The following is a 126,096-nucleotide window of genomic DNA, read 5'->3' as shown; positions in this document are numbered from 1 at the left end:
GAACAGCAGAGTTGAACCTTCTCTGTCTCTCTTGTGCTACTTAAAGCCTGTGGCATACAGCCGAACGCACATCCTTGCAAAGTGTACTGCTTTTTTACAGGTTTTTACACATACGCATTGTGACAAATTGCAAAACCTCTCCGGGCCTAGAGGTCAGGTTTTCTTCAACGCGGTAAAACGAATTACTGCAAAAAAGCTTTTTTTTTATTGGTAGCGACAGTCAAACAGCATTTTATGACATCACACGTGACACAAGCCTGATCTTTCTTATGAAAACATACGTAATGGTCATAATAAGATGCTTGCCTAAATGAACTATCAGGCCGTTTTCTGCGGGCAAACTAAACTTGCTTGACATATTACTTTAAAACAATACGCAATAAGCAATGCAATATCATTTTCGAAAGCTGCAGCCCATGCTGATGAAAGCAAACATAGAGACAAATTTTGGGGCTTATGAGTCACTCAGTTATAATGGCTGCTGTTCATTAGTTAAGTATGCACTGCCTTCCTTAAGTTTTTACGTCACAGATGAAGAATGACTGGTAGAAAGGAAAAGGCAAAGATGTTTGTATCTCCGAGTGACTAAAGGGTAATAAAAATATTGTGTAGACTCAACAAACAAAATAATAATGCAACAGTTTGCATCAATATCCAACTTTTTTTAAATACTGATTTAATCAAAGACACTGGTTGCAAATACAATTTTTCATTTTATACCTCATTTTTCTAAGTTCTCAATAACAATTAAATGCAAACGCTGTTTCTGCATTTCTCATCTCCAATGAGATGCATTTTGAGTAAAACAGCATCCATTTCTTTGAGACCTGCTCTATCCTTCCTCTTAAAACCACTAACATCACTAAAACCCTTGCCAAAGTGCCAAACACGCTGTTCTCATCTTGATAAAAATCCATAAATGAACACTGTATTTCTACAGTACATTAACTCTCATGATCCGATACCATGCAAAGCATGATGGGAAATGGAGATCCTCAGAAATGTTATTCTTTGATTCAACAAGCATCAGTCATATAACCTCAACTGTAATAGATTAAGTTAAATGATTGAACATGAATACGTTTATTTCACGCTTTTCAAAAACCTTGTTCACGTATGTTAAATGGTTTGGAAGTCTTGAAATACGGAACTCAATGGGTGTTGAAAAATGAAGTTATCTAGCCTATTACTTTGAGTTGATGCAATTTAAATATCGTCGTAAACACAGATTTTAGGTTAAAATTACACACAAGATTAAGCCGAAGTAATGATCAACATGTTTAAGTGAGCACAAATCATTCAAATAGAGTTTTACACTTAAAAGTTGTACCAGTAATTTATATTTTTGACTTGCACCAATGCATTAAATTAAGTTGTGTCAACAGATGCCATGAATTCTTTTTTAGAGTGCCGGCCTTTGGCGCCAACCTTAAATCCTCCATACATTCCAGATGTTGCTGGCCAAGTTCATAATACATCCGTGGGGAAAGAGCATGCACATACAAAGGTTCCAGACGAAACAGCAGTATTTATGTCACCATATGTTTCAGAATTTCAGCAAATGATACATGCTGGCTGTTATCTCGTCTAAACAAGTTCCAGATCAGCAAATGAGATGCAAACAGCACAGGTCCAAACAATAGCTTTCACATTTTGTTTTGTTAAATTCCTCATTCAGATCACTGGGGTTGGATAAAGCTAAGGGTTGGTAATGGGATAGTTGCTGGGTTACGCCCCATAAAGAGTAAGCCATGACCTTTTTGCCAATGGACAGTACCCTTGAGCAAAGCACTTAACCTTGCTTGCTCCAGAGGACTAAACCCCATTATAAATGTTGTGGATCTTGCTTTGAATTTATAGATATTTTGAATTTTTATTAGTGGCCAATTTTCATTGTGAGTCCCCCTTGTGTAGGGTAAATTGCACCCCTCTGTGGCCCCTAAATAAGGACTTATAAAAACATTTCATTATAAAATGCTTATTTTTCTGATGTTTGAAAACACAGGATTTATGATCAATTCTAAATGAAAACATGCTATAAATCTGTGACCCATACTTCCCCCCGGTACCATCTTATGGAGCCCCCAGTTTGTGAATCACTGTGTTAAATTACTATGGTGAATACAGTACAGCTTTATGAAATACAGTACACAATACCCATAATTCAAGGCTTATTAGGCCTAAAACATTTAGCCGTTATAAGGGTTTGTCACCCAAATATGTGTTGGCTTTTAATATGTAAAATACTTGTGCTATTGGAGACTGAGTGACATGCACATTTCTCATAAATTCATTACAACCCCACTTGAGCATTTCTCCATTTAACTAAAATATTATATTTAAGATTACATACTTTTTTAAATCCCTATCTCGTTCCTCCAGAATAAAGCGAATGCTCTATTGTATGTTCAGATCCACTGTAGCTTTCGGCACGATAACCCATAAAAGTTATGAAATGTTTCACGTTTTTGATTGATGTTGTCTCATAGCATTCTAGTAGCGAAGTTTAAGAAAAGGTTAGGTAAGTCTATACAAAAGAGAACAATATTGTTTTATGAAGCCATAGAAAGTTTGCTGCTTTGGGATCCCGGAGAGCATAAACTTGAACAGGAAGAAGAAAATGAGTGCATGAACCTGGCTTGAAAACCCAAACCCACAATACATCACATTTCCTCTTGGGTGTTGTACGTTCACCATGATCTTAGATCTCAGAAGTTATTACAGTTTGTTCTTAGAGCTCCATAGGCCTGACTCTTACTTTAACTCTCACTTTTAAGTTTTACTGTGACTTTAATTCTTCTTACACAAACTATTTGTCCTACAGTGAACACCAAAAATCACACGTTAATTCACTTATAACCCAAAATATTTAGCCCATTATATGAAGACAATAACTGTAAGTTACATTCATGTCAATCAGTAACATCTCTGTACACCTCAACAATATTGAATAAAAAAAAATGAATCGATAACAGGTGCATTAAACTCTCACGCACAATAAGCTACCACATTATAAGAAATAATGTAGCCTTTTAAAATGTACTAAATTGTTCAACATTATGATGTCATTGGCATTAGTTAACAGTGTCATATCAGCATCACTTGCCATGACTCACATGGGAACACGTCCTTTATTAAATGAAGCAATGGTCTTAAAATGCATTTTCATATGTAGCTCATTTATTTTCATGAGATGAGATAGTATCCAGGATATAAGCATCCCAACCCCCACCACCACAAACCCAGCATACAGCTGATGTTAAAGCCAAACATGCATATTACTCACATCATCTCGTGGTTTCGGTCCTTTTAGTATGTATTGTTTTTGTAGGCATTGTTTTTTAAAACATCACGTGGCCATTAGAATGAATCGGGACCCAGCAAACGTGCATATGCTTTCTGGTTTTCCTGTTGTATAGTAACCGACTTATAACGTTTCAGCAACGTTTTCTGTAAGAGCAGATAGAAAGTAGTGTTTTTGCGGGGTAATGTAACGTGATAATGTAGTTATACAGAAGCTATTTTAGCATTATATATACTAAATTAACGTTCCGAACCAAGCTGTCATTGGCACTTTGCCCCTAAATATTTCTCAAGCTAGTTTACACAAAATCTATTTGCGACTACTAGAATAAGACGTGTACTTTTTCGCCATGCAATGTTTACATACATAGTGCGATGTTGCATTGAAACCAAGGCTCGTTTAAAACTTACCTGTCTCCAGAACGAAACAACAATACATTATCCACATTATAAAACTAATATATGCATGTTTACAATAATATTATTGTATAATTTGATATTTAATAGCGGCGCGCACCTGTGACTGCCAACATCCCGTTGCATAGCAACTCACCTACAGCGGTGCGCGGTCATATACATCTAGCGTTATTCCAAACATCCTCGATGTCCCGGTCGCTTTCGTGGTCAAATCCAGAGGTAGATCCATGTCAATGGCCCTCAGCACATCTGAACGTGAACTGAAGACCAAACAAGTGCCGGTGCGTGTCTGTGCGAAGTTGCTCAGTTTCCGTCTCTGCGAAGAACCGGCAGACGCGACAGAAATTAAACGTTTCTTATCGGCCCGAATAATGGGCTGTGAAGAGAAATGAGGTGAGGGGGCGGGAGGAGAGACCCCCGTGACAAACTGATTCAAATGCACAGAGGATAATGCGGAGATGAGTGAAGGGGGATGGGAGGGAGAGGATTAAGTGAAAAAAGGGGACTCGGATGCCCACTGCGTTGGATGCGCATTCGCACTCTTTCAGCTGTTAACGGACAATGCACGAACAGCTTGTGTTCTCTATTACAAGAGACCGATTGCATTCTAAGTCCTTACATTTTAGACCTTTAGGTGAGGAAGTTTGTGAACTTGCTGTCAATTTCTGCATGACTCGGTCACAGTTTTATAATCATCAACGAGACCTGGACCAACAAGAAATGGACAGAGGTTCTGAAATGGGGGGGGGGGTACTGTAGGGGTACCTGAGAGAAACTGACATTTAGGAATAATGAAAATCAATCAATTATGATAATAGTATTTTATATGAAATTAGGACTACACAAAGATGCATTAAGCAATTTGAAACGCATTTCGATTTATTAGAGTTATTTATTCCCTTAGAGATAGGGTGAGAAGCTCGGTCACCCGGGAGGAGCTCGGAGTAGAGCCGCTGCTCCTCCACATCGAGAGGGGTCAGCTGAGGTGGCTTGGGCATCTGTTACGGATGCCTACTGGACGCCTTCCCCGGAAGGTGCTCTGGGCCCGTCCGACCGGGAGGAGACCCCGGGGAAGACCTAGGACACGCTGGTGGGACTATGTCTCCCGGCTGGCCTGGGAACGCCTCGGTGTCCCCCCGGAAGAGCTGGAGGAAGTGTCTAGGGTGAGGGATGTCTGGGCATCTCTGCTTAGACTGCTGCCCCCGCGACCCGGCCCCGGATAAGCGGTAGAAAATGAATGAATGAAAAGAGTTATTTATTGAGACCCGGTTGTTGTCTGGTCAAGGGGTACTTGGCTTGAAAAAAATCCTAAAAAGGGGTACTTGAGCCAAATAAGTTTGAGAACCACTGTGTTACAAAGTACTGTTTATATCAACCGTTGTGGTAGTTTAATTTCAAAGAGCTGAAATGCTGAAAACAGATTAACTTGGTGTCAGTTGCTCATTTTATTACCTTCACTCATACTAGTGTAGGAATGTGGTCAACTGGTTATGAACAACAATGTCATACTGTATGTGCATAATGTCAACGGTCTTGTGGCACCCTATACTTTAACAACAAAGCAACAGAAAATAGGCGAGTATGACAGGGTATCAGAGAGCAGTCTTTATGGATGAATTGAAAGGTTTTAACTTTTCAGATGATGGATGAGAGGATGGCAGAGCACAGCTCATGGGAAATGCACACACATGGACTTTGTTTTATTACATTTATTAAATGTTCTAGTCCTTGTGGACCTCCTTTCCATCATAATCTGCAGTGCATACTTCGGTATTTTTAAAAGTATATATCATTTTATATAGTATAAAACAGTTAGTTGTGATCCTCTTGTGATGTAATTCAGCAAGCAGCGTTCTATCGTGTCATATAATGACAAAGGGACATTTAACTGTTTATTTCGCACAGCTTTCAGCGACAAACAAGTCTTAGCATCAAACTGGTACTATAGTGGAGAACTCTCATATAATAGTATTAAATATCAGGATTACAGCTAAAAAAACATCATAAACAACTCTAATTATGGACAGTTAACCAGACAGAGATTCGATTAAACCAGGACTAGACTGTAGTTAAAGACATTTACAAAAAAATTACATTATATATAGGCCTTAACATTATAACATGATAACTTAAGAACACACGCTGTGTTTTTACTACCATATTAGTGATTTACTAACAAAAATAAAGCATTATTAATACATTTTCTCAAAAAAGCTACACGAAGACAAAGCACAAACTAAAAATTACATATCATCGGCAAAGAAACCATAGTGGACAAATACTGAATTTGTTAAATCTGTACTGGAGTTTTGTTTTGTAAGATATTAATTTCCCAATTTGGCAAAACTAAATAAGACTTTAAACTAAGGTACAAAACAACAAGCCTTCTAATTCTACCAGAAAGACTCGGGAGGCAAAATGTTGAGTATTGAACATTTAATAAACAGAATATATGGTTATAATAAATATGGATATTGAGTTTTTTTGGAGTAGGCCCTGTCCGTGGCTCGCATCCAGAGGGCCAATAAGTCCTCCACTTCCCGCCTTGAGATGAATTGGGGCGTAGCCAACCCCCTGGGGTTGTATGGACAGGGACCTCCTGGTGGAAGTGGGGAGGATGGGGGGGAATCACTGTTGCTTCGACTACGGACGTAGAAAGGGGTGAGTTGCGATCTTTTATGTTCTATGTTGGTAGGTGATTGGTTAGGTGTTGATTGGTAGTGGATGATGCGAGATTGAGTCTTCCCGGGCAGAACTTGCGCTGAAGCTATATTTCTTTTGCTCCTCGTTGTTGCCATTTTTCTCCGCCCAGACGGATAGCTCTGTTTTAAACCAATGGTCATTTGTAAAGACGCATATAAGCACATCATGCGCATGTCATTACTGCCGCCCACAGCATGATATCCGAGTATTTAACAGTAATTAAATAAATTAATCATTGAAAAGGAAATTTCCAAACGATTCCTCTAAAGTTGAATCAGCAAAAAAAATCTTGTTTACAGTGTTTTTGATTCAATTCTCAAGGTGGCCCCCTGTGGTGCAGGGGCCCTACGCAACCTGCGTATTCTGCATACAGAAAGGAACGGCTTTGATTTGTTTGTATTTTGAGACAATATAATTGCACTGGTATATGTATTCTATGATATATCAACTGCAAGCTGTTTTAGTTTAAACTCCTTTAACAGATATTTAAGTCTAGGACTAGCTTTAAACCAGTAAAACCAACCAAGATGTGCTATAAAACGCCTTTGTGATGATAAGGACATTTGTCTACAATTCATTAGATGTCTGATTTCTCAGACATACTAAATGGAAATTATCACATCCACCTGTATATTGTTAGTTTTTGTCATTACACAGCTATAACACTAATGAGGATGAAGGCCATCTGGCAGACGGCCAGAGCATCCCGTATCTCTTGAGTCGCGTTGTCAGATCATGCGTAAACACAGGCCCTGTTGTTCCACAGCATACCAACATAAGTTTATTGTAAAGACGCCACAATGTCTGCAGCAGAACTGTTGACCAGCCAGTTTTATTGCCCTCAGGAGATAGCCGATCTCCGCGACCTAGCAACCGCGACCTTGCTTTACGCAGCCTAGAGCCACACCTCACAGGCCCCGGAAAGGACTACTGAACGCCGCGGAACATTTGAACCCCCGATACACACACATACGAAGCAGAACAAAGCAAGTATCTTCTTTTACAATCAAACTGCATTTAAAGGTCGTCTAATTGCTCCCTTTTGGGGATAATTTAAACTATTTGAGGTCTCTTGTAAAGAACGGAGTGAAACGTTGTTACTCTCTCTTTTTCTCTCTTTCCTTTTAGTATTCTTGATTATTTAGTTTGGTACCTTATTTGTTTCGTTTTACTATACATATATGTCTATGCATATTTACTCTGTGTGAAATCGTAGTGTTATACCCTCTAGTTGTGTATTAAAATCCCCAAAAGTACATTGGAATTGAATCTGTTATTTGCACCACATACTCGAAGTCAATGAAAATAAGATCTTAACGTTACCTAAGCTTTATTATATTACTATTACAGTAATATAAACTGTACGAACCGAGGAAGTATTAATTTGTCCTGATCAGAAAATTAAGGCTACTTAGACGTTCGTAAAGCAGTAATCCCTTATTGAGAATTGAGTGGGAAGTCTATAACTATAGTTTGCAGGACAAACGAAGTAGTCAGATAACTTAAAGCAATTCTATAGAGGTTACTTGTACTTAATAAAAAAAAATTCTTATCGGGAAAATTAAGATTTGTTATGAACGACAAGCAAATTATATTCATAAATCCATCATGAATATTCAATTCATTTGAGTTGATCTTTCCCCAAGACTCATTGTCGCTACACAGCACAGTAAATAGACCTCCAATACAAGTTTGACAGCAACTGGCAACATATCAAGCCATGCTGGGAAGAGCTACAAAATACAGTACAGATATTAAAAGGATGTCAAATTCAAGTGATTTATGAGAACTACATTTTACAATGTTTGCCACTGAGATCTTGAGACGTTTATTGGGGCACATAGACTGTTTCAGTTAACTTGGATAATAATTGCATCCAAATGAAAGAGAAAAAGCAATTTCCTCATTCTGTCTATTGTGTCACCCCTCTGAATAATCTCAGTCTATTCAACCTCATTTTCACGGTGAAATTGTCTCAACTCACCCTTGACTTGGCCTTCTTGCAAACGTTGTCTTTATGTCCCAATTCAAATCAGGCATTTTGATTTTATCATGATAATGCAACCTGGAAATACATATCAATTTAAAACTCTACAATTAAAAACATTAAATATTTGTTCGTGCATGTTCAGTTTAATTAATATTATACAACAGTCCTTTCTGGTTCGCAAAATCTGATTTGTTATACAATTATACATGCGTGGTGCACTCACATGTAACTTTATTTAATTATTATACAATAGATCATAATTTAACTTCCAAGAATTTGCATTTTCAGGTTTTAACTAAAGATTTAACACACATTTATAAAATATTACCCAGATTAACAAACTATTTATAATAAACACTGCAATATTTCATGAAAAAGTAGGCATTGTCATTTTTTAATTCACTGGGACATTAAAGCAACATCTGCACTGTTGTATAGTTGGCTTATTAGTCTCTCTCTTTTCATTCAAACACAAGTCCTGTCTTATTATTTCTCGATAATAACTTTACTGAAGCTGCACAGCGCAAATTTAAAAGGCTTGACAGTTTGGAATTAGATACGGAAGTTTGTTTAATCGGGCAGAAGAAAGTTGTTCCCCAATCTGAGGATTTTAAAGACACCCCGATGTTGTTTCTGATATTGCATTAATATCTTCTGTTATGAAATGTTTTATTTGCTAATATTACTATTGCTTACACATGTCGATTATGCAAAAAAACTTTATTTATTTAGTTTTTATGTTCTTTATTGTTTTGCTGCTTTAGATTTTTGTTATTTTAATTTGTTTATTCTTATTTATCATTGTTTTTCCTATGACTTTCTACCCTGTTTTTACACAACCGTGCTTTTTTGTGGATATAGTCACTAAAAGATGTTGTGAGTATATTCATGATATACCATGGCCTCACATGCCAAACTTTATTCTATGATTATAAAAATAATCAGTTATAAAAAGAACAAAAAAGAAATAAATTCTGTCCTCCAATTAAGGATTGATCATGAGTTTCCTAAAACATTTATTTTGTTTAAAATCACACGTGTGCGTCTATTCACAGATCTCGTTTACACATTTTGTAGCGAACCTGAATGGTACTGCAACAGCAGCAGCATGTGTAAAATGAGATAGGCCCTCACTTCTCTGACAGATGTCACGCCCTCAGTTCTCAGTTTATGTCTCGGTTTAGATGGATTGTCAATGAAAGACAATATTAAGCCAAGAGTGAGTACACACATATGGTGAATGTCATTTCTCCAGTCACAGCAATACAGCCGCAACACGCGTCTATGGAGAGGCCACATGGCAAATGTCAGAGTGTTAAATGACAGTTTAAAGTTTTCCTCCAGGCTGCTGTGTCCTGGGGGACACGTGTCAGAAAGATTATATCATAAAAGTGCAATGTGGCAAGTAGGGATGAAAATATGTTGCCTTGGACAGTGAAGAAACACTCTGAAATAGAGAACAAATGCAGCTATTTATTATTTTGTTTTTACTCTATTTTTGTTCTGGTGGTGAAAAACTGTGACCCTCCATCCCAGCTTCAAAGTGATGCACCCTGAGTCACGTATTTTTATTGCTATTATGAAGTAATTTTCTCTAAATATGCAGATGTCTTCGTCCAATGTTCTGTCCTGTGATGATAACCTTACTGATATATGGTAACCATAGAAACCATTTGTCTATCCAGAGTTGTCTGCACATGAGTCACGTGCAGTTACACGGTTCAAGCACCAAAGCACATCTAAGCTGCCTTGGCTACCACTTTCAAGAAACCTTGCCTGTTTTCTATTACATCTATCTGACTGCAGTAACCATAGCAACAATTTGACAATCCAGGTGGTCTGGTCACTGGTTATTTTATGGCCACGGGCACTTCAGAGCCAAAAACACACACTGATCTTCTTATACAGGTGCCTGAAATACTGAACATGACATCTTATGACAACACAGGGACCAAAGCAAACATCCATTACATACAGTGGAGGACTCGCTCAGATGAAACATCACAAAGAAACAAGAATGAACCTTCAGACACATTTCTGCAGAGAGCAAAGGTTGCAAATAATATGTAAAATGCGGAATCATCCTAAACTTGTATGTTTATTTTCAAAACGTTCAAACCATTTAGACAGTTTTCCTTAATCCATTTCGTAATAAGAAAATAAATCCTTACATTGTTCACAGCGTTTTCTGTCAATAAATCATGATCAGTGGGCAAACTTGAGTGCAGTGGTCTTATTTTTTCTTAATCTCAAAATCTTAAGGTTTAGGTTTAATGCAGTGTTTATCGTTTTGAAATGACAATTCGTTCATCACTTTTAACTTACATCTACATATTTTAGGGTTCCTGTAAATAAATTCTGATGGATTTATAAATGAGATATTTGTCAACATATTGTCTTGGTGTTAAAGTGTAATTTTTGCAGTTTTTCTTTCTCTTTTTGTTACTTTCTCTCTGTTGTGCATGTTAGTTAGTGAGCACCTGGTCTTAATGAGATTTCGAAAAATCCTCTGACTTGATTTTTTTTCTAATTTATATTCCAGACGCCCTTGAATTAAACCTCTGTACAATACGACCCATTCTAGCACCTTCAAACGTGTGGTCTTGGACGGATTTGTCAGTGTTGTATCCCTAGAATCTTGTTACACGTCAATATACTGGCAACCTTGCCTCATATTGATGTGGTCAATCTTTGTTGTGGACTGTAAGACAGCACAAACGTTTGAGTGCATGTGAACAGCATATAAAAGAAGAAATGATGCCTCTGTAACTCCTCACAGTCCCGGCCTGTCTCACACCTCCATGCACTGAGGTTAATGATGTCAGCTGACGGTACTGACGTGGATTTGTCAGAGAAACACTGGTAAGCCTCTCTCTGCGGGTTTTAATGACAGATTAAAGTAGCTCTTATGTTTCAAATGTCGTTTTGAAAGGTTATGATATATATTTACATGTTAAAAAGGGTGCTGTTAATGGGGTTGCTGGAAAAAAATATAGATGATTCGGATATACTGTTTACACCTGCACATATTATTAAATAAAAGAATAGTTCTGCATCTAAAATGCACATTGTTGAATTCATATACAATGCAAACCCTCCGGGAATGTTTTTAACAGAAATATGAACAAGCCGATGAGTTGAATCGGGTGTTGTAAATAAAACATTCAGCGAGGGGGCACGAGGGGGCAGGGGGTGGCGTTAAGAGTTAAAAATGGTAGTTCATTTAAAACTTCTATCGTCATTTACTCATACTCGTGTTATTTCAAACCGGTCTTTCTTTTGCAGAAAATGATAGAAATATTTTGAACAATGTTCAACGTTGACTTTCATTGACTTCTATTGTATGAACACAAAATATATTTTAAGTTTCACAAAAATAATAATATAATAAAGCACTTGCCGAACATCTACTATCAAGGAAAGTTAGTTAAAAAAATCAGAATAGACGGATCCTTAAAATAATGAATGTGTAATATAATGGACAGAGGGTCTGCATTATGTGATCTGCATTTATAATTGCGACGTTGCACAGGCATGAGCTCACTACATGCCACTCTGACCTACATTCATCCGTCCTGATATTCAGGTCATGTGCTGTGACACTACACGGCTTGTATTGTGTATGACGAGTGATGAAATTCACTCACATATGCCGTGCACACACCAGTTGCTCTGATAAAGGGACGGCGGACATCATATTATCAGGAATGAAGTGCACATCCGAGATGAAGATTTTATATTTCCTGCAATGCCATTCACCATTCCACATAAATTATTTTCCTATGTTGAAAAAAAGTGAATGTCATGACTGGTGATTTGTTTTTCATTTTCATTGTTTCATTTCACAGGGAAGATGCATTATCAATGAAAAATGGCAAAATGAAAAATGAATAACTGAATAGTTTGTGAACTAATTGGTTTTGATTGATGTTTTACATTTTATTATTATATTCACATTATTCAATTTGTCAGGAATTAAACTCCAAAGAGAAATCAAATTAATGACAACAGAATGAAGGATTGCTTTAACTATGGAAAGCTTGTTGTGGTGGGTGGGCGACAGTGCCGGCTGGTCTATGTCACAACCATACCTCGTACTGCACCTGGAACGCCTGCTGCATCTTTAATGTAGGAGAGATGCAATTCTGGATTTTAAGCAGTGATTAGACACACTAACTATGAAACTATAAATAACAATATACAACAACCAAAATATTGTGTGTATACAATGACTGTGGTTGCAGAATTTTTGCATGTTCCTTTGTGGTTGCTAGGGTGTTTTGGGTGGTTGCTAGGGCATATTATAAGGTGTTATGAATACTTTACTTCCGCTTGTTTTACAACCCATATCAAAAACAGAAAAGGGTAAAGGTGTGTCCCAAATTATATACTATACACTATGTACTCTACCAGTGCAGACATTTCATAAGGGTAGCATTGTCTTAAAAGGAACACTGAATGGCTTTTTAATAACAGGAAGTATAGGTCGTTTCCCAGGCGAGGAAAATTTTTGTGTAAAATATGTTGTATTTATAAATTTATTATTTCTTATATAGTATTTACTTAATGGCTTATAATGCAATATTTTCAATGGTACAAATGTGTAGATACATTTTAAGTGTCTTAAAATCCCTCCGGTGAACTCATTTCTTCCTCCACGAATTCCAGCCCAGCATAACCGTAAAACAAACCTCCGTCACTAATTCCAAACCGTCACATCCTTTAAATTGGCGCTGTGCTGCATTAGTAAAGTTATTAGTGAGAAATAACTGCTGGACTTTCCATTTAGATTTTTCTGTGAATACACTACTACGCTACTATTATTTATACTATACAATGGTGAAGAACAGCGCATAATGCTGGCCGACCAATGAGATTGGCGCTTTTGTTCACCTACATGGAGCAAGTGGTAAAACACGACGTGGTGGTGCTCAAGCACAAAAGGTCTTGCTGAGCACACATTGACGAAGAGTAAGCAAGATTAATTATTTTTCTATGTGACAAGCGCGAGAAGCATAAAGTTGCGCGGTCCCACCTTGTGTACCGGGGTTCAAAGCGCAATCTTTGTCAGGGAGTGAATTTGCAACATTATCTGTTCACAATTGACTTGATTGGTGAAATGCAGAGGACACATTTTAAGTAGGGGTTTGCCATATTGACAAATACATCACTCTCACTAATAAACAGTTACACTTCTGTAGTTTATGTACAAACAGAGCAAGTATTTACATCACTATAATTGAAAAATGTTAAATATTTTATTTATAAAAAGAAACGCAATACAGAGAAACAGCGAGACTGGCCAAATACACAAGGCTTCAGAAAACAAACGTACCTCTTCGGTCTGCATGATTGACTCATGGCAGAATGACAATCATGCTCCATTTATTCAAATGCAATTGCTTTAGATGTTTATGGTCCTCCACAGCTAGACACTCCAAACAGAGTCTCTCTCTTTCAGACACAGATGTGCGCGCACACACATGCGTCCTTTTTTTTCCGGGAAATGGGAATTCTGCTCCAGAAATTAGAGCACGGAGAAAAGAGGGATTTGCGAGAGAGAGAGAATGTGGCGGGCAGAGCAAATGCTTTGATCTGCTGTAGCTGGAAAAGGCGTCTGAATCACCACGGGTTAAAAATATTCACACTGATGCTTTCAGGCTCACTCTCCATTCAATCTGGGAATGCTGATTAGCAATGCAAATAGCGATAACGGTATTTATTTCAGTGCCACACCAACAGTCTCTCATCCCAACCCCCAAATTTCTCCTTTAAGTAATGAAGTAAAGTCTAAGGACCCAGTCTGATGTTTGTATGGGTGGACCAGCATTATAAATCTTCAACATTTTACAGCGGTTCTTTAAATTAGAAATGTCCTGCATGGAGCCTATTTCATTTATTACATCGTGTTAAACGTGCTACAATGTTTTGTGCAAGATTAAAGAGTACAAGTAATCCATTCAGTAGCTTTGTCTGTAACTATTTTAGGTTTTAAAGGTTATTTTAGATTCAGTTTTGCCGCACCACCCAGTTCCTCGAAAACAAAATGCCATTTTTTCATGAGCAAACTTGATAACTCATTCCTTAAAAACTAAAGGGTCTATGATACGATCGTCATCGTGTTAACACAGTGACTGTACAGAGGAGCGGATGGTGAAGTGTCACATGATCTGACGTTTTGAAGACTGTGAGTTTAAAAGAGAACATTACAGAGCAGCTACTGTAGGATCATTTGCCTTGGGTTCCTTAAACTGGGGGAGTTGGGAATAGCCAGAAGTTAAGTTCATATTTCATGATATGATTAATTATTTATTCATAACTTTCATATGTGCATGTAAATACTTGTGTATTCATTTTGAAATAAACCATTTAGGTGTGGTGGTGATTTGAGCTTTTTACATTTTGATATGCTTTAGTGCTAGTCTAAGAATGCAAAGCAATCACGCTAATCATGTACGTTTGTTTCAAAAACTTTGTTACTATATATATATATATATTGTATGTACAAGACTATACATCAACCCTGTAAGTAAGCAGAAGTGATTGTGAACCATTTTCACTTGTTTTGGTGCAAAAAAAGCGACAACAGGTACACTGGAGAGACAACAACGAGGGTGGTCTGGGGAGGACCGTTCTCAGAGGGTCTTACAGACCTCCACGTGCTATGAAGTATCGGGATGAAATCCTCAACTCTATTGTCAGATCTCATGCTGGTACAGTGCCCTCCTGGTGCATAATACCCGACCTTATCCGGCCAGAGTCTCTAGGCTGTTTCTGGATGATGAAGGCATTGATGACATTGACTGGCCCCTCACGTTCCCCAGACCTAAATCCAGTTGAGAACCTCTGGGATCTCACGTATCTAAAGCCATTAAGTAGCACCATAGACTGCCCAGGAGCTCACTGATGCTCTGATCCAGGTCTGAGAGGAGATTCCATCTCATCAGGAGTACACCCAGACATTGCGGGGAGTTCACACGGGCACGTAGGGCCATGCACATTACTGACTAACATTATGAGTGAAGTTGGATTAGCAAATATTTAAATTTTTACAGTGATTTTACAAAAAAATGACAAATGAGGAACGAAGTGTCCATGAATGATGTTCTCATCCTCCGTAACATTCACAGCTTAAAAGCTTAACGTTATCTTGTCACACTATGTACATTACAATATTGATTCTTATTACCAATGCAGGTGGTATTATTACCAATTATTACCAATACAGGTTTCACATTTTACATTTTTTATAATTTTCTATAACTTAATACAAAATGAATACTGTAGTTAGCAATAGTTTTTTTCTTAACGCGGTCCGGTCAACCACATCTCTCACAACCTTTAAAAAACGACTTGAAACCCATCTCTTCTGTGAATACCTGACAGACAAAAGAACAAATATAAAAGAACCCTCTCTTTCTCTCGACAGGTAGTGGTCTAGCTTTTGTTGAAACTAGTAACTTAGTATTAGCACCTATCGTACTATTGCTCTTGTATGACATATCGCTTATTGCTCCCCAAACTCTTTGTAAGTCGCTTTTGGATAAAAGCGTCTGCTAAATGACTAAATGTAAATGTAGATGTGTCAACTAAAATGAACTAACAATGGGGAATATAGTTTTGTGTGCAGTACACATCTGACGGTTTTGGGTGGTCTCTTGTGTCCCTGGGGATTCAGTGATGAAGAATGAGCTGATGCCCCAATAAACTGTCCTGACAATGTTAACCTTGTAATGCTTTTTATTGTTCTACCTGGATGTGATAAAAAGGTCAGTTATACCGTGTAATATAATATAATCTCATACATTAGGCTATAATGTAATATATCATCTACAAAATAGACTTCATGCTGGTTTAATGAAAACATGTCACTTTAAAACACTGGCTCCTGTGAAAACTTCTGACTCCTACTGCCCTGACACAAACAATGTTTGATAAGCACACGTTGGTTTGTTTGTTTCAGTGAAAGATTATGAATTATTTAGCATACTGTGTTTTTTTCAGGGGGACTTATGGGGGAGGAGGTGTTGACAAGGCAGTCTATTAAACAGAGAAAGCATCAGTCACTGTGACCATGAGATAAGCTCTGCCATACTCGGCTGTGTTATTAAAGATTATAAAAGATTATGTTGGATGTAACACACCAATCAGACACAATATTATTGTACATATTGTGTCGGGTACAATAGTGCATTGGAAAAGTTGATCATCTAACTCTGAGGTCTCCTAACAGATCCACTCAAAACAGTTGAAAAAATCATCGATAAAAAAAGCTCTTTGTCATTGATATGTCTTGAGATACTATAAGACGTCTATAAGATACTTCTGTCATTGGTCAGACAAAAGGGGTTCGCTGCTTGAACAATTACCCCTGAAAGCAGCTGCAAGGAAACACATGAATATATATCAGCCTCATTAGTCCTGTCAGGACGATCTCCATTGGGAAGACGGAAGTCCCTCTCACCCTTTCGTGGGCTTATGACACCCGTGAGCCCCTGGAACTGGGAACGATACTACCTTGAGGGATCCAGATATCAGGATTCTAGAAACAAATCACATTGAGCACATATTCAAAAGGTCTGGTGCTTAAACTGCACATGTACCACAGAAAAAGGCATCTGTAAAGTGATCAGTCACATTTTAGAGGCAGATTTTAAGAGATGTATAACTCTGTAGGAATTGACCAGTGTAAAGAACTAAATAACACAGATTAAACATGCACGCCCTTCCTCGTGGACCAGTGTATTCAATCGAATCTGATTTCACTAGATGAATAATCCTTTCACAGATTTGTGTGCAAAGAATATGAGAGTCAGGAAATTTAAGTCGCTTTTATAAAAATGCCTCTGGGGTGCCTCTTCAGAAAATGACACATTTTCCTAGTCTTAAAGGTGCTGTGCGTAATATTTGGGAGGATCTATTGACAGAAATGCAATATAATATACATAAAAAGGTGTATAAAAACCTTACATAATGAAGCGTTTTCATGATGTTTTTAAAATGAGCTATTTGTATACACCGCGGGTCCCCTTTCATGGTTCGCCATGTTGTTTCTACAGTAGCCCTGAAGGGACAAACTGCTCTACAGAGCTCCTTTGGCAAAGAAGCGAAACCGTTTCAACATCTTTGTTCTGTGTCAGCCACCGTAGCGTTTCAAAAGGGAGGGATGGAGTGAGCTGTTGGTTGCAATTCTCAACCTCACCGCTATGCTAAATAAACCACCGGGAGACTGCTAACATTACTTACTATTTTCTAGAATAATTTAACTTGTTATATAAACACCATGTGCTGTGTTTTACCTTTTTGTGTTTTTCTTATTTCCCCCTTGAACAACGCACATTGTGAAAAGCGCTATATAAATAAAATTGAATTTAATAGATGGCGCTAACATCTCGTTCCTTTAAGACTTGCTTGTGAAACCGGTGATTTGAATTTCAATTGCATCTTGCTTGAAGGGTTTATTCTGTGTTTATTTTCTTTTGACATTCAGAGAAAAGCTGAAAACGTTCCTGAGTTCAGACATGTTTAAACTGAATGAACTGGCTTCATGAGCTGTCATCTGTAAATCTGAATGGAGAAGATGTGTCTCGTGTTTTAGATTGCATGGCTAAACAATGTCTCTGATACTTTTCCTTAACAAAAAGTGAATCTTTATTTGGAAAAAATTCACTCAGCCTATTATGTAATCTCTTGTTAACCATAACATAGTCATTTATCAACTGAATATGTTGAATGAAGAAATGTAGAGCCTGTTGGAGTATGTACACAGCTTGTTTAACAGACTCTACAAGCATGATTGAATGCGTTCTCAATGGCCATTTGATATACAGTTCTGGTTTGAGTATGGCTCCCTCATCTGGTCACAAGGCAATACAAGGTTGTGTTTGTGAAGAATAAGTTGATGCATTGGCTATCTTGACCTAAGAACAATACTTCTGCATCATTTACTCATCTTTATTCATGATAATTTCCGCATTTACTTATTTTTAAAATCAAGATGTAATTGTTAAATTGAGCTAAAATGACATCAAGTAACACTGACATGGATTAATACTTGCTGAAAATGAATATTCCTCTTTGTTAGTTATGCATTTAGCGATGACCTTTGTGGACAAATTCGATCCATATACAATTTTTAAGAAATGTCACAACCCCCTGTACATTTTAACCACTGCAAAGCTTTAACTGCCTTCATATAGCCTGAGATATATAAACAAATTTTGTAAGAAACTTAACTATTTCATCACAAATTAATACTCTGATCATGTTGTAATGTAGGCTCACACTTTCGTTTATGTGTATGTATGATCTGCATTACGTTGGATTTATTGATATTAATACTGTGCGTTCCCAGTTCTTTCCCTGAAGAAAAGATAAAGTACTTTTTTCAACCACTTAACATTGTTGAATCAAAGTCCAACATCTTTGCCTTCCCAGTGCTCAAAATGTTGGGGTGTTTCAACCCATCGTTGGGTCAACAGGGGGCGAACCCATACAACCCGGCATGGGTTAATTTAAAACCCAAGGATTAGGTTGGTCCATTTCTGACCCAATGGGTTCAAAATTATTATCAGGGGCCATCCTGAAATCTTGAAAAAACACAGTGAAACTGAAGAGCTGAGACAGGCTTTTAACTGCTGTCCTTTAAATAAAAATAAAGCTGACCCACTCACAACATTGAACGAGACTAACCCTGCTTTTAAACAGAAAACTAAATGTACTCTGTAACAACTATTTTACGCTTTACATCTAGTCTTGTCATTTAAAATATGAATCTTACCTTTATCTCATCCTGTTCCATCCAGGCTCCAGTGACTTTTGTTGCATGCCAGTTTTCTCTGGGTTCTCCGTTATCCAGCATCCGTATTCGCCTCTCTTCCCAAGTGGATTATATTTCTCCCCTAGTGGGTTTCTTCTCTGCACAGAGCAGGTCCATCTCACCAGTCATGCTGTTGTCCCCCAAAGAAAGGTGACAGCCCGCAGCCCCGTCACTTCTCCCCCCTCCTAGTGCTTGAGCCTGTTGCCCCAGTCCAGAACTGTTCTGTGCTATTTGCTTTGCCCTGTCTGTTTATTAAATACATCTTGTGCCTGCATCTGGATCTTGTCTCGTTTGTGACAACCCCACCTTTTTTGTTTGTGTGTTTTGGGCATCTAAGATATCACCAACCAACTATCTCAGTGTTATCTTAGAGTTTTCTTTACTTGTCATGGTAGCATTTGGCTCGCTTAATGTGGTCATGAAGACAGAAGGAACTTAACAAAACGTTGCAAAAGTAGAGACTTGACAATATAGACAGTATAGTGTCACGATCGTGGTAGGGGAAGAACCCAAGCGCAGGCAGCAATACGGGGTAACAAAACAAACACCCACGTCGGGGTAACAAAACAAGAAACGGGGACACATTAACCAAAAAAGAAACACTGACAAACTAAACAAGAACTTTAACTTCAAAAGAAGTCTAAACAAACTATAGTTAACTGCATAGGATTTCAGGACTATGTACAACTCAGAGGCAGGATACAAGTACAAGCAAGGAAACATGTACAACGAACGAGCACAAGACAATAGACAAGAGGGCATCATATAGGGAGACTAACAAAGGAGCTAACAATTGCCAGGTGTGGGTAAAGACACAAGTGGAAAGCAATACTAGGAACGAGAGGGGCGGGGCCAAATGACGAGACTGGAGAGAACGCATATTATGTCCTGATTGACAATAATATGTTTCTCTCCACATAAAACACGTGGGTCTGTCATGATTCTGCCCCAGAACAGAAAATCAAGACAAGAGAAGGCAGAATCATGACAGTATAGCATGTATTTCTGTTATAATACTTTAAAATGTTACGCATTGTGAAAAGCTCTGTAAATTTTTTACAAGGAAAGTGTCCATGATGCTTTAGATTCTTGTTTAATTTAGTACCAGTACTTCCCCTCGGCCGTCCCAGTCCCACGCTGACAGTTATATTTCTGTTTCTTACTATCTTCCTTGTATTCCTGACAAATTGAAGTAACTTTTTTGAAAATTGACAGTGTTGTATCTGTATTGTATAAATACAATACAGTTAAATACAGTTAAATAAATTATGTGCACAAACAAAATGCTTGAAATATTATTGACACCATCATTACAAAAATATGAATAAGTGATAGTATAACAATGTTTTCATTAACTATTATTAACTGCACTTGTATTGCATAATAAAATAATGCAATGTAATGTCATGTGATTCTCTAAATAAACTATTGGTAAATAATAAGGACTAAACAAAACAGAAAAGAGAGATTGCTGTGACAGTACGATTTGTTACAATCGGTAAGGTTTTTTTCGCAAGCGCCTGCTAACCACGTAGTTCTATGCTATGCTGGTTGATACGCAAGCTAACTAAAACAGTAAGAACTACATTTTTTGATTTCACTACCTATAGCCTCATCGACATACTAGCATAGCAAGCACTTAATGTAAAAGAAGTTAATGCTAATTTTAGCAAAGTTCAAGTGAAACTAATCGAAACGTAATTTTGTAAGAATTGCACTCAGGCGCTGAAAGAGCACCCAGATAGATGTTCTTCTAGCCAATAGGATCACTCGGGGTCCCAAAAGGGGGCAAATGATGCTTCCTTTTCAGTCACGAGACGTCCGTTTTATTATAATAATATAGCTATGCTTTAATTTGGTTCTACTTCAAATTGATTAAGCAGATTAACAGCAAAAGAGATTTCAGACAAGGAAGAGATCAAATATATTCTTTTAAAAAATTTATGTAATTTATCTAACAAAATGTCTTTATGGTTTACATAAAACAGACCGACAAGGAAACAGCTAGAAAAGCAAAAGCACGACAGAATGCAGGTGTGTCAAGAGGATTTTCAGAGGATGCAGCAGTCTCCACCACCTGAATTACTGACGTTCACTCTATTGAGCTCTCTCTGCAGATTGGCAGTCTCCTGCTGGAATCTTTCCTGAAGCACACGCTCCTGTTCCTAAAATATAACATGCAAAACACAATGAAAGACACAATTTTAAAACCTTATAAAAACACCTCTGACCATTTATAGTGACACCCTAAAAACATATACGGTATGACAAGGTTTTTTCGCTCATTTGTAGTTTTTTGTTCTATTTATTGTCATACGTTTTTTATAATACCCCTCAGGTCTTCTGAAATCATGTATTTAGTAAGGTTTATCGAAAGCTGAGGTGTTCCCCGGTCTAACTAAATGACTAAGGGCCGGTTTCCCGAACAAGGATTAGTTTAAACCAGGACTAGACCATAGTTAAATTAGGATATTTAAGTTATGTTTAAAAACATACTTTACAAAAACCATCACTGGTGAGCATCTTGAGACAAGACAATCGCACTGATATATTTTAAGATATGCCAGTGTAAATCATTTTCGTTAAAAACACAGCTAACATTTCAGTTAGTTAAGCCCTGTCCGGGAAACTGCCCCTATATGTCTACATCTCATGGCCTTGGCCGCTTTTATCTCGAGTTTCTGCAATGTCCCCCTTAATCTTTCTCACCACAGTTCAAGAACAACCAGTATTGTGTCATTTCTGGGTTGTTTTCAATATGCATTTTATATCTTATCACACTAAAGACAGGAATTTGCACCTGCACTATACAATACACACAAGTTTAATTTATCGCATGCAGCCAAGGACGCTAGGTTGCTCATTATTACGCTAAAACATGAGCTCATTTTTAATAAAGCCAATGATAAATCATGTATAATCGGAAAACCCAGGAGGGGTGTCCAGATAAGGGGCACATGATATATTTGTTTTTGAGAGGCGTAAAAGCACCTGACCACTCTATTTGAATTGAAGTATTATGTTCATACAGGAGGCCTGAGGCATTAACGTTATTAGAGGATTTCTCATTATATGTCTTGTTCTGTTGAAATCCAGTTTCCCTAGTTTCATATTCAACAGACCAGATCTCCATTGTCTGAGAATCATATGTGTGCTTAATAAGGGATTAATGATAGGCTAACCACAAGTAAAAACGTATTCGACCGCTGGAAATCTATCGGTGGAAAGCCACGTCAAGTCAAAGATAACAGGAACATGTCGGATTGGTTTAAGAGAAGCCCCCCCTTTAGGAAAGTCGCTGGAAAACACTGTAACTTTAGGTGCTTTGGGAAGATCTCACTTTGTTTGGCTTGTACAAATAAAGTTAACTCTTTGACACCTCGTCTTTCCTTGTCTGAGCAATTGTTTAAAGATGCAAGATCAACTTTCCACAACACCAGCTTGTTTTTTTACATTTTCCTTTTTGTGATGATAGCACGCTTCTCCCGATTATGAAGTTGTAACGATTAACTGTTTAAAGGGATGGTTCAGAAATTCACCCTGATGTTGTCATGTCAAACCTGAACGACTTTCTTTTGCAGAACACAAAAGAAGATGCTTTGAAGAACGATGGTAACCGAACAACACTGGTCCCCATTGACCTCTATTGTGTGAACACACAATTCAGACATTCCTGAAAATATCTTCTTATGTACATGTTTTGAACGGTAAGAGCGTTAACAAATGATGACAGATACATTTGAATTCACTATTTTTATTTTCAAGTGAACTATCCCTTTTACAGTGCGTGGCATTATGTGATGTGTTGATTTAAATGAGCTCCCATTCAACTCTATTACAAAGCTAGGAAGAGCCAGGATATCATTTAACTATTTGTGTACACGTAGGATGGCATTAGGATGAGTAAATGATGAGGTCATTTTCATCTTTGGGTGAAATGGATCCTCCAGTCAAATGTCTAGACCCTTTACTAACGGAGTCGTCTTACCTGAAGTCTAGCCTCCATCATTCGTTGATTTTCTTGTGCTATTCTCTCCTGTTCTCTCCTCCTCGTCTCCTCCAGCTGTCTCATATTCTCATCGTGGGCTCTTTGCTGCTCTTTAAGCGCCTGCTGTTGTCTCCGTCTCTGTGCCACTCGCTCTCTTTCCTGCTGCTCTAAAATTAATCTTCTTTGTCTTTCGGCTGTAGAGACAGAAAGACGTTTTACTAGATAAGCAGACGCCAGCTCTCTCTGGTTCACCCTAAAATCACATTCACAAATATTAATAAACTATCGTTCGGGAACAGGAATAGGCCCTTCGCAAACTGATGTATTACTGAAATAGCCAGATAGTGTGAATAGGGGTATGCAAATCAACATGACAAATCTGTTTATAATGATTCTTATGCCATACTTAAAATAAAAACATACAAAAAATCTATATCTATATGCATGAGAAGACTCGGATCATTGTCACTTTTTTTTGCATGCCTGCCTAAAACTCAAAAGTTGGAGTTATACCTTCTATCTGACGTAGTGCTTCAGTGAGATTTTGATCTGTTCCAAGGATCAGTCTTCCGGTCTCTTCCTTCTCACTCAAATAGTTACTCAACACCTCTTCTCTCTGCGGAAAAATATTCACATTTGTCAAATGATCACACTGACACAAAGCAACATTGTGTGTTATTTGCCCAAACTGCATGAGAAGAAATCAGGTTGTCGTCTAACTCGAGAAGCTTTGACACAATTTGAACACTAGACCACTTTGAAAATGTAAACACTGTTCCAGAATAGGGTGACCACCACCCACTAAACCAAACGTGGACACCACTGAAAGGTAGCATAAAACTGGGAAATAATAATGGAATTAAATGTTTTTATACATCATTTTTTCTACCTTTTAGATCGTAAATATAATTGGCTTTTTAGTCCGTTCCTACAACATAATTAAGGGAGGTTATATAAAATAAACCAATTTTAATGGCCATTTCAATTAAGGGTAACTGTCTCTTTAAATTTTAAAGAGTCATCATGTTGTAAACTTTGAAGATCTTCTCAAATAGAGAAAAATAAAACAATAAAACAAACAATCAAATAATTTATTGTTGAGTAAGGCATTTAATTTGTTGCAAATAACCACAACCTATAGGCTAAACACAGTTTCAAAGCCACACAGTTTAGGATGTTTATTGAGTTTTATCTGGCAGGTTGACATGAGAGGATCGCCTTTGAGGTGTGAGGAAATGAAAGGAAGCATTTTTGGTTTCATTTGATTATTTTCTTATTATTTTAATTTAAAATCTTACCTCGTTTAAGTCTTTACAAATATTCATTTGATTCTGTTCGTTTTTCTTGTTTGTGTAGTGTTAAAAACTGAAACAGGAAGTTCTTCTGGATCACCGTTGGACCAGCTTTGTTCACATCTTTTTTCAAAGTGGTCTATACAGCCTATAGCATAAAGCATAACGCCTGCATGCTCGTGTTTCTGCTTTGAAGAAAACGTCTGCGCTATTGGAATACACTGTCAACAAAAATGACTCTGCAATGCGAGCAATAAGTGTGAGATTGTATGTGTGTGAGTGTACCATTATTTGCATCTGGGTTTGTGATCTGTAAGACGCGGTCAGTTGGGTCAGCGTGTGTCTGTACTGCTGGTATCCTCCAGATTTTGCGTAGTGGTGATCACGCACGCTACTTTCCAACGGAGCAAACACACGAAGCAAAACGGCCAGACAAACGTTCCTTGATGCTTCCTTATTCTGTACACAGAAAGCTTCGTATTGTGTTTGAATACTCATCTGCAGAAACACAAAGACAGAAACATAGTGGAATTCGTGATAACTGCAACTATCTCATAGTACGGTGAGTCTATTCTTGCTTTTTTGTTGATTTAAAGTCATCATGCCACATACTTTTAACAGATGTTGTGTGTGTTTTTCAATGTGTGTGCATTTCTGTTGCACTTAATTTCTTATTTTATATTGTTCTTTCTTTATGTTGTTTAATCCTTTGTTGGATACTGTTTTTGTATTGTATATATATATAGTTTTCATTGGTCTCATTCTGAGGTTCTTAATAACATCTCGAGACACGGATGTTGTCATTTCCACGGTCTATGTTGGTATAATAACACCTGTTGAGTGTGAAAAGTTTGACCGAGCACTGCAGAACAACAAAGATTCGACAATAATCTCTGCTCTTTTCATTTTATCACCACTTTGTCTCCTGCCTGCTGTTCCTTCATCTCTATATCTGCCCCGTGGTTGACAATAAAGAGGCTTTTATCATTTACTCCCCGTCTTGTCATTTCAAACCTGTATGACTTTCTTTCTACATTTCCATTTAGTCATTTGGCAGACGCTTTTATCCGAACTTTTAAAGAGTAGGAAAGAGATGTTGACGGAAGAGATGCGTTTACATGCTTCAAAATGTCTTCAGGTATTTCGGAAATACCTTTGATTTCCGAAACTAGTAGGCCATTTCTTTATTGCAGTATATGCACACAACTTTATGACTTAATGAATCACTCTCGTGCGCCTTGAAAGCAAAACTAAGTGACTAGATCTATGAAGAATTTGTGATTCGTGAATGATCCTTATTCATCAAGTCGAAAACAGGCAGAGGTGATAATGTGATAAACCGGATATGTCAACTGCATGTTATAGTTACTTTTCTCATTGTATAGTTTCCTGAACTGTTTTGCTGGTGTTAATGTTTGCAGGTACCGCAAGTTGTCTTTGGTAAGTCTGATCCGTGTCGTTAAAGGACATGCGAAGGAAGACTTCAACGGCTTTCTTCTTTGTATTTACATGGATGTTTGACAGTTGTTGTGGTTCAACTGGAAACTGGGTTGTTTTAGTCTCTGTCACATAGAGCTGAAGGGCTTCATCCACTGCTCGGGTGTTATGGATCTTAGACAGGGAAATCACAGCATTATCCAGACACGGTACACTTCCACTGCGAATCGCCTCCACGTACACTTCAGCAAGATTGGCTAGATCTGCCAAGAAACAAGATACTCGTTTAATATTTCCTTATTATTAAATGAGTGGCATAACACTAGCAATGCCAAGGTTGTGGGTTCGAACCCAGGGGATTGCACATATTTAGAACCAAATGTATGGTATAATGCAATGTAAGGATAAAAGCGTCTGCCAAATGATTCAATGTAAATGTAATACTCAACCTTTATTATATCGTCTTTGCATTTGAGAAATTTTATGCAAAGAAAAAATCACGTCCATTTAAAGTAAAGCCAACAACATTGAGTGATAGTTATAAAGTCCTTCACTTTACTTAAATGTTAAACATTTAATAAGAAAATTATTTTTTCTCCGAACACCACGAGAAGGTTCTGACCTCCTCCGATGACTGTAAATCCTTCCATGATCGTTTTGGGTTCTGCGCTGCTGTAGATGTATTGGCAGAACATGTTTGACTCTTGCAGGAACTCTGGATCCAGCTCAACCTCCGTCAGCTCCTCCATCCTCTTCATGTCCTTCGTCGAAGCCGGCCGGGGGAAGACGAAACACTTTCTTTTCACAAAGAAATCCCGCAAAGAGCGACGCGATAGGTTACACTCTTTAATCCTTTGTGTGTCACCTATAATAACAACATAAACAATATTTTCCTCTCGGTACAGAAGAGAGTCGAATCGTGTGTGTTTGTGTGTGTGTGTGTGTGTGTGTGTGTGTGTTTGTTTATGTGTGTTTGTGTTTGTGTGTTTGTGTGTTTGTTTGTTTGTGTGTTATTGTGTTTATGTGTTTGTGTGTGTGTGTTTGTGTGTTTGTGTTTGTGTGACCCGTCTTAAGTTCCAGAGCTCCGTCCAGATATTGGTCAGCTGTGATTGGTTTATTCTCCTTTTCTAGCTCCAGATAGAAATCCCGAACAGTCCAGACAAAGGCTGGAAAAACACACACGTATTGTCCACTTTCATCCCCATCTCCTGCTTTTGTCTTTATGCGGATGTGCTCTCTCAGTTCTGTCACGTAACTACAGCCATGACATTTAAGAGAAATGACTCTGTGAGTGAAAAGCATGCAGTATGTACAATTGAATAACGTTATAAAGAACGGATTTATAAATCATATAACAAGAATAACATCAAAGTTTCCGTTAAGTGAAACAATTCATTTGTATATATTAAGTCTCTATTACAAGATTAAAGTGGTATTATGTGAAAGGATACTGCAGTTTTTCCAGTGCCATATTGTCAATGACTCCTAAGCTGTTGTACACTAGAGTGCTGCTGAGCAGAAGAGCAAGACAGAAGATCCATGTGTCATGTTTTTCATCCCCCTGAAACGAAAATAAAACGTTAGCTGATTTATAATGTTTTATTGATGGGGCCAAATATCAATTTTTGGCATTAAAATCGACATTCATTTCAATTTGTGACACTTTATTTTTCAAAACAAGACCTTTAAGCAGAGGTAACACATGCAGTTTTTGCCAATCTTATATTAATCTTGAGTGCCTATAAAGTAGTATTGAATACTGTTGGATACTTGATGTTATGTGTATCAGTGCGTAATATGTAGGACTCGGTGGCGTGTTCCATTAAAAACAAGTGAGAGAAACAACTCTTCTTTATTTGATATGCAAGACCGGGTTAGTTGCATAAATAATCTTCAACAAGCAATAACATTTAGACAAGACGATCAAGGAGGTCAGCAGGAGATGGAAAAACATGGACATAGGCATACTGCCTGTTATTCCCTGTTTTGGACACTAGAGGATACATTTTCGATACATTTTGTAGGAGTTCGAAACGGTGTGTTTTGAAAAAGATCCAATAGGGCGGACAGAAAATATGGTGGAATGTGACAACTTTGGTATCAATGTTATTGGCTCGATCGAGCAAAAGTGTTTATGTAAATCTCATGACATTGCGTTGAATTTGGTCATTTGTTTTTCAATTTGAAATTGAACAAATGGGTAGGGGAAATCGACGCATTATCGTTCACCTGGAAAAACAAGAATTCGGCTAGATTTTTTTTTTATTTTAAACATCACTGGTAAGAAACGAATAATCCGCTTGAATACTCGTGTTCCACGTGTGCAATGAGCAGGTTTATTCAAAGCATTAATGGAAACAGAAATAGGTACGGTTTGGTGACTGAGAAATCCTGCTGTGGATGCTGTGTGGCTTTATAATGACATTGTTGTTACCTTGTCCACGTCTCCAAGTCCCTCAGTGTCCAACAGCACCAGAGTATGTCCTGCTTTGGAGGGATGAGGGACACACCACATCCAGATGCCTTTTGTCTTTGACTCAATAGTGTTACCAAGAGCAAAGCCTGATATAACAGCGAAACAGCATCATCATCATTCATTCACCCATGTAATATGTACAAACTTTCCAGGAAGGTCAATGATCAAGCGCGGAAGAACTGACAGCATGACAGTGAAGCCAACTTTCACTGAATTTCTTTCTTCTGATAAGGAGGACCAGCTATTACTACACTTCAGAGATCCCTGCTGCTTATGCCCAGGACGTTTGTCAGTAAACGCACGCCATAAAAGACTGACATAAAGTTGGCTTGACGTTGGACATTCAATATTTATGAATTAAGGGAACGTCAACAAAGTGACATTTACGTTTCTGACGTCAATAACATTAAAATGGAAAATAGTCATTAAGCAGTGCAGGAGAGCTTATTGACAGCACAATGCAATTGTTTCACTTCACACATACAATCTAAGCATATAATGTGTATTTGTTGTTTTATTATAAAACCTAAAGATAGACTTGTAGTATAAAATCATTTAAACATGCTTTTGTGGTTTGGTCACATGATAAACTTAATTTGGGCTTCATTAAACGTATCATTTTACGACAGGCTTCACTAAACATTCGTATGCCACCAATTTCATTGTACGAATGATCGTACCTTTATAAATTTTCTATCTTACTGTTTTCTGGCTTGCTGTTTTCTAGCTTACTGTTTTCTAGTTTACTGTTTTCTAGCTTACTGTTTTCTAGTTTACTGTTTTCTAGTTTACTTTTTTCTAGCTTACTTTTTTCTAGCTTACTGTTTTCCAACTTACTTTTTTCTAGCTTACTTTTTTCTAGCTTACTGTTTTCTAGTTTACTGTTCTCTAGCTTATTGTTTTCTAGTTTACTGTTTTCTGGCTTACTTTTTTCTAGCTTACTGTTTTCTGGTTTACTGTTTACTGGCTTACTGTTTTCTAGCTTATTGTTTTCTAGCTTACTTTTTTCTAGCTTACTGTTTTCTGGCTTGCTGTTTTCTGGCTTGCTGTTTTCTAGCTTACTGTTTTCTAGCTTACTGTTTTCTAGTTTACTTTTTTCTAGCTTACTTTTTTCTAGCTTACTGTTTTCTAGCTTACTTTTTTCTAGCTTACTTTTTTCTAGCTTACTGTTTTCTAGTTTACTGTTTTCTAGCTTATTGTTTTCTAGTTTACTGTTTTCTGGCTTACTTTTTTCTAGCTTACTGTTTTCTGGTTTACTGTTTTCTGGCTTACTGTTTTCTAGCTTATTGTTTTCTAGCTTACTTTTTTCTAGCTTACTGTTTTCTGGCTTGCTGTTTTCTAGCTTACTGTTTTCTAGTTTACTGTTTTCTAGCTTACTGTTTTCTAGTTTACTGTTTTCTAGTTTACTTTTTTCTAGCTTACTGTTTTCTAGCTTACTGTTTTCTAGCTTACTGTTTTCTAGCTTACTTTTTTCTAGCTTATGTATATGTTTCTGATACCCTTCATTTTATACCCATGTTATGTTGTTTTACCCCTTGTGGTATATTTTTTTGTCTAACCCGGTGTCTGTGCCTAGCTCCTCTGTTCTTGTTTCCTCCTCGGTCATTTGTAGACTTGTTCTATGTTTATTTCACAACGGTTTTGTGGCACAGTTCTTTCAGCAATTAAAAAACTCTTAAAATTATGCCCTAATAATCATACTAACAATTTGTTGCATTTTTCTCACCTGACCCTCGTCCTGCCAGGCGGTTCATAAGGTAAGATTTCCCCGTCCGGTAAAGTCCCACCACAGACACCACCACAACCGGCTCTGTGATCCCTTCCAGAATATCTTTTGCTTCTTTTCTCACACACAACAATCCATTTACATCAGTGGCGATCAAACACACTGGAGCCGTCATGACCCTGCTGCTACACGCCATCTCTACACAAACACACGCAAAAACAATCCATCGCAACAGCTTTAAACCACATATGAAGAAAAAACTGATAGTACAGCTCTGTCTGGTGTTTACAATGTACATATTTAAAATATTTTCTAAAAAAAAATAACTCTAAATCACCTTTGTATAATTGTCTCTGTTTCTTTGTGGTTTCAAGCTTTAGTTTGTTTGGTCAAGTCTGCAGCTCCTGGAGTAAAGAAACGAAACTCTCAGATCGATAATCCTCTTCTTGAGTCATGTGCGCTGCTCTCATACTGAAAGTGAAAGCAGACAGCTTTTTTTAACTACACCATTTCAAGGAAATCCTTTTCCCTTTGGGTTGCCAGCTAAAAATGGCAATCTGGTTCTTAAAATAAAGCACAGTATAAGGACAGTAAAATTCACAAGATGAATAAAGTTTAAAATGGTATTAAGCTTAAAGATATTTTGATTGTTTGAGGAAATTGTATTTGTATGGTCACAAAACCACTTGAAATATACTTTGTGTTACAGTTTTTTACAATCGCTATGACAGTTTTTTCAATACATTTAACAAGTTTCCTAAACTCTTAACGCACCAACACACCTAAAACACACAATTGGCAAAACGGTTCATTTCATGCTCAAAATCACACATTGTAAACTAAACTCCAAAACTAATTTTCAAAATACAATAATTCACTAACACAATACACTATGTCTAACAAAACACTGCAAACATGTTTCAAAATCAAATAATTATTCAAAACACTAACACATGTTCTCTTCCAACAGGAACATTTAGTCAATCACAACACAATGACAAAAAAACACAAGAAAGAAAAGAGGTTTTGAACCACATCAGTGTGACTAGATGATGACATTTTTGGGCTGAATAAAACAGCCTGTTTTTAAAGCTCACCCTGAGAGATGCTATTTAAATAATATTAAAGGACTTCAATATTAGTAGTTCAATCCAAGTCGGATACAATAAAAAATAAATGTGAGTCAAAAAAATGTTCTTTTTACAGTTTTTTACAATCGCTATGACAGTTTTTTCAATACATTTAACAAGTTTCCTAAACTCTTAACACGGTTAGCACAACATCCATCTTTGTAGGCTATACAATTAACACATTTCTTGTTGCTATGACACAAAATGCATACAGTTAACACAAATTTAAAATGCTTGAACTTCTTTTACACACAAGCTCAACCAATAACAAAACAATGTAATTTTACAGCCAAATTTACAAATGCTTTCACGCTGTATGTCAGAACAGATAACATCATGTTCTAAACATAACTTATATAGGCTAAAGTCAAAGTGAACAGCTGTTCATATTGTGAATTGATGAGAGGAGAGGAGTGGGGCAAGCGCAAGGGAGAGGAGTGGGGCAAGGGCAAGGGAGAGGAGTGGGGCAAGGGCAAGGGAGAGGAGTGGGGCAAGGGCAAGGGAGAGGGAGAGGAGTGGGGCAAGGGCAGGGGAGAGGAGTGGGGCAAGGGCAGGGGAGAGGAGTGGGGCAAGCGCAAGGGAGAGAAGTGGGGCAAGCGCAAGGGAGAGGAGTGGGGCAAGGGCAGGGGAGAGGAGTGGGGCAAGGGCAGGGGAGAGGAGTGGGGCAAGCGCAAGGGAGAGGAGTGGGGCAAGCGCAAGGGAGAGGAGTGGGGCAAGCGCAAGGGAGAGGAGTGGGGCAAGGTAGAGGGAGAGGAGTTTGAATGCGTGGTGGCGCTCAAAGAAGGACCAGAGCTAGGGTAACTGATCAAATAAGAGCTACTATCATTGATCATGTCATAAACCACAGGCTATCATACAGAGAGGCTGGTGAATGAGTACAGCCAAATCTCAGCCGGGACACAGTGGCATCCATTGTCCGTATTTTCAGAGAAACCAACAGGTAGGATATGCTTCTAGTAGTGTAAATAATTTTACCATTTAGGAAATATGCCTCCGATCTCTAATATGTAACTGTATTTTGTCCCTCTAAGGATTCAACGTCTACCTCCCTCAGGGGGCAGAGGAAAGCTCCTAAATGAAGAACAGGTTGTAGAGGACAACCTTGTCTTTGGGAACATTGCAGCAATCAGCATAACATCCATGTCTTGGACTCTAGCTAAACACAGAGTCCGAATGAAGCAACTATACGAAGTTCCTTTTGAAAGGAACAGTGAGCGCATCAAAGAACTCCGTCACCAATATGTCCAGGTAAGGTTATGCAATACAGTCATTACTGTACTATACATTGTGTGTTTTGCAGTAAACTACTCTATAAACATGGAGAACATTAGGACATACAGTAAATATACAGCACAGCATTTACATACACTGTGTAATTACTTTCAGAGAGTCATGGAGTTGGAGGCCAATCAAGTCCCACATGAAATTATATATGTTGACAAGGCTGGCTTCAACTTGGCGAAAAGGCGTCGCCATGGGAGAAACATAATTGGCAAAAGGGCCACAGTCACCGTGCCGGGCCAGAGAGGAGCCAACATCACCATGTGCGCCGCAATCTCCAACAACGGTGCACTCCTGCATAAATGTGAGATTGGCCTCTACAACACAGAACGCCTTCTCCTGTTTTTAGAAGACCTTCACGAAAGACTGGTGCCAGAGGTAGAAAGGTGACAGGTGGGAGACCACTTGCCAATATATGTGATCACATGGGACAATGTGGCATTCCACCATTCCCGTGCAGTCACAGCCTGGTTTGACGCCATCCGAGGATGATGTCCCATTTCCTTGCTCCTTACTCCCATTTCCTCAACCCCATTGAGGAGTTTTTCTCAGCCTGGAGATGGAAGGTTTTTGACCATCGTCCACATGACCAAATGTCCCTCCTAGATGCAATGGATGCTGGAGGCCAAGACATCACAGCTGAACACTGCCAGGGGTGGACAAGGCATGCCAAAAGATTCTTCCCAAGATGCCTTGCCAGAGAAGATATCAGGTGTGATGTGGATGAGAACATGTGGCCAAATGCAGAAGACCGAGCAGATTAGAAGATTACTTTTTTTATTATTATTATTATTCCGGTGCTTTTTCTGTTTGTATATCTTGCAGTAATGTCCTTTTTCAAATAAAGTCTTTACTGCAGCAATTCTGTCTCTGTCTTTTTTTTCATAAACTGTGCATTCTATAAAGCTACGCTGAGATGGTCATTCATTTTTGTATTATATTTCTGCAGCAAAAGAAACAAAATGCATGCATTTACTAAACCCAACAAAACTAAATGTAGAGAGGCTTCAAAAGAAACTACAGTGCAAAACGCAATCTATGATCAATACAATAAACTGTCTATTGTATAAGGGCAGACCTGACACATAAAATAATGCAGTTTCTGTAAATTCAGCTGATGTTAGTGTTTTTTTTGTCATTGTGTTATGATTGACTAAATGTTCCTGTTGGAAGAGAACGTGTGTTAGTGTTTTGAATAATTATTTGATTTTGAAACATGTTTGCAGTGTTTTGTTAGACATAGTGTATTGTGTTAGTGAATTATTGTATTTTGAAAATTAGTTTTGGAGTTTAGTTTACAATGTGTGATTTTGAGCATGAAATTAACCGTTTTGCCAATTGTGTGTTTTAGGTGTGTTGGTGCGTTAAGAGTTTAGGAAACTTGTTAAATGTATTGAAAAAACTGTCATAGCGATTGTAAAAAACTGTAATATGAATTACACATGTGTACAGTGTGAAAAGAGTTTTAGATACAAAATACATCTTGTGAAGCACAATAAGGTTCACACTAAAGAACGCCCATACACCAGAAGCAGAAAAGTTGTCTTAAGAAACACGATGTCAAATTCATGCTAAAGTGCGTCCGTACGCGTGTCTGCGGTGGGGAAGGAGTTTTCCAAATAAAAGAAAACTTCCTGTAGACCTAAGAACTGGCACTGGAGAGCGCACACAACCATGTCTGGTGCCGCCCGGTGCCAATGCGCTGCAACAGAATAAAATGCATGCAAATACAAAAAACTCGGCAAATCAAGAAAACAACATCACATGCACTGCAAAAACTCACAATATAACCAAATACTGAAATGTGATGCAAGCAGGAGAGACAACAATGGAAATGTTTCCAACAGGATTCCAAAAGTGAAGAACCCAACTGGGTGCTCATATTTGCATGTACAAACCGTGTCTGCCAAATGCAAAAATGTAAGACATTGAATCAATATTCATAATTGTTGAATTGTGTAACAGCGTAAGAGTTTGTGAATATATTTGTTACTTTCTTAGAAAATATCACAGCTGTAACACTGCTTTAATCTTATATCGTATATATATTGTATATCTCAGAGTTGACATGTTAATAACACAAACTCAGGCAAATGAAATGATTTCTCTATTGAATTAAAGAAATTATCTCCCTTTTCTGTGAAATTTGCATGTTGTGGATTTCACTGGTGTAAAGTAACGAATTACAAATACTCAAATGACTGTTATCGAGTAGTTTTGTCAGGAAAGGTACTTTTTTAGTAGTTTGAAAACAGTGCCCCTTTACTTGAGTACATTTTTAGTGCTGTAAAACAGAAATTCACAACTTAATAAATAGGATTATTTTCTTGCTTTGTTCTTCTCTCAAAACACTTAAGTAGTGACATTTCTATTACAGAATTTGTAAAACAGAAATGTTTTTTCAAAGACCATTAACACTTATGGTTATAACAACTGCGTTATGATCACTTTAGCCCAATGAAACGCAACCCTGTTTTGGGGCACTTCACAATAAACGCTTTCCAAGCCTGTTCTTCAAGCAGAATCAAACCAAACACTTGATGCATAATTCCTTTAATAAGTGACTCAAGTTTTCAAAAAACTCTTTTAACACATTTACAGCATATGTAGATCTCAAATCAGAAAGAGCCTCAGCAAACACCTCTGTAAAGAAACATGGTGACCTCCAGAGCACAGGAGTATTAATACTTGTTATAAATTGTCTGTGTTATTCCACATGATAACAGTATTCCAATAAAACCAAAATCATTGTCTACCGGGTCTAAAAGACTTCAATGAGACATCGGGTGAATGCTGATCCACTTTATCCAACCTAAAGAGATTTAGAGCATGATTTCTGTTTGAATAATTCAAAGTAACATGAATAGAAAATGTCTGCTATAAAAAGAAGACTGTAACTCAACAGATGGTCAGAAATGTATTAAAAAAATGCATATCTTTATACCAAATAATCCTTGCATCAAACACAAAGCTTTATACACGTGAACATAATCCCTCAATGCACCTTGAAGATAAAAATCCCTATGTAGGTATACGTTTTTATTTTAAATACACTGTACAGTATATCTCCATTTAAATGTCTTAATCCACAGCACAAAAATTGTTTTTTTTAAGTCCTCATCGGCATCGAATTCTCAATGATGTGAAACTTTGCGTGTTGTTATAATGATGATTTGCATTGAGTCTTCTTTTTATTTTATGTTAAGACATTTGTTGGAGAATGTCTAGCTGCACTGTTTTTTTTAAGGTTAGGTTGTTGATTTACAAAGACATTGCGAACAAAAATAACACCTCATGAAAAGATAAAAGCTGTTCAAATATGTCCTTTTTCATACCATCCATAAAGTAAAGTAACATCTCACAAAGCTCTACAGAAGTAACGCAAGTGCACTGAGATGTTCATACTGTTCAAGTCTATTACATACATACATAGTCAGATCTATAACTGACACAAAGAAATTCTAATATTATCATCCTTAAGAGTCTTTGTCTTTATGTGGAGGCTGCAGCGGTCAGATGTGGGAGTTCATCTTGAGCTGATGGAGGAGGATCCTCACACGGATGGGGGGTTTCAGAGTCCGGCTGCTGAGGGTTCGACTGCGGCTCATCCGTGGACTGTCCTGCGGTTCGAGTACAGTTCATTTGTTCGATGACGATGGGAGGAGGCTGAGGAAAAAACCAGAGCAGGATGAGATGGAGGACACAATTTATCAGTTCCACCTACACGCCTTATACTTTTGCACTATAGATGTTTTTAGCGGCAACAACATAAACAAAGGTGGTCCGGACCTAGCTTTCGGTAGAATAATTCTACAAAATTATTGTCGGGGAGTTTAAATTTGATTTAATGCATTTAGTATAAAATAAGATATTGATATAAATGAAATACAAAATGATATATTATAACCAAACACAGACCGGAAGTTAACTTTGAGCCAGGCGTGTGCATGCGATGAAACCTTCTCTATACAGTGGAGTTCAAAAGTCTGAGTCAACATTGATAATCTGGGATTTTCATACATTTTATTTTATTTGAAACTTGAAATAAAATGTGTTTAAAAAAATCTGTGTATTTGCAACTCTGAGCAAGTGGATGTATTAAAGCTCAGATACATGTTAAAGCAAAAGTGGCATAACAAAATACAGCAAAAGGCTGCCATTCATATCATTTTTGCTGTTTGGACATTTTTAACTTTCATAAATTGTAAAAATATAAATAGATAGAATACATAAAACCATTTCCCCAGACTTTTGGAGCCCCCTGTATTTACACAATATTCTATATTACTAATAAATCCTAGACAGGTCTTGACAGAGTATTTGTGACGTAAAGAAGCAGAAGATTGCAGAGAAAATGACCTCTCATCTGCGACTTGAGTAAAAGAGAGATCACTTCATCTCAGAGATGACAGATTAAGGTTTACAAAGCACGGATTTAACATAAGCACGGAGGAAATGAAACGTATGCCTCTTCTGCCGCACAGATACCTGATCACACCTACAGGACAGATCTGCTCAACCCATAAAGCAATTGAAATGGGGTTTCAGCTCATCGTCTGTAATGTCCATATAGCACAGCAAACAACAGCTTGTGTTGAGCTTTCAATTCAGTTTAAATACAGTAAAAATAAGTCATTTAAAGCTTTCAAATCGACACCGAAGGTGAAGGATGAGGAGATGTTCCCAAAAATAAAAGAATGACTCCCCCTCGAGTTTATGATTGAAATTATCCTGCGTTATGGACTATTACAGACGACTAGACTGGAAATATTTAATTATAGGTAAAAACGCCAAACCCATCCTTTAAAGAAAACACCCAGAGTAAACAAAATGAGAGCGGAAACAAAACAAAAACACGTGGGTTGTTTACTCAACTGTAAGTCTAGCAAGTGTACATAAACCTAGAACTGTCCCGACTGAAGAAGGCACTCATATCAAACTGGTATTCACCACAAATCCACTTCCTGTCCAGAACAAAGGCAGCTCCCTGCGACACAGCGCCACCGCGAGGCTGGTGAGGAGAGTACAGGGCACCAGGTACAAGAGGGCCGGCTGGCCCATCTGCATCACAGCCAAAGCCACGAATGTGATGAGCAGACCGATGCCGTAACCTAAACAGAGACAGATATCAGATCGCTTCGTTTAATCTGTACACGATTGACGGTAAGATGTCTATACAATTAACACTGGCATTTGGTTTGTGTCAGTCACAGTGACATACAGCGTTCATGAAAGGTGTTGCGATATGAAGGCAGACAGTGTCTTACCAATAGTGCAGGCCAGGAAATAGATCTGAGACGTTTGCATGAGAATGTCAAACCTGTGACAGTACGCTACAAGCAACCCTGAGGACACAACACAAAGAGGAATGCGCATCACGGTTATGGTAATAGAAAAAACGGATAAAAACAATGTATAATAATATTGAAACGTGTTACATGGGGATGTCAGATTTTTGAAGGACGCTACTTCATGAAGGATGATGATGTGACTTTACCTGGTACCAAGATATCCCCGAATCCCAGCAGAGAGAAGGGTCTGTCGCACAGGACTAGAGGAGAAGCGTTTAACCTGGGCACCTTCAGCACCATTGGAAGCTGACGAATAGAAAATAAACTTAAGTGATTTAACTCAACACAACGAACCGTCTTTCGATATACTTTCACTGTCAGATTGATATAAACAAACCTTCTCGTGTGAAGAGGAATCGGAGGGTCCGGTCGCCACCTCCATCATGATACTTTCACCGCTCTACACAGATGGCATTAAACACGAAAACACTGATGTGAAACCGCTTTAACAATCTATTTGACTTCAGTAAAAAAGTATTAAGGAAAAAACAGGCCGGGCCTGATTTCATCCATTTGTATGCATAATTGTTTACAACAAAACGAAGGGACGTACTCAAAGAGGAAAATCCTTTCATCATATATTCACCCTCGTGTCATTCCAAACCTGTATGACTTCGCAGAACACAAAAGAAGATATTTTGAAGTACCACCGACATTTCTCAAAATATCTTCTTTTGTGTTCCACAGAAAAAGAAGAGATAAAAACCGGTTTGAACGACATAAGTGTGAACAGATGATAAAACAATTTTCATTTCGAGGTGAACTTAAATATAGCGGACTGTTTGCAATGTTGATGTTAAGGTATGACTGTTATTGCTTTTAGTGTTAAAAAAAGCTTCATACCTCAGTTAAGAGTGGTGTAATGAAAACAAAAAATATGTCATAGACAAACAGGACCACCAGCAGCATAGTGCAGGCCTGTAAAGAGAAGAGCCAGTGCACGAGTCTGTTAATACGCAATAGAAACCGTCAAACATTATTCAGCATCTGTCAGTATTGTCACTCACCTTGAAAGTGGGCAGTCTGATTGTTTTCAGCATGTAGAGACAGAATGCAATGCCTAACGTATCCTGAAGCGCCCACGCCCACCTTGAAAACATAGTTTTGACATCAAATACAGTGTCCGTGGTAAAAGAGCCGAGACAAGTTGTGTTGAAGTGCTTTTATAGTGCTTACTGATCTTCATTGCGGAAAACTCCCCAAGTCACACTGACTCCGATACAGAAGGCCGAAAGGAGCAGCATTCGCACCTGCGGCCGCTTGTGACAGTACGGCAGGTTATTTTCAGGTATCCTATCAACATAAACACAAAGCATTTCACATAACACCGATCCGAAAGATGTGGTCTCGTCATTGTTATTTAGACAGCTAACCTGCATTTCCCAAAGGGTATTCTTCGAACGAACGGCCAGAGACAACTGTACAGACCGACAGCAGACGCTAAACAGAATGTGGCTATGGTCATATACACTGTGGGACAGCCAAACAAAAAAAAAAAAAGAGGAAAAAATCAGCACAGTCGTATAGAGTCTTGTTGGGTAACAGCAAACCGTCGTGAATAATTGATTTACCCAATTGATCATAAAAGAAGTACAAGAGCACCAGCATCGAGCAGCACATGACCACAAACACACAAATCATGATGGGGGTGACGTCAACAGTCTCCTCTTCTTGTTTCTCGGCACTGTCGTCCCTCTTGTGCTTCATATAACGTCTGCCAAAACACACACAGATACACACAAGGCCCAAAATGAACACTCGCCAAATTCAAGTAAAAACTGCTGCGTTTGGACAGCGAACATATAAGGACCGGAGGTTAAGAAGGAAAAACATCAACCAGAAAAAAAAACATCCTTGGGACTCTAAAATGTCTAGGATGCCACATTCTTTCCAGAATGGCACAACATCCATGGTTTAGATTCTGAAGTTTCTGGTAGATACAATTATTTTTGTGTCAACACATTGATTTATTTATTTAGGTAGAAAACTTAAATATGAGGTTTTCTCACAGAAGCTTGAAAAAGGCTGAAAAGTGGCCAATAAGAGCTCAGAATAGATGGGAACTCCTTCAGTGCGGTTTAAAAAAGCATCTCAAGATAAGAACTCATGAAGCTAACTTATAAAATGCCAAGCCAATGTTTTTACAAGTTCAAGGTCTATAAAATATAACAGTTTGATCTTTTTTCTTGTAATTCAAACGTTACAAAAAAGGTCTTAATGAGTTTACTACTTTACACATATATCTGGAAGACGTCTATATGATGTGTACTCATATTTTTCTACGTTTACTCAATCTGCTGTCAGATGTCACATAGACACGAAAAAGATGTCTGTGAGATGTTTAAGATTTAGAATGTATGAAAACAGCCCTTTCTTAGACGTTTATCTGATGTTTTGCAGATCTCCAGATCTTTAGCAAACATCTTACAGATGTACCTGCGCTATTTGAATTGTAGTGTATGTGAAATTCATATGAAAAAGTATTGTGGCAGGTGTGGGTTTGCTTAAGGGATGAAGATTAGCGTGTGATATGCTATGCTGTTTACCACTAAATGCAAAAACATAAATTAAGCTTAAGATTCTTTGTGAACTGTAATAGTGCTTTACTTGGCAACCTGGAAACCCGTATTTAGAGGCTGCAGATTACCGGTTATAATGTTGAAATTCACTTTTTTTGTGTCTTGTGACCGACCTATTTTCTTCAAAAGTTTCATCTTAAAATCTTGCGTTCTGTTCTACCAAAGAAGAAATTTCACCTACATCTAGGATGGCCTGAGCGCAAGCCAATGAACAGCAAACAGCATTTTTTTTAAGTGCTTTGAACATCTCTCACTTCTTAATATCTCTGCTGCCGGCCCAATATCCTCCAACAGCCACAGTGCCCACTGCCATCAGAAAGATGATCACCATGTTATAGTCCACCACTGGTTCGTGAGGCGCATACATGGCAACCTGGCTCTTCTCCCCAAACTTCTAAAAAAAAAGAGAGGCACAGCATTTCGGTACATTGTCCATAAAACACATGCAACATAAGATAAACAAAATAACAACACAACCTGCCGACTTACCTTACTGATGTCCAGCATGTCTTTATAGCTGAGCAAAGCCACTGGGATTCCTATCTCCTCGTACTGGGACTTGTTGCCTGAGGGTGGAGTCTACAAAAACCCATTCTTTAAGTAAAGCTTTAACTGTCAGCCATGGCACATTAGGCGTTAAATTGACTTACCAGTCTATTTTTGCTGATGATCAGAAGTCCCTTGGCACCGTTAATCTGTGCCAATCTGACTTTCTCGTAGAAAGTACAATTTCCTCTCATCACCATTGGGATGGTGTTTGGAAAGCCACCCTCAGGAACATCCGAGGGTGAGCAGAGCACAGAACTGGTGAGATCATATGTCTGCAGGCGTGTCTTTAAAAACAAAAAGACATTAGTTTCGATATAAAAGAAAGCTTTTTTTGTCACACTTTACAAGAAAGTTGTATTTGTAAACATTTGTTGTGTAAATGCATGAAGTATGAACAACATACTTTTTCCTTGTCTATTAATCTTTGTTTTAATGTAGTTTATACCAAAACAACTCCTCGTGTTAGTTCACTGTGTGTTACAGCAGTTTAAACTGCAAAATGTTAAAATTACCTTTAACAAATATGAATAAATACTGTAAAAATATGAATCACCGTTTTTACATTTTAGTTAATGCAACTAATTTATTATTGTAATTTACATTGTCGTGTTATAATAGAAAAGTTGTTATTGTTGTGTATACAATATAAAGTGATACTTACTGCTTTACTGAGGTCCTGAGGTAGTCGAGCCCATTGAGGGTTAAAGAAAATGCAGTAATCTTTGCCATCGCTGTTACCCAAGTCACTGAAATATGCCATACCATATTCACCCAAAACCTGTCAATCACAATAGACACAACTGTTAAAGGAGGGAATGTTTGATAATGTAAAGAAAAGGTAGTAAGCCTATATAAAACTATACTTCTTTATATGAGAAATTAAGGAAAATGTTTTATTTATGCATAACTACTTTGCAAAACAAACCAAAAACGCAAGTAACTCTTATGTCTTGTAACGTATTAACTCGCCATTTGCTCAATACTTAATATAGGTAAATAAAATAAAGAACATGTTTATCGATGTTTAACGAATATGGTCAAAACAATAATTGTTTCAATAAAAACATATGACAGGTAACTTATAATATTAACTATAACCTGTTTATAAGTATAACTCCAGTGGCATTATATAAAGAAAAGGTAGTAAGTCTATATAAAACTATACTTCTTTATATGAGAAATTAAGCGAAATGTTGTATTTATGCAAAACTAAACAAAAACGCAAGTATTCACTCGCCATTTGCTCAATACTTAATATAGTTAAATCAAATAAAGATCGATGTTTTACGAATATGGTCAAAACCATAATTATTTCAATAGAAAAACATTACAGGTAACTATAACTATAGCTTGTTTGTAATATAACCCTAGCGGCATGTACAATGTTAAACAAATAAACAAACAAACATACTCATTGCGTGCCAAATTCAGAATAAGACACGAGAGCGTTAGTTTTCGACCGGAAACGATCGTTTGATCAGTGTCGTGTATTTTATTTACAGTAAAAACACGTTACGAGTGCTCGGCCGCGAGGCCCCAATGAACACGACATCCCACCGAAATCAATGTCGCCAGTACACGATCGGCGGCTATTCAAATAAACCTGGTAACGTTACACCTTTCCTATCGACAAGCATGTTTTATGTCGACGTCCTACCTGTTCAATCCAAAGAGCCGCCCAAAGGAGTCTTGATAAAAACCTCATGATGCGCGATTGTTGTCGTCTCCATTCGCACTTCCCCAAAGCGCCCTCCTACGAATCAGCTGTTCTCCCGCCCACATTCTGCAGTACGTTCCCCATTGGTCAATTCGATCGGCTTCCCTCTTTACTTATTGGTCTTCGACACGATCAATCCGTTTTTAACCACGCCTTCTCCCAAACGCTTTTTCACTTTGACATCATTGCACAACGTTGATCGACTGTTATTTGTTTACATTTCAGAACTGTTTTGATATTCATATTTCTATATATCCTTATTTGTCATGACATCATTCAAAAAGTCACAGACACTGATGTTTCATTTTGTCCTGTCATAGAGTTAATTGGCAACATAAAATGTTGGCAGGCTCGGGCTTTACTTGATATCAATAGTGTTTCCTTTTTACGGTATCAGTGGAATGCGTGTAACCATTTTATACGATAATGATCATCCAACAAACATTTCATGAATCATAAAAGTCACAAAATTGTAGCTCAAATAATTGCAAATCCTGCCAAATTGATGTTGTTGAAACTTTTAAGATGTTGCAGCAATCACTGACCCACTTTAAATTACACTATATCCAGTTACAAGAAAATATAACCAATTAGATTGTTTTATTCTCATTATATTTTTTGTTCTCATTATATGTTTTATTCTCATTATATGTTTTGTTCTCATTATATGTTTTATTCTATATGTTTTGTTCTCATTATATGTTTTATTCTCATTATATGTTTTATTCTAATTATATGTTTTATTCTCATCATATGTTTTATTCTCATTATATGTTTTGTTCTCATCATATGTTTTGTTCTCATTATATGTTTTATTCTATATGTTTTGTTCTCATTATATGTTTTATTCTCATTATATGTTGTATTCTGATTATATGTTTTACTCTAATTATATGTTTTATCCTCATTATATGTTTTGTTCTCATTATATGTTTTGTTCTCATTATATGTTTTGTTCTCATTATATGTTTTATTCTCATTATATGTTTTATTCTGATTATATGTTTTATTCTGATTATATGTTTTATTCTCATTATATGTTTTATTCTGATTATATGTTTTATTCTAATTATATGTTTTATTTTCATTATATGTTTTATTCTAATTATATGTTTTGTTCTCATTATATGTTTTATTCTCATTATATGTTTTATTCTGATTATATGTTTTATTCTCATTATATGTTTTATTCTCATTATATGTTTTATTCTGATTATATGTTTTATTCTAATTATATGTTTTATTCTCATTAAATGTTTTATTCTAATTATATGTTTTGTTCTCATTATATGTTTTATTCTCATTATATGTTTTGTTCTCATTATATGTTTTGTTCTCATTATATGTTTTGTTCTCATCATATGTTTTGTTCTCATTATATGTTTTATTCTGTATGTTTTGTTCTCATTATATGTTTTGTTCTCATTATATGTTTTGTTCTCATTATATGTTTTGTTCTCATTATATGTTTTATTCTCATTATATGTTTTGTTCTCATTATATGTTTTATTCTCATTATATGTTTTATTCTCATTATATGTTTTATTCTCATTATATGTTTTGTTCTCATCATATGTTTTGTTCTCATCATATGTTTTGTTCTCATTATATGTTTTATTCTCATTATATGTTTTATTCTATATGTTTTGTTCTCATCATATGTTTTGTTCTCATTATATGTTTTATTCTCATTATATATTTTATTCTGATTATATGTTTTATTCTAATTGTATGTTTTATTCTCATTATATGTTTTGTTCTCATTATATGTTTTATTCTGATTATATGTTTTGTTCTCATCATATGTTTTGTTGTCATCATATGTTTTATTCTCATTATATGTTTTATTCTGATTATATGTTTTATTCTAATTATATGTTTTATTCTCATTATATGTTTTATTCTCATCATATGTTTTGTTCTCAATATATGTTTTATTTCATTATATGTTTTATTCTAATTATATGTTTTATTCTCATTATATGTTTTATTCTCATTATATGTTTTGTTCTCATTATATGTTTTATTCTCATTATATGTTTTATTCTAATTATATGTTTTATTCTCATTATATGTTTTATTCTCATTATATGTTTTATTCTCATTATATGCCATTCCATGTTGAGAAATGTGGCATGTCCAACGATATATAGGCTACACGATTTATCAAACAAATGATCGCCATTATTATTATTAACTAAAGCATCACACAAACTCATTCTATTTTTCATGTAAGCCTTTGTGTGTTATCAAAGTAACCGTTCACGAAACAAGCCGTAACAAGTTTTCTAACTAAAATCAGAGCCTTGAGTGTACGAAAACCTGGCAGGCTGACGTCATCCTGCGGTGGAGCCAGAGTGACGTCAGCGCGCAAGCCACGCCTCTCAAGCGCGCCGCAACCGGAAAACACTCATTGGTTGAGGAATGCGGGCACGTTAAGGTATGTTAAGAAACTTTACGCGTTTTATGTTTTCTAGATAGTCTTATCAGCAATATAGCGCGTAACACGGCACGACATCTTTCTTATAAGTTACGTCGCGTGAAGTGTTTTGCGTGTCACAGTATTAGCCTGCCGGTGTTGTTCCTGACGGGATATAAGTTAGCCAGATTGCTACCTAAAGCAGTCAGTCAGTCTTTGATAGATATTGTGTGAATGAGAATTACATGTCAGCCTAAATTAAACGTTGGCCGGGGATTTGATGTATATAAATGTTTGCCGTTAATGTGTAAAAGCTGCATTACGGACTGTTTGTGTTATAAACACGCACAACATGACGTACAGCGTTACATTATTGTTAATGTACAGTTTTTACACTGTGGTGTTGTTCAGTTTTACGTTCCGGTGAAAGTCTGGCAGCGCTGGTTTATGGCGGTGACGTGCACAAGAACGGAATGTCTCTAAAACCTTGTTAAAGTTCAACTTCCGGTGAGGTCATGAGTAAACACGGCTGCATGTGTACCCTCCTCAGTCCCCTTATCTAGTTAGGGGTTAAGAAAACACAGTTACGCGAACGAACAGTCAGAAACCATTTATAGCTTCAACCAGGAGACCTGGGGCCTCAATAAACCTCGTCAAATAAACATTATAATCAGACACAACTGCTTAAATTCAAGACCGTTTCTCATTTTTATTATGAATATTGTATTGAGTAGACATTGTGAGTTGCTGGCGGCCTTCGAAGACTGCAGGGGACATCGATAGTAATTGTCTAAAAGAAAGAAAAAGTTAAGCATTGTCCTCCATAATGTAATGTATAAACCCAAGAGTATAAAACTCAAAGTTGAACACGACTCTTTCTGGTTGTTTTCCAGCAGAGCCGTCAGTTGAGGTCGGCGAATCATGGATGGCTTCAGACAGGAGGATGTGGAGCTTCACTATGAAATGGGAGAGGAGTTGGGAAGGTAAGATATGACATCACTCTTTACAACACTGTGTTTAACGCTGACTTTACCCGTGATCTCACACGAACAGAACCGAGCTAGCCTTATATTTTAACGTTAGATTTAAAGGCTATTATTATGAAGCAATGAAGGCGTTTAATTATATGAACTCAACTGACTCATGTCACTGCTGCTTTTAACCATTAGTAGCTATGTAGCTATGGTTTTATGTTGTGTATTTATGTTTTAATTGTAATTTTGGGTCTGCGAAGCACTTCGGCCGACACGTGTTGTTTTAAAATGATTGATTTGTTGATATAAACACGTGACAATGTCTTGTTTTTACAATGTGTCGTCTTGTCAATGTCATGGGTTGTTGTTGTTTGTTTTTCTCAGTGCAGTATAAAAAAACCAACATTACTGTGCCAGGGCCTTTTTTACAATGTCTTGGAATTTATGTCAGCACATTGACTCAATCATCGGCGCACACTGAATCAAGCCTTTCTATATATGGATGTGCGTCTTTCTCTGCTATGCTGCTGCTGCAGCATGACATCACTGACTCACAATGCATGCGCTCTCTCGCTCTGCTTAAGCACAGCTGTTGTGCAAATAAGACTGCGAGAAGCGAGACTTTCTCTGACTTCTCTTAGGCTGATTTCTGCAACATTAACTCTATTTATAGTTTGGAAATAGTTTTATATACCTGCGACATTGTCGCAATAGTACATGCTATTGTACTATTAAACCTTACAGTTACTGTGCAGTTTTTATTATGAAACGTTTGTAAACTATGCCTAGCAGACCAAAGCAGGCAAAACATCTACAATAACTTGAAAGGTATGAGAGACTTGAGTAATGTCGTGGTAGCAAAATATCACAGAGAATTGGCGGGATCTTTGACCAGCAAGAACCACAAAGTGCACCTTTGCATTGCGGCAGACAAGTGCCTCTCACTTCTCAAGGTGATGTAATTGTTTGATCTGTTCTCAGTTTCTGTTCTCATTGTCTCGCAGTGGACAGTTTGCCATCGTTCGTAAATGTAAAGAAAAGGGCTCTGGAACAGAATACGCTGCCAAGTTTATTAAGAAGAGACGGCTGTCATCCAGCCGACGGGGCGTGAGTCGAGAGGAGATCGAGCGAGAGGTGAACATCCTCCGAGAGATCCAGCACAGCAACATCATCACCCTCCACGACATCTTTGAGAACAAGACGGATGTGATCCTGATCCTCGAGCTGGTGTCTGGAGGGGAACTCTTTGACTTCCTGGCTGAGAAGGAGTCGCTGACGGAGGAAGAGGCCACACAGTTTCTCAAGCAGATCCTGGATGGAGTGCACTACCTCCACTCCAAACGCATAGCACACTTTGACTTGAAGGTATGCAGAATGGATTTAGGCTTGGTTGTGGTTAGATGTTGTGTTTAGTTAGCCATGTCGATTGCTGGTGACATTAGCCTCATTGAAATGTAAATGTGCAACAAACATATTCAATCACTGCATCACATTTTTCCGCAGCCTGAGAACATAATGCTGCTGGATAAGAATGTTCCAAACCCCAGAATCAAGCTGATAGATTTTGGAATTGCGCATCAGATTAAAGATGGAAATGAATTTAAAAACATCTTCGGAACACCCGAGTTTGTCGGTAGGTCCCTTTTTATATGTTTTTGCATGATGATAATATTGACATATAATAAGGCTGTATTTGTTAACATTAGTGAATGCATTAACTAACATGAACTAATAGTTTCGGCAATTATTCATCTCCGTTAATGTCAATACAGTTATTCATGCATTAACTCACGTTATTGTTGGAATGCTTGATTCCGATTGGCCAGTCGCAACATTATTCCCAGATGAAAACCTCTCAAAACTGATAACACTCAGTAACCCAGATGTAGCAAAACATTTTGACAGACTTTTTTGACAAATTAAATATGAAGGTTTTTTTAATAACATACCGTATATGACAATACATTTAGATATGATTAAGCCAAATTGCCTGTTCGTGACATCTGAACATCCTTTCTTACCTTAAAACGGAAAAGTAAACAGCTTTTCCTCGCATTTATGAGCAAATAAAATATTTCAAATTGACATATCATGTCTAATTTTTCTCATGTGGAAAGTAGCCGTGTAATAAGCGAGATAATGCACAAGCAGCCGGCTGTTATCACCAAATAAGGCCCTTCGGTGCGATACAAGACCCTGATCCAGATCACACTGTCGGAGCTTATAACAACCGGCTGCCTGTACATTATCCCTTGCTTAACAGACACAAATGCTGAAAAATATGAATAAGTAAATTGTTCATTGTTAGCCAATGCAAGAACCAATATTAACAAATACAATCTGATTGTAAAGCGTAGGAGGCTTATATTGATAAATCTTTACAATATTTATTTTCTAGCGCCGGAAATTGTAAATTATGAGCCCCTTGGTTTAGAGGCAGACATGTGGTAAGTCAGTTATTACTATCGATCATAATTTGACATAGTGTTCAATCCATTAGACATTTTCTGTTATTTCTGTTTTTAACCGATGCCATTCTTTGCCTGCAGGAGCATTGGTGTTATCACATATATACTGTAAGTATCAAATTGTGATCTAGTTTTTATTCCATGTTTTTTACATGCCGTTGTTCTTTGCTTAAATATATATTTATAAATATATATTTTTTTTATGTTCTTCAGTTTGAGTGGTGCTTCTCCATTTCTTGGTGAGACCAAACAAGAAACGCTCACCAACATCTCAGCTGTCAACTATGACTTTGATGAAGAGTACTTCAGCAACACGAGCGAGCTTGCTAAGGACTTCATTCGCCGACTGCTGGTCAAGGACCCTAAGTTAGTATACGTTTTTGATCCTAAACATTTGCCGTCATCCATCCAGGAATTGCTGGAAACAGAATACTTTGTCCATGATTCCTGTAAATTTACATTAAATTTCGATATTTTCCTTGAAATTTTAGGAAGAGAATGACCATTACTGACAGTCTGCAGCATCCCTGGATCAAGGTTCGAATGTTTAATTTCTCTTCCGAATTATTTCACGTTGCCATTTGTGCTTCTCTTGACCCGCTTGGCTTCACCCGCTATAGGTCATTAAGAGACGTAACGTGAGGCAAGAATGCGAGAGCAAGCCGGAGCGCAGACGTCTAAAGACCACACGTCTGAAAGAGTACACCATTAAATCCCACTCCAGCATGCCTCCCAACAACACCTACATCAACTTCGAGCGCTTCTCCCAGGTCATGGAGGAGATAGCCGTGGCCGAGGACGGCCTGCGAGAGCTTGAGAAGAACCAGCGCTCCTGCAGGGAAGACGTGGCCGCTCTGCTCTCCATCTACGATGAGAAGGAGAGCTGGTACAAAGAGGAAAACGATAGCATCGCCACAGATCTCAACCACATCAAACAGGATCTGCAGAAAGCGCAAACCCAACGCAGACAGAGCCAAGAAGAGGCCCGCGCCGCCATGCTGTCGGCCAACGCCCTCAAACGCAAGTTCTTCCGGCTAGAAAACCGATTCGAGGTCCTGGCTGAGCAGATGGGCTCCGAGGTGCGCTGGGTGGAAGAGCTGGTGCGCTCGATTTCTGCTGAGAACGACGCTCGCAGCACCGGCATGGCATGAGCAACTCTTTGCTTTCTATCTACGCAAGACTATCTAATATCTTCGCTTGGGCAGATGTAGAGTATTAAGGGCAGAAAGCTTAACGTCTTTAGGTTTTAAATGCATCAAAATGTATTACTTGACGTTAAAGTGATAGTTCACCCAAAAATATTCTGTCATAATTTCAAACCAGTATGACATTCTTTCTCCAGCAGAACACAAAAGGAGATATTTTGGAGAATATTGTCAACTGGACCCCATTCCCCTGCATTGGTTTTGTGTTCAAAGTGAATGGTGAGTCCAGTGCTGTTCGGTTACCAACTTTCTTCAAAATATCTTCTTTCGTGTCCTGCTGAAGAGAGAAAGTCATAAAGGTTTGAAATGACAAGGGGGTGAGTTAAAGATGAAAGAATTTTCATTTTCGGGTGAACTGTCCCTTTAAGTGTAAGCATTTGCCTGTGTGTTGCAGTAGACGCATGTGATGCCAGGCTGTTCCCAATGTATTGCAGTTGTATTAAAAAAGATGTGCCAGTCAGCATTAGCACACTCGGTTACTATCGCAGCATTACAAATAGCACTCAAAGTAAATGTACATTGAGAATAACGCACTACACATTCCTCTATGAGGAATGAAAGAATCTCATTGGCTTTTATTGTGATGTACGTCCGATGTGAAGCACCGTTTCGCCTATGCAACAGAAATTCTAATTTGACGTAATAGAAAGTGCTGGGAAACTGCTTTATTGAATAATATAATACTCTGCTTGTTTCATTTTCATATAGACGCTGCTGTTATTATACATATAAGTACTTTTTTGTATAAAACACACACTTCAAACATTCCTTTTGTCTTGCATGACATTCCACGTGCAGATGAGTGTCAGTGACCTGAAGTCACACTCATTTGCACAGTCAGCGATGTTCATATCCATTTGCTTTTAGTACTGTACTCACATTATTTGTTTTATTTACAAATATTATAAATGCGAATAAAAGAATTGAAGAATATGGTTATGGTGTCTTTGTTTCTGGGAGTTAAGGAGCACCTGGGTGGTAAAGTTTAATGTCTAAATGTGAACATCTATCACCGCCTTATCTTGATTTCAACATGCCCCGAGATGTTGGACGTCCGTGTGTTTTAATAACATAGAGGAATTTTTCCATCTCCATTATCACATGGTGGTGTTTTGTTAGTCAGATAAACATTTGGATTTTAGGGGATGTTGTGTTTACGTTAATATCTCAAACTAAAGTGCATCTAAGAGAGCAGTGAGGTAAACAGTGTATGAACAGAACCTGCGTCTGGCGTCGCTACGATTACTACGGAAATAACTAAAAGTGACTAGAAGTGCGGAACCGTGCATGGACAGTGTCCTTACAAAGATGTTCCAACACTATGCCATGAGCACACGTAAGAAATGTTTTCAGGAAAACACTAGATGTTATCTAAAATAATTATTATTCTTCCATTGGGAGAACAGAAAAGCAACATTGTAGATCTGCTTGATGTAGCTGTCGGCCACACTCAAAGCTGTAGAGATTCAGTCCAGCCTCAGTTAGAAAAACACAGCTGGTCCAGCCCTGACTGTATATATAAACGTCTCCGTCATTCCAGGTCAGTTTAGTCCGTATGGCACCTCGCCTCCATCTCTTTCATGATGGCCAGGTCCAACTCGGCCCAAAACACCTGCAAATGGATTCTGGCTGTCCTCACGCTGTGGTCCATGGTGTCTTTGATCATCATCGTGGTGTGGGTTACCTGGCCCCCCAAGGCTAGCATTGAACAATGCCAAGCAGAACAACAGGCCTTAATTGAAAAGATGGAAGGAGCCAAAGTGGTGAAAGAAAAAGAGCAGAGAGTCTTAAACTCAACGCTGAAGCTGAGCATCGGGAGTCAATCTGAACTTCAAGAGGAGCTGAAGATTCTTTTAGAGAGCAAGAGAGAAACGAATGCTTCTCTAACTGAGAGCATGCAGCTACAAGTGAGTCTTATCAAATTTTTACTAATAGTGAATAATTTTGTCTTTATAAGACAAAAAGTAAAAAGCCAACATTGTATTACCACACCATTTGGGACTTGGCTATGGTTATAGTGGTGTTAGGAATTGTATCGTGTGGATAGTACTGTATTGTATATCAAAGTATGCGATTGCTGACTTTTAGTTGTATCTTCTCCAGATGATCTTAAAGGAAAATGTAACAGCATTGGAAAATAAATTAATTCTGCTCCAGAATAAACATCACAGAATTTCTTCCGAGCTGGCTCAACAGCAGGGTAAGAGCGGCTAATAGACATATACATATGGGAATTCAGCGATAAGAAAGTTGTTGCGGTCACACCATTGCATGCAAATATTATTATGGCCACGTTATTAGAACATAGATTTTGTTTGCTGTTATATGTGTAAAGTAGGCCTCACTAAAATAGGTGAATCCACACTTTTTGTGGATTTTGTTATTACAGTGTGCTGAATTTAACGCTGGTATAAAACCAGCATGTGAAAGGAAATCTAAATAAATGTGTCGATTTGCTGTGTGCAGATCTTATTGAGACACTCTTGGTGAATCTGACCAGTGAAGCGCATCATTTGGAATCATGTGAAGCTTTACGTGTTGCTGCAAACAGCCAGCAAATGGCGGCAGAGAGTAAGAGGAAAGCCTGTCAATCCACAACAATTTATCTGGACAAACAACTGTGAGTCTTTAAAACCCAAACATGTCTGATACATGATGCTTATTTTACATCCTTTTTTTATCCAATTGCAGAGAGAACTGCAAGATGAAGGAATGAGGGACCAAGGATTTCCAAACCCTGACACAGAGCTCAATAGGACAAAATAATGTCCTCTTCTCTTAAACATCGGTTGAATTGTGTCCTTCAAGACATACTATCCCAAATAAATGATTACGCAGAGACCCTTTGGACAAGATTGTTGTATTCTATCGCATTACATGGTGTTGTTGTCATTTCTTAATAACTTTAATTTTGGCATAATATCTGCTGTGCAACCTTCTTTATACGGAGACTGCTTCTTGCTTTGTAAAGTCCAAACTGATAATATCTCATTCTGTATAAATAGCCCAACTAATGCATTCAGTTATAAACTATTATATACTATTTTCTCCAATCACATTTTGAACTGAACATAACTGCACATGTCTATTATTCTAATGCTTGGCCTCTCATCGGTTTGTTTACAAACTAAACATTTGTTTATGAATATACATTTACATGTGTTTAATACTTCAATATAAACTTAAACAAAGACTGAATAAACAGTAAAACATTATTAAATGATAAATACTTTAAAAAAATATGTTTAATGTTAATCAGGGTTAATGTTTTTAACTCCGACGAATAAACAACCGTCAAAAAAACAAATAAGTCAAGTCAGCTTTAGCGCTTTTTACAATTTTCATTGTTACAAAGCAGCTGTACAAGAAAACATTGATTATAAGCAAAACATACAAGCTTATGCAAGTCAAATCACAGGGATACCTCCCTGAAATGCTTTTTTGCAGGTTGAGATGTTTGGTAAACCATTAATAAAAGTGTAGTAACCATACAGGCGGGTAGATCAAATGCTGTATTTGTTACAGTTGTACTACAAATAGTTTGGTGTCTGTACCATTTTGCACTGGAAATGCAAAACAAGACAGGGGGATGCTGTCAGATGATGAGAGGGGAGAGGGGAGGGAGGAGCACACCACACAACTTCCGGATTCAAAACGGATCAACTGCAGCTCGAGCTTTGTAAACAAGACAATCCAATGAGTAAGTGATCCTCTCTTAAACTGTAAACACATTATTAAATGTTACACAGTGGCGGGTGAAACTGCATTTAAAGACTTTGAGGGTAACTTTATTCCGACTCGGTGTTTTCATTGGCTTTGCGTGGAGCTGCTAATGCTAATGTCCCTTCACAACACGTCTCGGCTTCACTTTTTAAATAAAAATAATTTAATGAAAATACGACTTAATGGGTTTCTTTATATCGGTTGTTGTTTTAAAGCTAATGTTGGAGCTACAGTATATGAAATTGGTACCAAAATAGTGTGTTGATTTGCTCTTGCATAGGTGTAACGTTAGCCAGCTCGCTTTCGCTCGTGTTCGGTGACGAAATATAATGAATATATATATTAATTTAATAAATACATATATTTTTTGCTAATAAAATGTATTGAGTAGGTAAAGTAAGATTTTAAAAAGCCTGACAACCTGTTCAATGTGCATGGGTCACGTGATTTCGCCATATTTTTCAACGAATGTTTGACAAACTACTACATTTGTTATGAATAATGTTTATTTTTCCCCCTCAACAAAAAAAACCATGTATCATTATACTTATTCTATTTATTTATAAACTAAATTAAACAAACCAACAGTTTTGTTTATCAACTGGCTCTGAGATACACGGGAACGCGCGCGCGCGCCTGACCCCCAGTTAACTTCTGGGTTGCGTTTGGCTAGCTAACTACTTATATTTCATTTAATTTATGTTTATGCTAATTTGTATTAATTTTATTGTATTAAACGATTTGTTATTAATCATTTTATTAAATAAACAATTTGTTGAATGGATTCTGTATTTTGGTGGCTTTTAAAGAAACCGTGAAGTATGTTGACATTGGTATCGCTGTTCTTCGCAGTTTCTTTTGCTTGTTGCTCTATTGTTGGTCAATGGAGCCTTTTGTCACGCTAAAGCTGATATGCCATTAGTTACACGTTGATCAAAACTCGTCCTAAAAAGGATTGCATCTCTAATCTCATTGTGGGTTTCTCTGCAGGCCGTCCAAACAAAACCGACCACAATTCTGCAATCGCGCTGAGACATCAATCGCCGCAGGAATGAGTTCCTCAGACGACAACTACGCCTCACACCGTCGAAGGAACCCTCGCAGGACCTGTCGGCCTATTGTTGAAGAACCGGACAAATCCCACACACCTGCTTCAGGTGGCAAAGTTTCCGTTTTGCATAGGAACAACAGCAAAATGACGGAAGATTTGCATCCTGCCAGATCACGTGGATTACGCAAAACCAGGAATGACAAGCAGAAACCTCAAGCAGTCAGTCTAAGTGCCTGTCCTAAAAGTTTACCCAAATGTACACGTCAAGGAAGATGCCTAAATGGACACGTGTCGGCAAATTCGCACAAACCTGAGCCGATAAAACGCCCCAAACCCAAATACCCGGCAAAGACTACAAAAAGATCTCGCAAGGGAAGAACAAAATCAGATGTTGAACCTTGTGAGAAAGCGGACGTTCCCACTTCAAATGATGGAGATTGTTTTAAAAGACTGGAAGATTCGGAACCCGCTGCGAGCGCCGGCTCACAAAACGCTGCCAAATCATACCGGACATGTCTTCGGCCCTCCAATAAAAATCTAGACCTTGTTTCTCCAGGACTTTTCACACGCACCGCATTAATGCCTCAAAAGCAGAAAATCTCCCGTCACACTAAAAACGGTGGTAGTTCAAGTCCACACACACCAAAACGGATTAATGTCCGGCCCGGCCCTCTTCTCAGCTCCACACCAAACTCCAATCTGGAATCTCTTAATCGAGCGGACAGTAGTTGCTCACCATGTCATCGGGACGTCACACAGTCGAGTCCGGTAAAGGCGTGCGTCACAGCATGTGTAATAGTCATTGAAGCACGATTGAGTGTCCCTGAATTAACCAGGTTTTATATTTGTGGTTTTCCTGTCAGCTGTCTTCCCCAGATGTCAAGCCATTAAGAAAGTGCAAAACCCAGAGGCTCCTGGCAGCGGAGAGGCCAGCCGGTCGCAAGAAAAGAATTGTCCATGAGCGTCCGGGTTCATCTCGCCCTCCAAAACGCAGCAGGAAAAGTGAAAGCTTTTTAACAGAATCTCCTCAGAAGGAGCCCTCGGTTGAGACGCCTCCTACCAGTAGAACGGAGGAACAGGGTATACCGACGTTTTTGCACGATACTAATGTATTGTAATGATGTAGATCAGTGGTCTCCAACTTGGTGCCCATGTGAACTCTGTACGGTGCCCGCTAAACACAGGGCTCACCAATAATGCTCAAGACAGTTGACAAATCTGTGACTATACGACCAGCCAAGTGCTACATCGTCATGAAAGTTTATTATTAGCAAGTGTTATAAGCTTTAATATATTCAAGTGCAAAAATATCTGAAAGAAAACAGAATTTGGTTCTGTGAGCGTAAAAATAAGGCATCGCATGTTTAAAGTTTGAAAGTATGTTATCAACAAGTAGCCCTCTAGAGGATTTTTTATATTTTGGTAGCCCCTGCTTACAAAAAGGTTGGAGACCCCTGATGTAGATCAAGTCCATTTTACATTCGCCATGCTATTTCATGTCAGTGACTGTAATGTGTCCAGCAGATCCGAGCTTGTCCTCTGACCTCTCCATCGAGCTGAGCCTGCAGGAGGAGCTCCAGCCTTTCTATCACTCTCTGTCCCTGCAGGAGGAGGAGGATCAGGATAATGAGGAAGAGGAGCTTCCCAGTTTCTTGCGGCAGGACAATAAAAGTAAGTCAGTTCTGATGGGGGTCAGATCTGGTGTGTTGGAGAACAATGTGATCATGTAAATGCTTTAACCGTAGAGCCTTCGTCAATCTCGGAGGGACTTTGTGTGTGGTGTAAACTGAGAAAATACCCCTATTGGCCGGCAGTGGTAAGTACCAGGAGTGTGCGTCATTCAGGGAATTGTGAATTCATAAGACATTTTAAAGGGTTAAAGGGATTGTCCACCTAACAATGAAACTTCTGTCCTCATTTACTCCCCCTCGAGTTTTTCCAAACCTGTATAAATGTCTTTGTTCTGCCAAACACAAAGGAAGATATTTGGAAGAATGTCGGTAACCGTGCAGATCTCGTCCACATTGACTCACATAGTATATCTTTTCCCTACTATGGCAGTAAATGGGGTTTGAGATGTGTGTGGTCTCTGACATTCTTCCCAATATCTTTCTTTGTGTTTAGCAGAACAAAGTCATTTATACAGGTTTGGAACAATCTGAGGTTGAATAAACGATTTTTGCGTGAACTGTCCCTTTAATGAATGTAAGGAATTCATATAACTGCAGCCATATATTAAGAAATGTAAAAATTTGATGAATGAATCACTTATTTGTTCTGTAGGTTAAAAGTGTCAATCACAAAATCAAAAAGGCCAGCATCGTCTTTATTGATGGCTATATAATTGACCAGAAGAGAATCAAAAAAGGGTAAGAATTCACCGGTCATCATAATTTCAGGCAATCGCTCGTAGTACACCTTTATTTATTCTTTTTTTTAAACATATCCACACTACAGTTTTTTGTTTGTATTAACCTTGTCTTTAAAACATGCATTTATAATCTTGCCATTGCACACAAAAGGGCATTTCGCTCTTGTACGGTTGTATTTATTATTCAGTTTACTCTTTAATTTTGGTTGGTTGCTGCTTTTTCAGGTTTTCTGTGTCACTGCGGACCCTGAAGCCTTTTAATTGCGAAGACTTCGACAAACTGGTGGTAAAGTATAACGTTTTCTTTATAAACTATTACAAACTAATAGTTAATGCTGTATAAATTGCCTTTAAATCCAAGCATGTTTGTTTAATTTTATAGGACATAGCAAAGGCAAAGTACGGCAGTGCTTTAACCTGGTCTCTGGAGCTGATATCAGACTATAAAATTCGAATTGGTATTCATCTCTAGTTGTTTTGATGCTTTAAAGAAAATCAAATGGATCTCACTTAGATTTGAACTTTAATGTTTTACTCGTAAATGAAGTTGGATTGAGAAATGACATGCTTCCTGTTTCCTGGCAGGATGTGGCTCCTTCGTTGGTTCCCTTATAGAATACTGTGCTGCTGACATCAGTAGGTCTTCTATATCACACATACACTCAAGTCTACTTGTTTTCTAATTCTAGAAGTGATGGTGTAATTCTGTGATCTCAGGTTGCCCAGTGAGGAGGAAATATACAGAGGGGACGTCTGTTCTGACCTTCCCTAGTCAAGAGATCCTGAGTGAACAGAATCACGATTTCGATAATTCTGAGGATATCATTTTGCCAGAACACGATGATGTCTCAAAGAAAGTGCTGCCGGACCGTGCCAAAGCTGCGCGAAATCGCGCCAATGTCCACCTCGTTGACTTCATTGTCAGTGGTCGAAAAGTCGAAAACCGCTTGCTGGTAAATATTTTCTTAAATGAGCACATTTAAGTTCTGAGGACACAATGCATGTAGTGGCGCTCTTGGTTTCTGGATACAGGCAGTTATAAACGGCGATGAATCATCTCGATGGATGCGAGCCCTCCGGAAGCCCACCCGCCAGTGGGTCGACGTGTACCTGGAAGACGAGGAGCAGGTGGATAAAGTGTACAGTTACCTGAACGAGGTGTGTGACAGCTCTCCGCATATAAACACCTGTCTGGAGAAAATCCAGGCCGACCGGATCAGTCTTATTCTGGACGTGCTTCTACCTGAGGTAATCCCTTTCATATATCAAAACATTTAATAATACTCTTTGTGCTCGTGCGTGTTGAATCAATGAAATAAACTGCGTTGCAGGCAATCATCCACGCCATTGCTGGAGTCCACCAGCTGTCTCTGGAGAAAGCAGAGGAGAAATATCGCAGCGGGCCGTGCTTCAGTAACAGGTAGATGAACACGAGTGTTTGTGAGGCTGTTGGACTTGTAACCCCCTTAAACTGAGTCCATTTTTGTTTTTGGTTTCAGAGAAAGACAAGAGTTCGACATGATGATTGAACAACAGATGAAGCTCAAAGAAATCAGACTGTGTCGAAAACAAAAAGACTAAAAGCAAATTGCGTATTTTAAAGAAACACAGGTCATTTTTATATAAAAAGTCTCTTTTGACAGCACTTAATCATTTTATATGAGAAATTAAATACAGATTGCTTTTGCCAAATAATTAAGTTTTCCAAAACTAAATGTATCGTGTAGTTTTGTCTCTGTTGCTGTGTGTCTGTGGAAGAGTGTCTTACAGAAACGTCGTCAAAATATGGTGCTGTCAATGTGTATGTGCCTGGCTTGCTGTGGACAAATACATCAACTTCATTGGTCAGTTTATGTAGCATAACTCACCCTCGTGTCATTTCAAACCTGCATATGACTCTACCTGACACAAAAGATGATATTTAGAAAAACGCTAGCATACAAAGAACACTGATCCCAATTGACTTACATTTGTCAATGGACATTTGCTAAATATATTTTGTGTTCCGCAGAAGAAAGAGCCACATACAGGTTTGGTACAGGTGGAGTGTGAATAAATGCTTACAGACTGTTTATTTCTGGGTGAACTATCAAGTGTGTGAAAGTTGTGTTTCATTTGCTTATAATGGACTATCTTTAAATGTCAAGCTGTGTGTATTAAATCTCTTCTCTAAACTTTTCTCAAATTCTGCGAGATGTGCATCTTATTGCGGAATAATATTACTATTAACTTCCGTTTTGTCATTGCATAAAAGTACAGTTCAGGGTCTTTGCAGAAATGTTTCTATGGAGCCAAACGCTAACTGCTTATTGTTTATCAATAAACTTTTATTGTACAACACCCATATATACAGTATATACTCTGCATTATTGTAAACATGGGAGTTATTCTGAAAAGACCTTCATATTTAAACAGTTATGTGTAAACGTTTCGCTTTAAATACTTTGTAGATTATGTACCGTGACGTCCAGCTACTGGTTATCGTCCCTCATTCTTCAATATAGAAAGGTATTTTCTAGCTGGTCTGTTTCCCTTAAATGCAATATACAAGTTCACGATATACATCAGATATTATACACGAAACCTTGTGCAAGTCATTGAACGGAATGCGATCAGAATAACAAGCTCACCGTGAAACGGGTAAGATCTTGTCTGAGGTATCTGAAGAGGGCAGAGTCCTCACGAATGTCTACAGTATCGATACAATGGCCACGTATTTACAGGAACTATGGCACTTAAGTGGAAGTAGATCTTCAAATGTGGTATGGCTGGATGGGACCGAGAGGGAGTAAACCGTATTTGAGATTTGGAACACTTTCCAACGCTCAACGAGACGATGGACTCAAGGTTCTTTGAGAGAGTTGATGCGTGCACATATTTTGAGAGCAGGGCCAAGTTTAATGTTCATAGCGCTCATGAGGTGATCCTCCGTCAGCAGTAACAGCGCCTGTCCGTCAATCTCCTGCGAACGAAACTCTGCGGCGAGTTCGTGACACCCTGAGAACATAGAACAGGATAAAGACCCTACATATATCAAAATGATCTGCTAATCAGAAATGATATGAAACCACACAATGGAGTCCAGTGGTGTGGCGGCGCGAGGGTAATGGCACATTCGGTCTTTTCTTTCCACAGAAGACACATTCAAATGCATGTACCTGGTAAGGAGGCGATGAAGGAGCACACGTTCTCCACGCTCCACTGCGACGGTCTCGAGTCAAGAAAGCAGACCGAGCTGCTGCAACTCTCCACCCTGCTCTGTTCTCGCTCTCTGTCCTGCTCTTTCTCTCTCTCCACCTGCAGACGGAGTCTGGTTGTCATCGGGCCGGGTGGATCCTCTTCCTCTCTCTCGATCCACATGGAAACACTCTGACTGTCACCTGTTGGATGCGACTCTTGCAGCTGCTTAAGGACACAGTTTGTTACAGAAAGTCACACATGGTGTAATGGTCAGTCGTTGGATGTTCTGACTGACCTTTCTGAAGTAGTGTTCCCTGGACACGCTTTTTATACGGCTGGGTGGTCTCCCGCGCCTTCCCATGGGTCTGTGGGGCCAGCGGCTAATTTTATCCGTCCTCAATAGGTTAAGACGCTTTTTACAGCTCACGTTGAATCTGTTAGAGATAAAGAGAGATGTTTTTGTTTGTTGAGGCAAGCGTGTACAGTTTTGATCGCCATCTCTGTTTAAACATAGAATTGTTACATTGCGTACTTTTTTACGTGAGTTGAAGTTAATTTAAAGGGACAAAATAAGTCATTTATTGACTCTCGTGATGTTCAAAACATGTGTTTGACAAAAGAACATATTTGGGGTTTTCTGTTCATACAATGGAAGTCAATGGGGGTGTTTTTTGGTTACCAATATTCTTCAAAATATTTTCTTTTGTATTCTGCAGAAGATAGAAAGTCAGACAGGTGTGGAATGCCATGAACGTTTAATGACAGAAGATAATAAGGTTTTATTTTTGATGTTCGAGTCTCACCTTCTGACGCACGTCATGGAGCAAAAGCGTTTGGATCCGAGGAAGGTGTGAGCGAAGCCCCTCTTCCCACAGAACTCACATTCCAACACATCGGTCATGTTTTCAACTGTCTGCTCTGAACTCGAGTCGTCATCCATCAGGGGCGTTCCTCCGTCAGCGTCTCTCCCTCCATCTTCCGGTAGCGTGGCCCGCAGGTTCATCTCCTGGCTTCCCAACACGTGTCTTACCTGCAAAAAAGACAAGCACATCAACACTGGACCTACCAAGCTGTTTTTGTGGTTTGGACGTCTAAAAGTATGGAACACTGCGATGGATTCCAAAATGGATGAGAAAGTACATGTGGCCGCAGACCCCTACCGAGCCTCACCGTATCCCTCTGTGCTCTCAGAGTCGGAGAGAACTTTGGCTTCATCAGAGAAGCATTAACCATGGGCGCGATTAAAGCCTCATGGCGGCTGTGAATTGCTACTTGTCAACCAGTGGACATACCGGGAACGGCTCCAGGCCCTCTCGGATGACGAAGCCCTCAATGAGGTGTGTGAGGATGTGAGGTCTAACGATGGCCTTTGAGGGCTGACCCTCAGGGTTCCCCGGAAGGCTGGCTGGGGGAAGCCTGCTGGAGCTTCTTACCGCAGAAGAGAGTAGGGAAGGGGGGGAACCCTTGGCATAGGCGGGGTCCTCCGACGTGTCGATCACTGGCGGTATGCCCGGCTGGTCCTGATCAGCTGTGCCTGAAGAAGAGCTCAGTTCAGATGGTTGTGCAAAAACTCTAATTATGGGTCTTACGTTTGGATGCGCGGATGTACCTGTGCAGTTTTCTGGCTCTGCTGTTACATCATCAGAGGTCGTCTGGGGCTCGGCCGGTGGAGATGTTGGTGGTGGGGTGGGCGTTTCGTTTCTCAAAACATTCTTTACCAGATTCGTTACACCCGTTTCTTTCGCCTGTCAAATGTCATAACAGAAATGAAAGGCACAGTTTACGCAAAAAGTCATCAGTTGTTAATTTTTAAACCTGCAGAACACAAAAAAAGATATTTTGAGAAATGTCTCGGTGGTTTTGTGTTCATACAACAGAAGTCAACGGGGTCCAGTGTGGTTCAGTTTTTCGAAGATTTGGAACGACCTGAAGGTGAGATAATAGTAAGAATTAGTGAACTATCCCTTTAAAGCTGCGATTCGTATTTTGCCTCTCTATCGCCATCTATCTTTTCAACATCGAATTGCAGGTTACTTTACGTTATTTATGTATATAAGTGGATATCGTAGTATTTTTGCAGCTTTAGAACAGAAATTGTATTATACAATACAGAAAGTAAATTATATTTTATTGGTAGTCCAAACCTGTAAGATTTTCTTTCGACTTTGCAAAGCAACAAGTGTTTTAAAAAAGCACCATGAATGTATAAAGAAGTCAATACAACTTGTGATGTATTCAAAGCTTTCTAAACCTTCTGCAAGAGCTTTATGTGAGGAAAACTCCAAAGTATACGTAATCATTCTGTAAAATATATAATTGCTCTCTTTTGTGTTCCCTTGAACAATTCAAATCTAAACGTCTTACTTTGCTGAAAAGAATAATAAACAAATGAGGACTTTTGCAGAACTCCTTTGCGTTATAAAGTTCCACAGATGGCTTTGAGGCATACTAACCGCAGGTGCTTTTGTCTGTGTAGAAGGCTGCACCTTAAGGTCCACGGCCACTGTCTGCGGTGGTGGAAGATTTTGAAAGGGAAGTTGAACCTGAGCTTCAGTGACCGGACGTTCCTCTTCAGACACCAGCACATGGTCAGACTGGACGGCCACAGTCTGAACGGAGCGCAGAGACAGTCTCGGAGGCTGCATCAGTCTGGGCAGGGCCATCGTGAGAGGAGGGGGACAGGCGAGCGGTGAATACTGGGAGAGCGGCTCTAGTGCCGGGCCCAGGTGAAGGGGTGGCGGGTTGGGGAGTGTTGCAGGGGTAAACGTAGAGGTAGACACTACGGCTTGCTGATTGGCTGGTTGATTTGTGGAAGAGGGCACAGAGAAGAGATCGTTGTTCTGCGATTGGACGGTGGCTGTGGTGGGAGTTGTACGGGTCTGCAGGGCGAGGGGTGGAGGAGAGCCGGCCCGTGACGTGACACGCAAAGCGATGGGCTGGACTTGTCTTAGATCGCTGGTGCTCTGCTGTATAAAGAGATGGTGCGGTGTCGCCCTCTGGCTGGGAGGGCAGTGCAGATGGTGTCTGACCAGAGTATGCGACTGGACTGGTGAGAAAGTTGCTGCGGTAGAAACAGTCATTTAGAGCAAACAGAAAATATTTAGTTTTAACGGCACTTAATGTTTCTATAGAAAATATCTTTGTTATTGATACTGAACCAACTTGCTTTTTCTGTTGCGTCAACACATCTACATTGTTTAAAGAGCAATTATTTACCACATTTTACATTATGAAATACAGTGCTGTACATGGAGATGTAAGTGTGAAATGGTGAAACTTACAGGGTGCAATGAGTGGATGGGTTGATGGTGGCTGGGTGACATCGGTCAAACATGACTCACTTCGAGAGGTTTCGACCAGATTCTGGGGTATCTGTGTAGACTTCAGTGGGCAAATAGACATTTTGGGAAGGGGGGACACGAGCGTCTGGCCTTGAAGGGACGGCTTGAACTGGATGTTGTGGGGAGCGGCAAGAGATCCTGAGAGATTCGTGCGAAGAGCCAAGCTCTGAACCTTAAAGGGACAGTTCACCCAAAAATACAAATTCTATCATTATTTACATACACCCTCATGTTGTTAAAAAGCTGTAAATTTTTTCTTTATATCAAGATTTTTAAGAAATATCTCTGTGGCTTTGTGTCCAAGAAATGGACGTCAACGGGGACCCTGGACAACTTGTTTAGCTTAAAGGGATAGTTCACCCAAAAAATTTAAATTCCGCCTTCATTTATTCACCCCGATGTCATTCAAAACTGATTTATGACTCATTGTCAGTTTTGGTGAACTGTTCCTTCAAGAAACACAACAAACTTAGCAAAAACAGTCAATGCACTCATTATTTAATGTACACATCGTGTTTTGCACCATCACCACATTTATATTTAGGTTTATTTTACACAAAACTTTACGATTTGGTTTTATTGACATTACGGTACATGGTTTTCAATATGTATTATTGAAATATACAGTATAAAATACACAGTAATATATTAATATATGTATAAATACTATGTATTTAAATTTAAACATTTCTAATATAATATTTAAGAGAAGATACATAGAGCAAAGTCTTTCTTACCTGTGATGATGCTGACTGAGAGGACGAGACTGTTAGATCGGGTTGAACAGCAGCTACAGTTGCCGCAGGGGTGAGAATCAGCTAGAGAATAAGAGACAATTGAAAAATAAAAATAGAGAAAATAACAGATAAAAGGCACACAACAGGGAAGAATGAAATGAAAAGAAAGCATAACAAACCAATCAGTAAATCAGTGGAGATGACCTAAGAACATTAACATGAAGTCTTTTTAAAACACAGATGAACAGTAAATACATGCTTACCATCTGAGTGCGCAGGTACATTTGGGCCTGGCTACCTGTGGGAGAGCTGTTTCCTAGGAGCATGGTCTGCTGGGATATGGCCCCTCCTGTGCTATTGGAGCTGCTGGCCTGGATGCGGCCAATTGGCTGAGTTACAGGAGACGTTGGCATGGTGATCTGTAGAGAGGGGAGAGGGGTGTTGTTGTATTCACCTTTGATAAAAAGCTCAGAAAAAGTCTTTGTTTCACAATCTCGTATGTGTAAATGAAATGCGTTATGAAACGTCTTTGCCATAAAGCTCAAATAAATCGTACTAGAAATAAGAAAGCACTTACTGATGTCTGAGTCACACTCGCCAGAGTTACATTTCCATTGGTGACTGGAGGAGAAGATGTGAGCTGCCTGCCGTTAGTTTGTGATGCCTGATAAGTAATGGGATGTCGCTTAATGTCATAGATAATATGAAACTACAAACAAAACTCTTTCCGTTCATGTTTCCTCATACCTGCTGTGTAGTGGCCAGGATCTGTGCAGCAGTCAGGTTTTGTTGATGTTGCTGTTGTAAAGCAGCTGTTTGTAGCAGGATGTGCTGTTGTTGGGCAGCATACATCTGCTGCAGGTACTGAGCTGTCATGCTCTGTGGTCTGTGCAATGTCTGTTGAATTACCTGATTCAACACCACATCATACTGCATTGGACTCAAACATTTTTGTTTATGACTTTCAGCCACAATAGCTCAGCTACAAGTAGTCTAACAAACGATGAAGCTACAGTAAGTCCATCAAACAGTTTAGCTACAAATAGTAAAACAAGCAATTTAGCTACAGGTAGTAAACCAAACAGCTAAGCTACAAGTAGCTCACTCCAACAAACATATGAGCTACAGGTAATCTAACACACAGTTGAGCTACAAGTAATTCACCAACCAGTTACAAGTAGTTCACTACACCAATCAGCTACGGTACAGGTAGTCTACCAAACTATTGAGCTACAAGTAGTCCACTCCACTAAACAGCTAAGCTACAGATACTCTAACACATAGTTGAGCTACAAGTAGTCCACCAACCAGATAAGCTACAAGTAGTTCACTTCACCAAACAGATGAGCTACATGTAGTCTTGCACATAGTTGAGTTACAAGTAGTCCACTCCACCAAACAGTTGAGATACAGGTAGTCCAACATACCAAATAAGCTACAGGATGCTGATATGTGAAGTTCAACAAACAGCCAAGCTACAGACAGTCTAACAAAAGAAACTACAAACAGTTCAGCTACAGGTAATCTAACCAGCTGCTGAGCTACAGGTAGTCCAACAAAGAGTTGAGCTATGTTTTACAGTATGTAGTCAAACATCACAAATAAGATACAGGAAATTGATACACAGGTAGTCCAACAAACAGTTAAGCAACAGGTAGTCCAACAAACAACCAAGCTGCACACAGTCAACTAAACAATACAGAAAGTTGAGCTATAGAAAGTCCAATAAACAGTTGGGCAACAGGCAATCCACCAAACAGTTAGATTAACTATTGGTAGTCTTTTACACGGAATCGCAGTTCTGTCTGTTCTTGATTTAGTAAACATTTACAATATCATTTGTTTTATGTGTGACTGGTGGGCACCAACTGGTGGAAAATTACCTGGACCGCCTGCCTGTCTGAAGATAGATTTCCTAAAGTGGTGGAGATGGCCTGGGTGCTGATGGGAGTGTTTGGTCTGGGGGTGGAACTGACTCCTGTGTTGTTGGTGCTGGAAGCTGCCGGTACACAGCTTTGCCCCTCCACCTCCTCTATACCCTGTTTCTCTGCATCACCCATCAGTGTAGTTTGCTAGTCAGCTGAGAAACTGCAAAAACATAAAGTCAACTACCTTCACCTGCCACAAGTTGATCTGTTTTTGTACGTTAATTAAAATAAAATAGTAAATCTAGAGATTGCAATATAAAATGTATATCAAACAAAATACAAATATAAAAATCGAATTAGAGAACAAAGTAAAACATGAAAGCAAGCATCCTGAACCAATGGAATAGTTAACGATCAACATCTCCAGTTGCATGTTGTCAATATGCCCCTAACACTGACAATGTTGAAGAAAAGATTAAGATATATTTGTTACATTTCAAATATTTAACATTTCTTAATTTACTTTGTACAGTAACCAGAGATATCAGACTAATACAGAAAAAAACTCAAATGTATACTTGGCAAAAAAACTTGTTAAATTATAGACAAATATAATAATTATACTTATGATTGGCATTTACAGAAATAAAGAAATCTAGAAATGTTTTAATATATGTCATACGCTTTCAAATAACAGATAATAGAGACATCATTTGGGGATATTCGGCTATGAAGCCAATATCGCAGATTAAAACCAAGACCACTGCACAAATCATTAAAGTCAAAGTGATGTCATAAATGGCCTCATCACAGATTACAGCAATATTTATGCTGTCGGTCAAAGAGTTGTCTATATAGTGACCAACTAACAACCATCATAAAACTTAAATTACAGCTCACATGAATATTTTAATTTTAATATCATACGATATCAATTGAGAATTGTACAAACTTTAGCCTATACTATTTTTACATTGTACTCACTATGTGTTACTGCGTTAAACTTACTATACTGTTACCGACTATCAAGGTCCCTTTTGTATTTCATTTGATACGTGTATCTTTCGTTAATCTTTCGTTCCTTCGTACTAACTTATTTAAATCATACATGCATATTATTCCTGCTATTATTTACAAAAGCATATTATTTTCTTTCATTCAATTTACATCAGTCCATTTAAACCATATAAAATGCCTATTGTATCATGTTTGCGACCTCATGGATATGCGCAAAATCCGCTCGTGCTTTGAACCTTGGCCTACAGCATTCAATAACACACCTAAATGTATGTTTTGTATAGATTACAATCATATTTTCTAAATAAGTATTACTTCAATAATTTATTGAATCACTTTTATTGACTTTTTGTTGGAAAACAGTTCATTTGTTTGCATAATTAAAACGTGCGCCTCCGCTCGCATGGCAGTAGCCAAAGATCATCTTAATGTAAATCTTAATATAAACACGTACAGCTTGTATAAATTCGATCGTTTTAATTACATCAGTTTTTATGAGCCTCGTGATTTATAACAGGTCCTATTCAATCTGAAACTATAGCCAACAACATACAGAATTTGTCATTGACACTTCAGATTTGAAACTGTAAACAGATAAAGATTCTCCATTTGAATTGGACTAGCAATAACCAACACTATAGCCTATTATTATTTTATAACCAGCAAAATGTACAGATTAAGACATAAATTCTTAATAATTCACAAAAGGGGGAAAGGAAATGTATCACCATATGTCTGGAGAAAACATGCGTCTTTTCCGACATACGATTTTGTTTAAGATGCTGCAGACACCTCTCTTAAAAATGTATTTCACAATCCCATGACGTGAAGAAACGCCCACCAGTCGAGCTCTCCATATAACATTTGACACTTAAATTATTTTAAACAAACGATTTGACGAAAATAATTCCTACAATACATTTTAATAAGGTTTTTATTAGGATTGGGAAATCGTGCCGTCGTGACGCTTTTCCTCGTGCAGTGTTCTCGTGAAGGCGCATCAGTTGAATGCGTGTTACCTGCCTGATGTGAACGCGTCCTGTCACGGCCTCAGTCATGTTATAATGCGACAGTGAGCTCTAAAATGGAGATAAAAACAAAACTGCACAGAGGTAGAGACATTTCCGAGCCAGCAGCACCGCTTGCTGTGTAGGAGGACTTCATGCAGCGATGCTCTTACGACTTTAATCGAGCCGGTGCCTTTTAAAGATGCTTTGCTGATCGTATCAAACAACGCACGGTTTCAACAGCTAAACTGTTTGATTCAGAAAAAAACCCGAAGATGAAGTTGTCTGTTAGCCTAGATGAAGCGCACTGGTCTATCAACAAGAAACACGCATACATATTAAAGCACTATGCAGAATAACGTTAAAAAAACAAATTCCAACACACAAATGATTACTTGAACTTTATTTAGTTTTTACAAAACACTGGAAATTCCTGCTGGATTGAACCTCCTACCAATTTGGGAGAAAAGTTTGAGATAAACTAATGCACTGCAGATATTATTTGGTTATAAATGCGCTATAAGATTAGATTAGATTCAACTTTATTGTCATTACACATATACAAGTACAGTGTAACGAAATGTAGTTTAGGTCTAACCAGAAGTGCAGTTAGCAAGTGCAGGATATACAGTTAGAATAAATACTGGATAGGCCTATAATATTGAGAAAATATTAAACAGTGGGCATGGACTATGAAAATATTTTACAGTAGGTATGTTCTATGAAAATATGACAGTAGGTATGTACTATTAACAATATATACAGATGACTATATACTATGAACATTAACACTATGTACTAATATACAGGTGGATATGAACAGATAATAATTTAGACTATAAGTTCTAAGTTTGCATTTGTGACTCGTGTTAGACACACTTTACTGGAAATACAAATAATTATGTTTTGCATTTACCAGTTAAAATGCAGTGTGAATAAACACCATGTCGCTTTTGCAAACAAATCTCGCAAAAGTCATAGTCGGTTAATCGGTCAATCGGAGTCAATCGGTCTTGTAAACTTGATCACAAGAAAGTACTCGAATTCCCTCGTTTTAATCGTGATTACGCAAACTAAAAATCTGCACATGCATTTTAAATGATTAAATAAAACGATTCGTGATTTTAAAAATATGCTTTTTAAATATGCTTTATTCAATTATTATATTCCATTATAAACTAATCCGTTTTAACTAAAAGTTTCAAACTGATGGTTCAATGGAAGTATTTTAAGTCAAATCAGATCACAGCCGCACTGTAATGACTGTAATTCAAGGTTTTTTTTGTCCTTGGACGGTGTGCTACACCACACTTTACTGGAACTACAAATAATTTTGTTTTGCATTTACCAGTTAAAATGCACTGTGAATAAATCTATAAATGGACACGTGTCGCTTTTGCAAACAAATAGCTTGCAAAAGTCATAGTCGGTTAAGGTCAATCAGAGTAAATCAGTCTTGTAAATTTGATCACAAGTGTCGCTTTTGCAAACAAATTGCTCGTAAAAGTCATAGTCGGTTAATCGGTCAATCGGTCTTGTAAATTTGATCACAAGTGTAGCTTTTGCAAACAAATTGCTCGTAAAAGTCATAGTCGGTTAATCGGTCAATCGGTCTTGTAAATTTGATCACAAGTGTCACTTTTGCAAACAAATTGCTTGCAAAAGTCATAGTCGGTTAATCGGTCAATCGGTCTTGTAAATTTGATCACAAGTGTCACTTTTGCAAACAAATTGCTTGCAAAAGTCATAGTCGGTTAAGGTCGATCAGAGTAAATCAGTCTTGTAAATTTGATCACAAGTGTCGCTTTTGCAAACAAATTGCTCGTAAAAGTCATAGTCGGTTAATCGGTCTTGTAAATTTGATCACAAGTGTCACTTTTGCAAACAAATAGCTCGCAAAAGTCACAGTCGGTTAATCGGAGTCAATCGGTCTTGTAAATTTGATCACAAGAAAGTACTCGAACTCCCTCGTTTTAATCGTGGTTACGCAAACTAAACATGCGTGCATTTTAAATGATTAAATAAAACGATTCGTGATTTAAAAAATGCTTTATTCGATTATTATATTCCATTATAAAGTAATCCGTTTTAACTAAAAGTTTCAAACTGATGATTCAATTGAAGTATTTTAAGTCAAATCAGATCACAGCCGCACTGTAATGACTGTGATTCGAGGTTTTTTTTGTCCTTGGACGGTGTGCTACACCACACTTTACTGGAACTACAAATAATTTTGTTTTGCATTTACCAGTTAAAATGCACTGTGAATAAATCTATAAATGGACACGTGTCGCTTTTGCAAACAAATAGCTTGCAAAAGTCATAGTCGGTTAAGGTCAATCAGAGTAAATCAGTCTTGTAAATTTGATCACAAGTGTCGCTTTTGCAAACAAATTGCTCGTAAAAGTCATAGTCGGTTAATCGGTCAATCGGTCTTGTAAATTTGATCACAAGTGTAGCTTTTGCAAACAAATTGCTCGTAAAAGTCATAGTCGGTTAATCGGTCAATCGGTCTTGTAAATTTGATCACAAGTGTCACTTTTGCAAACAAATTGCTTGCAAAAGTCATAGTCGGTTAATCGGTCAATCGGTCTTGTAAATTTGATCACAAGTGTCACTTTTGCAAACAAATTGCTTGCAAAAGTCATAGTCGGTTAAGGTCGATCAGAGTAAATCAGTCTTGTAAATTTGATCACAAGTGTCGCTTTTGCAAACAAATTGCTCGTAAAAGTCATAGTCGGTTAATCGGTCTTGTAAATTTGATCACAAGTGTCACTTTTGCAAACAAATAGCTCGCAAAAGTCACAGTCGGTTAATCGGAGTCAATCGGTCTTGTAAATTTGATCACAAGAAAGTACTCGAACTCCCTCGTTTTAATCGTGGTTACGCAAACTAAACATGCGTGCATTTTAAATGATTAAATAAAACGATTCGTGATTTAAAAAATGCTTTATTCGATTATTATATTCCATTATAAAGTAATCCGTTTTAACTAAAAGTTTCAAACTGATGATTCAATTGAAGTATTTTAAGTCAAATCAGATCACAGCCGCACTGTAATGACTGTGATTCGAGGTTTTTTTTGTCCTTGGACGGTGTGCTACACCACACTTTACTGGAACTACAAATAATTTTGTTTTGCATTTACCAGTTAAAATGCACTGTGAATAAATCTATAAATGGACACGTGTCGCTTTTGCAAACAAATAGCTTGCAAAAGTCATAGTCGGTTAAGGTCAATCAGAGTAAATCAGTCTTGTAAATTTGATCACAAGTGTCGCTTTTGCAAACAAATTGCTCGTAAAAGTCATAGTCGGTTAATCGGTCAATCAGAGTAAATCGGTCTTGTAAATTTGATCACAAGAAAGTACTCGAACTCCCTGGTTTTAATCGTGGTTACGCAAACTAAACATGCGTACATTTTAAATGATTAAATAAAACGATTCTTGATTAAAAAAATGCTTTATTCGATTATTATATTCCATTATAAACTAATCCGTTTTAACTAAAAGTTTCAAACTGATGATTCAATTGAAGTATTTTAAGTCAAATCAGAGCCGCACTGTGACTGTAATGAGAGTTTGTTTGTCCCTGGACGGCGTGCTACACCATCAAATGTGACCGCTTATCACAAAACGTCCATCACAACAATACTTTAAATGCGACAACTATAATGCTTTAACTCCAAATTAACTTCGAGGATGCAAAGCACCTGTATTACGGTTCTCCGCCCTCCTTAGATCCTTCTGTGATATGATCGGAATGCACCCGGACGCTCCCATCCCGCCGAGCTAATATCAAGATCAACACAATACGTGGAATCTCGCATAAACAAATTATAAACATTTTAACTAAACAAAATCACCCACACAGAACAACTTTGTGAAACAAGCCGTCGCCGATGAAGTGTAATGTCTTTGAAAAAAAAACACCCCTCGACATTCCAGTGTTTGGATCCGTCCGTCTCCAGGCCCGCAGACAGACAGCGAGAGAAGGGAGTGTTTTCCGGTCAGACGCTGAACTTTTACGAGTCCGATCCACCAGAACTTTATTTATTATATTTAAGACAGGCCGTTCAAACCCCCCGCCTCAGTTTTACTTTCGTCCGAGGATTAATTGTTGAATTCGGTTGTTGTTGTTTTTGACGCGTCGGACGATAGCAGGCTAGCGTCGTTAGCCCTGTTAGCTCGCTAGCCGAGGTGCGGAGAATTCATAATGCCCACGCTGCGGGACAGCACCATGTCCCACCCCGGAGAAAACCCGCACCAGGTCCGGGTAAAAGCGTACTACAGAGGGTGAGTAGCCTGTGGGCTGTTTTTGTTACGTTTCCATACACTTTGACGCGTATCTTGAACTCAAGAACAGAGTTTCGGGATGTACACAAATACACCATCACCCGGCTAGCATACAGTGTTAGCGCATCCCAAAACAAAACTCTGCTTCGTGATAAAACCTTCAGACGTGTTGTCCTTAAACGTGGCCTCTGTCTTCGTCCCATAATGGTTTTTATAAGGTTGTTTCCAAGTTAACCTGGTGTTGGTTACATCCAAGCGCCCGCCCGTAGAGATGTATGGTTATAATAGCGGTCTGTCATATTTAGGTGGTTTATTTAACAGACATCGTGTAATATGGTTGTTTATGAAATAATGGAACTTCTTGCCATTCAAGCTATGTAGGGAAGCATGCTATCACCGTGCGTAATGGCAGGTTTAAGCATCTTTACAAACAAGAAGATACAAATGAGTTTTGGGAAGTAACACGTGGAACTCTCTTATTCCTCTCTTGAATAGGAAGGTAACGTTTGCTGTTATGAATATATCATGCACGTATGTATAACACATTTCTGTATGTCTGAGTGGACTTTCGGCTGAGTTCCTTTCAGAATGACGTATGCACTTGTCACGCACTTGAAAAACTCGTACTGCCAGTCCTATTCACACTCCCCGTGAGCCCTATTGTCTCGATGATTCAATCGGTTTCTATTGTAGATGAACGGCACAGTTATGTGTGTTATGATGGAATTTCAGTTATGATGAACAGGTCAAAATGGTAGTGAAATTATGTATAATAAATATAGTGAATGGGAACAGATATTTGCGTCTCCGAACCATTCCCTCGAGGTATGGATGTAGTTTGGGACTCCACACTTTATGGCCCGGTTTCACAGACGTGGCTTGGCTTAAGCCAGTTGAAATAAGCTATTTATATCGCTTTTATATAAAAATGCCTTCGAAGAATACATTACTGCTGTGCATCTTGAGACAAAACAACGGCGCTGGTATATTTTAGGGTATTTCGGGGCAACTTATATTCAGTTAAGGCCGAATGTTCATCTTAGTCCGGAACTGGCTTTAAGCCTTGTCTGTGAAAACAAGGGTTTTGAATTGCATTAATGCATACGGCCGCTGATTCTCTTTCTGAATATCCATTTAAGATTTCAGATGTTGAATAAAAGAAGCAGATCACCGGGTGTGGGGTTGAATGCAACTTCTAGATTTGTTCGTATTTTAATATTTGAAGCTGTATGCGGAATTTCTGGGCCAGTAGTGTCACCAAGTGAAATTGGTAGAACAATGACATTGGTATTGCCTTCCCAAATACACGTCATTGGTTTAGAAGTTTACGCGTTGAGCCGTATATTTGATTATGTTTTGGGAAATGGCTCACATGTTTCGCATTAAGCTTGGATAGGTGAATGCCTTTTAACATAGAAAAAATACACACAGCTATTAACTGTTTCAGCTCGTAATCGTTGGCCTTGACGTTGTCAATCAAAACTGTACTTTAATGTATGGCGGGTACAGGTTTGTGGTACGCCCTACAGATTTGAACAGCTCCTTTCAATGATGCTGAGCTCTTGAAGAGTGCCTCCGGACAAGTGATTATTCACCCAAACTAAACTAAACTAATATAAAATCCATCTTTCGCAGAACAGGACAGAAGATCTTTTGGAGAATGATCCATTCACTTGCATTGGTTTTGTATCCATACAAGAGAAGTGAATGGGTGCTGTTTGGTTACCAAGATTCTTCAAAATACTTGTGTTTGGTTTGGAGTGACATGAGGGTGGGTAAATGATGACTGAATTGAAGAGTTTATTTCCAAAACGAGAACTCAGTATTTAACATTTTTTATGTTTTTATTGTGTTAGTTAGCTGAGTTATTATGGCTTAAATCAAACCAACTGCAATTCGATTGATGTTTATTGGAATGCACAATAAAACCATGAGTTATCTGATTGAGGATATAAACTCTTTATTTTCATTTTTGTGTGAACAGAGTGGCTTCAGGTCCACGCTTTCAATCCATCTTTGTTATGCATCACCAACAGGATCAGTGTGTCAGAATCTGTCGTCATTTCATTTGACAGCGACAACCAAACAAGGAAGTTTGTCTTGCATTCCTTAAATTTTTCATTCCTTACTGTAAATATTGAAGACATCTCACTTACTCAGAACTATTGTTATGTCACAGATAAAGATCACTGAAGCGCATAGCTACCCTTTAACTCCACCACTGCAGTACTATGCTCCTGCATCAGATAAAAGCAGGTTTGTGGTTTTCGCCATCATCAGGTGGAACGTTTGTTCTTGTGCCAGGGGCAGGAGAAGTGAAAGGCATGCGTGGGTCTCACAGACAGGAGATACTCCCTTGCTGTCAATAGTGAACCAAAACAGTCTGAACACAATATAGACGCTGCGAGGGAGAATGAGCAAATTATCTAACACGGCCGCCCAGAATGTTCCCATTCGCTTGAGGTTTTAAATATGGAGGTTTTCTTCACATTGAAGCTTTTCAAGCCGGAGCAAAAACGTCTTATTGAATGTCAAATGTTGATACAACATGTTTTTTTTTTTAGGGACATAATGATCACACACTTCGAGCCCTCCCTCTCGTATGAGGGGCTGTGCAGTGAAGTACGGGACATGTGCGCCATGGACAACGACCAGCTCTTCACTATGAAATGGATTGATGAAGAAGGTTTGTCAATGAATGCAAGTTCTCCTTTAGTCTTTCTGGCCCTGTTTACCCCCCGTGTTAACATTTGTCTCGGGTAATCCAAATGCAAATGGTCAACCGAGACATGTGGCCAATAACACACCTGTCATCAGATCTCATAGATGGAAGGTTTTATGATTTGCTTACTATAAAAATGAATGGTGTTAATATAGGGCTGGGATGATATATTTGTGCGATTCTTATGTTCGGTTTCCTCAATGAGTTACGGTTAAATGCCGCAACATCCGTAAACCAGAGGGTGGTCTCAGATTAATGGGACGAAAACGCCTACTCCCAGACTTGACAGTAGTCATTTCGCTTTTTTATCCAAAGCCACTTACAGAGAGTTCAGGGGCAATACAGCGATATATAACAGGGGCAAAAATACAATAGGTGCTAATACCAAATTACTAGTTTCCACTAAAGCCTGAACAATACCTGTTGAGATAAAGAGAGAGAGGTTCTGCTTTTGTCTTCTTTTTTTTTTTTTTTTTAGAGATGTTCTGTAGAAAAGGATGCATTATTATAAAGTGTGATGTATTTCTGACTATTATTATGTGATTTGGGTGATCATGGCCATATTCAAACCAGTTTTTAGATCGAGATATTTCATTATTTGTGGTGAATATTAGCAGCAGGTGTAAATGGGCCTTCAGCTTTTAGTTCTCTGCTCGTCACCGTAGCAACTAAATGCCTCCAACATCATGCCTGCTGCATTTGTGCATTCGCTTTATACTTTACAAATGAACCCCGCTGTAGTCAGAACTCATTCATCGCTCAAAATTACCCTGGACTCTATTGGCAAAAATAAAATCAATGGATTTTTCACGAGGAGTAAAGTGAATTTGAATGCGGCACACAGCAGGGAGGATGTTCTGTGCTGGAAAGATCGACTGCGTGTCATGCTTAACTGCTGCATTACTCATGTGAGATGGGAAATGGAAGCGTTGAGACGTTCAATTAAAACCCAAATCTTCACCATTCCATGCGGAGCCCAGAGTCACGCTAGTCATTACAATGAGAGAGTCTTTACGGGAGGAGTTTGGGAGAGTTTATCCAGAAATAAAAATGCATCATATATCAATCATTCATTCATCCTTATGTTCTTCAAAACCTATATATGACTTGCTAAAGATATTTTGAGAAATGTCTCAGTGCATGCGTGTTACTACAATAGAAAGTAAATGAAAGAAAGACCACAGCACAAGTATAACAATGACGAAGCAGCGATCACTTATTTAGAGATCAGAATAAACATAAGTTTGTCGTGCGCTTATGGACGATTTGAGTTTTCCGGTGTAATTTGTACTCTGCTTGTCGTTGTAGGAGATCCCTGCACAGTTTCTTCTCAGCTGGAGCTGGAGGAGGCTTTGCGTCTCTATGAACTCAACAAAGACTCGGAGCTCATTATTCACGGTATGCTGGGGTTTGACTCTTGACGTGGGTGGGTGGCCTGCAGTGCAATACATTCTTCTATATTTTTTTAAGTCTGTGTATCCGGCAAGTATTTGACATATAAAGTCGCACACTTTGCCCTAACCAGATGCAGCAAGTACTAATTATGAATAATTCAATGAATTTCAAGATAGAAAATGTTAAATAAACTGTGTATATGCTGTATTAAATGCAGTGAAGTTAGCTTGCTTGCAAAGAAATGGAGGGTCTATCATTTTTATGGTAGATTTATTTTAACTGAAAGAAACCGAATATCATTAAGAAAATCAGGCGGGAAATGTATATAAATGTTATTAATTCTGCAAGAATTCTGGCTCCACGGATCGGTTATGTGCCTATATGGACCACAGGTTAGTCCTGTCACTTTAAGAAAGTACTCCTAAGTTGTATATAAAAGATCTGTATCTTCCATTTTAACCTCTCCACCACCATGGTCAAGACCAAATAGGTTTCAAAGGATGTCAGATTGACCTGCACAAACCTTGAATAGGCTACAGACAAAAGCTTGGTCGGAAGGAGAAAACAAATTAACTAAAGGTGATCATGAGAAAGGTTAAAGATTAGCTCAGAACTACACGGAAGAAGCTTGTTTATGTTTCAAGACAGTTGGGACCACGGTTGACATGCAAACCATTGGTAACACGCTATGCCACAATAGATTGAAAACCTGAAGCACCCGCAAGGTCCTCCTGCCCAAGAAGGCCCACCTGGCTCGTCTGAAGTTTGACAACGAACATTAAAATGATTCAGAAAAGGCTTTGGAGAAAGTGCTGTGAGACCAAAACTGACTTGGAGGTAGAGAAATGCTGACTATGAACCCAAGAACACCACAGTCTTTTTATCTTCTACGGGTACAGGAGGACTTCACCGCATCGAGGGGCTCAGGGACGGGTCCATGTACCTCTTAACTAATCACTGAAGATGGGTCGTGGATGTTCCTTTAACATGACAAAGACCCAATACATATCGCCAACACAACCAAAGAGTGGCTTAAGGAGAAGCACATTAAATGTCCTAGCCAGTCTCTAGACCCTAGTCCTATAGAACATCTGTGAAGGAGGATCAAACTCCAATTTGCTGAGCGACATCAAGAAACCTTAAAGATTTACAGAGGATTGGACTGGAATGGAAAATGCAAATCAATTTGTTACCTTAACTGACATTTTATCTGTTAAAGTAAACCTACCATAAAAATTATAGACCCTTCACTTCTTTGTAAGCATGCAAACATTCAAAATCAGAAGTGGATCAAATAATTATTCCCTCACTGTATGTTATATCCTCTGATTTCACTGTTTAATGTCGCAGAGCGCGATCAAATTCTATCTACATAAAAATCACTTTTATTTATTGAAACGTTTTATTGCACTGTCCAGCGGGTTACATGGTTAGTGGAGATGTGTATCTGGAGTCAAGCCGAGTTTGGGCACAGTGATTGACAGCGATACATAGTTCTCCCCGTTGGCTCGGTCAATTAGTCATGGAGGGAAGGAGACGTCTGGTCATCGGGGTCGGCAGAAAAAAAGCAAACTGACTTTCTGTCAATAGCTGCTGTCCTCCCCTGCTGACCCCGCAGGCCTGGATAGACTCTGTTTTTTGACCCCGTCGTCCTTATCCACTGTCAGATGAGGAGAGGTCACAGCGAGGTCGTTCTGGTGTTTGTGTAGTACTGTGCTGACTGCAGACTCTCTGCTCAATCTCTCCTTCTCCCCAGTGTTTCCCTGTATTCCCGAGAAACCCGGAATGCCATGTCCTGGAGAAGACAGTACGTTTACATTTTTGCTTTTTATAAACGGATATTCTTGCATTTGTATTGTGAGGGATCACTGAAATGTTTCTCTTGCAGAATCCATATATCGCCGTGGAGCTCGACGCTGGAGGAAGCTCTACTATGCCAACGGACATGCGTTTCAAGCCAAACGCTTCAACAGGGTATGACGTTTGAGTTCACAAACAAATGTTTGCTCGGCTTATTTGTGTTTGATATGGCATTCATGCTTTTGTTCTCCATACAGCGCGCTCATTGTGCCATCTGCACGGACCGTATCTGGGGCCTGGGCAGGCAGGGATACAAGTGCATAAACTGTAAACTGCTGGTCCATAAGAAGTGCCATAAATTGGTCACAGTGGAGTGTGGTCGACAGGTAATACAGGTGAGACGTCAGTGGATGCACAAACACTTTCCAAATAAGAGCACAGTTTGGTTATTAAAAATATAAAGGAATTGAAAAAGGGTCAAAGTTAAAGCGTTCAGTGGCATTGGGTTGTATTGTTATAATAATTGTTATAAATTAACACGTTAATAAAATGTTTTTTATTGTTTTCAAAATTTTCATTGTATGCTAAAATGTTATTATTAATTTTCATAGACAAAAATATAATTGTGTAAATATAAACATTTTCCTTATAAACAATTAAAAAAGTATTTGAAATGGATAACTGACTCGATAATAAAAAAAGAGCAGCCGATAAGAGCTCAGAATTGATGGGAACTCCTTTAATATTGTTAAAAAAGATCGTAGGTTGATACCCCAAAAAGAGAGAACGTTTCTGCAAATTCTAGGCAAAAATACGTGAGTGAGTAAGTGTTTGGAAACCTTTGACCGATATATATATATATATATATATATATATGAAGACTCAAGAAACAATACAGCTAACTAACAAAATAAAACCTAATAAAACATTTTGAACATTTGAGTAATCTCTTTTTGGAACCAAACTCTTCATATGTATTCATGTGTATGATTCATATATAGTTATTATACAGAACATACGCTCTAATGTCTAAAAACTGAAAACAAATGGCAGTTGTTTTAGATTTATTTCTTCATTGCCCGCAGTATATCCTGTGTCGTTTATTTTCTCATATACATATGCTGTTCTAGGACCCAATGATTGGAAGAATTGATCCAGGGTCCACTCCTGAACACGGTGACCAAGGTACAGTAGGCTGATTTCTGTTTGTTATACTTAACACATGACTTTATTTATTTGCAAAATTATAACTGATCCTTACCTTCTATGACCGGAGAGAGCTAAACGTGGCTCGTGTTTTGTTTAAACCCTTAAGTAGCTTGTTATTTAGAGGTGTTAAGCGGAGCTCATCAGACTCCTTGCGTTCATTAGGTTGGCGAATTGATTCAGAGTAATCTATAGCGTCACATTGATTTGATAGATTTCTATCTCGAGTACTTGTAAATGACCGGATGGGTCGGAGCGATGTTTCTTGTTTGGCGATGAGCTGTGTTTGCATTGCAACAGCCCACAGGCTCGATTCTCCTCACAAGATTAAGCTTGTTTGCTGGAATTAATGACGCCAACAAGCTCCTTGCTTTAGCCACCGTGCTGCTCAAATACATTTCAACAATGAAGGGGTTGATTTATCCAAGTGCCTCCTTTGGTTTAGGGGCTTGTGTTTGGAGTGGGATTTGTATGCGAATTTCATTGAATAATCTCCTTTCATTGTTTTCCATTTTTAGACAAAAAGAACTCGACAGAAAGCATCAATCATGAGGGAGAGGAGCATGAGGTAAGACATTACTCGACTCTCGTGTTGATAAAGCGGAAAGAACCTCTGTTTTCCAAAAATGATCGCCCGGCGATGATATTCCTAGATTCATGTGCAAATGAGGCCATTATGAACCAATTATGCAAGCGTTCAGAACACAATCTCAAAGTTGTCACTGTGGGAATGGGATGGGGGTGTTGCACAAGCGAACTTATTCTGGCTGTATTGATTTCCATTAGTGGAGCCGAAAAAGTAACCTTGTATTAGGGGCATTAGCATCTCATCAAGGATCCTTGTTCCTGTGAAAAACCGTGCATAAAAAAGGTCAGAACATGACAAGAAAGGGCATCAGAAGATGAAAAAACTGAAAAATTGAAGCTATTTCGCGTGACTTAATATAGGTCAAACATACAGTATATGAAGGAAAGTATCACCAAGGTAATGGTGGTTTAACACTCATGTTGTCCGTCCCCTAGGCTGTGAGCAGTCGGGAGTCGGGGAAGGCTGTGTCCAGTTTGGGCCTACCAGACTTTGACTTGCTGAGGGTAATCGGTCGGGGCAGCTACGCCAAGGTGCTCCTGGTGCGTCTAAAGAAGACAGAACGCATCTACGCCATGAAGGTGGTGAAGAAGGAGCTGGTGAACGACGACGAGGTAACGTTTCACTCGTACATCAAGCGGTGCCTCAAAATAAACCCACCATTAGTCGCAGCGCTTCTCCCGGCGCTAAATCTGCGCCTGTCACAGAAAAACGCAATAATTTGAGCGATTTCAGTCAGCAATGAGCAGCCTAATCTGTGTTGGATGTGTTGAAGTATACATAGAGATGACAAGATGCTGATGAAGTGGCCATTTGACTTTGATTCGATTCACTTAAGTCGTGTGTGTGATAAATTGACAGCAGCTGTGGACGGTCAATAAATGCAGCTGCGCTCCTCTGGCCTCTTAAAGAGAGTCTCACGGTCAGAGGTATTTTTATCAGGCTGTCAATAAAAGCGCCTGGATTTTCTCACTATCCGTCCATTGTAAGTCTCCTCACATCCAGATGCTGCTCCTCGGGAAGACCCCGTGCCCCCGTCCTCCGAACCTTTATGAGATTTCAGCCTCTGCTCAATAAAGTCCTGCATGCCCTTCCAAACGTAGCCCCTACTGACAGAACGGGTGCGCTGGTTTTCAATTGGACATTGATTTTTGTGTCTGTTTTTTTGTTTGTTGCTCTCCTTCTGGGTGTTCAGGATATCGACTGGGTTCAAACAGAAAAGCACGTGTTTGAGCAGGCCTCCAACCATCCCTTCCTTGTGGGACTTCATTCTTGCTTCCAGACCGAGAGCAGGTAAATAAATAACATTCGCAGGTGTTGCTCATACTGTGGGATCCACAGTGAACATAAGGGATTTCTCATATAACGGGAAAGAATCTGGGTTGTGCGGGGAAACAAAGACTAAACAAAAATTAAAAAAAATTGAGTGGTTCTCACGAAATATTGGTTTGAAGATATCAAACATGATTCGCATAAACGCATTTCTTTTTCAGTCATAAATAACAATGTTAAAAAAAAACATTTGTCTCAAAAGTGTTATTGACATTTTGAAAGTTTTACCTAAAATTGGCCTTAAAAACCATAATTACCCTAATCATTTAAAACGCTTATTCCTGCTACAGGATTGACAAAGTTTTTATTAATCATACATGATAAGACATTAAGGAATTATATTTAAATAGAAAATGATACATTGAAAACTTCCTGTGACGGTAATGAGCACGAACACATTTATGTACAAATGCATGACACACGAGTCTTAAGATTTTAACTAGAAACCTGTTAGTCACATGAAAGGTACTGGTAGAGGTTATTCTTCAAATAATATCAAACTTGATGTGAAATCTGTGTGTGTGTGTGTGTTTAAACAGTCTTTTGAAAATGTTTGGGATGGTGAGAATATCAGTCATGAATATTCTGTCAATTATTGAATGTCATTTTTTTGTCATTTGAGAATATCTTGTAGAACATCCAATTTTTGTGTTATTGAATTATATGTTTTGACTCCAATGGTGTATCGGTAGTTTTGTGAGTGATCCATTTATAAAGCAGCTGAATGTCATATCGTGCTTCAAAATATGTTTTTATTTGTAGTAATTTAATTGACAGCCATAATATGATATACAATTACTTCAAATATACTTTATAGATTATCTGTCTTTATTATAGTGAATCATAAATGATTCAGCACCACACTTTCCTCCAGGATGTCACCTGTTGCCATTTTTAATGCATTCTGTAAGCCATGTTTATCCGTCGACATGCGTCCTTCACGGCCTGTACTGTGACTGACTAATTTTCCATTTGGTAAAATATGATAAATCATCAATGTTCGCATATAACTGCATCAAACTGGGAACTAATATAAACGTGACATGCAAGTGTATGTCATTGGAATTAATGGATCGATACATTTGCTGTTTGTCTTTGACAGGCTGTTCTTCGTCATCGAGTATGTGAATGGAGGGGATCTAATGTTTCATATGCAGAGACAGAGAAAACTTCCAGAAGAGCACGCCAGGTATGAAGACATGGGCCGTGTAGTGTATCAAACGGTTTAGTTGTTGAATCTTTGTGTGGCTCACCCTAAATGACAGAAACGCACATAAGCGTGACCGAAGAGTTTTTCTTGGCCGGCAGGTTTTACTCGGCAGAGATCAGTCTGGCTTTGAACTACCTCCACGAGCGTGGCATCATCTACAGGGATCTGAAGCTCGACAATGTGCTGCTGGACTCCGAGGGACACATCAAACTCACAGATTACGGCATGTGCAAGGTGAGTCGGAATCTACGTTCGAGAAAATCTAGTTGAGTAATGTACGTTCAGTTGTGCAGCTGATGGTTTATATCTTAAAGCATAACCGTGTGCTCTTCTGTAGGAGGGTCTGAGACCAGGAGACACGACCAGCACTTTCTGTGGAACCCCCAATTACATCGCCCCTGAGATCCTGAGAGGAGAAGACTACGGTTATACACCCTCTGCTGAATTTAGTTAATGCTATTAGATCCGCATCAGGTTGTTTATGCTAAACTACTCATTTATATGCAGGTTTTAGTGTGGATTGGTGGGCGTTGGGCGTCCTGATGTTCGAGATGATGGCTGGCCGGTCACCCTTCGACATAGTGGGCAGCTCTGATAACCCTGACCAAAACACAGAAGATTATCTTTTCCAAGGTACGTGACAGCAGCACGTTTATTTCAGAAAATGTTTTTCTGTATCTCTGATTTCTTTCTCCTCATTTGCAGTCATTTTGGAAAAGCAGATCAGAATTCCTCGATCGCTGTCGGTTAAAGCCGCAAGTGTTCTGAAGGGATTTCTGAACAAGGTGAGGAGGGATCAAACCAGACAGATCTTAAAGGCTTCATGGGGCTATTAAATACCTCTTTCACTCCTCCCTTCATTTACCCCTTTTTTATTTCTATTCACCCCGGTGGATCTTTGTCTTGATCTGATTTCTTCTGTTTTTTGTAGGAGCCAAAGGAACGGCTCGGATGTCATCCTCAGACAGGCTTCGCAGACATCATGGCCCATCCTTTTTTCCGAAACGTAGACTGGGATCTTGTGAGTCACCGCTATCTGTCTTGCTGTTATCTGACGTACGGGTTGTTTTGACAGGAAGCATGAGTCACCCGTTTCAGCCTGACCATAGTGAAACTAAACAGTGCTTTTACTGGAACCAGAAGAGTTAGTTAGTGCTGTTTATAACCTTGAGAAGCATGACCGTTTCATTACTCATTCATGTCATTAAACATGAGAATCATCACGGCTTCATCATTCAGCGATGCTTGAGTTTCTTTGAGCTTTCGATTTGTTTTTATAGGGTTGCTTTTTACAAACTCTTTTTCTAATATAATGAAAGGCAAATAATGAGCTGCAGAAGCATTGATTTTCTTTTGTTGTCGAGGTTATATTATGAAATGAACTCTGTTGAGCCAGTGATATAATGAAGGTGATATGGTGTCCAGACATTGATTTTTCCCCCCCGTCTGAGGCTGTGAGAGTGAACTGGATCATGTGTAGGGCAAATGTGATTGACACTCCATGAGGCGAGACTCAGACACGGTGACCTCTCGTCCCTGTGTGGTCTGGCGAGAGCCAGAAGGAACTGGCGGTCAGATTGTTTGAAGAGATAAGGTTACACTTTCTATTCAGACAGGCTGCGGGCCGCCAGCAGGGGGAGCAAATCCTAATTCGCTTTAAAGTCTTGCAGGAATATTTTGAGGTTCATAGCAGGGAAAAGAAAAGTATGAATGTAATACGGAAATGCTTTGGATAATAAAAAAGATATCATTAAAAATTAAACGGTGCCACCAAATGCAAAATGCTTTAGACGGCCACGAATAGGGCTTTGGATTCAAATATACTGCTCTGTAGAAACAAATAGATTTTTGTGATGTATGTTTTCAAGTCGAAAGCAGATTTACGGTTCATATTTTTTTAAGATTGAGTGCTTTTCGTCATTATTCGACTCATGTTATCTGCGTTTCAGATGGAGCAGAAGCAAGTCGTCCCGCCCTTCAAGCCCAACATTTCCGGCGAGTTCGGGCTGGATAACTTTGATGCCCAGTTCACCAACGAGCCCATTCAGCTGACGCCCGACGATGAGTGAGTGTCTGTTCATGCAAGTCTGTCTGCGTCATACCTCCGGCTTTCTGAATCACCGTTAATGTCCTTTAGATCTTCACCGCAGTTATGCCGCTTTCATCAGTACCAAATGCGCCATCAGTTTTACGATGCACTTCCTTGACCACACATTTTTCCTTTATGTCCACATCTCCTGTTTTCCAGCCATTGTGAGTTAAACGGCGGAGTTAAGAATAATTGATTATCTTTCTTGTCTCCCTCAGTGACGTTGTTAAGAAGATCGACCAGTCTGAGTTTGAAGGGTTCGAGTACATCAACCCTCTGCTGATGTCTGCGGAGGAGTGTGTCTAGACGGCTCGCCCGCCCGCCTGCCTTTTTACTTGCATGGGCGCAAACAATCAAATGAAAGGAAACGACAAACTCGGTTTGTTGGGGCCAGTCGAAACATTAAATTTGCCAAACTCTTTCACTTTCTGCCATTCGTGACCACTAGTCCTTAAGTCTTGATTATTTTTGTATGATGTCAGTCTGCACTGATAGAAGATGATTTAATGGTGCCTTGGCACATTGACCAACGTTGGTTGGAAGGTCAGTTTTAGGTTACTGGATACTCGTCAGACTAAAGGAAAAGACTGACCGTGATGGTACGCGGAACCAGTCCTGATGATGTTTTGATATACGTTTTATTTGTACATACTTAAGAAAAACATTGAGCATATATAGTGTACCATTTTTTAGATCTATGTCAGATGACATGGGATATTCTTGAAAACATGTTTCTCATCAGCCAAATGTAGAGCAAGAAAGAGAAAACGAAGTAATTGTTTTAATTTTTATTTAAGTATATTGTAATCTATATAGAATGCGCGCAGAATCAGTTTTCCAAAAACAAATCTCGTATGAAAATAGCAGGGAGAGGATGGATTCAAGGAACACTAACGGACACTGTCGTGAACTGTGACAAACTGTGAATGGAGCCGTACAGAGGGGAGAATGATGAGAGTGTTGAATAGATGTAATATACAACGATACAGGACCAAAACAAGACACTAAAGCGAGTATGTACCTGTCAGAGGTCTCTAAAGAGACGCGAGGTATGTCATTACTCTCAAACTGCTACGTGTATAAAGTGTTTCTCACTGTTTTTTCTTTTATTCTCATTGTGGAATTTTGCGATGCATTTCCTTTTTTCTTCTCTTCGTGTAACAAATGATCAATGGATCTTTATTTTCTTCTCAGTACAGTCACTGAGAAGCCTTTTTTTGCCCTTGGGAGATTTCACGTCAGATCAGCTATATGGCATCCTAAGGGCTTCTGGATGGTGTTTGGCCCCCATGGGCCCGTGACACCCAGCTCTCTGGGTGGTGCGTTTCCTTCAGATATCATAGCTGAGCACGTCTTTCAGATGCTTACAGTGACAGGACTTTTGACACTAATGACCAAATGATAACACATAAATGTCCTCTCTCATTCCTGGCCATGCAGATATCAACGCGCTTAAATTTTGTAAATGATTAAATCGCCATTGATGCATAACTTGATAAGGTTTTTTAAAAAGCCACCAGGGTGGAAGTTGGAACTGGAAATGTATGATTTTGTTTCTGTATGTATTAAAAACACTATCAACTGACTGGAATATGCTGTACCTCCTTTTTTGTTAACACGTAATTAAAGTATTGAAGGAAATCTCATCTTTGTGAAAGCAGTTTGGATTTTGTTGTTATGGAATCGGAATTAACATCAAATTATGACTTTTTTGTCCTACAAGGTTGCAACTGTTCATGGAAGCATTTATAGGCGTGGAAAAAGTTAAGAGACCGTTCCAAACGCTCATCAAATCCTCATTTCTAGATGTATTGTGCTCGTTCTAGTCCAATGTCTGTTGAACTTCAACCAAATCAAAACTCGGGGAAGTGACATGAAGTCATCCAACATCAATGTGACGGCATGACAAGACGTACTTTTCCTTAACACATGTTGAAATATTAATGTTGTATTGCTTAAAGTGAATATCAACTTGTTTTGTGACACAATACACGGTATATTTTCCAGCTTTTATTTTCTGCAAGTAAATGCGAAAAGAAACAACAGTTTTATTTAAAGTTTGGGAGAAATTATGTTCGAAGTTCACAGAACGAAACAAAAATGATTATTTTAACTAAACGAACACCTAGAAATAGTAAAAAGTTCAGAAAAACTGAAAATAAGTTTGAAATGGTTTTCCACGGCTGTACATAATTGGTTGAAACGTGATGATTAAAAAAACGTTCTGTACTCGAACTTGTAAGATGTCATCAGGGTTTGCAGTCCATCACGGTTTGCATGTAACACAACGATACAGGAAAGTTAACGTTTGTCATCTCGAGATTTGTATACAGTATATCTTGTTTCAATGTCAGTAACAATACCAGGACGTGTAATCATCTGTAGACTAAACACATACAGTTAAAAACATCAAGGGCGTTACATTAAATGATATCATGTCATTCTAACAGTTGTCTAAACAAGAAATGAAAATGCGCACAGACTGCATTAATAAAATGTGCTCAGGCCAGATGGTTTTGGAGCTCAGCTCATGTGTCTAGCGTTGACAGTGCCAGTGGAATGCTTCCCCTATATGACTTTGCCCATTACTGTAAATCCACGAGGGCCAGTGAATGTGACTGTTTTCTGCATCCTGAGCTCTGTGACATTGTCTGAGTGTCCTCGCCCTCTCAAGAGACTAGCACGCAAGATTCCCTGTGGAAGACGCGGCCAAGTTGCCCTTCAGAAACCTTGTTTGGTTAGCCGTGGAGAACATAAAAGGATCGGGCGTTCTATTATTTTATTTCTGTGAAATCAAAAGGGGAATTATCTGACTTTTAGTCGAAGCATGTGAGCTATTTTTATATGAATGTACTCTGAAAGGTTGACAAAATTCACTTTGAGAGTTTTCCAAGTCCAGTGTTGCCAGGTCTGCTGTGTTCTCCGCAATTGGGCTACTTTTAAAGGAATAGTTTGCCCAAAGTTGAACTTCATTTTGCCAACCATCATTTATATCCTATATGATTTCCATTCTTCAGCTGAAGACAATCTAAATCATTTCCAAGCATGGCATTGGATAGTGGCCCATCTCTAAAGTCGCAGTGAAATAAAAAATGACAATGCCTATTTTTTTTCAAGAAGTATGACAGCATTTATTGTAAATAGTTTATGAATGTGGGTCATTCTCTTTTTAAGAATCGCGTGCGCTTCATTTCTTTCTCATTTCAGAAGTCTTTCAGTAAAGCTGCAAAAACCTAATCCATCATAAAAGTAATCCACATGACTCCAAGGGTTGATTCAAGCTTGTGAGTAAAATTATTAATATTTTGAGGTTTTTAATTTAGTTTGGATATAAGCATATTTACATTTAGTCATTTAGCAGACGCTTTTATCCAAAGCGACTTACAGATGAGGAAACATTGGAAGCAATTATAACAACATAGCATATGATAATACATCACTGTTTGCACACAAATTGGCGGCACGCAGACTCCACGAATCTCCATTTTGAGTCTCTCTGGTTCTCGCAACAACATGAAATGAAATTATTTATAAAAGTGTGTTTATGATTCGGGATACGCATACAGTGACTGTACAATATGTATTTTAGTTTTTGTTTTGTTAGGCAGATCTGGCAACCCTGCCTACATCCATATTTTTGTATGGAGACCCCCAAACTTTCATGCAAGCCTTCATTTTTAGCTTTGGTTGGTATGATTTACATTCATATGTGTTTAACATTCTGTTGCAACCGCCAGCTCTGCTCTCAAAGTTTTGTGTATTTACACAACATACAGTGTCGTCTGCCATTCCGGGCCATTCGTTGTTTTTAGGGAGGTAACCAGGTGTGTGTCCTTTTGTTTTCTGTTTAAACGACAACCTTGAAATCTTTTCAGAGCAGGAAGAACAAGAGCTCGCTTTAAGAGTAAGCGTTTGTTTGTCTCGCTGTCTGATGATGCATTTCTCTATAGATTTTTTCTGAAGCCAGGCCCTCGAGGGGGTGCTTAAGGCTTAGTCCCATAGTCCGTAATGAAGACAGTTGCTTGACTAACTGTGTGGCCCATCAGAGCTTAATCCATTTCCCCGGCCTTTCTTTATCGTTCGTTCTCGTGCATGCAAACAGCATTATGTCACGCTTTAAATGTACTATCAGCTATTGGAGAGTAATTACCCTTATAAAGTTGAAAATACTGCACACAATACTGCGATGATGTTATGACCCTCTGGAAACAAAATCAATGTGCATGTTGGGTGTTCAACCGCGATACACTGTGAGTGTGGGCGGAGCGCACCTGTTTTCATAATACATCTGCTGACTCTGCTATCCCAAGCGACTGCTGAAACGCCATTGAAATGGATCCTCGACGCAGGACACACAGGGCAGTGATGTTAGAGGAAATTTCATAGAAACGATTCCTTTTGTGTTGCAAATGGTCAAATCACAGTAGGCGGGTGATTATAAATGGACATAGTTGGGCTGGTAGTCATAGATTATAAACATAGATGGGCGATTCCATGCAAATGTCAACCTTAAGATGAAAAACTAAAGTTTTTGTTGTGCTGATAGGTCAGATGTCACAATTTGATGGATTAAATACCCATATGAAGTCTTTTAATGGTGTGCGTGTGTTTTAAAGCACAGTTTTCTATAGTCAGGTAAGTTAATTGTCACATCCATAACAAAACTGTCATATCCATAATGGTCCATATTCTTGATAAAGTGGCACATGGAAATAAAATAACTATTGAATGTTCTATAAAGAGCTATCTCTTCTCCATTTGTTGGGTATTATTGCTTCCGATTTGTTCGTTTAATTCACAAAAATCCTTCAGTCTCTGAAAACGTGTCATTTATTTTGTCACATCCATTTACCCTCTTTTAAGATAGAAAAATCTTGCATAAACTAATATGTGTCTGATGTCTGGGTTTAGTCAAATATAAACAGATGGTTCAATATATTGGTAATAAATACATTCTCTGAGAATTTATGTTTCAAGTTTTGACTCAAACTTTCCATAACACTGGAATTGCCCAGATGCTTTATTAGCATCTGTTTCTATATAAGAAAGGTCAAGTTGATCCATGAACACTTGAAAGCGAGCTGACCAAGAGTATGTATTCATATCAAAATTAATAACCTAAATATTTCACTTGTTAAACAAACATAATACGGCTAACATGATATTGGAATAGTTAACAAATTACTTAAAGGCTCAATATGTAAAATGTATGAAATATCCAAAAGCCAGTAGCACGGTGTTATTTATTTTGTTCAGTTGTGCATATTTACACTGTCCCAGATGTTTTCAACGATCCTGAGAAATGTGTGATTTTATCCACGGTAATGTCCCATCTCGTTGCGTTTCTTTCAACACTCCATAGTGTCAAAATCTTTGCTTTTGTTATTTTAAAAATGCTACTTCAAAGAAAATTATGTTGTACATTTTATGGTTTCAATACATAAAAAACACACAACACATTCTCAAATTGCTACGCATTGTTGTCGTATCTTTAGTCGTTCATTTTACTCTGAATGTTGACAATGAACGCAAATTATATGTTTACCATTCCAAGATGTTGGATGCATTGAGCTGTGTGAAGTGGTCAAATGTAATGAATAATCTACAGAACGTATACATATCCATGCAGTTGTCATGTGTGACTGTATAGTTACGAAAAAACACTTCAGATGACTGCTTAGTTTAAAAGCTATACCCAAACATCCAATCCACTTCTGTTTGATTCATTTTACAGACACTAAAACGCTACAGAATTACCTTATTTCAGCCCGAACCTTTGCTGTTTTGCATATTCTGACAAATGTCATCCAAGCTCAACACATGTTAGATGTTCCTTCGCAGGTGTCAATGTAGCCTCTTGCTCTTCAGTGGGTGCATTCAGTCTAAACAAAAACACAACACCTCCGAGCACATCAAAACTATTCAAATCCTCACAAACCCGTCTTGCCTGAACATGACCTGGGTCAGTGTGACGGAGAAGCCTTTAAAAGTGTTAATGCAGTCTGTGTTTGTGAATGGGCCGTGCTGAATTCAGGCCCTCATAGCTCTGCCTCTCCCATTTAACATTTAAATGACACCTAACAAATGGCTCCCACAGAGATGGATACTGAACCAAAGGTGATCCCGGGACCCCATAATGGGTTCATTGAAACAAAAAGATGGCAGAAGCCCCACAGACCGAGCGAACTTCTGGATTGGCTCCAGGCCATTACTCAGCCACAGAGAATGTTCTTGTGCTGTTGCTTAATGTCCTTGGCAAATACCGGAACAACATTTGTGCAAGCGTAACCATTACTCAAAGTAAACATGTCTGGACGCTTTTTAATTAGGCCGATTTAAACATCATATTCTTTTTCATCTTTCAGGGAAAAGCCTGTAGAAGTGACCTTTCCTCCACAACCCGTGTCAAGTCTTGGCGTAGCCAGACACAGAAACGTGATGTGTAAAAGTAGACGCGGGAACATTTCGGGTATCAACAACCTGAATTTGCTCGTGATTCATTTTGATTTCCAGAAAAGAAATGAGAGGAATATATTGAAGGGTCGTTGCGTATGCAACCGTTAAATGATGCATTTTTCTGCTGTGCTGCATTATCATCGTCCTGAAAAGCTGTGAGAAGACGTCTGTAAAAGTTTCATTCCAGAATGTCGAAAACTCTTTTAACTAAACTTCCGCTGTGTCGACGTATTTAGCATGTAAACAGATTTTTGCACAGTCTGCCCAGATTCATAAACGGCAACATGATGGGCCGGTTTCACAGGCTTCATTTAAGCCAGGACTTTGCCTCAGTTAAATTGGGATATTTAAGACGCTTTTATTAAAATGCCTTAGATAATGCGTCTTTGGGTCGGCAATGACATATTTTAAGATATGTCAAGGCAATTTATTTTCAATTATTCATTTTAGTCTGGGACTAGCCTTAAGCCTTGTCTGTGAAATGTATAGTTTTATTTTATTAACACTGCATATAGGCATTTATAGTCCGTCTGATATTTGACCTGTGTTTTGACTTGCATAACCTTATATGTTTTGTTTTTAGTCAATGTTCTTGAACAGCTGCTTCGTAACAATGAAAATTGTAAAAAGCGCTAAATAAATAAAGCTGACTTGACTTGACTTGACTTGACTTGACTTGACTTGACTTGACTTGACTTGACTTGACTTGACTTGACTTGACTTGACTTGACTTGACTTGACTTGACTTGGCTTGGCTTGGCTTGGCTTGACTTTCAATTTCTCTAATTCTTTTCTGTCTTCTTATCAAAATTTTTTACTAACCTCACTTTCTTAGCGTTGTATACCGCGCTAGGCTTCAATGGACTGCTTTTTATTGCACTTATGTATTTTGTTGCCTATGTTGTTATAATTGCTCAATGTCTCCTCATCCGTAAGTCGCTTTGCATAAAAGCGTCTGCTAAATGACTAAATGTAAATGACTTCAAAGCCTGCAAATGTGTCATAGAAATCATCATTTCAATTAAATTAAACGTATTTCCTAATATGCAAATCAAATATAAAATTTACTTTAAAGAAGTAAAAAAACACAATCAACCATATCGATGTTTTAAATCAAATGTACATTAGCAATACCAGCTGTAAAAATAACGACGTTATCAACATTACACAAGTCTGAACTTCAGCAAGACACTGGGGGAGGGCGTCAGACAGACAGACACGCCCGCGCGCCCGTCTTCCGCTCCGCTCGTGCGCGCGCTCCGGCTGTCTGAAGGCTTTCAGTCAGTGCGCGTGTTGTTGACGCTCAGACAGACTGAGGCAGAGAGAGACAGCGGACCCGAAGCGACCATCCCGAGGCAAGTCCCTTTAAAAACACCCTTCCACGAATGCACCCGTACGCCGTTTTATTTATCCCGCGTTTGGACGTAACGTCTGGTTGATCCAGAAGCGCCGCTGGGTGCTTTGAATGCGGAATGTGGGATTTACTTCGGGCTCGGGAATGATTTTGTAGCGTTAGCTCGGTTAGCTAAAGGCTCTAAACGTCCAGCCGGGGCGCTGCTAGCCTCACTGCTAACGATGTCTAGACTGTACCGGACCGGTTCGCACTGATTTGGGAAAAAGTGGTTATCGGGATTTCGTGTGAGAGGAACCGGTGTGTTAACGTAACGAATTGCCGATATGCATAGAGAGGAGCCGCGTCGCTCTGGTGAAAAGCTGAGGATTTTACAAATGACAATTTATCTATTTAAAAAAAATGATAATGTTAAACATCCGATGAGATAAATGCATTTGGGGTCTTAACGTTGTTTTGGTCAGGTGTCAAGCTGTCATTGCTTGGAAGATGACTCATTATCATTCACAATAATCGAAATTATATATATATATATATATATATATATATATATCATAACGCTATATATTATGATATATATATGTCTGTGTATATATATATAGTTTCGTTTTATTGTGGCATATGTTTTTTTCTAATAATGATCTGTACCGGTGATAAGGGACCTTGTCACACCGCGGGCGCTCAGCGCAGCTGTGCCCGGAGATTGAGCGGAGCGAGACGGATAGAGGCGGAGACAGAGTCGCGGTGTCCTTGCGGGGATACACACAGTGACAATGTGCCTCCGAGGCAAAAAGTAGCTTGCGTTTCGTCGGGGTTTGTTGAAACCAGATTTTCTGACGAAACGAAACGCTTGCGGTCAGGGTCATTCTCTCGAAGTGTCGGTTAAGCCAAACCATAAAATGTGTCCTTCTGTTTCGAGGAACTTGTCATTTTGAATCGTGGGAAGTTTGGTCGAGAAACATTCGCACTTCCTTTTACATTTTTCTGGATTTTACTCGAAACCTCGTTGGCACGCGCTGTATTATCTTGGCATCGCTCGTTTTGCCCTCGTATAGGCTCGGAAATTGCGTTTCATTGTATTTAACTTAAATCAAATTTTCCTGTATAAGATGCGAGTGTGTTGGATATAGTGTAGGTGTTTTACATCTACTGTGCAGATCTGCTGTTGTTAGACATATATAATAGCCGCTTGTCCTTATTTTCTGTACAGCCACATTCAGTTACTGTTGGTTGTCTTTCGTGTTAATTTGTTAGATAAAACCACAAGTGTTGATAGGATGGACATGTCACAGACTGTGATAGCGCGCTAAACTGCTGAGAAGCGGATCAATGTGAAATAAAATGATCCTGATCTTTTGTTTTTTTTATTTGATCGCTGTGTAAAAAAGCTTAAAACTGTTCAATATTGTGTTGAAGAACCAGCATAGTTGGTTGATGTATGCTATGTCGTGAATCTCACATACCAAATCTTATTTTATTTGCAGGAAGCTGATCGGACCATTCTTTCTGTCACCAATCATGCATGTAGCTTGACGCAAAAGGATGTGCAACCTTTAAAAGATAGACGAAAGACAAACCTAATATTGTCGCGTTTGAAGCGTAGCCAAATATTTTCCGTCCAAACGAAACCAGTAGTCTGTGCACAAGGATGGCCAGTCCTCAGACAAGTCTGAAAACCCCTTTCAAAGACCTGACGTCATTCAAAGGCAACATGAAGAGACTTTACCGAGAGCGATTGGAAGACGGTCCCATTAAAAAACGAGTAATGGCAGAGATGCACTTGAAACGCCGCAGTCAGGAGAGTGCCCCCAAACTACCGAAGGTGAAGAAAGAGCGCGAGGAGCACTTTAACTCTGAAATAGACATTGATGGCAGAGAGTCTCCCATGGTTGGCTCTTCCAAGGCTTTAGATCTCAGTGCTGGTCTCAAGCACACTCTGGCTCAATTCACTCTAAGCAGCCAAAGCTCTCTGGGAGGTCCCGCAGCCTTCTCAGCGAAATCTGGTCAAGACTGCGCCTCTCCTGCTGGCATGGCAGCGCTACCATCACCCCCGGTTCTGGGTGGGGGTCCGCTCTTGGTTCCGTGCGACAGCTCCACTGAGCTTACTCATTCCCTGCTAGAGGGAGAGTCCATTTCCTGCTTTGTTGTGGGGGGTGAGAAACGTCTATGTCTACCCCAGGTACTCAACTCAGTGCTCCGAGACTTCTCTCTGCAGCAGATTAACGCCATCTGTGATGAACTTTACGTTTACTGCTCCCGTTGTGATGCCGAGCAGCTACATATCCTCAAGGTGCTAGGTATCCTGCCCTTCAACGCACCTTCCTGCGGCCTCATTACCTTAACCGATGCCCAGAGGCTCTGCAATGCCCTGCTCCGCCCAGGAGCCGCCCTCCCAGCCGACCCCAGCAACAAACTGCCAGGCCACGGCTTGCTGAAGGAGAGCGAGGGCACTTTCCAGGTGGAGCACCATTGTCTGGGGAAGTGCCAAGGCCTTTTCGTGCCCCAGTTTTACGTTCGGCCAGACGCCCCCTGCATTCAATGTATGGAATGCCAGCTGCTCTTTTCCCCGCAGAACTTTGTCATGCACTCACACAAGTCCCCCGACAAGAGGACGTGCCACTGGGGCTTCGATTCGGCGAAGTGGCCCTGCTACCTGCAGCTGGGCCGCAAGCACGAGGGCACACTGGAGGAGCCCCAACTCAAACAACTGCTGGACGAGATGAAGGAGAAGTTTCACTATCATCTGAAGAGACCTTTAGACAAAGTAAGTGTGTTTTGTCTTTCCTTCTATGTCGGTGGTTGTCAGGAAGGCCGGGGTCAAGTTTTGCTTCATGTTCGCCAGCGTGTGACCAGATGGTGACGTGTGATAGTCTGCTTCGCAGTGGAATGTCTAGGCTGTAGTTGTTTTGATAAACTAGTGTTGACCTGGTTTTATGGGGTGGTGTGGGACAGGTGACACATGCTCAGCGGGGATGTGTGTATGAAGGGAAGTCCAGTTGGTCTGGCTGAAGGGGAAGTACATTATTTGCTTCTTCCGTCAAAGCGGGGTCATCCTATAGGGGCAGACGGAGTTAGTACAACTTTAAAATGAAACCGTAAGGAATTGCACTATGAAGTGACTGTGAGATTAACTATTTGCATTTTTTATGAAGTACAAAATGTAATGTTTTCAACAACTAAAAAAGGGTTTTAATTGTCTAGTTGTACTTTGAAATACCCCCACTGCATCATGAGACAAGCACTTGAAGTTCGAAATCTAGAGATGGTTTACTCTGGTAAACAACAACAAGGTGTACTAGAATCTGTAGCCCTTCAGGATGAAAAGGTCTGGATTGTTTCACCCCCATTGACCAGCCACGTCTCGTGACCCTCTTGACCAAGCCAGCAAAGCTTTTTTTGTTATCCTAGCTCATGTTAAACAATGACTGACCCCCTGTTGCTGCTGTCAGAGCGGCCACTTTTTTTTTCAAATGCAAGTGGCAGCAGTTAATCGTTTAACATAGCGCCTGTAATGTTCCAGTTGACACAATTGCTTGTTCTTGCTAGTACGGATGCGCACGCAATACACTGTTCTGTCTTACAGAGGAAAAAGGCCCCGGCCTCTTCTGTGTGCTTATGCAAGTGTGCCGGAAATACCGTCTGGTGTCTCGTCTAGCACCCAAACCACATTACCCCCGCCACCCCTCCCTTACAGAGAATCAGCCTAAGACCAACCTTGAGTCTATCAGTCATACAGGCACATCTGCTTCACAGACTGACCTCACCCTGACACAAACAAGCTCACGGTTACACTGTAACGCTCGGCCCACTTACGCTCAACACACATTAATGAAATTGATTCACACACACACATGTGCTAAACTCCCGAAAGGGATCGCTTCAGTTGTACTCGGCCGAGGGAGAGATATCAAGCTCAGTGAGTCACGAACACCTCTCCACACAGCGAGCTGTTAACTAACAAGTGTCTATGTACTAGTGTCTTGGACCTGCCTTAATGCCTTGCGTCATATCTTTATAGGAATTTGTGTGCCCTTCCTTTTATCTTTATCTTTGTAATATTTCGCACAAAGTTGTAATGCAGGTTTATATACATTTAAATATCCAATAAAAGATAAGTGAACCCTATGCTTATTCAAGTAAGGATGTCTCGAGTAATGTCTCGAGTGAGGTAGCGAGGAAACAGGTGGTTGTGGTATTGAGACGACATTTGTGTCCAACGGCTTTTGAAGGAACTGTAAACAAACGTGTGTGTGTGCATGCACCATAGGTCATTAGTCGCTGAGTCTATACAGGGCATGCTGGTAAATAGAAACAACACACGCACGCTCATCAAGTGGTGTCCTCGTGTGTACGTACAGGAAGCAGGGCAGACATGGGTTTATTGGGTGAAACGTTCATGCTAAACATCTGCGATGCTCCAGTGCCAGAACAAGTGACTCAGATTTTCCACAGGTGGCCGTGTGGATGTTGGTAAAACCCAGAACCTTGGAGATAGATCTTTACACGAGACGCTCAAAACCTAGTCAGCTGATACAAAGACAGTATTTTCAGGTTTTCAAAAGGTTTTCAAATTGTTGGATTTAGAACACCATCAGTATGTGCTTGTTTAGGTTGGCAGCTCATTGGGTTTTGAGCTGTAGACAGTGCCCGTAATGTCCAAAAATGTTGTCTGGGAAGGGCCAAATAGACTGTTTTGGTAGGCGAGAATGAAAGAGAGTGGAAGAACGTACTTGGAAAGCTTTTGTGTTTGTGTATGTCTGTATTTACATGAGTTGCCTAGCACTGTATCCTGCAGTGTGTCTACAGAGCACAAGTGGTTAAAGCTCATAGTTAAATACAGACAGGACCACCTGACTAGAGACTGTCTGAACTATATTTACATCACTGTTAGAGCACTCGGGGTGAAAAAAAAATTACATTTTAATACAAATATTTTCTGAGTCCACACCCTAGACATTAGGCCTGAAGGATTACATCGGAGTCATGAGCTAGCCGTTTGCACACAAGACTCTTGCAGGGCTGTATGTTAAGTTTTCACCGGTGCTACAGAGTTTTAAAATTTTGTAGCACAGGCCAAACAGTTGTAGTACAAGTATACATCTGTTATCAAAAAAACACAAGTGCAGGTCAACACATACATAGATAGGTAACTGAAAAAGGACATTTACGTTATTCAAATGGATAAATTAGGGCCATATAATCGCCTTAAAGTTTTCTGCTATATTTATTTGACTTAAATATGCTCAGCTCCCGTGGCATCATGGGATAGAGACGTGTCCATCCGATCCACACTCACAAATCTCTGCGGAAGTAGAACACTATCCGGGTATTCCTCGCCTACTGGTTTTTGCACACTGAAGTTTCAGACGATTCATACTATTAAGTATGGAAATTGGCGATTTCAGACGCAGCAATATATTCTACAATTTTGCTTTACCCAGTGTATTACCTACTAAAACTACATTTGTTTTATGTAGATTTCTATTTTCTGGCTGTATGTTTGTTAGTTGGTGTGTTTGTAAGGCAGTGATAGACAGACAGCTGTGTTGGTTTGAGGCTTGGCCGGCAGACAGATGGAGCCCTGTCCATCTCCCAGTGAGGCTAAGACAGCGGCTGCACTTCAGACACCAGACAGCTGCCTCTCTCTCTCTCTCTTTCCTTTTGTAACTGGGAAGCCAGTGACTTCATGCTCCACAGGAAAGGAAGCTTCGTCTCTGCTGTTCAAGCAGCTCTCTCTCGTTTCCACACAGTTTTTCTTTCCTTCCTCTTCACATCGAGCACAGAAAAGATGTAATTTTCCTGTCTGCGCTCTTTCGTTCTCTCATCCTCTAGCCCGACCGCAAACCACGTCTGTGACATGACTTCCTTTTAAACTTCTTTCTCTTTTTTCTCATTTGACTTCCTCTATGACTGCTGTGACCTTCGCGTTGCTGCGCTTTCACCATTTTGTCACAGGTTTGATCATTGTATCGAAGTGTGGTACAAAATATTTCACATGGTATTTAGGTATCGATTTAGTATGAAGTCAACCTTGGTGTCTATCATATTCAGTTCTCTTTTTCTCCTCTCTTTTTATTTCTCTCACACGTTCTCATTCTCTCTCCATGTCTCGTCTCTGTTGGGTAGAGTTGCTCAGGCTTTCACTGTTGGTTGTTAATCTTTTATTCCCTCCTCTCTCTCTCCTTGGCACAGAGACGTGCCTGACATGGGAAGCATGGCAGTTTCAGATGGAGTTCATGACATTGTGTCATGGGAACTTAATCTTCATGTGATCTGTATTTGGTGAGAGATTGAAGGGTAATAAAAGGGCAGAGGCTCAGTTGGAGGATGTTGAGCTCAGGGTCTGGTCCAGTGATACTCCAGTGGATGAAGCTTAGCCTCTCAGAACAAACCAATCTGTCAGTGTTTACGTAAAGAGAGCAGAGGGCAATGAGTGTGTGTTTATGTGAAAAAGAGAGAGAGAGAGTGATTGAGGAGAACTATTGATCTGACTGGAGGGGATTGATGGATGAATTTAGTCAAACAGTAACTGTGAAACAGTGACCCTACAAGGTGAGCTGCAAGAAGTAAACTGGCTTGTCTAAGAGAAATTGCTGTGTGTTACTACAATTTCACTGCTGTTTTATGTCTAATGTATGGAGTTTAGACCAATAGCATTGTACTGTAGTCAGAGCTACCCACATAAGATAACAGAATTAGACCCAGTGAAAGGTATGCATGCCACTCATTACATCACGTCTGCATTTGCCAGACGTGCTTCTCTTGTGTGCGTAGACAAGAAGGAACATTAAGACACGTAGTCACACACCCACATTCATAAATAAATAAAACACTTGCTAATGCATACGGACATGTTTACTGATGACTATAAAGACACTTGCTGACAAACGCACATTTACGTAAAGGGTGAAGCTAAAACATGGACAGGTGTGCACACCCACGGGCCCCTAGCGAGTATATAGCTGGTGAGAGATGGATGGGTTGATATAAAATTATAATAATGTGAAATATTAAAGAAGTGGAGAGAGATCTGCAGTTATACATTCAATGTCTGGTTCAGCTTAGGACATCGGTCTTTGTGTTCAGCGAGTTTTACTTGTTTGCTCTGTTCATGTTGAAGCGTTCCCCTCACTGTACCTTGATGTACTGTCTCCACTACAGAACGTCAATGTGCTCAGCCAGTCAAACTCGATGCTCTTTTGTTTATCCCCATCTGTCCCCATAAACAAACGAATCGCTAACTAACCCCAAAGCCCCCCCAGAGAAGCACACACTATGATTTGGGCAGTGCGATCTGTTTATAAAAAGCCCAGAGTTCCTGTTGGCTGTTAAGACAACATACCGCTCCCTGCTGGCTCAAAATTCAGACAACGTGGGTAGATCTGGGGCTCTGCTCTTTGGGAATATTGTCGTACTAGCATTTCGCCAGATCCCTTTAGATGAGCCAGCAGCTAAAACAGCCCCAGGACAACACAGACCGAGTCAAGACTGGTCCAGTTGATCCAACCGCCACGAAGAGCCTCAGCGACACTTGGGTCAAGCAGTTTAACAGGAAGCAACATGAAAGTGTTGACTTGAATGAATTTGTTTGTTAGCATTTAAAAAGCTGTCACATGCAGATCCCCAGTGGGAGCAGTGATTCATGTCAGGAGACTGAATGGAGGCTTCCAGTAGCTCCAGCCAGATCCACCAGTAGAGCATGGGGCAGATAAAGAGAAACGCTCTGTATGAGGTCCCACAAACCCACTATTCATTATCAGAAGGTTGACAGGGAAAACAACATGTATTGTTGAAAATCAACCGCACAAGGCACTCTTTAAACACAGTTTGACATCTGCCTGTTCTTTAAATAACTGTAAAAAGAGTGCTGACCGTTAGGAAAACTGCTGTAGTTTTTCTGTAGAAAAACAAAACTGACATTTAACTTTTTGTGGAATATTGCAGTGTTGATTATAAATAATCTATACGTGCAGGTCCTTGTTACTTTTAAAACACACGTGCCTTTATAATCTTAAAATGAAGACATTAACCTCCCCTCCAAACAACATTTCTCTTCACAACACACTCGAGACTAAACTGACTATCAAATGGCCAGATGGCCAGACTTCTAATAATCCAATAAAATCTGGAAGGACGAAATCAACCTTACATTTCTTATCATTCCAGAAGCCGTCACGCTTTGATATGCGTCACAAAAACCACCACACCCAACTTTATTAAATGGTGACACATTTAAAGGTTCTGTGTGTAGATTTTCGAAGCACTCCAGCGTCTGACACAGGACAAAGATGTCGTCATTTCGCTTCTGTGCAGGAGAAGATAACGTATTCACGAAATGCACTCTGTTTGTCCGTTTAGGGCTACTGTAGAAACAACAGGGCGAGGCAAATTCCATGTAAGGGGACCTGCGGTGTATGTAGATAGAAATGGCTCATTCTAAGGTATTCAAAACATAACGCTTCATTATGTAAGATGTAAATTGTGCCTAACGTCTCAAATTATAAATCATAAGCCGACACACATTTTGTCATTTTAATAATTTCAACCTTTTTTTGTCCTTAAAAGTTTGCCATGTCTGCAAACCCAGCAGAGTTGGTCTTTGTTAATCAGTGACGTACAGGAGACCAACCTCCTCCGCTTCTAATGAGGACACCGGCGGAGTCAGAACGTCCCTCTGCTCCCAAAAAAACCCTCTGATTTTGCTGACTAGTGATTCATCTTAACGTTCCCTGATGGAAAACGTTGTGCTATGATTATTTTCTCTCGCTTCGGTCGGACATCTTCCTGATGGCTTGAAATGTAGGAGGCCGCACTTGTCTGGCTTCATCAGGGAAGCTGCTAAAATGGGTCATGAAGACTCTCCCCGCAGATACGCTCGCCTGTGCTGGTAAAGCACATTTCCGTGTGAAACTGCTGCTTTGGCCCCCGGTTCACCACAATCTCATTAGGCTGCATATTTTCTCCCCATTACTGCAGCATTCCCGTTTGCTAACTCCCGAACGCATCTCCAAGGAAGATCTGCTGTTCAGCAGACGGCTCCTTTGCTCTGAAGACACAGCATCTCGGCAGGCTGTAAGACGCAGGTACACAACAAGACGCTACTTTTCCCGTACTGTAAAAATACCTTCATCTCTCTCGCTCTTTCCTCCACCCACTTGAGAGTGTATTTCCCAAATCATCAGTGATTGAGGTGCCGGCAGCCGTAGCACAACACTCCCCTCTCGTCTCTTCCCGTCGTTCCCTACGGAGACTGATTCTGCTCTCCTGACTGTATGAAGACAGTCTGTTCCAGGCTTGCGTCAAGCTGCGGGACTCCTCCAGCCGAACAACAGCTCTACCTGCGACTTCACGTCTCTCTAGAGAGCGGCAGTCAGCGTTTTAACACATTTGGATTCTCTGTTACAGCCCAAAGAAAGGACAGACAAATGAGATGTCACGAATGAGTGTCCAGTAATTATTGATCGGTAAAACAGGACTCTATTGATCTCTCAGGAAGCAGTTCTGTATGTCAGACATAGATCACTCCCTGTTTGTGTTGTTGTGACATGTTTCAGCTCCTTAAGTGTTTGGATATGTGTGTAATGTCTTTTGTATGCCGTTACATTCTAAAATGTGTTTGTATGCGTCACGCAATATTTGTAACCCTCACAGAAAAGCATGAACACGTGGTATCGCTGGACTTTATGCCGCATGGTGTACTGCTCGCGTCGAGAATGGTTTTGGTATTCTATGTAAAAGTAATCGCACCAATAAAATGCATATAATCGAAATGGTTTATTTCTGCTGACACCCTGTGTGTTATGTTGGCTTGTTGTTTTATGTTGAGTGTGATGGTTATTGTGTAAGCATTTCTGTGTGCTAGTAACAGGGTGGATCTCTGTTGACAGCTTCCTCTTACGGTGGATGGGTAGGACATCGCTTTCTCTTTCTTTCTCTCTCTCTCTCTCGCTCTCTCGCTCTTTTTATTCTCCATTTCTCTATGCAAAGGCAGTCACTGTGGCCTGAAACGGGCTCTGCCATGTAAAATGCATGAGTTGCCTTGTGTCGAGTGTGTAAGAGTAAAATTGTGTGTGCGCCAGCTCTCAGTGGGTGGGCAGTTTCTCTCTCTCTATCTGTCTCTCTCTCTCTGTCTGTCTCTGGGGCAGTTTTCAGATGGCAGTTGTGAAATTCACATTCAGTTTTGTGTATCAAGCTTCCATGTTGTTGATTCTTGCACAGTTTAATGCACCGGCCCCTTCTTTCGCACGTACACATCAAACTGAATGTTTTATTATTTATTGTACTTATTATTGTGGTGATATTTATGTTCATGTTGCATCAGTGTTTAAGTGTATATTAAGATCGATGAAATGTTGAGCTTATATCAGTAATTTCGATATGTTGCTAAAACAAAACTTTGCAAATGTTCACATTTTACAAACTATTTTTCAATTGTCACTGGCAGAAAATTCATGAAATTTCTAATATACAGGGAAGGTGGGATGAAGCAATGATGGGTGACTTAAGTCCATTGCCCGTTGAGTCCGAAATTTGCGTTAAAAAAAAATAAGTACAACCTCACGTTGTGTCAATCACATTTACACACTGCCTCCGATATTTTCGTCTGTCATAAAAAATTTGGACCGGGTTCGGTTTTATGCATTTTTCGCATCCGTCAAGCATTTTGAGTGGCCTTTTTTAACAAATTCAGACACACCGTACAAACGAGAGCCAAATACGACAAAATGCATATGAAAATTTCGGACTGAATGTGCAAAGACCTTAAATCTGGATCTTGCTTCGTGAGGACCGTCTTCGTCGTAAAGGCAAAGAGAACCCGTTCCTTCTGAAGTTTTGTATGACTAATTTTTTGTAACCGTTATGTTAAACGCATGTTTTTAAGCTCAGAGTTATGCCAGTACCTTGTAATGTCTGCGTACAAGAATGTAAACTCAAATGTATAAATGTGTGAAAATATACCGTCGATGGTAAAAATAAATTGTACAAAATGTTTAACTTAATAAAGAAACAGTAAAAATAATAGCGAAACGCAACAAACAATTGTTACATTGTGTAATGATGCACAGATATCCAAAATAATCAGACTTTATTCATTTTAACATTTTATTGCATAAAGCTATCCCTAGTATCCCTGTCCTCACATACAATGGACGATTATGACCGCCGTTGACCGAAAACATAGCTGACACCACTCAGTTTATTTCTGACTATAAATGTTTTTTTTTTTTTTTAAATATTTACTCAGTAGTCCACTTTATTAAATCTGCATTGTTTAACGTTTGCCTCTCTATTGAAAATTAAAAGTTACTTTACGTACTCGTCCTTGTGTGGATAGAATTGAAATGATGACAGAAATCGTACCTGACGCTCAAAATCATTACAGTAACCTGTCGGGAGATACGTGGGCAGTTTCACGTTTGACGTCGTGCTCCTTTGACCAGCTTTGAGGGGTTGCACGCGTCCCACCGAGCGAGGAAGGTCACATTCTGCCTCGTTCTGCGTCCTACAGAGAACCGCGTGGGTGTGTGGGGTCGTTTTAAAACGTCACTGTGTCTGATGGCTCTGGGTGAGCTCCGACAGAAGCTTTTTGAAAGCAACCGTAGGGTGCCGCAGCCGGAAAACGCACACCTCATAGACGAGTCTCCATCACGCCTGTTTGTGCTTGTGTCTGTACGGTTTGTGCATGTACTAGCGCACACTTAAAGTGTGCTCATTTCTAACACACGCATGCACACAGATCTCCCATTCATAGACCTATTTAAAGCATCTCGTGTGGAGGAAAGCGAACAGGCAGAGCTCTGTTGGACCGTGTGAAACCTGAGACTAAGAGAAGCTGTTCCGTCTGTGTTAACTGCGCCCGGGCCTCTCAGCCCATCCACGGATGCCGGTACAGTATGTTGGTTTTGCGCGCGAGCGTGTGCGCCCATGTGAGCTTTGCTCTGTGTAAAGCTCTTATCAGCTTGCGTGCTGTAGACTAGACTGTGGATTTGTGCTGTCTGGAAAGGGCAGACAGGCAGGCAGACTGTGTACAATTGATGACCACGTCTAGACGGAATGTTCGTCTCCCTCGCCTTTTCAGCCCTCCCTCTCCTCCCTTAAAAAATGTGCCCCAGGCTGACCGCCAAATCCTCTCAGGAATGAACTCTGAGCCTTACTCTGTGTGTGTTTGATCCTTTCGTGCGAGTGTGTGCGCATTTGTTGATGTGTGTGTTTGATCTCTTATTTTGATATGAATGCGTGTGTGTTACAGGTATTGAGCAGATTTAAGAGAGGACGTGGACATTAGCTTGTTAGTGAAATATTTATATTAGACTTATATTGGAGTATTTTAATGTCAGGAACGCTTTCAAGAACCATTTACATGTGCGTCTCTGCAAAACCATCCTGGGCATGAGAACTTCCAGGTCAACTTTCACTGCCACAGTTCCAAAATTAGAAACGCATTTCTGTCTGTCGCATAAGCCACGTATACACTGAATGTAAATACGGTTTCCGCTCTGTCGCTTTTTTCTTCCATTCTTTATTTTTCCTTTAAGCATACACAAAATCATACTCGACTACAATTCAATATATATTATAATATCGTGAATGATTCAGCGCCAAAGTCTGGTTTACAGACACCCTAACAAAGTAGGTGGCGGTTATGCGCCGGTTCAACATTTTGCCTAAAGTCGCAATGGTTAACTCTTTCTCTTCACTTCCACATTGTGCGATTCATCGACCAAAAAGAGAAAACACGAATTGATAAAATGAATTTAATCTTTTCCGAAAAACTCCGTAGATATTGTAATATCGTTATTTTGAATAACGTTTGCTAATCCATAAAAAACGGAGATTTCGACAGCCCTAGTGTGCATCCGACAAAGGACCGAGTACGTTTTGCAAAGGTTATATGAAAGTTACGCCTTTGTAACGTTCTGTTGGTGCCTGTAGGTCACTGGAATTTCATTCTTTGTTATCTATGGATAATCTTACTGACATCTCACGGACTCACGCTACTGTATGCGCCTCTGGCAGTGTCTTCTCCCACACAGATACACAAGTATGATTATTTCTCCATGTGACTGGTGCGCCAGAAGTATGATCGTTTTTTTACATAACTACTAGTCTTAATAATGTTTATAAAATCTATAATGGTAATTGAAGTGTTACAGTAACTCTTTCCCATACTGGAACATTCACAAGCCATCTCCATCTTGTCCCTTATTCCATTTTCTCTTTTGCCGCATCAAGCTGGCCTACATTTGCCTGCGATCCGCCCGGCTCACACATGTCCTTTCTGTTTTCCTGCAGTGGAATTGTGTGAGAATAGGAGTCCTGTGTGTGTGTGTACAGTGAGGGGCCCCAGCAGCCGCAGCTCTGCGTTTCCAACTGAAAACTGCACGTTTGCAATGCGTTCCGCTTTATAGAAACCCTCTGCCAGGACTGCAACAGATGGACACACAATCACTCTCATGTGCCACCTTTCACACGGATTGTGCCAAACTATGTGTGTGTTTGTGCCAATCTAGAGTCCTAGAGTCACGGGCAGCTTCTATACACATAAAATACACAATCGCGTGTAAATTCCTAGCGTACGCACGCACGCACAGAGACTTTGAAAGGTCATCTTGTTGAATGATAGCACGAGGCCGGTCTAGATAAGATTTATCATCAGCTCGTGCTGCTTGTTGTTCCCAGCTAACACTGTATGGCTATACCGGGAACTGCGTGTGTTTCCGGCTCGCTCTTGTAAACATGCACGTATACCCTGTCGATTTCCCCCCCCTCTCGTAGCCGTTGTTGTCATCAGGGGATCTCCGTAGTTAGTAATATAGCGATGAGGTCGGCCGCGTACATGCTTTTTGCTCAGATGTTCCTTGTCAGAGCAAAAGCAGAATTTGTGTTTGTGTGTCAGTGACCTCATTGCGCACGTGATTTGGCGCAGAGTTTCAAATATTTGTAGATCTAGGACGATTTCTGTTTTGATGTTTGCGTCTGAATGAGGTAAGTTCGGCAAACTAACTTAAATATACGGAAGAGGCGCCTCACGGGTGAAGTTTGTAATGTGTGGGACATTGTGGACCCTGACGCTGGGGGACGAGGAGCGCGTGTGGATGGATGGATTAGAAGCGGCATGAGTGAGCCGAAGGAATGCTAACTTCCCCCGGCCCGCCTCTCTGTCTAATGCGCTTTTTCGCAGAGTTTTGCATATCACATATGCTTGTGACAAGCGGGCCTTGTGTCCACAGGGTATTCGTGTGTAAGTGTGTTGAATGCACATTGTGTCTGGAGGGATTTGTGTTTATCGCATTTGTTAACAGTGCAGTAGTATGTAGTGTTACAGTAGATGTGTGTGTGGCTTTAATAAAACACTCATTAAAAAGAGATTAGAGACAACTGAGGTATCGCTTCACTGGAAGAGAGAGTGAAAGAGAGAGAGAGGAACTCCTAACAACCTGATCCACAGGATTTGGCAACTTCAGCAACATAAATAAGAAATACACGTCTTGGGAAGACGCATGTTTGTTATTTACAAACAGTGTAGAATAAGCAGACGAGTTTGTTTAACTCACAACGGCACGCAGTTTCTTACTACAAAAGATAAAGTGGAAAGAAGTGGGAACAGCCGTGGAAAAATTGACCATTTCAAAATTCTTTTCAGTTTTTCTGAATTTACTATTTATAAGAATGCGTTCCGGGTAAAATTATGATTTTTCCTTTCATTCTGAACTATTAATGATATTTCTACCAAATCAAGATAGAAAAATGGTTTCTATTTACATAAAATGAAGAAAACGGAGTCTCAAATGATCAAACAAGTTCAATTTGACTTTGTTTAGTAAAAAGGTTCAAAATAACCTGTATTTTTATCAGTTTTCATTTGTCTTGTCATGCCGTCAGTCGTTCACGTTGCTGTTGGATGACTTTGTCGCTCCTGAGGTTTAATTTGAAGACTGGAATGGCCACAAAACGTCAAGAAATACAGATTGAATGAAAATTTGGAACGGTCTCTTCATTTTTTCTGTGCCTGTATATTTCATATAAAACATCTCCCCTGTAGATTTGGTGGATTTATGTTGTTTGTGTGCGAAAGCCGGAGATTGTCCTTGAGGAGAACAGAGCTGTATTTCTCTCGCAGCCATCACAATCACTACAGGCCAGCTAGATAAATAAATCCTCTGCTTTTGCTTTCGTGTTGATATGAGACGGGAAGCTGTGTGACTTCACCGCTGATGTATAGAATAGCATACTATTACACTGCAATGTTTGTGTCCGTGATATGCACATTCAACCACTGAATACTGTATCCCACAAGGCATTGCGCTTTAAACTAACTAACCATTAAACTAGAAGCTATATGCATTGTTTTTTGTTTGACATCTAAAGGTGTTTCTCCATCAAATAGGATGCGAGACACAAGAAAGCGAATCAGGAGCGTCTAGACGGAGCTTTCTTATAAATCTGTGGAATTTATCGTACGGAACATTTTTCAGCCCCATTAATATTCACGACGAACAGTATCGGAGCTGTGGCGGAGCTGTAAGCCGTGACGTCACCGGAATAGATACAATTAAATCCACTGTCACTTGTCAAGTATCACAGCGTCGTGTCTGGTTAAGACGCGGCGGTAGACTTTAACAGAGAAGAGGCGATAGATCTGAGAGTGTGATTGCAAGTGAGAGACTGCTGGCTGGGTCATGAAGTGTGGAAGAGACGGTTGGACGTGTGTGCGCTTGTCAAGGTTAGACGGGCTCACCACTGCAGTGTGCTCATTGTTCCTGCCCCCTCCCTCACGCCGCAGTCCTCCCTCCAGAAAGACGCCCGTATCTCCCCCACACACACACGTTCTTATGTTTATCACAGGGTTGCCATGTCGCGTACAGCTAGCTTTAATGTTGCGAGACGACATCGCTATTTATTCTTCCGTCTACAGGAAACAGGAGAGCTCGTAGTCTGGAGGAAGTAGTAATTTACCCCAGTCCTCCTCTGGCAGCCACCCAACCTCTGCTGTCCCTGTCTGATTAAAGCACGGGACGGGCTCGGCTTTGCCCCCGAAAAAAATATTTGTTCACAATAGTGTGTGTGTGTGTGTGTTGTTGGATAAGTGTGAGGTCTCATCCCTCTGTGTCGGCTATATTCGGCTTGGTCTGATCAGCACCGAGCTTGCCCTGGATTCACTATGCTCACATACACGCGTATTTACTTTTGTTAGACGTGTTGAGAAGAGGCAGCGAGTTACGGTTTCTTTTTAGTGATCAGATTCATGTGATCAACACGAATAATGTTTTGCGTGTTTGTGTGTTCTTGCAGAAGGTTGCGGATGACAACGGTCATGGTCGGAAGTCCAACCCTGCCCCCAGCCCCAACAGCAAGCTGGAGAAAAAGGTACTTCAAGGATACTAAACCGCGTTACACTGAAAAACCTTTTAGGACAGTCGGTCCACTTAGCACCTCCCCTGGAAAGCTATCTTCTGTTTAGTGCCAGCACAGCTCCTATCCGCTCGAATGGGAAAAGACCTCGACCTTATCATTACAACCCCAAAACATATAGAACAGAGAATAGTTACGCATGCAGCGGGCTTCGGTATGTCCGACATTGGTCGCATGCGACACATCTACAGTTGAGTTAAAACAGCCGCTCGATTTAAATAGCAGTGAGCATTCAGACGGAAATGTCACGTTTTGGGTGCGATTATAATAAAGGATGTGTATTTTTACATTTACGTTAAGGGCACACAGTGGTATCCAAAGTAAACTGTATGGCTGGGGCGTATACCTGTCTAGGGCGATTCTGAAATCGCTCAGCTCTTCCGTGAACTACGGCTCTTTGATAAGTAGGAAGTACTGCTCGATCTAATGGCATTTAACCTAAATGATTGAAAAGGACGATAATTGCACAATATACCGTCCCAGTCCTAGTTCAAATAATATATTTTTATCTGACCATGTTCATTGCCTTAAATGTTAAGAGTTAAAACCATGACACGCGTAGGCACACATGTATGTGATCAAATCAGACACTCCCATCTGATCTTAATAAAATCCAATCGCAAGTGATCACTAGATGGATGTGAGATGCATGTTAATCTGTCTCACCGTATCGCTTATGATTGAAGACTGTTAATGGCAGATGTAAACAAGGCCAGCAAGGCTGAATCAAACAGTCAGAAAGTCCTCTCTAAACACACATGCTGTATTCTTCATTAATGTCTCTTTAGTGGTCCACCTGTCATCGTCTGAGCCACCGCCGCTAATGGAGGAGCTCTTTTCATTCATGCGGGACATTACAGCAGGATGTTTGAACTGCTCTCTCAGACTTCCTCTCTCAGTTCGTCTCTGTGTTTGTACATCCGGGTGTAATTCTCACTGTGTGGCTGGTTCCCGTAAAATTCGCTTGAGAATCCGTGTGTAACAAAACCTAAAATATGCGAAGGCGTGTTTTTACAATTAATTCAAACAGTCCATTTCGTATTGAAATGCTTCATTAATATTTATTCGTGCTTGTTTGTGTGCGCAGGGTAACTCCCAGTCTTCACAAGTGTTGAATCGACTGTTTCCTGATATCAAAGAGGAACCGGGACAAGGACCCATCGTCCACCCGAGGTGAGGAGCAAACTCTTGTTGGCCTATATTGAACAAGACATGCATAGGGAGGGAAAATGGAGATGCACCGATATATTGTATTAGCACCTATTGTACTATTGCTATCTGTATGACATATCGCTTATCGCTCCCCGAACTCTTTGTAAGTCACTTTGGATAAAAGCGTCTGCTAAATGACTAAATGTAAATGTACATAATTTTTTCGCAGATTATTCCGAGTGTTATCTGCCGATACAGATTCTGAAGGTTAAATCAATATTTCTTCACTTTCTGGATGTTATTCGTTCATATTGGGACAGTTCTCCCAAAATTAAAACTTCTGTCATCATTTATTCCCCCTCAAGTTGTTCCAAACATGTATAAATGTCTTTGTTCTGATGAACAGGACGCAACTGGGATTTCTGGGGTAGTCAAAATTTTTTATTTCCATTATTAAATGTTTTCCTAAATTCTTTTGTTTTTAACAGAACAACAAATATACTGTATGACATGATTTTGGGTGAACTATACCTTTAACCCCTTGGATTGATGGGATACATCGGCCCTGATCATTGGCTGTTTTTAAACCTTTATGACATTTTATTTGTCCTCCACCGATACCGATTATTGTCCGATATATCGGTGCATCTCTAACGAAAATAAAATACAGCCTCTAGATTTATAAAATGTAAAACTATTCAAGATGCTATTATTGTAAATTCTATTGGTTGACCAAAAGATAATGGATCAAAAGAAGAAATCGACCCGCATCATCACGACTGAACTAGATGCTAGTTTGTTTAATAGTTAATAGTTAATGGTTAGCTTTCATGTTATGTGTGTAAAGACCTCTTACCGCTGGATCGCTTAACTTATGTACGTGTTTCATTTGCAGTTATTACCTGTACACGTACGATAAGATGGTGGCCCCGAACGTGTCCCTGCGGAAGGAGGGGGAGGTCAGCCATGAGGTGCTGGGTGCCCTTCTTAAACAACACTACAGCCGGAGAACTCTCGCCCAAGACGGTCAGTACACGCACCTATAAACGCATCGTCACACCGTTAATAACTGACCGAAAAACACGCTTGTATTCACACATACACGCACTGCAGCACAGATTTGCAGGTTCAGGGTCATGTGTGTGTGTTTGACTCAGAAAGGATGAAGAGCTTCAGAGAACGTCTCGCTTCTGATTAATACAACTCGCATTTTATAGTTGCCAGGAAAGAGACAGCATGAAAAGAGGCCGCTGTCCCTGCATGTCAGATCACTATAGAGTGGAGTACGGGGGGGAGGGGTCTTTCGTTTTCACCGCAGCACAACCACCCCCATGGCTCTCTCTCACTCTTTCGCTGTCATACTCTTCCCTTTGTACACTTTCTTCATCTGCTCTCTATCCCCTCTGGCCCCCTGCTTCATCTCTCTCTCCTTTTTGGTCTTTCTCTGCTTCCTGATTCGCTCCCTTCATTCTCATATGCTTTCATGTATCCGTTTTCAGTCCTGTCTCTCCATGCGGTTCCTCATCTCCTCCTTTTCCATGTTCTTGCTTTTCCACGTCCATCTTCTCTCTCTCTGACTCATTCGGGGTGTGTGCGAGTGTGACAGACAGGTCTTAGTCACAGCAGAGGCTAGCAGCACAGCGCTATTCTGCTCTGCAGTGTCAGACCCGCCTGTCCCACATTTAAACGAGTCTCTATCTCTCGCTGTCCTTCCTGCTGCCGAGGCGATGTGATTCGTATGTAACTTGCGTGTGGGTGTGTATCAAAGCGCCTCTCCGCTCGCTGTTTCATGCATCGCGTTTCGATGTATTACTTCCAGCACTTTTACGCCACGCTGACCTTCAAGGAGACGGTCAACCACAGACCATTAGTCACACGGGCCTTTCAACACACGACAAAGATAAGGTGCGCGATCCTATGGAGGCGTCATCTCGTTTCTTCTTCCTCCCTCAGATCTCCCCGCATCTCCTTCATCCGTCGCAGAGGAGGCCAAATCGCGCGAGCGCCGGCAGCCTCCTCCGCCGGTCGCCATGGAGACAAACCCGGGCGGCAAGCAGCACGCCCCCGCGGCGGGCAGAGACGCCGGTGCTGAGGACGACAAGGACAGGATCATGTTGGAGATCGTGCAGATGTACCGGCGACAGCAAGAGAAGCTCAACTCCACCCTTCAGAAACAGCTGCAGCTGGAGATGGTGAGATTCGTCAAAGCGATGTCGGGAATCCTAGCAATCTGCCTATGTAGACGGCTATCTTTTAAGGAAGCATAACTGAGATGACGGGTTTGAATACCCCCTATAGAGGGACTCGCATGCCATACAAAACGGAAAGCACATGAGGGATGATACAGTACTTCAGACCATCCCTCACGGCCTCATTTTCACTTATGTAAAACTAGTACCCTCACAAAAGTACATAAGCACTCATTTTACATGGCACACTCATATTGCATCTAATAGTTTTTAATCCAAACTTTACATACATTGTATATGTTCATATTTGTGTATCAGCATGTCAATGTATATTGACCACAAACTAGTACATTCCAAGACTAAAAACTTAAGACATTAAAGACCAAGTCACATTTATCATTGTCTCATGTATCATCACATTTTTACCAAATTGACATGTTGTAGAATGTAGCGTACTGCAGATGGTGGGAGGTTGGCTATGATGTTTAAAAGCGTTCCTCTCAAAAGGCAGCTCGGTGGAGCTGGGAGCAAAGCCAGAGAGATGTATCTTTTTTGTTGTCCTGTGGAGAGAAAGACGGAGATAGTTGCATCGGGAGTGAGGTTGAAGGCCGGAGCAGAATGAAATATGTTAACAGTTGAAGTTTATCACCTCCCACCACAACCAGCATCCTTCACGGGGCATATTGTTTGACGCATGTCTGTGTGTGTGTAGGAGCTGGAGGCAGTGCGTGGGGGCGAGGCGGCCAGGCTGAGGGAGTTGTCTGCGGAGCAGCTGGAGCTGCAGAGCGAGCTGGAGGCGGTGCACACCGAGCATGCTCAGAGACTGGGGGAGGTGCGGCAGGAGCAGAGACAGCTGGAGCACCGACTGGAGCAGCTCAGACAGCAGAGCTGCGCCTGCAAGCCTAAAGAACAGGAGGCGCAGTACAACACGCAGGTGAATGCGGGGATCAGAGGCGTCTGCGCATGCCTGGGAATAACTGTAACGCATCGGAGCTGCACGTATCAGCACGGCGTGTTTGTGTGTGGGAGTGATTGGGTTGCAGAAAGAGATGCACACACATACTGGCGGTGACCGGCTGATTCGCACACTACCTCTGATTTTTAACTGCTTATCGTCTCTTAACGCATCGCTGTACAAAAGTTTTGTGTTTGATCGAATATAAGTAGCATCTATCATGTTGCCGGTTTATTCCTGCACAGCGCTGACATGAGAGTACAGGCATTATGATTATATATTTGCAAAGAAACACTACCGGTCATAGATAGTAGTGGTGCCAAAATCAATATATATTAGTGTTTATGCTTCACAAAAAGATGATAATAGTACCGTTTCGAAAACCACTTTAAATGGTTTGCATTTTTACGCGTCCAATACCGTTGTTGTGTTTTAGATCACCAAAATATATCTGTTTTATAAATTGATTGTTTTTCCATTCTGTTTGTGTGTTTTAAGGCAAGGCCAACAATTCACGATCATTGTGCCAAAAAGGGTTTTGAAATTTGTTAGCTTTGTACAGACAAAACAGTCACACGGTCATCATAGTCACTTCCTAACCGCTTTCTCTCTTTCTACATGCAGTTATGCGAGCTGCGCAGTCGTCTTGAGCGTGCCGAGTCGGAGCGAGAGGAACTGCAGGACGAGCTGCACAGAGAGCGAGAGGCCAGAGAGAAGCTTGAGCTCATGATCTCACAACTTCAACAGCAGATGGCTCAGTCTGGCACCAAAGGGAGCAACACCAGCAACAGTCCCTCCGCCAGCCCCCGATCCCAATATTCCCCCAACTCACCGCCCCCCGGGGTAACCTCTAGCTAAACTCGTCCCGTGGCCCCCTCCGCCCACCCTCGCACCCTTCTACGTCTGTTCCCCGGGAACCCGCTCGTCCACTCCCCGCAGAGTCCCAGACAAAAAACGCAAAACAAACCCTCTGCAGGATAGAGCCACTCTCCCAATAACCGTTCCCCCTTGTGTCCCCCCGCCACAAAAAGACTCGACGTTTGTCTTTATTTAAAACGACTTTTGTCTGACCCGAGACCAGTGATTAAGCAATTGTTTGGATGTTTGTGTTTATTTATAATCGTGCCAGAAAGGCTGATCGGACACAGTGGCGCTGGTTCTTTTCAAGACTCTGTGCCGCCTGTGGTGTTGCTGAGCTCAGAACGGCAGTCGAGCGCTTTTCCCGTCCCAACTCTTTGTGTGTGGAGTGACCCCACAGGAAACTGGCACCCACTCTAATACTACCCGGAGCCACAGGACGACAAACATCGAGAGGCCAAACGACTGCGTGTGCAGCGGCACGACCCCACCATGTTTACCTTTTTTGTGTTTGAGGCAAAACGTGTTGATCCATACATATGCATCGGTGGAATGTTTAAAGGAAAGGGAATCATGAACCCCACAGTTTGTCTTTTGAGTCTGATTATGCGTTTCCTGTCTGTATGGCTGAGCCTTGTGCAGGCTGACATTCCTGTGTGGTGCAGTAAGCCGAGATTCACGTTCGCCCTCTGCTGGTGACCAGAATGAACACTCACGTTTAACCACAGCGAATATCTGCAGTTGAATGAAGGTTTTTTTCTCTTACAAGCACACTTTAATGTGTTTTTGCAAACATTCATTAGTTGTCGTCCCCCATAATGCATATTTCTTCAATTGTCCTTAAAGGGACAGTTCAAATAAGAGTACAAATTTCAATTCATCATTTTTTCACCCGAGGGTTGTTCCGAACCTGTATAAATGTCTTTGTTCTGCTCAACACAAAGGAAGATATAAGGATGAACGTCAGGTTTTTAAACAATCTGAAGGTGAGTAAACGATGACAGAATTTTCATTTTTGGGTGAACTGTCCCTTTAAACCCGAATCTTGCGATAAGCCAACCGGCTGTCACGTGTTGGGTGTTTTGCCTGTTTTTTTTCAAACCGCTTTTCATTCCTCTGTGTCATTATCTTGGATGACTGAACAAACAAGTCTGGCTGAGAGAAGGAAAACACCGGGGGAGGACTGTTAAGGGACTGATGCTGTCATGTCAGCTCGCGGTCGCCGTGGGATGAGGGACAGGCTTTGTCTCGGCAGAATGGGGTAGCACATGCCCAGGGGCCGCTTACGGACCCATGCCCACCCGTACAGCAGCCATGCGTAGGTTTGCGTTCCCATCCAACGGAAAGCACACATAAATGGATAGAGAAAGAAAGTGACAGGAAGTCAAATATTTGGGCCAGTTTTTATTGAGTGAGTGTGCGAAAATAATGGGCGTTAATCAAAAATCTTCTTTCGCGTTGTACATATAAAGCTTATAGAAACATTCCACCGTGCACATCTTATTGAATTCAATAGCAGCCGAGCCGCAGCTGTTTCTTGTGTACAGTGCAAAACCTCGCAGAGAGAGAGAGAGAGAGAGAGAGAGATTGTAAGATGCCCAACTGATGTGAATACATCCAGCAATGAAGAATAAAAAAACAAAAACCCAGCTGTCCCAATCAAGGACTGTACTGTAAAAGAGTGCTCTGTTAGTGTTAAAACCTTATTCTGAAATTATTTAATGTAATAACTAATAAAGATTTATATACACTTTGTACATACAGTAGTCATTAATATATTAACGAAATTCGTATAAAAAATCTTCGTTTTCTAAACACGTTTGGGTGTGTCCCGAGCTTTTTTCTAAAATATATATATGATCTAGTGTGAGGTGGTATGGGATGCATGGGGCCACTCATCAGAGAAAGTGAAGCATGCCGCCCGGTGTCTCCGGGTCACGCTAAGGTCGACAACCCGTTGATATTTTGGTGACGTAAGGATTTCCCTTCCCCATGATTTCGATATGTTATCACAAGAATTCTTGCAGAGAAGAAGTGAAAAGTTGCATGTATTGTGAGCTCTGTTGTTATGCTGAATCGCAGGTGATTATTGCAGAAATGTTTTTTGTATTCTTTCACTCACACAAGCTTTTAAACAAATGTTTCTGTATGTTATATGGGAAAAGCTGTCAAGATGAAATGCCTGAGACTTTTGATATGAGAGAGAGAGAGACAGTGTGCATCATAAGCAAGAGTGATTTGATATAAAGCTCTGGTTGTATGTGCCGATCTTTTGTTTTCCTCTTGAAAGATTAAGAGACTGTAGCATTTGTTTCGGCACTGTAATGAACGGCATTACTACAGCGTGTCAACTGCAATTTCTGTACGATCAGTATTAGGTTTGTTTTTTTTCACCAAAGTAACCTCTGTAGCAGCCGTTTCAATGCTGTTTTTGATAGCTTGGGGGTATTTCGTGTATTTCTGAAGCCTTCTAGAGCAAACCTTTTCATTTTTGACACTTCTATGAACACTTTCATTTTGTACACAAGGGGGCGCTGTATATCTTCTATTTAGAATGATATGTTCATTTATGAGCAAATGTGGGCATAGAAATACAGTACTACTTAGACTCTTAAACGCTTTTGCAGTGTTAAGCAATTGAATACACGTAACGTTGTACATATTAAAAAGAAAATATGTATCTATAGGCCTGGTATAATATCTTAAGCAACAATGTATCTTAACGAAACAATCTCATAGTTTGTTTCGTATTATAGAGGAAAAAAGAAATGTCCCACATTTACAAGGGATGATAAATACGTCGGCTCCTTCGAGCTGGTTGTGAAATTGGTGAAGAATGAATAAGTTACGAGCATTTTTATAATGGTTGTATGACTACCAGCACAGCATGTGTCCCGTCATCTTTGATCCCACAATATTTGATCACACCTTTTGTAAAGTTGAACTAAGACATTGCTGTACTAAAACCAGATGCTTCTTTTTGATAACACACTCAAGTCAACACTGTAATAAAAATATGACTTTTGTAAACAGCCAAGTTGCAATTCTGAAAGATGATATGCAGTGTTTGTGTGTATCTTGACTTCTATTTGCCAATCTTAAAGTGTGATGAGAGGTTTTTTCTCTTGCATGAAAACGAGACGCCGATCTCCTACCTCATGTTGTGATATAAGATGTTTTCTAAAGCAGATGACACATCTCAAATGGTTTATCACGATTGATATTTACTATAGTTAAATACGTGTACATGCTTTTAGCTAATACCTCAGTTGTATCTAGTGGTTTTGTTGATTTCCCCAATTTCAGACATTGTAAATATATATTGTATAGACAATGAACTTGGATTCAATTCAAGTAAAGTTCTGTAGTGTCAAACCTGTGTCCTTGTGCTTTTTGCATTTTATGCACATTTTGTTGGTTGGGTTGAGTTTGGAGTTTAGGATACGATTACAAAAATCAAACAACGGTAGACCTCCGCAAAGTAAAAATAACTAACTTTTAATACAATGAAATATGTATATAAACTAATATATTCAAACCAGGCTATGAAACCAACCATATGAGACTATTCGCTCAGCTCACGGTGCGATGCAAGTCATCGTACTGATCTCACGATACGATTTATTCACAATTGTTTCTTACAAAACAAGCTGAGAAAACTTCGAGACTAACTTCGAGACTAAAACTTAAGACTTTTCTTGGATAACTACGTTTTCCAAGTTGGCAGTAAACACACCGGCCCCTGTGGTTCACAACGCATATTGCGATTCAAATAACATCTCAACCGGCTTGAATCGTCGCATATTATAATCTTTTTTTAACCGGCTCACGGTGAATCGTTACATCCCTATGGATGCATTAAAACCCTGATGCATGTGGGTTATACCTGAACACATGTAAAAAGCCCTCTTGCTAAATTGTCAAAGCTTTTCTAGAGCGATTTGCTTTATTTGTACAGCTGTTGTTCATTAAAGAATTTATCAAATTAAACAATAACCATTTATTCCTCTTTCCCCTACTCTGATGATAACAGTACGGGTTATTTTTTTCAATCTGTGATATATTGCAACGCTACAGGTACTCATGTGTTATGGCACAATGCTTTTGATGGATATAAATATAAATTAAAGCTGCAAGCAGCATTTAGCGGGTTCGAGCACTTTTAAGGCATCTAAAGCAGCTTTGCCTTCATCAAGTAGGCCGAGGACTCTCATCCTAAAACACCCAAGTGGACGATACTCCCAACGCCGGAAAAATTATAGATACGGTCAGCAACAGTTCATAGACACTACGCATGATTACACACATTTGCACATATAGTACACTTGAGGGGAATCATTTTTTCAGGTTCATTTGGTCACATTCATTTAAGAAATTATCCCGTCTAAATGCATTGAGTTGCTGCCATGTGACTGCTGAGTAGCTATTTTGGTTTACATGCAATTAAACTGGTGTACATAATAAAAGTGTGTGTTATGTTTAGCAAAACAGCATCTTACAACCAGCCAGACATATTCTATATTTACAGATGTGTAAATATGAAGCAACGTTTAATCTTCAATGCATTATATGTCTAACACCTTGTTCCTGTGAGACAGGAAACATATCCCTTGTCCGATCACCATCATATTTAACATGTTTGTTTAGTGTAATAAGATGTATGATTGTACTTAATGGCAAGTCAATTGGATTATTTGTTAAGGAGTAGCGAGCTTTCAGGTACACCGTTCACTTGAATATAATAAAGGACCCTGTAATGGTCACGCAAATGAAAAAGTTGAACATGTTTTTGATAGTTATTGATCTAGAGAGTCCAGAGAATTGTACTGTGGTGTAAATTTTGAAATCGCTTGAAAAACCTAGGACAAGTTCGCAAAAGCAGCTTCTTAACATCATCACAGATAACTCACAAACTGTTTAATCGACATCAATGGTTCAAGAGCCAAATTTGTTTGGAATTATGAGAGCTTTCATATGATATCGATAGTTTGTGTAAATGTCAAATGTCACGTGATACACAATTGTTAAGGCAACAAAAGATGTGTCAATTTTGCCATTTTTACTGTTATAGCGCCACCTAGTGTCCAAACGCAGCGGTATTTTGTAAGTCATCTTGGAGTGATGGTCTACACATTTGTTCCAAGCCCCATGATGATATCTCTAATAGTGCTCGAGTTATGTGCATTTTAATGTAATAGGCTCCGCCTATTTAAACTGTTTACGCCCCTAAGCGACCGTGAAAGGAAATTTCAACTTTTTTGATAATTATTTATATTCACACTCCACAGAAGTCATCTGCATTGGTTTGGATGCGATCGGTCGAAAATCCAAGGACTAGTTCGCGAAAGTAGGTTTTTGACATCATCAGCGATAACTCACAAACCGTTCAATCGACAGAAGCGTGTCCAGAGGCAAAGTTGTTCAGAATGAGGAGAGCTATCATATGATAACAATAGTTTGAGTATATGTCAAATGTCACATGATACACAATTGTTTATGCACTCCAAAAGCGTTCTTTCGCCCACGGTGGCCGAATGAGTTCATATTTCTTACAGACCTTCAGGACCACGAGTCGAACAAGCCCAGCGAGTGTCGATTCGATCGAGTTCCGTTAACCCTGTCTAATGAGTGCTCAAACTTCATTGGCCAATGGCCTCCATGTTTCTTTAGATACGACAATGTTCCTATATACAGTCATGGTGCATGACACAAAGACACATCATACCAAATAATAAGTTGATCGGGCAAACGGTTGCGTAGTTATAGCTCTTTTCGAGTTCATGTGTATTATAGCGCCACCTTCCTTTTTACTGTGACCCTGAACTGAGAGTCGACAGATATGGTCCAATTCCCGTGAAGATATCTCAAACGGTTCACGAGTTATGTCCATTTTAGTCAAATATGCCACTTCCGGTTCAGACGTTTTGGCGCCCCTTAGCAACGGTGAATCTAAATTTAAACTTTTTTTGATAATTATTCACATTCACTCTCCACAGAATTCATCAGCGTCGGTTTGGTTCCGATCAGGCAAAAATCCAGGGACTAGTTGTAATGTTAATATTAGTTTGTTACAAATGTATTAACAGAGAAAACTTCTTTTGTTGCCTTTTAACGTCAAGAACAAAAGGATATATATTTAAGATAAACACTGCACAGGTCCAAAGGTTAAAAAACTATAACGCTGTATTCGCCAGTAAATAAATGTTGATATGGGTTGTGTCAGGTTATTTCTGTTGGTTTTTCCATGTCAGCTAACCTTAATGGGTTCGGTTTATTTGCATAGAAAGAAACAAAGCTCGCATGTAGGAGCACAAGGCCATGATTTACATGTGAAAACTGATCATCTTCACTGTCATTTTACTTGAAAAGAATCGTTACACCAAATAATATCATTAATAAATATATGAATGCGCGTAAGATATTGCAAATAAAAAATACTTTAATAAACTGGACAGACGAAGGAACCGAGTGGTGCACAAATACCATCAAGGCTTTAACAGATAATAAAGCAGTCAGTGTAGAAAAATGTGTAAATTCCCTCCATCTTGAGAATCGCGTTTTCTCTGGTCAAGCACTTGAATGGAATCTTGGTCTGCAGTTTCAGTTCTGTAACTAAAACAAAAAGACCAGGAACAAAAACCATCCGTTACGGTCTCGCTGTTTCTGGAATCGAATGCAAAGGAGCGGCCACACAGGGCCATTGCGACCGAGAAGCTGTTGAGATAACACAACCACACGCTATTCATTTCTAGGTATGCATTCAACTCCATTTGTAACAAGGGCAAGACAAGCATCAGAATCATATACGATGCCCACGTGTTGAGGAACGTGTACATAATCTGCCTTGAGACAAGGAAACGGCTCTGTTGAGTTCCCCGAGTGGAATGTTGAAACACCTGTACTCCCGGTTTCACAAATGGCGTGAAGGAGTAGAGAATCACACAGGTGACAGTCAGCAGAAGAACACAGAGTACCTGCACACTTTGAGAGCTGCTGAACAGGTCGCATTGGTTCCTGTTGTCACCCAAAACATAATCAGGAACCAAGAACACATAACAAGTTGCAAGAATCCAAAGGAGACACGCTGCTGTAGTGTATGCCAGCTTTTGCACCCTGGACACGTGCGATGCCATTGGTGACAGCGTCCAGAAATGATCCAGCACCCCGAGGAGGAAAACTGGCCAGTGGAGTACGCCACAGACCAAACAGGCGATCTGGGGCAGGAGACATGCGTGGTACCTAGTGAGACGCCAGCCTGAGATGTTGACATCCTCCAGGTAGTAGATGGCTGTGATCGTAAAACTAAAGAAACTATCCACCAATGCCAAAGAAATGCAGAAGAACCCGGAGAAAGAGCGGATCACGTAGTGTCGCTGTACTGTCACAACCACCCAGTTGATGAAACTCTTCAACCACAGGGAAAGCAGTAGTGAAGGGAAGAATGAATCCATGACGAGACATAATCCAAGAGCTCGATGACAACACCTGTAAGCTTCTGTCTTCTCGAAGAAATGACAAACAGTTGCATAGGTTCTTCACAGTGGCTGTAAGTTAGACACACCCACACTGGAGTAAAGGACAACCCTACAATTAATAAAGAGTAGGCTATAAAGGTATAAACTGCATGTTTCTTCTTCCTTGTCCTGGTCAAATACAGGACGAATAAACATATAAAATAAGTGAAATGTCTTAAAGGGATAGTTCACAGGAAAATGAAAATTCTGTCTTCATTTACTTGCCCACACCTCATTTCAAACCTTGACTTTCCTTCTTCCGCAGGACACGAACGAAGATATTCTGAAGAATGTTGGTAACCTAACAGCACCGGACCCCATTCTCTTCTGTCGTATGGACACAAAACCAATGCAAGGGTAATTGGAGCCAGTTGTCATATGTTAAATTTTAAAGTCCACTTTTCAGTTGGCAACTGACACAAACCAGCTATTATGATGTCACTGTTCTCAAAAAAAGGAGCAGCGCTCCTTTGTCGTAACAGGATCGAACGGCTTTCATTCACAGGTGTGCATACATCCCTATAATCCACCTTTGACTAACCAAACAACTCCGTCAAGTTCACAGAGTGAAAAACAGAAACACCTGCCCCGTCAGTTGCTCAGTAAAAGTAAAGCTATTCAAATGAAGGTTTTCACAGTAAAGCATTAAACAAAATCTTAAGACCAACATGAGCAGACATTATAGCATCATTAAGTTATGTCTGCTAACAACTTCTATTTAATATCAATAATAAAGTTCTAGTTATTAAACTCTTTTTTTAAATCCGGACTTCAATTTACAAGTTGTCTGTGACTTTTCTCTGGGTTGTCAACATTCATTCGACTTCCTTCTGTACGTTAAAAATTAGGGGTGTCATGTTAAATAAGGCGGCGAAGAGTTATCACTTTAGTCCTGACTTAATGGTGTTGTCCTTTTGCATTATAAAATCCATATTTAGAATGTTAGTTATTCAAGTTTAACACGTTGACCATGCTCTGCGAGTGCGACGGCATCACCGCCTGAAACCTATATATATCGGATAATGTAGTTAGTTAGAGAGGACGTGTATAGATTATTTAGATCAGCTGGTTTAGAGTGTTGTGCAGTGTACCTTGATGACATTGTTGTCTATAGTGACACATGGGAGCAACACCTAAGCCGTATCCGGGCATTGTTTAAGCGTCTGCTTGATGCGAAGTTAACAGTCCATCTGGCAAGATGTGAGTTTGCCCGAGCTTCTGTGACCTATTTGGGCCAGGTTGTGGGAATGGGAGAGGAGCGACCCGTAGGTATTAAAGTAATCGCTAATTTTCCAACTCTCCAAACTAAGAGTGAGTTGATGAGATATTTGGGAATGGCGGGGTACTATAGGAGCCTTTGCCTGAATTTTTCTTCTGTTTTGGCCCCTTTGACTGAGTTTTTAAAGGCTAAATTTGTGTGGAATCCCAAGTGTGAACATTTTGAGGTTTATTTGACTGCTGGGAGCATCCCAATAGTGGTGTATACTGATCATAAACTGCTTACCTTTCTTCATTCTCTGCAGAATCCCAACCAGCGACTTATAAGGTGGTCCCTCTTTCTACAGCCCTAAGCTTTGGGGATTCGTCATGTGAAAGGCGGGGACAATGCCCTGTCCCATGCTCAATATGAGTAAATACGTTTGTGGATCATTTTTATTCCTGATCAAGTTTTTTAGCCTCTCGCTTTTGGAGGAGGGAGGTGTTACGGGTTATTCTTTTGTCCTTTTTGGTTCTGTGGTTTTGTTCTTCTGTTTTGATAGGTAAATTGGATACACCCGATATTGATCAAGAGTTGTGTGTTTGACAAGAGCTGGATGGCCGTGGTTCTTTCGTGGAGCTTGGCTGGACCTTTTTGCATTTTCCTTTCAAATTATGTTTTGTCCTGTTGTGTTCATTATTCTTGTATATGTTGGTTCGTTTTCATTATGGAACCCCTAACGAAATAGTTATTCAATATTTACTCTGACCTCTGCGTTCCTGAACCGGAATGAAACAATTGGGGGCTCGTCCGCAAATATTTTGCTGTTAATTGTAATGATCCAGATTTTGATTCGAAAAAAGTTTTTTAGTTAAATTTGATTTAATGCACCTGTTGGTAGATCCTTTTTGTGCGGTGAGGGAAGAGGAACAAAAAAGCAGCTGTTGTTTCATCAAGCGATTGGTTGAGTCTTGGTTGAGTCTTAGCAGTGTTATGCAGTGCCTTCAAAAGGATTTATGTACGAAATTAAGCATTCTACTTAAATATTGCATTCGCTCACTCCTGCTTATTGTATATAGAACACAAATCAGTACAGATGAACGGCCGCCCTTCTTGGTCTTCCACGCTTCTCAGAGGACACTTCTGATATAAGCAAGATATTTTTGCATATTTTGAACATACTGATAATACAAATTAACTGTGGGGCTTCATGATACCCATCTTAATATCATATGCATCGTATGTAGGCTGCAGTTAAATGTAAACCCTGAAGCACAGAACGTCATTTTAACTTTTAAACGTCATTTTAAAATTCATATTTTCACAAATTGTATAGCATGTTGCTTTTTGTATAGCATGTTGCTTTTCAAGTTCATGCTGAAACAGTGGATCTTTTTTGGCTAGTTTTTATCATAACCTCAGAGATGTGCCTACTTTGTTTGCTATGCTAATGGAAACAATCTACTGCCTAAATTGCAGTGCCCTCTCAATATGATGTATTCTCTTATTGCCTATAATGCCCTACGTGGTTTAGCTCCTCACTACTTGAGTGAACTTCTCTCGTATAACAAGGGCAACTATGGCAAATATACCAGGGGACTACATGTAGGGCACTTGAAGATCCGTAAAAGCATACATTCAAATGTCTCAAAAACAGTAGAAAATATTCAGATGGCTTTCATCCTCACAAATGGTTTTCAGATTCAGCAGTGGCACAGGAATAGTTATTTCGTAATGTCTCAGAAAGCAGTGAGAAAAGAGCAATCCGTAACTTCAAATGGACCTTTTTATTAGGTAAAAATTAGCAAAAGGATGGAAAAAGCTATCAGGCTGTAATGAAACTATAGAGATAAGATGAGATTCGGTTTTATTCAAAGAGTGAAGACAGGATATAGTCTTTATAACATTTCATAAATTTAACATTCTCAAAAGTCAACTTATTTATCAAGTCAATATCAGGAACCAGTGGGTGAACACGTAAACCAAAACTCAAGAGGGTAAAGTATTAACTGGCTAGTGTCAACATCTCATTGGCATCATGTGTGTGGCCGTGGGTCTCAGCAGCATGAAAAACAAGTTTTATACAATTCTGAATGGATTATTTATTGCACAACGAACACTCCCTTTCTAATCCCTACAAAGCTGTTACTCATCTTCATCGAGATCTATAGCACCCCAGAACCACACCTAATCATAATTTAGGCGAGGAATACAAAAGCCCCGACATGGAGTCGAAAAAATATAGCGGAACGATATGGCATCCCTGGTCGCGTACTCCGGGCATGTTCAGAGCAGCTCGCTGGGGTCTTCATGGACATCTTCAACCTGTCCCTCGCCCAAGCAGTGGTTCCAGCATGTTTTAAATCCACCTCCATTGTGCCCATCCCCAAAAATTCAAACCCGACGTGCCTGAACGACTACCGCCCGGTAGCACTCACACCCATTGTCATGAAGTGCTTTGAGCGGCTGGTCCTGGCACACCTAAAGGACTCTCTACCACCCACACTGGACCCATACCAATTTGCCTATCGAAACAATAGGAGCACAGATGATGCAGTGTCCATGGCGCTGCACTCCGTGCTCACACATCTGGACAATAAGGACACTTATGCCCGTATGCTGTTCGTAGACTTCAGTTCTGCTTTCAATACCGTCATCCCTTCCAAGCTAATCGTCAAACTTGGAAACCTAGGCATCAACAACCCTACCTGCAATTGGATTATGGACTTCCTGACGAACAGGCCCCAGCTTGTTAGGTTAGGCCCCATCTGCTCCACCACCACCACCCTCAACACTGGCGTACCACAGGGCTGCGTACTGAGCCCCTTTCTCTACTCCCTTTTCACACTCGACTGCAGGCCTGTGAACGGATCTAACTCCTTCATCAAGTTTGCAGACGATACAACAGTGATTGGTCTCATCAGCAACAACGATGAGACTGCATACAGGGAGGAGGTCCGGCACCTGGCCATATGGTGCTCAGACAACAACCTGCTCCTTAACACCTCCAAGACAAAGGAGATCATCGTGGACTTCAGGAAGGCGAAAGGAGACACACACGACCCCATCCACATTAATGGAATGGCTGTTGAACGTGTTTTCAGTTTTAAGTTCCTGGGGACTCACATTTCGGAGGACCTGTCCTGGACCACCAACACCTCATGCCTGGTCAAGAAGGCTCACCAGCGTCTCTTCTTTCTGAGGACACTGAAGAAGAACCAACTGTCTTCAACTATCCTGGTGAACTTCTATCGCT

At 39.7% G+C, this 126,096-nt stretch overlaps 9 protein-coding genes across 16 annotated transcripts; 5 read left to right on the top strand and 4 right to left on the bottom strand.

Moving 5' to 3' along the window:
• Positions 1–21,159: 21,159 nt before the first annotated feature.
• On the bottom strand, positions 21,160–30,630 carry LOC306892206 (guanylate-binding protein 1-like). 2 transcript variants are annotated; one of them, XM_079453109.1, is made up of 11 exons: positions 30,489–30,630; positions 30,152–30,349; positions 28,384–28,511; positions 27,401–27,510; positions 27,014–27,204; positions 26,572–26,814; positions 25,938–26,212; positions 24,798–25,010; positions 23,734–23,836; positions 23,221–23,414; positions 21,160–21,397 (listed from the first exon to the last, which is right to left on the bottom strand). In XM_079453109.1, exons 2-11 carry the CDS (start codon positions 30,345–30,347, stop codon positions 21,284–21,286), a joined length of 1,767 nt encoding a protein of 588 aa, XP_079309235.1. In that variant the 5' UTR covers positions 30,348–30,349; positions 30,489–30,630; the 3' UTR covers positions 21,160–21,283. The 2 variants fall into 2 exon arrangements, with proteins under 2 accessions (XP_079309235.1, XP_079309236.1); XM_079453110.1 differs by having other exon boundaries at positions 26,022–26,212; positions 30,489–30,624.
• Positions 30,631–35,466: 4,836 nt separating this feature from the next.
• sppl2 (signal peptide peptidase-like 2) lies at positions 35,467–42,847 on the bottom strand. 2 transcript variants are annotated; one of them, XR_013786423.1, is made up of 15 exons: positions 42,699–42,847; positions 41,703–41,819; positions 41,143–41,325; positions 40,982–41,071; positions 40,747–40,886; positions 39,485–39,627; positions 39,287–39,383; positions 39,090–39,206; positions 38,921–39,002; positions 38,757–38,831; positions 38,251–38,313; positions 38,060–38,159; positions 37,830–37,907; positions 37,438–37,673; positions 35,467–36,228 (listed from the first exon to the last, which is right to left on the bottom strand). XR_013786423.1 is itself a non-coding variant. In XM_079452597.1 (15 exons), exons 1-15 carry the CDS (start codon positions 42,744–42,746, stop codon positions 36,055–36,057), a joined length of 1,668 nt encoding a protein of 555 aa, XP_079308723.1. In that variant the 5' UTR covers positions 42,747–42,847; the 3' UTR covers positions 35,467–36,054. The 2 variants fall into 2 exon arrangements, 1 of the variants encoding a protein (XP_079308723.1); XM_079452597.1 differs by having other exon boundaries at positions 37,513–37,673.
• Positions 42,848–45,080: 2,233 nt separating this feature from the next.
• dapk3 (death-associated protein kinase 3) lies at positions 45,081–50,760 on the top strand. Of its 5 annotated transcripts, XM_079452966.1 has the most exons (10): positions 45,138–45,198; positions 45,589–45,684; positions 46,071–46,160; positions 47,156–47,516; positions 47,655–47,784; positions 48,550–48,598; positions 48,701–48,727; positions 48,833–48,985; positions 49,111–49,156; positions 49,240–50,760. In XM_079452966.1, the coding sequence occupies exons 3-10, from the start codon at positions 46,099–46,101 to the stop codon at positions 49,768–49,770; spliced, it is 1,359 nt and encodes a 452-aa protein (XP_079309092.1). In that variant the 5' UTR covers positions 45,138–45,198; positions 45,589–45,684; positions 46,071–46,098; the 3' UTR covers positions 49,771–50,760. The 5 variants fall into 5 exon arrangements, with proteins under 5 accessions (XP_079309090.1, XP_079309091.1, XP_079309092.1 ...); XM_079452964.1 differs by lacking the exon at positions 45,589–45,684 and having other exon boundaries at positions 45,081–45,198; XM_079452965.1 differs by lacking the exon at positions 45,589–45,684 and having other exon boundaries at positions 45,104–45,198; positions 46,074–46,160.
• Positions 50,761–51,217: 457 nt separating this feature from the next.
• LOC306892598 (uncharacterized protein) lies at positions 51,218–52,875 on the top strand. Its single transcript, XM_079453748.1, has 4 exons — positions 51,218–51,731; positions 51,928–52,024; positions 52,291–52,444; positions 52,516–52,875. Exons 1-4 carry the CDS (start codon positions 51,405–51,407, stop codon positions 52,538–52,540), a joined length of 603 nt encoding a protein of 200 aa, XP_079309874.1. The 5' UTR covers positions 51,218–51,404; the 3' UTR covers positions 52,541–52,875.
• Positions 52,876–53,421: 546 nt separating this feature from the next.
• On the top strand, positions 53,422–59,315 carry LOC306892288 (uncharacterized protein). The gene is made up of 13 exons (XM_079453283.1): positions 53,422–53,524; positions 54,538–55,366; positions 55,462–55,678; positions 56,123–56,269; positions 56,344–56,414; positions 56,882–56,967; positions 57,195–57,255; positions 57,352–57,427; positions 57,555–57,605; positions 57,687–57,922; positions 58,002–58,217; positions 58,301–58,389; positions 58,469–59,315. The coding sequence occupies exons 2-13, from the start codon at positions 54,599–54,601 to the stop codon at positions 58,548–58,550; spliced, it is 2,100 nt and encodes a 699-aa protein (XP_079309409.1). The 5' UTR covers positions 53,422–53,524; positions 54,538–54,598; the 3' UTR covers positions 58,551–59,315.
• Positions 59,285–68,180, bottom strand: LOC306892287 (polyhomeotic homolog 3). Its single transcript, XM_079453282.1, has 15 exons — positions 68,132–68,180; positions 66,111–66,315; positions 64,975–65,136; positions 64,805–64,891; positions 64,491–64,646; positions 64,228–64,308; positions 63,431–63,662; positions 62,603–63,210; positions 62,022–62,075; positions 61,759–61,894; positions 61,442–61,683; positions 60,953–61,179; positions 60,445–60,583; positions 60,128–60,371; positions 59,285–59,966 (listed from the first exon to the last, which is right to left on the bottom strand). The coding sequence occupies exons 2-15, from the start codon at positions 66,285–66,287 to the stop codon at positions 59,812–59,814; spliced, it is 2,700 nt and encodes an 899-aa protein (XP_079309408.1). The 5' UTR covers positions 66,288–66,315; positions 68,132–68,180; the 3' UTR covers positions 59,285–59,811.
• A 3,658-nt stretch (positions 68,181–71,838) lies between these two features.
• Positions 71,839–86,400, top strand: prkci (protein kinase C, iota). The gene is made up of 18 exons (XM_079453356.1): positions 71,839–72,414; positions 74,979–75,100; positions 76,445–76,534; positions 78,288–78,338; positions 78,420–78,505; positions 78,589–78,726; positions 79,462–79,516; positions 80,056–80,105; positions 80,561–80,737; positions 81,319–81,416; positions 82,558–82,644; positions 82,764–82,899; positions 83,003–83,090; positions 83,173–83,298; positions 83,371–83,450; positions 83,597–83,686; positions 84,615–84,730; positions 84,973–86,400. Exons 1-18 carry the CDS (start codon positions 72,335–72,337, stop codon positions 85,058–85,060), a joined length of 1,758 nt encoding a protein of 585 aa, XP_079309482.1. The 5' UTR covers positions 71,839–72,334; the 3' UTR covers positions 85,061–86,400.
• A 6,000-nt stretch (positions 86,401–92,400) lies between these two features.
• Positions 92,401–117,500, top strand: skila (SKI-like proto-oncogene a). Of its 2 annotated transcripts, XM_079453219.1 has the most exons (8): positions 92,401–92,565; positions 94,046–95,325; positions 108,855–108,929; positions 110,062–110,147; positions 111,022–111,152; positions 112,080–112,318; positions 113,028–113,249; positions 113,895–117,500. In XM_079453219.1, exons 2-8 carry the CDS (start codon positions 94,210–94,212, stop codon positions 114,126–114,128), a joined length of 2,103 nt encoding a protein of 700 aa, XP_079309345.1. In that variant the 5' UTR covers positions 92,401–92,565; positions 94,046–94,209; the 3' UTR covers positions 114,129–117,500. The 2 variants fall into 2 exon arrangements, with proteins under 2 accessions (XP_079309345.1, XP_079309346.1); XM_079453220.1 differs by lacking the exon at positions 108,855–108,929.
• Positions 117,501–120,549: 3,049 nt separating this feature from the next.
• On the bottom strand, positions 120,550–121,638 carry gpr160 (G protein-coupled receptor 160). Its single transcript, XM_079451905.1, has one exon. The coding sequence runs from the start codon at positions 121,577–121,579 to the stop codon at positions 120,641–120,643; it is 939 nt and encodes a 312-aa protein (XP_079308031.1). The 5' UTR covers positions 121,580–121,638; the 3' UTR covers positions 120,550–120,640.
• Positions 121,639–126,096: the final 4,458 nt, after the last annotated feature.

Source organism: Barbatula barbatula (genome assembly GCF_947034865.1).
Source record: "Barbatula barbatula genome assembly, chromosome: 3".
Classification (NCBI taxonomy): domain Eukaryota; kingdom Metazoa; phylum Chordata; class Actinopteri; order Cypriniformes; family Nemacheilidae; genus Barbatula; species Barbatula barbatula.
This window is presented reverse-complemented; position numbering and strand designations above follow the sequence as displayed.

Coding starts and splice junctions, on each gene's coding strand:
- LOC306892206 (XM_079453109.1), bottom strand. CDS start 30,347: ATGGCGTGTAGCAGCAGGGTCATGACGGCTCCAGTGTGTTTGATCGCC. Junction 28,512..30,151: donor CCTGGCAGGACGAGGGTCAG/GTGAGAAAAATG, acceptor CTGTTATATCAG/GCTTTGCTCTTGGTAACACT. Junction 26,815..27,013: donor AGCTCTGGAACTTAAGACGG/GTCACACAAACA, acceptor TTGTTATTATAG/GTGACACACAAAGGATTAAA.
- sppl2 (XM_079452597.1), bottom strand. CDS start 42,746: ATGAGGTTTTTATCAAGACTCCTTTGGGCGGCTCTTTGGATTGAACAG. Junction 40,887..40,981: donor ACATGCTGGACATCAGTAAG/GTAAGTCGGCAG, acceptor CTTTTTTTTTAG/AAGTTTGGGGAGAAGAGCCA. Junction 39,628..40,746: donor GGCAGCAGAGATATTAAGAA/GTGAGAGATGTT, acceptor GTGTTTTGGCAG/ACGTTATATGAAGCACAAGA.
- dapk3 (XM_079452964.1), top strand. CDS start 46,099: ATGGATGGCTTCAGACAGGAGGATGTGGAGCTTCACTATGAAATGGGA. Junction 48,599..48,700: donor GGTTTAGAGGCAGACATGTG/GTAAGTCAGTTA, acceptor CTTTGCCTGCAG/GAGCATTGGTGTTATCACAT. Junction 48,728..48,832: donor GGTGTTATCACATATATACT/GTAAGTATCAAA, acceptor TATGTTCTTCAG/TTTGAGTGGTGCTTCTCCAT.
- LOC306892598 (XM_079453748.1), top strand. CDS start 51,405: ATGATGGCCAGGTCCAACTCGGCCCAAAACACCTGCAAATGGATTCTG. Junction 52,025..52,290: donor CGAGCTGGCTCAACAGCAGG/GTAAGAGCGGCT, acceptor TGCTGTGTGCAG/ATCTTATTGAGACACTCTTG. Junction 52,445..52,515: donor ATTTATCTGGACAAACAACT/GTGAGTCTTTAA, acceptor ATCCAATTGCAG/AGAGAACTGCAAGATGAAGG.
- LOC306892288 (XM_079453283.1), top strand. CDS start 54,599: ATGAGTTCCTCAGACGACAACTACGCCTCACACCGTCGAAGGAACCCT. Junction 55,367..55,461: donor ACGTCACACAGTCGAGTCCG/GTAAAGGCGTGC, acceptor TTTTCCTGTCAG/CTGTCTTCCCCAGATGTCAA. Junction 56,968..57,194: donor CAGAAGAGAATCAAAAAAGG/GTAAGAATTCAC, acceptor CTGCTTTTTCAG/GTTTTCTGTGTCACTGCGGA.
- LOC306892287 (XM_079453282.1), bottom strand. CDS start 66,287: ATGGGTGATGCAGAGAAACAGGGTATAGAGGAGGTGGAGGGGCAAAGC. Junction 61,684..61,758: donor AGAGCCAGAAAACTGCACAG/GTACATCCGCGC, acceptor GCTCTTCTTCAG/GCACAGCTGATCAGGACCAG. Junction 61,180..61,441: donor AGGGCCTGGAGCCGTTCCCG/GTATGTCCACTG, acceptor TCTTTTTTGCAG/GTAAGACACGTGTTGGGAAG.
- prkci (XM_079453356.1), top strand. CDS start 72,335: ATGCCCACGCTGCGGGACAGCACCATGTCCCACCCCGGAGAAAACCCG. Junction 72,415..74,978: donor GTAAAAGCGTACTACAGAGG/GTGAGTAGCCTG, acceptor TTTTTTTTTTAG/GGACATAATGATCACACACT. Junction 83,451..83,596: donor TGAAGGGATTTCTGAACAAG/GTGAGGAGGGAT, acceptor TGTTTTTTGTAG/GAGCCAAAGGAACGGCTCGG.
- skila (XM_079453219.1), top strand. CDS start 94,210: ATGGCCAGTCCTCAGACAAGTCTGAAAACCCCTTTCAAAGACCTGACG. Junction 108,930..110,061: donor ACAGCAAGCTGGAGAAAAAG/GTACTTCAAGGA, acceptor TTGTGTGCGCAG/GGTAACTCCCAGTCTTCACA. Junction 110,148..111,021: donor GGACCCATCGTCCACCCGAG/GTGAGGAGCAAA, acceptor TTTCATTTGCAG/TTATTACCTGTACACGTACG.
- gpr160 (XM_079451905.1), bottom strand. CDS start 121,579: ATGGATTCATTCTTCCCTTCACTACTGCTTTCCCTGTGGTTGAAGAGT.